This window comes from Podarcis raffonei, chromosome 8, assembly GCF_027172205.1.
Source record: "Podarcis raffonei isolate rPodRaf1 chromosome 8, rPodRaf1.pri, whole genome shotgun sequence".
In the NCBI taxonomy this organism is placed as follows: domain Eukaryota; kingdom Metazoa; phylum Chordata; class Lepidosauria; order Squamata; family Lacertidae; genus Podarcis; species Podarcis raffonei.
The window spans coordinates 7,511,449-7,651,682 of record NC_070609.1 but is presented as its reverse complement, the minus strand read 5'-3'; the positions used below and the strand labels follow the sequence as shown (position 1 = coordinate 7,651,682).

The 140,234-nt window shown below is 50.3% G+C and overlaps 5 protein-coding genes across 12 annotated transcripts in view; 1 reads left to right on the top strand and 4 right to left on the bottom strand.

Moving 5' to 3' along the window:
• Positions 1-3,220, bottom strand: part of LOC128418262 (homeobox protein six1b-like) — an 8,426-nt gene extending 5,206 nt beyond the window's left edge. The window contains exon 1 of the mRNA XM_053397776.1: positions 1,553-3,220. Within this exon, the coding sequence (XP_053253751.1) occupies positions 1,553-1,936 (384 nt within the window). The 5' untranslated portion in view covers positions 1,937-3,220. The remainder of the gene's footprint in view (positions 1-1,552) is intronic.
• Positions 3,221-9,616: 6,396 nt separating this feature from the next.
• On the bottom strand, positions 9,617-21,697 carry SIX5 (SIX homeobox 5). Its single transcript, XM_053397771.1, has 3 exons — positions 20,720-21,697; positions 13,675-14,960; positions 9,617-11,808 (listed from the first exon to the last, which is right to left on the bottom strand). Exons 1-3 carry the CDS (start codon positions 21,604-21,606, stop codon positions 11,195-11,197), a joined length of 2,787 nt encoding a protein of 928 aa, XP_053253746.1. The 5' UTR covers positions 21,607-21,697; the 3' UTR covers positions 9,617-11,194.
• Positions 21,698-33,322: 11,625 nt separating this feature from the next.
• DMPK (DM1 protein kinase) lies at positions 33,323-89,626 on the top strand. Of its 7 annotated transcripts, none has more exons than XM_053401837.1 (15): positions 33,323-33,969; positions 64,235-64,326; positions 66,105-66,188; positions 69,390-69,485; positions 72,303-72,451; positions 75,756-75,849; positions 76,795-76,995; positions 77,113-77,361; positions 80,199-80,287; positions 81,069-81,177; positions 81,293-81,435; positions 82,764-82,861; positions 86,550-86,626; positions 87,207-87,283; positions 88,945-89,626. In XM_053401837.1, the coding sequence occupies exons 1-15, from the start codon at positions 33,810-33,812 to the stop codon at positions 89,363-89,365; spliced, it is 2,139 nt and encodes a 712-aa protein (XP_053257812.1). In that variant the 5' UTR covers positions 33,323-33,809; the 3' UTR covers positions 89,366-89,626. The 7 variants fall into 7 exon arrangements, with proteins under 7 accessions (XP_053257812.1, XP_053257811.1, XP_053257814.1 ...); XM_053401836.1 differs by having other exon boundaries at positions 77,113-77,376; XM_053401839.1 differs by having other exon boundaries at positions 77,113-77,376; positions 87,203-87,283; positions 88,945-89,158.
• A 4,603-nt stretch (positions 89,627-94,229) lies between these two features.
• On the bottom strand, positions 94,230-101,468 carry DMWD (DM1 locus, WD repeat containing). Its single transcript, XM_053401844.1, has 4 exons — positions 101,002-101,468; positions 99,733-99,915; positions 97,830-99,083; positions 94,230-94,498 (listed from the first exon to the last, which is right to left on the bottom strand). The coding sequence occupies exons 1-4, from the start codon at positions 101,458-101,460 to the stop codon at positions 94,451-94,453; spliced, it is 1,944 nt and encodes a 647-aa protein (XP_053257819.1). The 5' UTR covers positions 101,461-101,468; the 3' UTR covers positions 94,230-94,450.
• A 1,248-nt stretch (positions 101,469-102,716) lies between these two features.
• On the bottom strand, positions 102,717-129,618 carry SYMPK (symplekin scaffold protein). Of its 2 annotated transcripts, none has more exons than XM_053401825.1 (27): positions 129,595-129,618; positions 126,024-126,186; positions 125,410-125,475; positions 124,429-124,482; positions 124,140-124,213; positions 123,287-123,413; positions 122,912-123,161; positions 121,461-121,631; positions 119,987-120,226; positions 119,702-119,856; positions 118,965-119,115; positions 117,871-118,081; positions 116,983-117,133; positions 116,665-116,900; positions 115,083-115,164; positions 114,270-114,383; positions 112,651-112,798; positions 111,915-112,075; positions 111,006-111,114; positions 110,717-110,817; positions 109,762-109,852; positions 109,478-109,579; positions 108,326-108,513; positions 105,934-106,110; positions 104,461-104,601; positions 103,423-103,728; positions 102,717-103,112 (listed from the first exon to the last, which is right to left on the bottom strand). In XM_053401825.1, exons 2-27 carry the CDS (start codon positions 126,135-126,137, stop codon positions 102,828-102,830), a joined length of 4,005 nt encoding a protein of 1,334 aa, XP_053257800.1. In that variant the 5' UTR covers positions 126,138-126,186; positions 129,595-129,618; the 3' UTR covers positions 102,717-102,827. The 2 variants fall into 2 exon arrangements, with proteins under 2 accessions (XP_053257800.1, XP_053257799.1); XM_053401824.1 differs by lacking the exon at positions 129,595-129,618 and adding an exon at positions 129,470-129,588.
• Positions 129,619-140,234: the final 10,616 nt, after the last annotated feature.

Below are 140,234 nucleotides of genomic sequence, written 5' to 3'. Positions count from 1 at the left end.
CAAACCTAGACAGCATCTTAAAAAGTAGAGACATCACCTTGCCAACAAAGGCCCATATAGTTGAAGCTATGGTTTTCCCAGTAGTGATGTATGGAAGTGAGAGCTGGACCATAAAGAAGGCTGATCGCCGAAGAATGGATGCTTTTGAATTCTGGTGCTGGAGGAGACTCTTGAGAGTCCCATGGACTGCAAGAAGATCAGACCTCTCCATTCTTAGGGAAATCAGCCCTGAGTGCTCACTGGAAGGACAGATCCTGAAGCTGAGGCTCCAATACTTTGGCCACCTCATGAGAAGAGAAGACTCCCTGGAAAAGACCCTGATGTTGGGAAAGATGGAGGGCACAAGGAGAAGGGGACGAGAGAGGACGAGATGGTGGGACAGTGTTCTCGAAGCTACCAGCATGAGTTTGACCAAACTGAGGGAGGCAGTGGAAGACAGGAGTGCCTGTTGTGCTCTGGTCCAGGGGGTCACGAAGAGTCGGACACGACTAAACGACTAAACAACAACAACAACACAAGAAGGAGGAGGAGGAGGATTTGAGGAGGGATTGGAAAGGGAGGAAGAGGAGAATCATAGAGTTGGAAAGGACCCTGAGGATCATAGAGTTCAACCTCCTGCAATGCAGGAATATGCAGCTGTCCCATATGGGGATTGAACCTTGGTGTTATCAGCATGATGCTCTAACCAACTGAGTAAACCACATACCGTAAGTGGTCTTGAATGGGGTTCCAGGGCAAGGAGGTTGCATCAGAGAGGGGGACAGAGGGAAAGAGGTGAGGGAGCACTTGGGGTCATGCTGAGTAGAGATGCAGGTAGGGGGAAAGAGCATGCGATGTAATGACCTACCCAATGCACAATCCCATCACCAGTGGGGCTGTTCTGAGCTGACTGGAGTGGACAAGTACGATAGTAATGAGAAGAAAGTTGCCATAGACTTAGGCAGTGCTTGTCTTCTAGAAAAAAGGTGCTGGTACTGTTGAGTACCCCCAGAAATTCTTGAGAGTCCCATGGACTGCAAGAAGATCAAACCTCTCCATTCTTAAGGAAATCAGCCCTGAGTGCTCACTGGAAGGACAGATTGTGAAGCTGAGGCTCCAATACTTTGGCCACCTCATGAGAAGAGAAGACTCCCTGATGCTGGGAAAGATGGAGGGCACAAGGAGAAGGGGACGAGATGGTTGGACAGTGTTCTCGAAGCTACCAACATGAGTCTGACCAAACTGCGGGAGGCAGTGGAAGACAGGAGTGCCTGGCATGCTCTGGTCCAGGGGGTCACGAAGAGTCGGACACGACTAAACGACAACAACAACAAAACCCCCAGAAAAAAAGCAGATGGTGCTTGCAATAATCCAAAGCAAGGGGGAGTTCAGCTGAGCTGCTACTTTGCCAAGCCAAGCCCTCAAAGTTTTCAAGGAACAATGTGCAGATTTTGTGCCTGCCGAAAAATGGAGTGTTTGGTGGCAGTTGTTTCTTTGTTTCCTGCATCTCCCTGACTGCCTTTTCAGCGAGATGCCTACCACGGAAAAGGTCTCTTCAAGGAGCCTTCCTTACCTTGAAACAATAACTGGTTTCCTCTCCGTCCCAGATGGTCCGAGGCAGGGGGAATTTGCGCCGCACCCTGTACTTCCCCACGGCTCCCAGCGGCCTCCCGCGCAGCTTCTCTGCCTCGATGTAATGAGCCTTGAGCCACAGTTGCTGCAGCTTGGGGTGGTTGTGCAGAGAGAACTGGTAGCTCTCCAGGATCTTATAGAGCTCCCGGAAGTTTCCCCGATGAAAGGCCACCACTGCTTTGGCCTTCAGGACGCTCTCGTTCTTGTGCAGGTGGTCGCAGGCCGGCAGCGACCAAAGGAAGCGCCCCAGGCGCTCGATGTTTCCCCCTTGCTGCAGGACCTCGCACACGCAGGCCACTTGCTCCTGGGTGAAACCAAAATTCATGGCGGAGAAGGGAGGGCTCCGCGGCTTAGCAGGCTCCACAAACCCAATACACCTCCAACAAGGAGTCCCGCATGTGGTGGACAATGCTGTCCTTTTGCAAAGCTCTGTGTGGCAGGGAACAGGAAGTGATCCTGCCTCTTTCGAAGAGGGAACCAGATATGTCCCATTAAAGCTGGGGAGGGCAAGCCGAGCGGGAGGCAAGTCTGCCGCCCTCAGAGTTTCTCTCTGGGATGGCCATGTCAGCTTTCCCCTCTTGCCTTCTGTGTGCCGTCGGGGCTCCCCTCTCCCTGCCTGCCTTCTGGCTCTAGAGACAGTCGCCCAGGGTAGATGTCTTGGGGGGTATCGGTTACAGGCTCAGCCCACGCAGGCTGCAGCTGTGGCCAGCCATTGGCCAACTCCGCAAGGAGAGCGAGAGAAAGGGAGACTTTACCACCACCGTCACCCTTGGATGGAAAGCCTTTCTGCAGAGGGGTTGGCGGGATCTGGTAATGTGAGATGCCCCCTACAGAGGGGGGCATGAGGGGGCAAGCCAGAGAGGAAAGTCCCTGCTTTCTGCCCCTGTCCGCCTCTCCCTTTGTTTCCCCATGTCTGCTCCGGCCGGCCTGCTTGCCCAAACCCTTTAGGATCGCACCTTGTGCAAGGCTTCCTTGGAATGTGGGCTGTTGCTCCCATCCTGTTAAGCGAGTGAAAGGGACAAAAGAGCTAAGCAGGACCTGAAGTCAACTGCAACTGCTGGTTGGCAGCTTCTGAGACTTCGCTCTAAAATCATCTGCACACTTCCAAGCTTATTTTATTATAAGTGAAAGGCTACTTATCCTCAATGCAGCAGTTTTTGAACTAAGATTAATCCCTCTTATTTCTCCAGATGTTAAGCTAGCTTCTTTTTTTTAATATCCCTGCTTGTGAAACAAATTTGTTTTCAGCTTCTTTCCACGGGTTGCAGTGAGTCTGCAGGAGAAAATTCTTTTGTCTCTCCCTTTGTTCTTGGCTCTGCCAGGTGACAGATCGGCCCCCCAAGCCAGAGCTCCTGCCGTCAGAGTTTCCTTTCCTTGCCCCCTTGCTCTTCCCATGTGGAGATCATGTTTCGCACCAAGCTGGCAGCCCTTTGCAAGACAAATAACCTGTTGCAAGACAAATAACAAGAGGCCTTGTGTCCCTGCTGGGTGAAAGCGTCATCCCATATAGCTAGGGAAGGCTGCAGAGAAAAAGAGAGACGTTCTGCTGCGGGAAGCTTCCTGGAACTAGATGGGCCCTTGGCCTGATCCAGCAGCTCATGCAGTACAAAGTTAAACTATGGAACTCGCTTCCACAAGAAGCAGTGAGGACAGTCAACCTGGATAATATAATATAATAATATAATATAAAAGACAAATGAATGGATGAGAGGACTATCGATGGCTACTGGCTACAGTTGGACGCAGCAATGCTTCTTGTTGCCAGTTCCTGGAAACCATAGAAGGGGAGAGGGCTCTTGTGCTTCAGTCCTGCCTGCGTGCTTTCCCCATCATGGCATCTGGTGAGAGCAGGATGGTTTTTTTATTTTATTTATACAGCCAGCTTTAGATCTACCATCCTCTCTAGAGCCATTTTACCATGGAGGCAGGATCAAGCTCCTTCTGGGGCAGACACCCCCAGTTGGCGAGTGGTCTGCACAGCCCAGGGGGGTCTATGGTACGATTCACATAACAAAAACTACCACAGAGGGATCAAAAATCTTGAAAGGAGGCGTGTCCATGGCTTGGCTTTTGAAAAACGGGGGCTGCAGTACTTGGCTAATTGGGAACCACTACTCTAGGGGTATTGCAAAGGGTTAACCTTGCCTGAGAGCGGGTCTCCTTTTCCCAACCTCCCCTCCCCTTCCCACCTAATTCAGGAGACAAGAAAAGCCCCCTAAATACTCCCACCCCAGACAGTCTTGCTTACACAGCCATCTGAGTAATATTATCCAACCTGGATCACCTTACTACTTCTTCCCAGCAATATGGGGAGGTGGGGGGAAGCTTTGTTTTGGAGCTGAGAAAGCAGCTAGAGCACAAAACCTGCTCTCTGCAGAAAGCTAGTCAGAGAAGCCAGTGGCTCCGTTCCCACAGCCTCTTTATTTTGCCCCCAGAGAGCCCACCAGCCTCTTCTCTCTCACCACTGGAGACCAACTTGGCTGGCTTTGAAAGAGGATTGGGCAAATTCATGGTGGGTACGCAGGTGGCGCTGTGGTGTAAACCACTGAGCCTTGGGCTTGTCGATCGGAAGGTCGGCGGTTCGAATCCGCGTGACGGGGTGAACTCCCATTGTTCAGTCCCTGTTCCTGGCAACCTAGCAGTTTGAAAGCATGTCAAAGTGCAAGTAGATAAATAGGTACCACTCCGGCGGGAAGGTAAACAGTGTTTCCGTGTGCTGCTCTGGTTTTGCCAGAAGCGGCTTTGTCATGCTGGCCACATGACCCGGTAAAACTGTCTGCGGACAAACGCCGGCTCCCTCGGCCTGTAAAGCAAGATGAGCACCGCAACCCCCGAGTCGTTCGCGACTGGGCTTAACTGTCAGGGGTCCTTTACCTTTACCTTTTTAAGGCTACCAGCCATGATGGTTGTGTAATGTTCTGCCTCCACAGTGACATCTGGTTAGCTGCTGACCTGGGTGGGCCATTGGCTTGGTCCAGTATTCTTCTTATGTTCAGGTCCTGCTTGTGGGCATCTGTTTGGCCACTATGAGAACAGGGCGGAGGCAGCCACAGGGCTCCTCTTAGTTATTTCATGCTCTGGAGTCTTTCTGTTGCTCCAGGCGGCCACCTAAACCTTTGTCCCAAATAACCTGTTTCCTCGTGCTCATGTACTGCAAGAAATTACACGTTCATGGAGGCTGACATGTATTAGGCCAGCCTTTGCCCACCTGGTGCTCTCCAGATACTTACCAAGGATAGTTCAGTTGGTTAGAGCATGGTGCTGATAATACCAGGGTTGTAGGTTTGATCCCCTATGGGACAGTTGCATTGCAGGGAGTTGAACTAGATGATCCTCAGGATCTCTTCCAACTCTACAGTTCCATGAAAGGCTGGCTGATTGAGACTGATGTGAGTTCAGGTCCCAAACATCTGTAGAGTACCAGGTTGTCAAATGCTGTGTAAGGGAGTGGAATGGCATTTCCGCATTGCAACCAGGAAAATAGCTTTTGCCACTGATTTGGCCACGATGACAAGAGTGTTTGGATTACTGCGACACACTCTAAGTGGGGCTGCCTTTGAAAAGCGCTTTGAGACTTCAGCTGGCTCAAAGAGCTGTGGCCAGATTGCTGCACAAGGAGCCTTACGACTACTAGAACAGCTTCTCTGGCTGCCAGTCTGTTTCCTGGCGTGATTCAGAATGCTGGTGATGACCTATAAAGCCCAGCACAGCTTAGGTCCAAGCTATCCGAAAGAACATATTCCCTCATATGAACCTGCCTGGGTTCTGAGATCTTCAGGGGATGCCCTTCTCTGGGTCTCGCCACCCTCACAGGAACGTTTGGTGGGGACGTAGAAGATGGCCTCAGTGGCTGCTCCCGTATCTTGGAACTCCCTCCCTAGAGAAGTTAGACTGGCTCCCTCCTCGTTGTCCTTCTGCCAGCAGGTGAAGACTTTCTCATTCCAAAGGAATTTTGGGAACTGACTGCTTTTAAAGAAGGCTGACACCGTGCTGGTTTTATTGTAATTATTGGTATGGTTTTCATATATTAGATAATTTAATTCTATTGATGTTGGATTGTTTTTAAATTATTGTCGTCATCGATGTCCCCCCGAATGCTTTTAGCTGTGCTTATTTTTACCTGCAGGGACGCAGGTGGCGCTGTGGGTTAAACCACTGAGCCTAGGACTTGCCGATCAGAAGGTCGGCGGTTCGAATCCCCACGGGGTGAGCTCCCATTGCTCGGTCCCTGCTCCTGCCAACCTAGCAGTTCGAAAGCATGTCAAAGTGCAAGTAGATAAATAGGTACCGCTCCGGTAGGAAGGTAAACGGTGTTTCCGTGCGCTGGTCTGGTTCTGCAGCAACGGCTTAGTCATGCTGGCCACATGACCCGGAAGCTGTACGCCGGCTGCCTCAGCTGGTAAAGCGAGATGAGCGCCGCAACCCCAGAGTCGTCCGTGACTAGACCTAACGGTCAGGGGTCCCGTTACCTTTATTTTTACCTATAAGCCACCTCAAGTCTCTGTCAGAGCAAGCCAAGCTCTTACGCTCTTGCAAGTGTGGAACTTAAGCTTTGGCGAAGCAGGAGCTGCAATGGACAGATTGTATAATGGATAGCCACCTCTGTATGGAGCATATATAGGGGCTGCTCTGGGTATTAGTCGCAGTGTTGCCTTTAAGCTCAGTTGTTGGTTCTGCCATTCAAAGTCCCATTGCAGGTGATGCAGGGGACTCTTCTTCAGCCAGAGGGCCACATCCATCCCTCTAGGCATAGAATCATAGAATTGTAGAGTTGGAAGGGACCCTGAGGGTCATCTAGTCCACCCCCTGAAATTCAGGAATCTCCACTAAAGCACCCATGACTGATGGCCCTCCAACCTCCACCTGAAAACCTCCAGGGAAGGAGAGTCCACTGCCTCCCGAGGGAGTCGAACTGCTATTACTGTCAGAAAGTTCTTTCTGACGTTTAGTTGGAATCCCCTTTCTTGTAACTTCCAGCCATTGGTTTGGGTCCTACTCTCCATAGCAAGAGAAAACACACTTGCTCCCTCTTCCATGTGAAAGCCCTTGAGATATTTGAAGATGGCTATCACATCTCCTCTCAGTCTCCTCTTTCCCAAGCTAAACATACCAAACTCCCTCAACCATTCCTCATAAGGCCTGGCTTCCAGACCCTTGATCATCTTGGGTCACCCTCCTTTGTACACTGGCCTTTGAGAGCCAGTGTGGTGTAGCGGTTAAGAGTGGTAGTCACCTAATCTGGTGAACTGGGTTCGCTTCCCCGCTCCTCCACATGCAGCTGCTGGGTGACCTTGGGCTAGTCACACTTCTCTGAAGTCTCTCAGCCCCACTCACCTCACAGAGTGTTGTGGGGGAGGAAGGGAAAGGAGAATGTTAGCCGCTTTGAGACTCCCTAGGGTAGTGATAAAGCGGGATATCAAATCCAAACTCCTCTTCTTCTTCTACATGTTCCAGCTTATCAATATCCGTGCCTAGAACCGAACACAGATCAGATGTTGTCTGACCAAGGCAGAATAGAGTGGTCCTATTAACCTCCTGAAAACCACTTATCTGTGGTGGGTGGGGCAAGCAATGGAAGTGACAACAGTGAGAATGTAAATGTTATCTCTGTATAGCTGGCTAGTTGACCCTTCTCTATCCTCCTGGGCAAGCCAAGAGACATTAGGAGTGTTCAAGGACACATTCCAGCTGGGGGAAAAACATTCAAGGAGGATGCAAAGCAGAGCCAGCGAGTGGTGTAGCCGGGAAGAGTTCTGAGGGCCAGATAAGACGCATGGAGAGCCACATATTGCCCCTGAACCTAATGCTCCTCATTGCTACCACCCTATGGTTATAGCTAAGCAGCCTGTTCTTACCTATGGCAGTGTCATGGAATAGGTATTTCTTATCTATGCAGCTTTATGGATCGCTCAGTTGGTGGAGCATGAGACTCTTAATTTCAGGACTGTGGGTTCAAGTCCATGTTGGGCAATAGATTTCTGCACTGCTGGGGGCTGAACTAGATGATCCTCACCGCCAGTGTGGTGTAGTGGTTAGGAGCGGTAGACTCGTAATCGGGGGAACCAGGTTCGTGTCTCTGCTCCTCCACATGCAGCTACTGGGTGACCTTGGGCCAGTCACACTTCTCTGAAGTCTCTCAGCCTCACTCACCTCACAGAGTGTTTGTTGTGGGGGAGGAAGGGAAAGGAGAATGTTAGCCGCTTTGAGACTCCTTCGGGTAGTGATAAAGCAGGATATCAAATCCAAACTCCTCCTCTTCTTCTTAATGGTCCCATCCAACTCTACAATTCTATGGAATAAAAATAGAATCCAGAGCAGGTTGGATTCAGGATCCTTAATTTCCTGTCCCACATCAGTCCCGGCACTCGGGTAGGGAACCTGCGGCTCTCGTTTTGGCTGCACTCCCTTTAGATGCAGCCAGCACAGACAGCTGCCAGGGATGACAGGAGTTGTAGTCCAATAATATATGGACAGCAGCAGTTTCCCCATCCCTCTTATAGAAAACAAGGCACAATCCTGAAAATGCTCCTTAAATACTGGAACAGTCCTTGAAGTGGAAATGTTTTGAGACCCCTGCGGAAAAAAACCCTGCCACCTCTTGCAGGTGGCTTATGATAGGAATTTCCAACAGAGCTCAATGAAGGATGAGTACACGCACAGAGAAAGCTTTAGGATAAAATATATTTATATATATATAAAATATATATAAAAGACACACGTACACGTAAAAAAGGATATAAAAATATCTTGCAGAAATGATTGTTTCTCACAAACTGTGGAAAATAGGTGTGTAGCTGTAGTACCTGTTTGGGAAGTGTTGGGTTAGGAGACATTCAGATGGACAATCGAAACCCTTTGCTCAGATCCCATCGCAGCTGTGGGGGGGGGGACAGCAAGCCCATCCTTTTGCAGTAGGGAGGGGTATGATGCATGAGGTGCACCCCCTCCCCATTTCTTTGCAGCAAAACATGTTGATTGACACAGGCCGGGCAGCCCCAGCAGACAGCTGTTTTCAAATAGTGTACCATCCACACTCAGCAAAAAGCTTTGTGGGTACTGAGTGGTCCTGAAGCTGGATCCAGTTAGCATGGCCCCATTAAAAAAAAAAAGAGAAAGAAAACAAAAGCCAGAAATTTTTGCCCCAGAATTTCTGTCCTGTATAACTTCCTGCACTGTTATCTACAGTCATACCTTGAGTTGAATGCGCTTCGGGTTGAGCACGTTCGAGTTGCGCTCCACGGCAACCCGGAAGTAACGGAGCGTGTTACTTCTGGGTTTCACTGCTCGCGCATGCGCAGACACTCAAAATGACGTCACGCACATGCGCGGAAGCGGCAAAACGTGACCCGCGCACACGCACCGTCGCGTCTTGCGTTCCGTTCAGAATGTGAACGGGGCTCCAGAACGGATCCTATTCGCATCCCGAAGTACCACTGTAATGCTAAACAGCCAGGGAGCTGCCTTACGCCAATTCTGACCAAGAACAGCCTTCCAGGTCTTACTGGACTACAACTGTCCATCATCCCTGACCACAGGCTGTACTGGCAGGGGGTGATGGGAGTTGTAGTCCAAAAGCATTTGTTGGCAAAGGCTGGTCTCCACTGACTGGCTCTCCAGGGCTTCAGACAAGGTTTCCCCAAGCCTTGCCTGGGAACTGGATGTGGGGCTATTAGCAATGCATTCTGCTACAGACCCCACCCTGACATAGAACAAGGTATCTGGAAGGAACACAGTTGTGTCCCGTCCCCCCCACCTTACTCCAAAGCAGCTCTATGGATGGAGGCCTTTTCACTTATGGAAGATTCCTCAATCCCCACACAAGGGTCTTGGATCTCGTACTTTGCTCACGGTCTTAAAGTTCGCCACCAGCAACCTGGGTGCAGTGTGAGAAAAGGTTTTGGGAAACGTCAGCGAAAAGAAAAGAAAAATTCTTCTCCCCTCTAGATGACAAGGAAACTGTTAAATATATAGGAAGGAGAGATGCCACCGGCTTACAGAAAAATAAATTGATTTTTAAATGACTTTTCTTCTAAAAAATACATTATTAAATATATCTATATATAATTTCTTCTCTGTCTAAAAATAAAAAAGGCAGACCACTTGCTGATTTTAGCATTCAGAGGAAACAGCCCCAGGGAAAGTTTGGGAGGAAACTCGAGTTTTCAAAGCAAATGGTATTTTAAGGGGATAATGCTCGGTCTGGCCCGATTGCATGACATTTCTATCTTTCAAGCTGGATTGACCCCCAACCTTGAGCGTCCCAGATTAATGTGTAGCTTCTGCTCCCAACCCCCCAACACAGGGGATCTCAAGGTGCAGCTAAAGCTAATTTTTAGAGTGGCTTAAGAGACTGTATAGCCACACCTGACACCTGCTCCCATGTGCCTTTAATGGCAGGACTAACTGCTGCAGGATCCGATCCCACAATTAACAAATGTGCTTCTTACGCTGTTCCCGCCCAGAGCAGCGGAGATCAGCCCAGGGTTAAAACGCCGGAAAGCTATTCCATAGACAAAAGATGGGTCCAGGGGAGACATTCTAGCCAGGCTTCTCTCTGCCCTGGAGGACTGGAACAATGTCTGCATTGTTTTCTAGCGCCAAAGCGTTTGACTTTGGAACAGGACAGTTCACCTCTCTAGGACAGCACTGCAAGACTAAAAGCCAGCGAGAAGCCAAGCTCGAATGACAATAGCCTCACCACCCCAACCCTACCCTGGGAAAAAGTAGACACCTAACTGGAACAGGAGACAAGCACTGGGACCTTGGGTGTCCTTCCTGCCCCTCCGAAATGGGACTTAGGCTCAGACTAGCAGCTGGACCCGTTCCCTAGCACCATAGATGAGGGGAGAGGAAGGCTCTCCTTGTGGTGTAAGTCAGCTGACCTGTTTTGGACTACAACTCCCATCAGCCCCCTCTCAGGGATGCCAGGTGGACAAAGGGCAGTCTATATCAGGCACCCCCAAACGCGACCCTCCAGCTGTTTTGGGACTACAACTCCCATCATCCCTAGCTAACAGGACCAGCGGTCAGCGATGATGGGGACTGTAGTCCCAAAACAGCTGGAGGGCCAAGTTTGGGGGTGCCTGGTCTATATGATGTGCTCCCTGCCCCAGTATCAACGAAAATCCCTAGCTTTCCAAGCAACTTGGTAGATGTTAGGTAGGTTTCTAAAAAAAGGCAGGAAGGCCATGAAGGTAGAAAGCGCCCTCAACTCTGTGCCTGAGTTTTAGAAGGGCTGGGGAGGGAGGAAAGAAACAAGGTGAATGGGCAACACCTCCAGGGGGAAGATAGTGCTTGCTGTTTGACTGGCAGCCACAAGGTGGCACTGGGGTTGTTGAACAGGCAATTGTACACACCGGATAAAGGGGTCAGCAGTGTCCCAGTGCTGTGTTTTTTCCTTCTGTAGTGTTTCCAAAAAAAAAAAAAGATGTGCAGCAGCAGCACAGACTGCAGGGGCTCACCCAGGTTTCCCTTTTCAAGGCACTTGTAGCATCCTGTCTGGACCAGGTGGGAACCAAGGATAGCAGGTTTAAAATATCGTTCGGCGGGCAGGCAAGGACTCTGCGACACACGTCGCGGGCGCTTACAAGTCCAGAGGCTCCTCCACCGGCACAGACTGCAGCTGGGTTAGCACCTTCTCGTCCGAGTCCAGAGCCTCGGGGCCCATCGGGTCTCCCCCAGAGGCGTCCAGCAAGAGGCCCTCTCCCTCCGGGAGACGCAGAAGGCCGCCCTGCACCTCCATAGAGTTCTTGTCCATCTCAAACAGCCCCTCGGCGCCAGTCCCTTGGAGGTCCATGCCCACCGGGCTGGGCCAAACCACCTGCTGCTGAGACATGGCCAGGCCGTCTGGCTGGGAGAAGTTTGAAAGGTGGCCGGAGTCCGTGCCGAAAGCCAAGTCGGCCGGCCCGGTGCTGTCGGGCGCCAAGAGCGGGGAGACGCCAGGAGGGAGCACGGAAGCACCCCCCGAGAGCAACACGCTGCCGCCTTCACCGCTCCCCAGAGTTGACGGCGCCATCATGGTCGCCACTTCCTGCTTGATGGGCAGGGCCAGAGTTGGGGTGGCCTGGGCTGAGAGGATGGGCGTCATCAGCATGCCAGCCGGGAAGGTGGCCGTCAGGATCAGTTTCCCCTGTTGCAGAGCCATTCCGGTGACGATGGTGCTGCTCCCTGTTGCCGGGTTGGTCAGGAGGATGTTGCCTAAGTTGGAGAGGAAACGGGGAAATCTTAATAATAATAATAATAATTTATTATTTATACCCCGCCCATCTGGCTGAGTTTCCCCAGCCACTCTGGGCGGCTTCCAATCAAGTGTTAAAAACAATACAGCACTAAATATTAAAAACTTCCCTAAACAGGGCTGCCTTCAAATGTCTTTTAAAAAGAAGATAGCTGCTTATTTCCTTCACATCTGAAGGGAGGGCGTTCCACAGGGCGGGTGCCACCACCGATAAGGCCCTCTGTCTGGTTCCCTGTAACCTCACTTCTCGCAATGAGGGAACCGCCAGAAGGCCCTCGGTGCTGGATCTCAGTGTCCGGGCTGAATGATGGGAGTGGAGACGCTCCTTAAGCAAAGGAAGGGACACAGAGCCCCCATTTCCTCTCTCTCTCCCCCCCCCCACCCAAATCAGCAAACATCTCCAAGGCGGTCCCTACTCTCCAAGAGAGCCAATGAGGTGGAGTGGTTGGACTAGGGCCTGACAGAGACCAGGGTTCAAATTCCAACACTGATATGTCCAGAGGAGGGCAACCAAAATGGTCAAAGGCCTGGAAACGATGCCTTATGAGGAACGGCTAAGGGAGCTGGGCATGTTTAGCCTGGAGAAGAGGAGGTTAAGGGGTGATATGATAGCCATGTTCAAATATATAAAAGGATGTCACATAGAGGAGGGAGAAAGGTTGTTTTCTGCTGTTCCAGAGAAGCGGACACGGAGCAATGGATCCAAACTGCAGGAAAGAAGATTCCACCTAAACATTAGGAAGAACTTCCTGACAGTAAGAGCTGTTTGACAGTGGAATTTGCTGCCAAGGAGTGTGGTGGAGTCTCCTTCTTTGGAGGTCTTTAAGCAGAGGCTTGACAACCATATGTCAGGAGTGCTCTGATGGTGTTTCCTGCTTGGCAGGGGGTTGGACTCGATGGCCCTTGTGGTCTCTTCCAACTCTATGATTCTATGAAGCTCATTGGGTGACCCTCGGCCAGTCACTGTCTCTTCGCCTAGCCTACCCCAGAGGCTTGTTGTGAGCATAAAACAAGGAGAGGGAAAACCATGTGCACCACCTTGATCTCCTTGGAGGAAAAGTGGGATAGAAGCAAATACGTAATAATAAACAAACTAGACAAAAATATTTCTCTGCAATGTTGGAGAAATTGTGGGAATGAAGGAACATGTATACACATGTGGTGGAAATGCCCATCGATTAAAAACTTCTGGCTAAAAATATTTCAGGAAATGAAACAAATTTTATCTCAATCGATCAATTTAGATCCCCAAATAGCATTGCTTTCTATATTTGCAGATGAAGCGCAAAATCTTAGACACAAAGACTTAATTGTGCATCTTACAACTGCAGCACATCTTGCTGTTGCTAGACACTGGAGGACATTAAACATAAACCTATATGAAGTTTGGTATGCTTATGTCTGGGAATTAATTTTGATGGAAAAATTAACAGAAAGGGTACATGAAAGAAAACAACGTGAGAAACTACGTAACTTTTACATAACGTAGTCCTCCTTTATTACATATGCATCAAAGAAAGAACATGCATTTAAACCACGTACATGCATTTAAACCACTTTTAAGCCTACGTACTTCTCTTCCTCCCCCATTTTATCACTCACAACAATTCTGCGACATAGGTTAGGCTGAGAGTGAATTATTGGCCCAAGATCACCAAGTTTCTTGGCTGAGTGGGGATTCGAACCCTGGCCTCCCAGGTCCAGCACCGCTCTAAATTTATGGTGCAAATGGCACCCCAGAGTCCTTGATTCAGCCCTGCTGGTTTCCTGAATCCCTTGAATTGTTTTTGAAACCTCCCCGGCCACCCTCTGCCCAAAGCGCATACCTGGTGCGGTGCCCGGGATCTGCAGCGTGGTCATGCCCACGTTGGCGTTGATGAGGTGCACGTTGCTCTGGCCAAGGCTTCCTCCCGCCGACACGGCCACCTGCGGCGCCCCTGCCATGGCCCCCACTTTGATGGGGGCGCCGCTGGTGGTCAGGATTTGGATGGGGCTGCCCATGCCCTGCTGCAAGGTGACCACCTGGGAAGTGGGCACAACTTGGGGCAGGGAGATAATCTGGGAGCCCTGGACCACTTGGGGGAGCGAGACGAGCTGGGGGGCAGAAGCCCCCTGGGGGACGGCGTAGATCTGCGTCGGGGACACGGGCACCATTTGGGACGGGGAGAGCACCTGGGTCCCAGAGACGGGCTGGGAGAGCGGCACCACCTGGGAAGGGGGCGAGACTTGAGTGATGGGGACCAGGGATGGGGCAGGGACATGGAGAACAGCGGCCTGGGGCGGCGAGGGGCCTGGCATGGAAAGCAGCGCCGTGGCTGTGGTAGCCTGGGAAGACTGGGCCACCTGCCCACCGACCGTGGCTGCAGTCACCTGGGGAGCTGGCAGGGCTTGGGCACCGGGTGCCAACTTGGCCAGAGGAACCATCTGAGGACTAGATGTGGCTGATGGCTGAGGCGCTGGGGGCAGCTGCTGCGCAGCCGTGGGGGTCTCGTCATTTGATGGGACCACTTGCGGCATGGCAACAGCCGCCAGCAGTGGCCCCTTATGGTTGGAGAGGAGCGTGGCGGCGTCAGGGACGGGCAACAGGGGTGGGGCGGACCCCTGCCCCTCTTCCAGCTTGACCTCGACACCAAACGCCAGGGCCTCTGCTGCCTCCGTCTTCACTTCCCCCTGAAGCGTGGCAGCCGGGCTGAGAATGACGGTGGCCGGGGCGAGGGGCTCCTGGAGAGCCTTGTTGGCCTCCTGACCGCCAGGTGGGCCTGGGGGCTTGCCACCCAGCAGGGGGCTGGATCCGTTGAGGATGGGCGGGCTGGGCGCTGCCACGGGGCTGAGGGTGATGGTCTGGTTGTCGCCGAGAGCCAAGCCGTTCAGGATGACACCTCCGCCAGGAGTCTGGATGACGGAGCCGCCATTCAGCAGCATGGTCGGGGAGCTAGCGGTGATAAAGTTGCCGTTGAGGAGGATGGAAGAGGCGCTGGAGCAAGCGGCTGGCAGGAACAGGCTGTTGGGGGTGGGCATCCCTTCGGAGGTCGCGGAAATCCCCATGGACGTTTCGGTTTCTTCGGTGCCGTGGCTGGACTCGTCCTCCGTGCTGGGGTTCCCGTCAGACTCGCTGTAAAGGAGAAGAGATTGAGGATGTAATAATAATAAAAAATTTTATTTATACCCCGCCCTACCCAGCCAGAGCCAGGATCAGGGCGGCTAACACCAGTAAAATGACAGTAAAAACATAATAGGGAGGGGGGGAACCAATTTAAAATACAGGTTAAAATGCAATTTAAAATGCAGCCTCATTTTAAAAGTAGCCGATAGATCAAAACCATAAGGGGAGGGAAACATAAGGGTCAGACTGAGTCCAAACCAAAGGCCAGGCCTAACAGCTCCGTCTTGCAGGCCTTGCGGAAAGATGTCAAGCCCCACAGGGCCCTGGTCTCTTGTGACAGAGTGTTCCACCAAGTCGGGGCCAGTACTGAAAAGGCCCTGGCCCTAGTTGAGACCAATCTAACCACCTTGCGACTTAGGACCTCCAAAATGTTGTCATTTGTGGACCTTAAGGTCCTCCGTGGGGCATACCAGGAGAGGCAGTCCCGTAGGTACGTAGGCCCTAGGCCGTGGTTGCCACAGTGAACTGTCTCTGAATAACACTTGTTGGGAATCTCAGGGATGGGGGGAGAAGTGCTCTTGCGCTCAAATTCTGCGCATGGTCACCTGATCAGCCACCGTTAGAACAGGATGTTGGACTAGATAGGCCACTGAGTTTCTCCTCTATGAACTGGTCTAATCCACAACAACAACTGTTTATTACTTATGCCCTGCCCATCTGACCAGGTTGCCCCAGCCACTCTTTTCAAACAGAATATATAAAAAAAACCCCACAACAAAACACCAGACAATAAAAACTTTCTCTTTTACAGGGCTGCCTTCAGATGTCTTCTAAAAGTTGTATAGTTCTTTATCTCCTTGACATCTGATGGGGTGGCGTTCCACAGGGCGGGTGCCACTACCGAGAAGGCCCTCTGCCTGGTTCCCTGTACCCTCACTTCTCGCAGTGAGGGAACCACCAGAAGGCCCTCGGATCTGGACCTCAGGGTCCAGGCTGAACGATGGGGGTGGAGACGCTCCTTCAGGTCAAAGCCGTTTAGGGCTTTAAAGGCCAGCCCCAACACTTTGAATTGTACTCGGAAACCTACCGGGAGCAGCCATTGTTATAGCCTGTGGCAGAGAATCCTGCAAGTTATTTAAGCATTGCATGAAATATTTCCTTGTATCTGCCCTGAATCTCTGAAAACCTCCAGTGGTGCAGATTCCCTGCACAAAAATGCTGGCATTGTCTGGGGGCAGTGTTAGAAATTAGCTGGGTGCATTTTGCACCTGGCAATTAGTTGCTAGTGACCAAGTGAATATACCTGGGCACCAGGATGGTACCTGGCGCCTCCGCCATGTGGAGGTGCATGCCTAAGGATCATTGGATCTGGACTGTTTTTGCACACTAGCAACACATCCTGTAGAATTCTATCAGTTATATTTTTCTCTGCACAATCGGAATGAATTTCAGGAACCAAAATGCGTTCTCCGTGCAGCTTGAGCAGGAGTAGGGAACAACCTTATAGTTACCATATTTTTCGCTCTATAAGACGCACCAGACCAGAAGACGCACCTAGTTTCTGGAGGAGGAAAACAAGAAAAAAAATATTCTGAATTTCAGAAGCCAGAACAGCAAGAGGGATCGCTACGCAGTGAAAGCAGCAATCCCTCTTGCTGTTCTGGCTTCTGGGATAGGTGCGCAGCCTGCATTCGCCCCATAAGACGCACATATATTTCCCCTTACTTTTTAGGAGGGAAAAAGTGAATCTTATAGAGCAAAAAATACGGTAATTGTTGTCACCTGTCTTAACTTACCCCACTCCATGGCCCTGCTCATGGTTGTGCAGAATATTCCTGCGTTATGAATGGTCCGTGTCATCATTAAGAAAAAGAGGTTGGAATAGGCCAATATCTATGTAGACTGATTCTGGATCAAGTGACTTTTCTTGTTTAAGTTCTCCTAGTTCTTAACCTAGCTCAAGGCGGTCATCTGAACTAGCAAAATGCAGTCACATGTTGAACATACAACATAAAAAAACAAGATTACGAGGAATCTCTTGGACTTCCCTCCTCCCCTTTGTGTTAATCATTTCCTCCTACATCTTTTTAGAATAATCCAAATCTTTTCTTTCTCCATTGTATCCAAAATTCCCCATTAAACTACAAGTGATATTCCAAATCCTACTAATGATTTTAACTGTTTACAGTGGTCTTTAAGATCCGTTACAAATATTCCCCATTCCTTATTAAAATTTTGGTCTTCCTGATTTCTGATTCTTCCGGTCATTTTAGCCATTTCGGCATAATCCATCAACTTGACCTTGCCATTCTTCTCTAGCGAAACGTTTTAACTGAGAATCAATCACAGCCAGTCCATCATTTGAAAAAGAAAACTTTGGAGACCCAAAATGGCAGCTAGGCGTTCCGTTTTGAAAACTGGTTTGAAGAGCAATTTGGCACCTGGGTTATATACCTGAGTTTCTAACCCTGGCTAGGGGGGAAGCCTCTTTGAATTATTTTCTTTGAACGGATCGTGGGAGCCCCCACCTGCAGTGTAACAAGCCCCAACCCCTGATTTACTGTGGGTAAGGGTTGTAGCTCAATGCTTAGAGCACCCGCCTTGCAAGCAGAAGGTCGCAGGTTCAAATCCAGTTAAAAAGACTAGGTAGCAGGGAATAGGAAAGTCCCTGGAGAGCCGGTGGTATTCAGTGTACAGTATATGTTTCTGAGGTAGAAAGGACTGAGAAATAGATATTTAGTTGGAAAGTGAAGGCAGGAGTCTGGGCTCCTTGGGCAAAGTAATTTCCACCTTCAGCCCAAGGAAATTCAAAGCCAAGGGATTCACATTTCACAACAAAGGGGATGAGCTTGGCGCCTTCCACGTTGCTGCAAAGTGCAGCTAACTGGAGGCAAAGTTTTTCTCCCAGGAGAGAAGGGGGGGGGAGAGAGGAGAGAGAGCGCCAGCTGCAGGAACATCTGGAGTAGCCAGCTTGGCTGTTCCCCACCCCCTGAACAGTCTGCAATAGAAGAATGAACTAGAACTTTCTCAAACTCAAGTGGTTTCTCCCTTTTGTTTGCAGAGGGGAAGGCAAAGGCAGACTCACAAAAAATCCTCTGTGCCCAGTTACAGCTAGAAGAGAAACGCCCTCTTCACTCTCCAGGGTGCACCCTGCTCTGGAAGCACCCAAAATGTGGGGGTGGGGGGAGGAGAGAGAAACCAGGGAGGGGGAAAGCTCTGTCTGCAGAGTTCAGGTCTCCCACCTCCTCATTCCTTCCTTACAGCCCCATCCAACGCATATTTATTTGAAAGTAAGGCAGTGGTGTTACCCAGGGGATCCCAAAGCGGGGAGGGGGATTACCTAGGGGGCAGAAAAAGCCAGGGGGTGGCAGGGGAACACTGGAGGTGTAAATGGCTATCAGACTTTGATAAGCTGGTATCAGCAACTCTTGTTGAATTAAGTGAACTAAGCAATTTGAACTGGATGTTTAATGACTGTTTGGAATTTTATTGCATTATTATCTTCCCTTTTCTGGGTCATGCGAATCACTATTCTGAATAATGCTTTTTACAGGGAATTATCATCATCATCATCAACATCATCAATTTATTTATACACTGTCCATCTAGCTGGGTTTCTCCTAAAAATACATTAAAACACCAGTAATTAAAAACTTCCCTAGGGCTTGCCGATCAGAAGGTCGGCGGTTTGAATCCCCGTGACGGGGTGAGCTCCCGTTGCTCGGTCCCTGCTCCTGCCAACCTAGCAGTTCGAAAGCACGTCAAAGTGCAAGCAGATAAATAGGTACCACTCCGGCGGGAAGGTAAAACGGCGTTTCCATGCGCTGCTCTGGTTCGCCAGAAGCGGCTTAGTCATGCTGGCCACATGACTCGGAAGCTGTACGCCGGCTCCCTCGGCCAATAAAGCGAGATGAGCGCCGCAACTCCAGAGTCGGCTACGACTGGACCCTAACGGTCAGGGGTCCCTTTAACTTTTAAGCAGGGGTAGGGGGCACCAGGCAGGATTAAGCCTTCCGTAGCCCACTTTGTGGGTTGTGCAAATACAAGGCTGTGCCTGCGTGTCTGAGCGGCCTGTCTCAGCACTCTCACACAAAAGACAAGAGTTGAAATTTAGGGTAGCTTGCGGGTTTTGCAAGGCCTTGGACATACCTTGCTCTTCTTGGTTTGGCTAGAACTGGAGAGGATGTCACTGATGTTACCCCTCTTCCTTAGCACACAGAGTTTAGGAATTCCTTACAATATGCCACAGTACATTTATTTCCCAGCCTCTGTAAAAATGGTTGTTCCTTTTGCTGGAAGTTACTTTTGAAAACTTTTTTTTCCAGGCAGTGGGAAAGGAGTTTGTAATGCGTGCGACGGAAATCAAGTGTCTCCCAATCTGCCAATAGTCAGGCATGATGGGTATTGTAGTCCAGTATCTGGAAGGCCCTATGACAATACCCATCATGCTGCCTGAGACGGATTGAAGCCAGAATCCCAAAACATATGGAAGGCACCACTCTGGCTACCCCTGCCCTGGAAGGACAGGAACTTTGTAAAGGGTCCATTAGAGACCTATAAAACTTAGAGAGGGGTCTCCCAGCAGGCTCATTCTCTCTTCCTGGGAGTGCTTACTATACACTGAGAAGCACATGTAATTCAGGAATTTCTCTCCTCCTCCATCACCCTAGACTTCTTCTGAAACATGGGAGGACCTTGAACTAAGAATAGGTGGCATCAATGTCCCCCACAAGCCCATCCAGAGGAAATAGGTATTCTATGGTGGGTTGGAGTCAAGTGTCTAGAGGATGCTGGGTTTTCCATGAAGACCCCAAAGACCTTCAAGATCTCTTTAAGGAGAGTTGGGGGGGTCTGCCCCCTAATTATCAGCATGTGGTCTTTAAGAATATTAGAAAAGCCCAGCTGGTTGTGACCCACATCCAGGTCCAATCCTAAACCCATTTCTTCAAGACTAAGCTCCACCAACTTCACTTGGGGTCTGCTGAAGTCCTAGTTGGGCTGCATCCTGCTTCCCAACAGACTGCGGAGAGAATAATTGGGTGCACTCTTCCCACCTTGGATCAAATCTACGCTTCCAGGTGTCATAAAAAAGCTGCAGAGATAGTGCAGGATAGTGTCCACCCCGGAAATTATCTCTTTCAGCTTCTGCCTTCTGGAAGAAGGTAAAGGTAAAGGGACCCCTGACCATTAGGTCCAGTCGTGACCGACTCTGGGGTTGCGGCACTTTGATGTGCTTTCGAACTGCTAGGTTGGCAGGAGCAGGGACCGAGCAACGGGAGCTCACCCCGTCGAGGGGATTTGAACCGCCGACCTTATGATTGGCAAGTCCTAGGCTCTGTGGTTTAACCCACAGCGCAGGGTTATAAAGACTAGGACTAGTCGCCTGAGAAACAGTTTTTATCCAAATGTGATTTTGGTTTTAAACGCAGTGTAAGGTAGTCTCTGTGGGAATATATTGTATTTAATTATGGGGTATCTGAGTTTTTAGGGGGTCAACCAGGCTGGGATAGCAGGCTTGTTGGTTTTTGAATGTCTGATGTAGATTTTTTCAATTTCGTTGTTCTGTATGGGACAATGACAATAAAGATTATCTGGCAAGGCTAAGAAGCAGGCCACGGAGGCAGCAGTTACCCCGCTCCGCAACCGGTAGGCTGCTCTTATCCATGCAGGTTCCACTTCGCTCTCTTTCCTGCGCAGCAGTGCGCGCGCGATTGCGCCCCGAGAGTGTGGCGCTGCGCTCTGCCCATGCCCCGGGGCCGCTCGCTCACCTCTTGCTGGGCGTGCCGGCGCCTCCTCCTCCGGCTCCTCCTCCTCCGCTGCGATCGCGCTGCCGTCGGTTCTTGAACCAGTTGCTGACCTGCGTGAGCGACAGGCCGGTGTCCTGGGCCAGGCGCCTCTTCTGCTCGGGGCTCGGGTAGCGGCTGCGCCCGTACGAGTCGCGCAGGGCTGCCCGCGAGCGCCGCTTGAAGCAGTACACCGTCTCCTCGCCGTCCCAGATGGTGCTGGGCAGCGGGAACTTTTTGCGCAGCCGGTACTTGTCGACGGCGCCCAGGGCCCGGCCCCGGGCAGCTTCGGCCTCCCGGTAGCGGGCGCGCAGGTACAGATCCTGCAGGAACGGGTGGTGCGGCGCGCCGAAGGGCCGGCTCTGCACCAGGCGGTACAGCTCGGCGAAGTCGCCGCGCTGGAAGGCCAGCAGCGCGCGCGCCTTGGCCAGGCTCTCGCCCGCCTGCGCCTCCAGGCACGGCGCCTCGGCGTCGGGCGGCAGCGAGCCCAGGAAGCGGCCCAGCCGGCCGGGGTCGCCCGCCTGCAGCAGCGCCTCGCACACGCACGAGACCTGCTCCGCCGAGAAGCGCGGCGAGCGCGGAGGATCGGGCGCGGCGGCGGCCAGCCCCGCGCTTGGAGAGGACGCAGCAGCAGCCGTCTCCAAACCCGATCCTCCTCCTCCTCCTGCTGCTGCTCCTCCGCCGCCGTCCTCTGGCTCTCGGCCGGGAGGAGCCTGCGGCGGCGGGGCGGGCGCCGAAGTTGGCAGAAGTTGGCGCGCCTCCTCGGCTGCGCCCTCGTCCTCCTGCTCCTGCCTCTGCTCTCCTCCGGCGGCGGGGGCGCGCCGCCCTCCCCGGCCGGGGGGCTCGGCGGGGCCCGCGGGGAAGGAGGCCATGTTCGCGGCGCGCGGGATCGCGGCCCCCCTCGCCCGCCTCCGGCCCGCTCCCCTCCCCCTGCGCGCTGCCCTAGCCGTGCGGGTCTCCTCCCCCTGCGCCGCCGTCCCCTTTCCACATCCTAGGAGCCGCGGTCCGCCTCCCGCCCCCGGGCCGCGGCGCGGCTCCCAGCCCGGGCTGGCCTCCGCCTCCTGGGACGCGCGCCCACCCCCCGCGGCCCCCCAAACTTCGGCGCAACTCTCCAGACGCTTCTCCCCCGCCTCGCTCTCCCTCCTTTCCACTTCTCTTCCCCCCCTTCCTTCCTTCCCTCTTTCTTTCTCTTTCTCTCCCACCCGCCTTTCCCTCTATTAACTTTCCTTTCCCCTCCCTTCGTCCTTCCTACTTTTACTCCTGGGCTCCTCCTCTCTTTGCGCAGCCACAAATCAATCTCTCTCTCTCCCCCCCCCTCTTCCTCGCTCAGACGCAAAAAAGCGCCGCTTTTTGGAAATCCGGAGTGCTGTCCCCGCTTAAAGGAAACTTTAAAAAAAGGAGAACCCACTAGCTCTCATTTCTGTTCATAGCAGTAGATCCCGAACTCTTTTTGGCCCACTGCCCGCTTGGTTCAACAAGCACACACCCCAGTGTCCCCTATGCTTACTCTATAGAAAGCATTATAGGGGTTAACACGGGTCGCTAAGAAAGATATTAATAAAATTGTGCAGTTGGGGGGAACCCTAACGGTCATCTAGTCTAACCCCATGGAATGCAGGAATTTCAACTATACAGTGGTACCTCGGGTTAAGATCTTAATTCATTCCGGAGGTTCGTTCTTAATCTGAAACTGTTCTTAACCTGAAGCACCACTTTAGCTAATGGGTCCTCCTGCTGCCGCTGTGCCACCGGTTGAGCGATTTCTGTTCTCATCCTGAAGCAAAGTTCTTAACCTGAGATACTATTTCTGGGTTAGCAGAGTCTGTAACCTGAAGCGTATGTAACCTGGAGCGTTTGTAACCCGAGGTACCAATGTAAAGCATCGGGGACAGTTGCAACACAATAAAATTCAAAACAGTAGTGATTAGTTGCACATTCATTCAAAAGCCATGTAAAACTACTCAGTTTAATTCAGGGGTTGGCAAACTATGGTCCAGGGCCCAGATGCTGCCTCCCAGGCTCGCTGATCCGGCCTGCAGACCCTGCCGCCCACTCGGTCAGTCTCTGCAAGCTGTTGATGCCTCGCCCTGCGGGGACTGACTTCCACGATGATGGCACAGTTTTGGATTGGCTGCAGGAAGTTCCTGCAGCCAATCCGAAGCCTCACTGCCCACGCACTGAGGTAAACCTGGCGTAGCCATGGATGGAGAGGGTGGGTGGTAGGTCTGGGCCATGCCACGGGCATCGTGACGGGTGCATCGCGGGGCTTCAGCCAGAGCTTGGCGGGCCTGCTGGCCCCGCGCCTGGTGCCCGACTAAACGCTGCTACTGGTGGCTCACTTGGTGGCATAGCTATTATTCTGAATAGGATTCCTCGCAGGTATGCGTGGCTGCGCTGCAGCAGCTGGAGGAGCAGCTGCGCACCGCCTGTGCGGTGCTCTGCCTGCGCAGCCTACCTGCCGACCTTGGCACCGGGTGACGGGCCATAGCGAGTGGTGCCCACTGCCTGGAAGCTCTGCGGGGACAGGCCGGTGGAGTGGCTGCTGCCCATCAACAACGCCGGTGAGCAGGCAGCGCCAAGACGTGCTCCTGAACGCGTGCAGAGCGCGTTCCTCCTCCAGGTCCGGAGGCAGCTGTGGGACTGGCTTGCAGGGTACAGTGATACCTCAGGTTACATATGTTTCAGGTTACATACCCTTCAGGTTACAGACTCCGCTAACCCAGAAATAGTACCTCGGGTTAAAAACTTTGCTTCAGGATGAAAGACCTCCTTTGGTTCCCAGTACGTTTCTGAGCACAATTCAAAGTGTTGGCGTTGACCTTTAAAGCCCTAAACGGCCTCAAAGGCCCAGTAGACCTCAAGTAGCATCTCCACCTCCATCGTTCAGACCGGACACTGAGGTCCAGCGCCGAGGGCCTTCTGGCGGTTCCCTCGCTGCAAGAAGCAAAGCTACAGGGAATCAGGCAGAGGGCCTTCTCGGTTGTGGCACCTGCCCTGTGGAACGCCCTCCCACCAGATGTCAAAGAGAACAACAACTACCAGACTTTTAGAAGACATCTGAAGGCTGCCCAGTTTAGGGAAGCTTTTAATGTGTGACATTTTAGTGTATTTTTGGTCTTTGTTGGAAGCTGCCCAGAGTGGCTGGGGAAAGCCGGATGGGCGGAGTACAAATAATAAATTATCATTATTATTATCCACCCTGCCTTTGCCTGACTTCAGGAGTTCCCAAACGCCTCCACACCCAGGAAAATTGCTGGACTGCTTAATGCTCTCCCCCCCATTTTTTTGCCCACTGTAGCAATGGCAATGCTCTTTTCTAATGTTAATATATGTTGAATTTTTATTAACACTGGAAAGAACAAAGATAAGAACACATACAGAAATAAACATCAAATATCTAGCATTTTTAAAACATAAAAATGAAAAGAGAGACAAGGGCCACAGCAATCCACTGAGGCAGGCCTCTAATGAAAGCGCTGCGGTGGTTGGCCATATTATAAAGGTAAAGGTACCCCTGCCCGTACGGGCCAGTCTTGTCCGACTCTAGGGTTGTGCGCTCATCTCATTCTAGAGGCCGGGGGCCAGCGCTGTCCGGAGACACTTCTGGGTCACGTGGCCAGCGTGATGAAGCTGCTCTGGCGAGCCACCACCAGCACAGCACACGGAAACGCCATTTACCTTCCCGCTATAAAGCGGTACCTATTTATCTACTTGCACTTAGGGGTGCTTTCGAACTGCTAGGTGGGCAGGAGCTGGGACCGAAAGACGGGATCTCACCCCGCCGCGGGGATTCGAACCGCTGACCATGCGATTGGCAAGCCCTAGGTGCTGAGATTTTACCCACAGCGCCACCCGCGTCCCTTGGCCATATTATAGAGGACTACAAACTGTGGCCTCCCTGGTTCCTGTCACCCTTCCCTATGTCAGGCATTGCCAACCGTTTTGGGGCCTGCGAGTGCTTTTGCAAAATGGAGAAACTCTTGTGGGCATCACACAAGCCCTGCAGCCAACCACATACCACAACCTAGTGCAGGGGTCAGCAATTTTTTTCAGCAGGGGGCTGGTCCACTGTCCCTCAGACCTTGTGGTGGGACGGACTTTATTTTGGGGGGGGGGGAATGAACAAATTCCTATACCCCAGAGATGCATTTTAAATAAAAGCACACATTCTACTAATGTAAAAACACCATGTTGTTGTTTAGTTGTGTCCGACTCTTCGTGACCCCATGGACCAGAGCATGCCAGGCACTCCTGTTTTCCACTGCTTCCGGCAGTTTGGTCAGACTCATGTTTGTAGCTTCGAGAACAGTGTCCCACCATCTCGTCCTCTGTCGTCCCCTTCTCCTTGTCTTTCCCAACATCAGGGTCTTTTCCAGGGAGTCTTCTCTTCTCATGAGGTGGCCAAAGTATTGGAGCCTCAGCTTCAGGATCTGTCCTTCCAGTGAGCACTCAGGGCTGATTTCCTTCCGAATGGAGAGGTTTGATCTTCTTGCAGACCATGGGACTCTCAAGACTCAGCTCCAGCACTATAATTCAAAAGCATCAATTCTCCAGCAATCAGCCTTCTTTATGGTCCAGCTCTCACTTCCATACACTATGTAGGCCCCACAAATAACCCAGAGATGCATTTTAAATGAACACATTCTACTCATGTAAAAACACGCTGATTCCCGGACCATCTGCAGGTCAGATTTAGAAGGGCCTTAGTTTGCTTACCCATGACCTATGTTAGCTATAATAGAATGCTTTTTTAAAGCCTAATTTCAGTGGGGCAGGGCTGCCGAGAGCAGGTTGGGTCCCAGTGGAAAAAAAACATTTGAGCCCTTCTCCCCAGCAAGGGCAAACCAGCTAAAGATCTTCATATGGGAAATAAAATATGTAAATGCATGTCTCATTTTTATGTTGACGATAAATAGGGGCTTGCTTTGGCAGCACATATACTAAAATTGAAACGATACAGAGAAGATTAACGATAAATAGGGGTAATATTCGAACTAGTTGCGAGTATTAATAAGCACCCACACAATCGTCCCTGAGCGTAGACTGCAAATGTCAAGCTTGCATGTGTAGCACGACACAAATGTGTATCAGACAACGGCGTCAAAGTTTTTAATGTTTGATGTTTTATCGTGTTTTTAATATTCTGTTATGGGACACAGGTGGCGCTGTGGGTTAAACCACAGAGCCTAGGGCTTGCCGATCAGAAGGTCGGCGCTTCGAATCCCCGCAACGGGGTGAGCTCCCGTTGCTCGGTTCCTGCTCCTGCCCACCTAGCAGTTCGAAAGCACCTCAAAGTGCAAGTAGATAAATAGGTACCGCTCCGGTGGGAAGGTAAATAGCGTTTCCGTGCGCTGCTCTGGTTCGCCAGAAGCGGCTTAGTCATGCTGGCCACATGACCCGGAAGCTGTACGCCGGCTCCCTCGGCCAATAAAGCGAGATGAGCGCCGCAACCCCAGAGTCGGCCACGACTGAACCTAATGGTCAGGGGTCCCTTTACCTTTACCTTTAATATTCTGTTGGGAGCTGCCCAGAGTGGCTGGGAAAACCCAGCCAGATGGGCAGGATATTATTTATTTATTTATTTATTTATTTATTTTATTTTATTTTATTTTATTTTATTTTATTTATTTATTTACATTATCATCCACATCGGACATCAACATCATCACAAAAACGGGGAACGGAGACTGCACAGAATACGATGTGCTGCCTTGCCGTCAAAGTACAAGAGCGAATGTTCGAATAGAGTGGCAAAATGCTCGGTTCGCTGCACAAGTCCGCAAGCCGTTTCTTTCAGAATTTTGTGTGCATTGTACACGATACCTTTACGGTTAAGAACGGACCTCCGGAACAAATTAAGCTCGCAACTAGAGGTACCACTGTATATTGTTAAGAATTAAAGCATGTGCAAAATAGTCAGGACCCCTTCTAGACCGCTGGGCGTGGAAATTTGTACTGGCTTCCCTTTCCCCTTGCCATCTGCCTGGAGGGAGGCAGCTGCGAGTGCCAGCCAAGACCTCGGTGCGCATGAGTACACAGGTGCCACGTTGGCGACGGCCTGGCCTATGTCCTCGTGTGCTTTCCGGCTCCTGAATCGCTCTTGCGATGGAGCGCCAGAAAAAACTAACAGGTCCACTCTGGAGAGAAACACTGGGTTTCGCTTCCAGGAAAATTCGCGGCGGGTGAGTAGCTTTAGTGATGCAACTCAGTAATTTTAGACTCTGGGCTTTAATGCTCTCATGGAGGGGAGGCGGCCTCTGCAGTTGTGTGTGTTCACTTACAAAATGTGGGGAACTAGTCCTGCTGTTGTCTTTGTCCATGGAGTTTTCTTGGCAGGGATACTGGAGTGGCTTGCCGGTTCCTCCTCCAGGTCGATCACGTTTGGTCAAAACTTTCCACTATGACCTGTTCATCTTGGGTGCCCTGCTCGGCATAGTTCATAGCTTCTCTGAGTTATTCAAGCCCCTTCGCCACGGCAAGGCAGTGATTGAATTCTGGTGCTGGAGGAGACTCTTGAGAGTCCCATGGACTGCAAGAAGATCAAACCTCTCCATTCTTAGGGAAATCAGCCCTGAGTGCTCACTGGAAGGACAGATCCTGAAGCTGAGGCTCCAATACTTTGGCCACCTCATGAGAAGAGAAGACTCCCTGGAAAAGACCCTGATGTTGGGAAAGATGGAGGGCACAAGGAGAAGGGGACGACAGAGGACGAGATGGTTGGACAGTGTTCTCGAAGCTACCAGCATGAGTCTGACCAAACTGCGGGAGGCAGTGGAGGACAGGAGTGCCTGGCAAGCTCTGGTCCATGGGGTCACGAAGAGTCGGACACGACTAAACGACTAAACAGCAAGTCCTGCTGAGTCTGTGGGGAGGGGAAATTGCTCATCCTGCAGAGTGGGGCTCTGGATGTCTGCCTTAAAGTCCTGGCTAAGCATTGCCGTTGTTAATTACCCAGTTTCTTCCTTGCTACCTGGGCCCACCCTCTACCCCCTTTGCGATCACTCTATGGACTAATTTGCAGGCTAAGCACAAGAGGTCACTGTTGTACATGGAAACTGGACCGGTTAACCAAGGGCTCAAACCTCTCCTGGCTTAGTTACAGAATGAAGTGGGGCTACTCCCCAAGAGTTGTTACCCCAGGGTAACAAACCCCTGTTCACTCAAATAAGAGTGTTTTGGTCACCCCCACCAAGCCACTGCTACTGGGATAATTTGCAGAGCGCTGAGTTTCTTTTGGGAGGGAATGACGATCAGCCCCATATGTACACACACTGGAGGTTGGGAAAACCACAACTTTTCTTACAATGAAACGAAAGTGAAATAGAGGCCTCTGATCTTACCTCGCACATGTCAACTCCATGTGGACCAGTGCTGGATTTATGTATAAGCTAAACAAGCTATAGCTTAGGGCCCCGCTCTGTTGGGGGCCCCAAAAAAAAATTAAAGGGAAAAAAACCCAGGATGTGCATTTCCAAAAACAAATAAAATAGAACTGACATACAGCAACAGTGTTTTTTTGTGTTGCAGAGACATCACCTTGCAAACAAAGGTCTGTATAGTAAAAGCTATGGTTTCCCCAGTAGTGATGTATAGAAGTGAGAGCTGGACCATAAAGAAGGCTGATCGCCGAAGAATTGATGCTTTTGAATTCTGGTGCTGGAGGAGACTCTTGAGAGTCCCATGGACTGCAAGAAGATCAAACCTCTCCATTCTGAAGGAAATCAGCCCTGAGTGCGCACTGGAAGGACAGATCCTGAAGCTGAGACTCCAAGACTTTGGCCACCTCCTGAGAAGAGAAGACTCCCTGGAAAAGACCCTGATGTTGGGAAAGATGGAGGGCACAAGGAGAAGGGGACTACAGAGGACGAGATGGTGGGACAGTGTTCTTGAAGCTACGAACATGAGTTTGACCAAACTGTGGGAGGCAGTGGAAGACAGGAGTGCCTGGCGTGCTCTGGTCCATGGGGTCACGAAGAGTCGGACACAACTGAACAACAAACAACAACAACATATATTCAACACAAAAAAACGGCGACAATTTGTTGTTGACAAAGGACAGCTGGACATATAAAGGGCTCCATTACCTTCAGTAGCTGAGGGCCTCATCATACCTAAATCCGGCCCTGATGTGGACTCTGATGCTCACCTCCCCACCTGACACAAAAGTAAGCCAGCTAGAATAGCTCAGTCGGTAGAGCATGAGACTTAATTCTCGGGGTCGTGGGTTCGAGCCCCACATTGGGAGAAAGGGGGTGCATTGAAGGGGGTTGGGCTAGATGACCCTCGTGGTCCCTTCCAACTCTACAATTCTGTGATTCTAACCCCACTCTTCCTCATCCCTACTGCTGCCCCCAGAAAGCCAGGCCACTGCTGGGAAGGGATTGCTGCCCCTTGTCTTTGCTTCTGACAAGAGCACCTTCCTTTCTTCTAGAACATGGGTAAGCAAACTAAGACCCGGGGGCTGGATCCGGCCCAAACACCTTCTACGGGACCGCCTCTCCTGGGATGTCCCACAGAGGAACTTACGATCTTCAAACAAAAACATCTTGGAGGTCCCGGGCCACAGGGCTTTTTCAGCTGTGGCTCCGATCTGGTGGAACACTCTGCCACAAGAGACTAGGGCCCTGAGGGACTTGACATCTTTCCGCAGGGCCTGCAAGACAGAGCTGTTCCGCCTGGCCTTTGGTCAGGACACAGCCTGACTCCCTCCTTTGGCAATCTTCACAGAACTTTAGCCTAATGGTTGCCATCAATTTGAGTTGAATTAATTTTAATGAAATGATTTTAGAATGTTGTATTATTTTATTGTTGTTAGCCGCCCTGAGCCCGGCTTCGGCTGGGGAGTGCAGGATATAAATAAATTTTTAAAAATTATTATTATTATTAATGTTATTGCCCCCCATGGACCCCGTTGCTAAGCGACTTCTAGAATCTCCTCCTCCTTTCCGCTCCCACTGGTAGATCCGTGTAGCGGCTGCTGCAGAGGGATGCTCAGTGGACAGCCGCCCTGAGCCCGGCTTCGGCTGGGGAGGGCGGGATATAAATAAATACTTATTATTATTATTATTATTATTATTATTATTATTATTAAATCCAGCCCACGGATGGTCCGTGAATCAGCATGTTTTTACATGAGTAGAATGTGTCCTTTTATTTAAAATGCATCTCTGGGTGATTTGTGGGGCCTGCCTGGTGTTTTTACATGAGTAGAATGTGTGCTTTTATTTGTGGGGCACAGGAATTTGTTCATTTCCCCACCCCCAATATAGTCCGGCTCCCCACAGGGTCTGAGGAACAGTGGACCGGCCCCCTGCTGAAAAAGTTTGCTGACAACTGTTCTAGAACTACAAATCCTCTGTAAGATGGCCTTTAGGGGAAGGGCTGCAGAAGGACCCTGGTGTAATCCCCAACATCTCCAGTTAGTCTGCCTCTGGTCCTTTACAGGCTCTCCTCTCCCAACTCCCTCCAAGGCATGCAAAGTTTTTTGGAAAAGGGACTCCTCAGGAGAAGGGGTTCACGAAGGACTGGGTTGGAGAGAGTCTCTCTGGGCCTGGCCCAATATCATCCCGAAAGGGAGGGCGCCAGCTGCCTTCATGCAGCCAAAAGTCCTGCTTGCTCCGTCCCTCGATTTAGGCTCCAGGAATGTCTCTGTTGTTCTAAACTTAGCTCGGTGGAGACTGGCCAGCGGAACGGGAGGGGGGGGAGGGCGCTTTGGGCAGCAGAGCCTGTGGCCCCGATCCCAGCATACCGCTCTTACTTTATATATATATATATATATATTATTAGCTTTTTAACATAATTTTCAACAGTAATTAAACATACTTTTACATCTTATTCAATTTTTTTGACTGTCTGAAAATTTTTCAATCTGATCTCTTGGTATGCATTTCTTATTTTCCCTACTACATTTCAAACTCATAACCAATATCTCTCTCTTTTCCTACTTTGTAACACTTCGTATATTTCTCCTTACAAAACTGGCAGAGGCTGCCAGGCAGATAAGACCATGGTGCCAATGGCAAGTGCTATATGGCTGAGTTTACGGTATGCAGGCTGAGACCCTATTTGCGGGCGAACTATCTTGCCAGAGTGGTACATGCTCTGGTTATCTCCCGCTTGGACTACTGCAATGCGCTCTACGTGGGGCTACCTTTGAAGGTGTCCCGGAAACTACAACTAATCCAGAATGTGGCAGCTAGACTGGTGATGGTGGGCGGCCGCCAAGACCACATAACACCAGTCTTGAAAGACCTACATTGGCTCCCAGTACATTTCCGAGCACAATTCATTCAGGTGCTGACCTTGAAAGCCCTAAATGGCCTCGGCCCAGGATACCTGAAGAAGCGTCTAGAACCCCATTGTTCTACCCGGACACTGAGGTCCAGCGCCAAGGGCCTTCTGGCGGTTCCCTCCTTGCGAGAAGCCAAGTTACAGGGAACCAGGCAGAGGGCCTTCTTGGTGGTGGCACCCGCCCTGTGGAATGCCCTCCCACCAGATGTCAAAGAGAACAACAACTACCAGACTTTTAGAAGACATCTGAAGGTTTAGGGAAGCTTTTAATGTTTGATGCATTACTGTATTTTAATATTTTGTTGAAAGCCGCCCAGAGTGGCTGGGGAAGCCCAGCCAGATGGGTGGGGTATAAATAATAAATTATTATTATTATGAGTTGCACCTCTAAACCCGCTCAGTGGCTCCATGGGTATCTGATGTGGGGTCTTCTGGAGGACTCCAGTTCCCATCATTCCCAGCCAGCATGCTCAGTGGTGAGAGTGCCGGGTACCCCTGCCCTAGATGTTTATTACAATTGTGTTGTCGTCAGAACCTGTGGCATTTGGGAGCTATGGGGGCTTCCAGACTGCCACGGTTTTCAGGTGTGGGCCAACAAAATCAACACCCCACCCACCCAACTGCAACAACAACAAAATAGATTTTTTTGTGATAAGGACAGAGGAATGTCCAGGAAAGTGTCGGATAACACAACATTGTATATATTAGGAAGAACTTCCTGACAGTAAGAGCTGTTTGACAGTGGAATTTGCTGCCAAGGAGTGTGGTGGAGTCTCCTTCTTTGGAGGTCTTTAAGCAGAGGCTTGACAACCATATGTCAGGAGTGCTCTGATGGTGTTTCCTGCTTGGCAGGGGGTTGGACTCGATGGCCCTTGTGGTCTCTTCCAACTCTATGATTCTATGATTCCAACAAATCAGAACTAAATAGATAACGCCATCTAACCTGAGATGAGTAGGTAACAATTTATGTTATGACAATCTGAGGTATTTCTTCTCATAATTGCATTTATAGAACTGCTTTAATTTTTGTATTATATAATAATAAATTTTTATTTATACCCTGCCCTTCCCAGTTCAGAAAATCTGGCTTAGGGCGGCTAACAACAAATTTAAAACACTTAATTGATGCAACAAAAAAAAGCATAAAATACAGTATAAAACGCGAATAACAATAAATTCAGACATTATATTTTGTATCTGACATGTTCGTTACATTTAAATGCTGTAAACTGCCTGTGGTCTTTTGAAGAAGGGCAGTATCTAAATTTAAGAATAATCTCCCCACAAATTTAGGTGAAACAAATCAGAACAAGTGCTCCAGAAGCAGGTCGTCGACGGGGAGACACCCGAATTTCAGCTTTGTTTTTGTTCATTTTATTTCTAATTCGTTCAAGCGGTCTACAAACCGCCAATAAACCAAAATAATCTCTCCAAGCGGTGTATGGAAAAGACCGCACAGGAAAGGTAAAAATCAGTTAAAACTAAAGAACCAGACTTTCTTGCTGGAAGAATAAAGGGGTGGGTGGGAAAATCTTTGCCTGGCACCGGAAGTCGTTTTAACAGGAGTGCCCAGTTCTGAGCCTGCTTGGTTTGGAAGAAAGTTCTGTTCCCAGTTTGTGGGGAGGGGGCTTCATTCGCAGTCAAAAGAAGGGAGGGGGTGCCTGTCACAAAAAGCAGCGCTTTCCTTGCCCTTTCAGGGTCCAGGTTGGGGAACCAGGTGGAGTAGAGAAGTTCTGATCAAGGGCCAAGCTATGTAATTCTGCTTGCCTGACGCTGGCTCCATCTTCCCTGTGCCCCACCATCAGCTGTCAGGTTATAATAGAGCCTGGGTTCTAGGGAGACTGTAGTGGAGCTCTGTGGCTGGGGAAAGGGGGAGAGAGAGAGAGAAAGCAGGAGAGAGAGAGCTGAGAAGGGGTTAAAGAGGAGTCCAGCCTCTTGGCCTCGAACTCCATTCCTGGGGCCTTTAAATGGGCATGGGGTTGTTTGTGCCTGCGGCGGCTGCTGCTGCGAGTCCCTGGCACAGAGGCATCCCAGGCTGGGCTGGGCAGGAAGGGCAGGGTGTGGTCAGGAGACGGGGGGGGAGGGCTTTTTCTGGGGTAAACTGAGCCAGGGAAGTGGGGGGTGAGAAAGGACTTTGCAAGTTGGCTCAGGAGGGGCACTGCCAAAATTTGCGCAAGGTTTCTTTTTGCAGTGCGCAAAAGCGAAGGAAGAGGGGAGACCCGGGTCTTGCACGTTTGTGGGGCCTGGACGCTAGGGGGAAAAGGTTGGGTGTGCTTGTGTGATTCAAGGGGAGAGAGGGAGGGGGTGAGGGGTGTTTGTCCATGTGAGAGAGTGGGGGCAGGGGAGGAGCGTGGGTGTGTTTTCCGACCACAGAAAAGGAGGAAGAGCAGCGCGCAAGGCAGCAGAAAGGACGGGGACAGTGGCGTGCGCCAGGGACGAGAGCGCACAAGTCCGTGTGTGCCCGGCGAGAAAGACTGGCAGTTCGGACAGCTTGAGAGAGGAAAAAGTCTGGGAAAGTTTGTGCGGGGAGAAGGCTGAATGTGAGACAGAGAGAAAGAGTCACGCGCATCTCCAGCAGCCGCCAGAAAGCTGCGCTCTCCATTCTGGACCACCCTGTGGACTTCTAGAAGCCGGGTTGATCGCCCAGGAAGGAGAAGACTGTGCCCCCCGTGGGGCAGGGGGGTGCCAGCCTGGCATAGAGGACCCAAGCCAGGGCGGCTCCTGCCAGCCGTCCCTGGATGTGGCTGGAGGCACGGCAGCCGCTGGGGCGCCCCCTGCCCCCGCCATGGCTGCCGAGGTGCGACTGAAGAAACTGGAGGAGCTGGTCCTGGACCGGAGCGCTGTGGGTCTGGAGACCCTGGTGGACCTTCTGCTCTGTGTGCACCACGAGCTGAGCACGTCGCCCCTGGCCCAGGAGAAATACATCATGGAGTTTTTACAGTGGGGTGAGTCTGCCAGATCCTTGCTGGAACCCTTCCTATCCAGGCTTGCAAATAGCCACTGGCCCGGTAACCAGACAGGGAAGTCTTTTCATAGTAAAAGAAAAAAAGAGGGAGATAGTCTCCTTTTTTCTGTTGTTGTGCCACAACCTCCTTAGAGCAGTAATAATAATAATAATAATAATAATAATAATAATAATAATAATAATTTATTATTTGTACCCCGCCCATCTGGCTGGGTTTCCCCAGCCACTCTGAACGGCTTCCAACAAAGATGAAAGATACACTAAAATGTCACATATTAAAAGCTTCCCTGAACAGGGCTGCCTTCAGATGTCTTCTGAATGTCAGGTAGATGTTTATCGCTTTGACATCTGATGGGAGGGCGTTCCACAGGGCAGGCGCCACTACCGAGAAGGCCCTCTGCCTGGTTCCCTGTAACTTGGCCTCTCGCAGTGAGGGAACCGCCAGAAGGCCCTCAGAGCTGGACCTCAGTGTGGGCTTGTGGCATTTTTTGGGGACATATTAGCTCAGCTTTCTTTACCTGTGCCCAGATCCCACAAGCTACCCTTTAATACTGGAATCTGAGGCCCCTTTCTCTCTCCCAGTGACAATTTTACATCGCGCTTCCCGAATGTTCTCCTAAAGTTGCCTTGTCGGTCTTTAGCAATGGTCTTATAAGGTAGCCTTTTCCCCTGTCGCTTGTCTCCAGCTAGAGTGATAGACTGCCTCTGTTCCTGGATGTTCCACTTAGCTATTATGGTCAATAGCCATCGATAGACCTCCGCTCCTCAATGGGTTTGTTAAACCCCATAAAGTCATTCCATGTTATTGTTCTGGTTTTGCAGAAGGGGGGAAACCAAGGCCCTGGAATCACACGATTTGCAGATTGGGCTGCAAAACCAGTGTCTCCTATATTCTCGGCAGTGACACACCCACCCATGTCCATCTAAACTTGATTTGTTCTCTCGCCGCCCTGCCCGATTTAGAAACCTGGTTAGCTCTTGCACACTCTGCGCTGCTTCCTTTCCCCGCCTCCCCCAAACGGATCTTTCCCCTGTGACTCGGTTTCCCTCTTGTCCCTACAGCTTCCCTCCTCCTTTGTGATGATCTCATCTGTGCTCCGCTGGGTTTGCCAGTGAGTAGAGCCGCAGCTCATACTTTTAAGAACCTCCTGCAAGGAGTGGCCTCTGTATAGAGCTGTTATTGATACTAGTAACCCTTGCCTGGCCCCTCACTTCCCACCCTAGGCTGGTGGTCGTCCTGCCGTCCAGGACCTCGAAACCTTGTGAATCAGGTCCAACAGGATAGCTCAGCTGGTTAGAGCTGATAATGCCAAGGTTGCAGTTTCGATCCCCCTATAGGACAGCTGCAAATTCCTGCATTGCAGGGGGTTGGACTAGATGACCCTCAGTGTCCCTTCCAACTCTGTTATTCTATGAGAACAGGCTAGCCCCTACCCCTGCTAGCGTAAGTTAAAAAGAGTTGGACTAGGATTTGGGAGTCAAGGGTTCACATCTCAGCTTGGCCAGCTTGTTGGGAAATATTGGCTAGTGTCTCTCTCTGGATGGATCTACACACAGGAAAACACCCCTGCTATAAATAAGTCATAAATTAAATTGTTACAACAAAAGAAAAAAAACCCTATGTAAAATCTCATAGAAAAGTTTTGTGCTCTACAGCACCACCTGGTGTTTCATCTTTATAATGCATTTAAAACACTGTTGTTGTAGCTGAGTCCTCTCAGCCTAGCCTACCTCACAGGGTTGTTTTGAGGATAAAATGAGAGCTATGTAAGCCAGTTTAAATTCCTTGGACGAAAGGCAGGATATAAATTTAAGAATACTGCCCCAGGCTCTCTAGGGAGGAATGGCAATTGAATGAGTAATATAAAAGAAATCCAGTAATAAATGAAATAGCATGTTGAAGACCCCAAAAGGAAAGAAATTCTTTTGCAGTTGACAAGCTTTTCCTGGCTGGTTGCTTGCGGTTAATTTCTTCCTCTCATTGGCGGTTCTGGTGGGGTTGAGTGGGGAGCCCCCCCTTTGATAAAAGAGAGATCAACAAATTGCACCCAGAAAGACGCTTGGTTCCATTGCAAGGGGTTGGACTAGATGACCGTTTGGACCCCTTCCAGCTCTACAGATTCTGTGATGGGAATCTCCTTTACACCAAACAGGGCATCTTTCCCCTGGGTGCCATCTGTACAGGGGTCCTTTTTAAAAAATAAATAAAAATAAAAACCATTTAATCTATTGTGTAATGACACTTCTTCTTTGGTGATCCCTCATAGCCAAGTAAGATTGTCTTCCATAAACACGGTTTTAACAATGAGTCCGTAAGTGACTGTGAAGGCCAATTCCGGATCCACACGTCCTTCCACAGTGGGGAGATTGGTTTCCGGGCGGGAGTTGATCATGGTGTGGATTTGCCAAGCTGTTCCTTCCTCTTAGCACGTTTCTCCCTTGCGTCCTGAGTTCGAGTGTCTTCAAAGCCCATTACACCTTTGGTAAAGGCTGTTCTCCAACTGGAGCGCTCGCAGGCCAGTGTTTCCCAGTTGTCATTGTTTATACTACATTTTTTTTAGATTTGCCTTGAGACAGTCTCTAAACCTCTTTTGTTGACCACCAGCATTACCCGAATGAGGTGTGGAAGGCTGGATTTCTGCCTTTGATTTTTGTGGCTTCCCACACTCACGCCCAACGAAGGTTACTTTTTCCCTTGACTGGGAAGGCCAGAGCAGGCTCATTGTGTCCCTTGATTCTCATCAGCCCCACTGTGGCCAAAGATTAGTCCAGGAGGCACAATCTCTCAGAATCACAGATTTGGAGTTGGGAGTTGGAAAAGACCTCTCAGGGTCATCTAGTCCAACCCCCCGCAGTGCAGTTCTTCACTTTGAATTTCCCAGGTTTTTCACGCGGCGGATGCTTGCATTTCATGTTTATTGGCGCTTGGTTGGGTTGCTAGTCGCATTTTAGAGAACGGGCAAATTCCCTGCTTGTTTCCCACCCCACATTTGGTGTTTCACTTAAGGTGCTTTAACCCCATGGCCAACTGCTTAGAGTTGCGTTTCAGCAGGAGCGGCAGAGAAGCTGCCCGCAGAAATAAATAAATATAGAAATGGAAGCATTTGAGAGGACAGGGAATGCGAGGGGCTGAGCTTGCAGTCCAACACACAAAAAGCCCACACCGTATCCTGCCTACAGTTCACCTGCTGGGGAGAAACCAATATACTCCAGCTCCCTTTCTCAGATATGGCTGCAGTTTGAGTGCCGGCCGGCCTTGAACAGCTGTGAATAACGTACAGTAATGGGATTTTCGCCTTTCTTTCCTTTGAAGTGTACAGAAGCTGGGGATAGGATGCTGTCTTCTTCTTCTTCTTTAAATAGAAACAGGTTTTAATACCAGTCTTATTCAGGGTGGCGTGCCTTTTTAGGGTTTAGTTCTGGAAATTGGGTCGGTTCTTGGTGGATATCAGCACCCTGCGACCTGTTGCAGCTGGAAGTTGCAGGGAACGCATTTGTGCGCCAAGAAGAAACCATGAACTGCCCTCACCCCTTCCTGTGGCCACTTCTGCCATGCTTGAATAAATTTGAAAGCGGTTAGTCAGTGCAGTGTAGCATTTTGGGTATCAGACTAGGACCTGGGCCAGTCTTCTCTCAGACCGGCCTACCTCACAAGGTTGGTGGGGATGACTTGAGGAGAGGGAGATTCGTGTACATCACGCTTTGAGCTCCTTGGAGAAAAAAATGTGGGATATAATGGCAAATAATGAATCTTCAGGGCTCAGTCTAAAAGTTATTGCAGTTCAAGCATGCCTGGAATGTAAGTGTTTTGATCCAGGCGCTCTGCTGAACCCAGGCAGGTAGAACTTACATGCAAAGGAGGTTCTAATTACTGAATAGCAAGAGAGGCACTTTGCACATGCTTAGGAGTCATCTTGCTCCTGTTTGCACGATTGCAGAGCTGAGCCCTGGCACTGAACCACATCTGTGTATTTGCGCGTGGAACGGAGCCCTCAAAGTCCTTGCTGGCATTTTACAGACGTATAAAAAGCCCTTTCAATAGCACGTGCCAGTGATCAGGAGTTCCCGGCTACATGTTTGTTTGTGTTTTGTTTTTTTAAAATAAGGGGCTCTAGTCTTTGGAACTGCAAAGGGAACTTCCTGGAAAACGGCGAGCCGCCTTTGCAAAGAGGACTCCGGGCAGCGCGGTGGCCGTATTATTTGTTGTCCCTGTTCAGTTCTCTCGCAAGCTTTGTGTTAGCTTCAGCAGAAAGGGAGAGAGCGGACAAGGGAGGGTTGTGCAGACTGTTCTGGCAGCTTCCTTTTCAACACCGCCGCCACAGCAAAGCACGCACGCCATCCCACCCCCTTGGCCGTGCACAGACTGCCTTTTGTGGACAAGATGGCATAGCCCTACCCCCTTTACCAGGGAGATCCGGCTGTGCGTGTTCCTGCGACGGCCGGGGCTCGTGTGAGATGTTGCTTGGGCCGCGGAGACTTTGCAAAACGCCATAAAAGGCTGCCTGCTATGGACACGCACTCTCCATGTGCCCGTTTGGCTCCCTCGCGTCGTCTTCCTCGCCTCCTCCTCCTTCTCTCCCTGCTCCCCACTCCAACACCATGCTATTTTTTGGGGGGGGCACTCAGTTCCAGGCCTAACACATGTTTGCAATCTCTGCTCATTTCTGTGCCATTAATTTCCTATCGTCGTGAGATTGGCACCAAATGGAGAGGGGTAGCTCATGCTGCAGAAGACAGAATCGGGATTCAAAATGACCTTAACGGATTGGAGAACTGGGCCCACCCAAGCTAATAAAAGGAATTTCGGCTTACTAGCAGTTTATGCGAAAAGGATCTAGGGGTCTTAGTGGACCACAAGCTTAATATGAGTCAACAGCGTGATGCAGCAGCAAAAAAAGCTGATGCTATTCTAGGCTGTGGCATCAACAGAAGTCTAGTGTCGGAAGCAATAAAGGTAAAGGTAAAGGACCCCTGACAGTTAAGTCTAGTTGCGGACGACTCTGGGGTTGTGGCGCTCATCTTGCTTTACTGGCCAAGGGAGCTGACGTTTGTCCGCAGACACTTTTTCCGGTTCATGTGGCCAGCATGACTAAGCTGCTTCTGGCGAAACCAGAGCAGCGCACAGAAACGCCGTTTACCTTCCTGCCGGAGTGGTACCTATTTATCTACTTGCACTTTGATGTGCTTTCGAACTGCTAGGCTGGCAGGAGCAGGGACTGAGCAACGGGAGCTCACCCTATAGCGGGGATTCGAACCGCTGACCTTCCAATCGGCAAGCCCTAGGCTCTGTGGTTTAACCCACAGCGCCACCCGTGTCCCACAAGGGAAGTAATAGTGCCACTCTGTTCTGCCATGGTCAGACCACACCTGGAATACTGTGTCCAATTCTGGGCACCACAGTTTAAGAAGGACACTGACAAACTGGAACGTGTCCAGAGGAGGGCAACCGAGATGATCAGGAGTCTGGAAACCAAGCCTGATGAGGAATGGTTGAGGGAGTTGGGCATGCTTAGCCTGGGAAAGAGGAGACTGAGAGGAGATGTGAGAGCCATCTTCACATACAGTGGTACCTCGGGTTAAGAACTTAATTCGTTCCGGAGGTCCCTTCTTAACCTGAAACTGTTCTTAACCTGAGGTACCACTTTAGCTAATGAGGCCTCCCGCTGCCACCACGCGATTTCTGTTCTCATCCTGAATCAAAGTTCTCAACCCGACGTACTATTTCTGGGTTATCAGAGTCTGTAACCTGAAGCGTCTGTAACCTGAAAAGTCTGTAATCCGAGGTACCACTGTATCTCAAGGACTGTCATATGGGAGAGGGAACAAGTTTGTTTTCTCTGGGTCTGGACGGTAGGACTCGAACAAGAAAGGAGATTCTGGCTAATCTGACAGTATTTTCTGACAGAATTTTCTGACAGTAAGAGCTGTTTGATAGTAGGTCTCTGTTGAGAGGTGTGGACCTTCCTTGGCAGTTTTTAAGCAGAGGTTGGATAGACTAGGCAGGACAGTCTCTTACACAGGGTTAACAGCCCTCTGGAACACAGGGAGCTTCCCTATACAATGGTACCTCGGGTTACAGACGCTTCAGGTTACATACGCTTCAGGTTACAGAGTCCGCTAACCCAGAAATAGTACCTCGGGTTAAGAACTTTGCTTCAGGATGAGAACAGAAATCGTGCTCCGGCGGCACAGCGGCAGCCGGAGGCCCCATTAGCTAAAGTGGTGCTTCAGGTTAAGAACAGTTTCAGGTTAAGAATGGACCTCCGGAATGAATTAAGTACGTAACCAGAGGTACCACTGTAACTGAGTCCTATTTGGGGAATACCGAATAAGCCTTGACCACACTGACCGGTAGCAGCTCTCCAGGAGATGCCATGGGAGGGACTGAACCTGGGATCTGCATGCAAAAGACGATGCTCTAACCACTGAGCTACGGCCCTGCCCCAGCAAATGGCCAACCCTGTAGGATACTGAAGGCCAGCAAGCTGTCTGTTATGTATATGATTATATTTTTGTTGCCTTGGTTTGTGGGGGGGGGGGGAATCTTTCGGATTTTCTGAAGCAGGATTAAAACATGGGTTCGAGGAGGGTGGAAGGGTGCATAGTTTCTAAAAAAAAAGGTTACTGGCATAATCCCAGTGCTTTTTTTCTTTAAAAAATGTTTAGGGGTACTCTCATTTTGACTCAAGGAAAATCACCATTTCATAGTTCGAATCGGGGGAAATAAATGCAGTAAATGGACAAAAGTGCAAAGATTCAAAAAATGTTTAGGGGTGTGTTTACCCCTGCGTCCTCCCAGGAAAAAAGCACTGTGGAATCCTATGTTATGTTTAGTAAGCCCCACAGATTTCAATGCAGGAATCTTTTGCCAAACGTCGGACGCAAAGCCACAACTCTGAGATTAAGAGTCGCAGGCCATCAATCTTTGGTGCCAGGGGATCAGCTGCGGTTGTTGATTGGCAAAAAGCACTCTGCACGTGCTCCGGAGCATCCTCTCTGGCGACGTTTCTGCAAAAACCCCGTGGCTGAGGCCCGGCACGGAAACGGTTTCTGAGTGAGAGCACCACCTTTGGGCTTCGGCAGGCTTGTGTCCTGGAAAAGTTCTCATGCACAGGAATTCCACAAACACACACACATACAAAAACCCTCTGTTCTCCCGTGCTAGTATGCAAGAGAGTCTCCAAGGGCCCTGCTTGGAATCTGAGAATTGCTGCAAGCCCAGATTCCCAACCCATCATCTCCTGCCCGAAATAGGAAGCCCCCGAAAGGGGAGCAAAGCAGCTGGTTTCAGACAGAATCTGACAAATGCCCCAGGGCAGCTTGGAAGGAAACCTCTCTCTCTTTCTCACCCCCCCCCCTAAATGGAGGGTTGGGCTTTGTTTTGGAGGGGGGGTTCTTTTTTTAAGCACCCAAAAATATCAAGCCATCGGATCTGTCGTGTGTGCAGCTTTCCATTGTAGGAGACTGAGCGAGGCCTTTGTAGGTCACAGCTAACAGATTCACAGACACTGCATCCACCCATCCAATACTCTGAGGGCTGCTCAGCTGTTTGCGTGAAACCATTCTTGCAGTTTCCAGTTGGAACTCCCTGCCTCTTGATTTCAGGTCGGCCTCTTTCGCCGTTTTCTTTTTGGGCACCTGGAAAAACCACTTTGCTTTGGACTTCCCAGATGTTTAAAAAGTCGATGTGAGTTTTCATCTGTTTTTGTTGTTGTTTAGTCGTTTAGTTGTGTCCGACTCTTCGTGACCCCATGGACCAGAGCACGCCAGGCACTCCTGTCTTCCACTGCCTCCCGCATGTTCATAGCTTCGAGAACACTGTCCAACCATCTCGTCCTCTGTGGTCCCCTTCTCCTTGTGCCCTCCATCTTTCCCAGCATCAGGGTCTTTTCCAGGGAGTCTTGGAGCCTCAGCTTCAGGATCTGTCCTTCCAGTGAGCACTCAGGGCTGATTTCCTTCAGAATGGAGAGGTTTGATCTTCTTGCAGTCCATGGGACTCTCAAGAGTCTCTTCCAGCACCAGAATTCAAAAGCATCCATTCTTCGGCGATCAGCCTTCTTTATGGTCCAGCTCTCACTTCCATACATCACTACTGGGAAAACCATAGCTTTAACTATACGGACCTTTTGTCTCTGCTTTTTACATCTGTTTTTAGTCCATTGTTATTTTGGCTTTTCGAACATCTCACGCTATTGCTGCTAGTTCTTCCTATTGATAATTTTATCGTTTTTGTAAACCTGCCTTGAGGTTTTTTGCTATTATTTTGGTTTTACAGCCAAGCAGCGTATACATTTTATGGAAGAAAATGCAAATAAACAAGCATTCCAGGCTCAGCACCGTCTGCAAGGAGGGCCTAATATAAGAATCCCTGTCTAGAACCTTGGAGAGCAGCTGCCAGTCAGTGCAGGCAATGCTGAACCAAATGGACCAATGGTCTGATTTCTCCCATTCCCTCCCCTTGAGCCATTGCCAAACTGGTGCCCTCCAGGTTCTCAAAGCTGGCCATGGCTCAGTTCCAGGGTGCGATTCCTGGCATCTATAGCCATAAAGGATCTTGGGTAACAGGCAACAGGAAAGACCTGTACATGGGACTGCGTGGAAAGCTGCTGCTGGTCCGTAATCCTGGGCTAGATGAATAATAGATCCATAGAACTGTAGTGTTGGAAGAGACCACAAGGGTCATTTGGCCAAAGACACAGCAGTGCAGGAATCACAGGTAATTGTTGTTGTTTAGTCGTGTCCGACTCTTCGTGACCCCATGGACCAGAGCACGCCAGGCCCTCCTGTCTTCCACTGCCTCCCACAGTTTGGTCAAACTCATGCTGGTAGCTTCGAGAACACTGGCCAACCATCTCGTCCTCTGTTGTCCCCTTCTCCTTGTGCCCTCCATCTTTCCCAACATCAGGGTCTTTTCCAGGGAGTCTTCTCTTCTCATGAGGTGGCCAAAGTCTTGGAGCCTCAGCTTCAGGATCTGTCCTTCCAGTGAGCACTCAGGGCTGATTTCCTTCACAATGGAGAGGTTTGATCTTCTTGCCGTCCATGGGACTCTCAAGAGTCTCCTCCAGCACCATAATTCAAAAGCATCAATTCTGAGGACTGCAAACTTTCATTGGTTGATCAGTACAATAAAGCTGATTGGCCTTTTAAACTGCCTAGAAACACCTGGTTCTTCGGGTTCAACATCAACAGAAGTATAGTGTCCAGATCAAGGGAAGTAATAGTGCCACTGTATTCTGTCTTGGTCAGACCACACATGGAAGACTGTGTCCAGTTTGGGGCGCCACAATCTAAGAAGGATATTGACAAGCTGAAAGGTGTGCAGAGGAGGGTGACCAAGATGATCAAGGGTCTGGAAACCAAACCTTATGAAAAACAGTTGAGGAACTTGGGTCCTTTTAGCCTGGGAAAAAGGAGACCGGGAGGAAATATGACAGCCGTCTTCAAATATCTTGAGGGCTGTCACATGGGAAATGGAACAAGTTTGCTTGTGTGTGGTGTAGAGCCAGTGTGGTGTAGTGGTTAAGAGCGATGGACTCGTAATCTGGGGAACCGGGTTCACGTCTCCGCTCCTCCACATGCAGCTGCTGGGTGACCTTGGGCCAGTCACACTTCTCTGAAGTCTCTCAGCCCCACTCACCTCACAGAGTGTTTGTTGTGGGGGAGGAAGGGAAAGGAGAATGTTAGCTGCTTTGAGACTCCTTAAAGGGAGTGAAAGGCGGGATATCAAATCCAAACTCCTCCTCTTCTTCTTCTTCTTCTTTCTCCTGCTTGGGAGGGTAGGACTTGAACCAAAGGCTTCAGGCTACAAGAAATGAGATTCTGACTAAACATCAGGCATAACTTTCTGAAAACAAGAGCCGTTCGACAGGGAAACAGACTCCCTTGGGATGTTGTGGACTCCCCTTCCTTGGTGGTTACATATATGTGTGTGTGTGTGTAATTAGTTTTTTAACATACCATTTTCAACAATTAAAATGGGACGCGGGTGGCGCTGTGGGTAAAACCTCAGTGCCTAGGGCTTGTCGATCGCATGGTCGGCGGTTCGAATCCCCGTGATGGGGTGAGCTCCCGTCTTTCGGTCCCAGCTCCTGCTCACCTAGCAGTTCGAAAGCACCCTTAAGTGCAAGTAGATAAATAGGGACCGCTTAATAGCGGGAAGGTAAACGGCGTTCTGTGTGCTGCGCTGGTGCTGGCTCGCCAGAGCAGCTTTGTCACGCTGGCCACATGACCCGGAAGTGTCTCCGGACAGCGCTGGCCCCCGGCCTCTTGAGTGAGATGGGCGCACAACCCTAGAGTCGGACACGACTGGCCCGCAAAGGCAGGGGTACCTTTACCTTTACCTTTCAACAATTATTAAACATACTTTTATATCTTATACAATTTATTTTGACTTCCATCAATCACATTTGAACCACAGTGCCAAGGGCTTGCCGATCAGAAGGTCGGCGGTTCGAATCCCCACGACGGGGTGAGCTCCCGTTGCTCGGTCCCTGCTCCTGCCAACCTAGCAGTTCGAAAGCACGTCAAAGTGCAAGTAGATAAATAGGTACCACTCCGGCAGGAAGGTAAACAGCGTTTCCGTGCGCTGCTCTGGTTTGCCAGAAGCGGCTTAGTCATGCTGGCCACCTGACCCGGAAGCTGTACGCCGGCTCCCACAGCCGGTAAAGTGAGATGAGCGCTGCAACCCTAGAGTTGGTCACGACTGGACCTAGTGGTCAGGGGTCCCTTTACCTTTACCTTTTTACTTTCACTATTACATTTAAATATCATAACTAATATCTCTCTTCTTTCTCTTCTTTGCAATATTTCATATATTTCTCCTCACAAAACTTCTAGCGTAATTTGTTCATTACAGTTGCTCTTCAAGTACAGTGGTACCTCAGGTTACATACGCTTCAGGTTACAGACTCCGCTAACCCAGAAATAGTACCTTGGGTTAAGTACTTTGCTTCAGGATGAGAACAGAAATTGTGCTCCGGCGGCGCGGTGGCAGCGGGAGGCCCCATTAGCTAAAGTGGTGCTTCAGGTTAAGCACAGTTTCAGGTTAAGAATGGACCTCCGGAACGAATTAAGTACTTAACCCAAGGTACCACTGTAATTCGTATATTTCTTCCAATCTCCTGTAAATACCTGGTCCTGCAGGTTTTGAATCCTTCCTGTCATTTTATCCAATTCTGTGTAGTCCATTAATTTTGTCTGCCATTCTTCTTTCGTCGGTATTCCTTGGTGGTTTCTAAGCAGAGGTTGGACGGCCATCTGTCCTGGATACTTTAGCTGAGATTCCTGCATTGCAGGGGGTTGGACTAGATGACCCTCGGGTCCCTTCCATGAATCTATGATTTTTTGAAGTAAATTAATCCTGGGCCATTTGTTCTCAAAGGGGGTTGTCCAACCCACCCCAAACGTCACTGGGCAAGCTTGGCTTGGCAGGAGGAGATGCCAGTTGGCCCCTTGGCCTGGTGCCACGAGGCAGTTGGCCATGCCTGGAATTTGACAGTGCTTCTCCTCACAGAGCATGGAAAGGAAAAAGTGACCGGGGTGGCGGTCGATGACAGGGACGTAAAACATCCTAACAAATTTTAGAAGCCGGCCTGGAGAGGGAAAAGAGATACGGAATGCAACCCATCTGCAAAAGCAGGAGAGATCTGTCGTTTTCAGTACAGTGGTACCTCAGGTTAAGTACTTAATTTGTTCTAGAGGTCCGTACTTAACCTGAAACTGTTCTTAACTTGAAGCACCACTTTAGCTAATGGGGCCTCTTGCTGCTGCTGCGCCGCCGGAGCAGGATTTCTGTTCTCATCCTGAAGCAAAGTTCTTAAGCTGAAGCACTATTTCTGGGTTAGCAGAGTCTGTAACCTGAAGCGTATGTAACCTGAAGCGTATGTAACCTCAGGTACCACTGTACATTGAAACTGAAATACTTTATTGTCACTTGTACAACTTGTATACAGTGAGATTACACGAGCACCCCCCACTCAGCTCTCTTAGTCTTAATTCCCCTCGTTTACTGACGCACACCCACCAAACCCGAAAGTCAGTTGCCCTGTTGTTATCTTTTCATTCAGTGGCCTAACAGCCCACGGATAGAAGCTGTTCTTTACCCTGTTGGTGCGACTAATCAGGCTTCTATATCTTCTGCCCGAGGGCAGGAGATCAAGAAAGTGCTGGCCAGGGTGTGAATCATCCCTGAGAATTTTCCTCACTCTCCTGAGCAACTTTCTTCCACTATTTCACGGGACAGCCCATAATATCTTGTGCTGTATTCACCACCCTCTGTAGGCACTTCATATCAGTTGATGTCAAACCAGTGTACCACACTGTGATGCAGTATGAAACGACAATTTCTATTCTTGACCGGTAGAAGGAGATCATCAAATGTTGATTGACACCGTTCTTTCGCAATACTCTGAGGAGATGGAGTCTCTGTTGGATCATCACCTCGCATGAACCTACCTACTTCCTTCCTTCCTTCCTTCCTTCCTTCCTTCCTTCCTTCCTCAATGTTCTTTATTCTTCATACTCAAATCTCGAGTCTTGAAAAAGAGAAGAAGAGTTTGGATTTGATATCCCCCTTTATCACTACCCGAAGGAGTCTCAAAGCGGCTAACATTCTCCTTTCCCTTCCTGCCCCACAACAAACACTCTGTGAGGTGAGTGGGGCTGAGAGACTTCAGAGAAGCGTGACTGGCCCAAGGTCACCCAGCAGCTGCAGGTGGAGGAGCGGTGAAGCGAACCCGGTTCACCAGATTACGAGACTACAGCTCTTAACCACTACACCACACTGGTTCTCTTGATTTCTGCCATGGATTTATTCAGGCTGGGAACATCTTTTCTCAGGGGAAGGAGAACCGGAGACAAATCCTATTATGATTCTCTGCGGACTGATGAGACGAACACTTGGGTCTTGATGCCTTCATCCCATGTCTCTGGTCTGTCCACCTCCTCATCCCTACTTTGGGACAGCATCACTGTTTATTGCAGGTCCAGGCAGCCTGATTGGCCTTCAGGAGGCAGAGAGGGAGAAATCCACAAACCATGGGGACCCGATTTGTTCCCTTTTCTTCCTTTTACACACATCAGGGATGCCCAGTTTGGAAGAACTGTATTGGATCAAAAGCGTTTGCTGTTTTAATTGCAGGGTGAAATGGAATGGCTGGCGAAGCTGCCATCTTGAGCAATGTTGTCACCAGCTCTCCCGCCAAATGCTTTATTGAGGGGGCACAAGATCTAACCAGCTTTCAGCAACCAAAATGCCAGTTGCTAGTCTCAGGTTGTTGTTTTTTAAGTGAACCTAAGAACATAACATAAAGGGACGCGGGTGGCGCTGTGGGTTAAACCACAGAGCCTGGGGCTTGCCGATCAGAAGGTCGGCGGTTCAAATCCCCGCGACGGGGTGAGCTCCCGTTGCTCGGTCCCTGCCTCCTGCCAACCTAGCAGTTTGAAAGCACCTCAAAGTGCAAGTAGATAAATAGGTACCACTCCGGCGGGAAGGTAAACGGCGTTTCCGTGCGCTGCTCTGGTTTGCCAGAAGCGGCTTAGTCCTGCTGGCCACATGACCCGGAAGCTGTATGCCGGCTCCCTCGGCCAGTAAAGCGAGATGAGTGCCGCAACCCCAGAGTCGGCCACGACTGGACCTAATGGTCAGGGGTCCCTTTACCTTTTAAAAACATAATGTTGCACAACACCCCGATCCCTGAGCAGATTCCAGGGGTTCCAGAAACTTACCCAGGTTTGTGTTTCCTTTGGAAATGATGCACAGAGGAAGCAGCGGTGTCTTTATGATATTTGGTTTCTTTACACATATATACAACCTGGGCTCATGTATGATGGAAGGGTTCATAGCATTAACCCAGAAGGTTATTGTTTCTCCCATGGCCACAGCCTTGGATTCAAACAGGAACCAAACCTCCTTCTCTCTCTCTCTCTCTCTCTCTCTCTCTGCTTTTTCCTTTGGCTCACATCATCGAACCATTTGCCTTTTTTTCTAACTACCAGCCCTTCGCATCTCGCACAGATCCACTTCCTTTGTTCCCTTTAATGGCTCATCGCCCAGGCGATCGCCTCACCAGGAAGCTAGCCTGGCTTCTCTTTTAACACATGCTGGATCCATGGGTTAGAAGGGTCTCAGCATACAGCCCACTTGCCCCTAACTCCTGATAATAAGAAGAGTCCCACTAGATCAGGCCAAGGCCCATCTACTCCAGGATCCTGCCCTTTCCGTGGCCAACCTGATGCCTCTGGGAACTTGATGCAACAGCACTCTCTCCAACAAATATCCTCCACAAATTCATCTACTCCCCTTTGAAGCCATTCAAGCAGGTGGCCATAATTACAACTTGCGGGAGCAAATTCCATCCTTTTATCTACTCTACTGGCATGTGAGGGACGCGGGTGGCGCTATGGGTTAAACCACAGAGCCTAGGACTTGCTGATCAGAAGGTCTGCAATTCGAATCCCCGCGACGGGGTGAGCTTCTGTTGCTCGGTCCCTGCTCCTGCCCACCTAGCAGTTCGAAAGCACACCAGTGCAAGTAGATAAATAGGTACCGCTCCAGCGGGAAGGTAAACGGCGTTTCCATGCACGCTCTGGTTTGCTAGAAGCAGCTTAGTCATGCTGGCCACATGACCTGGAAGCTGAATGCTGGCTCTCTTGGCCAATAAAGCGACATGAGCGCCGCAACCCCAGAGTCGGTCACGACTGGACCTAATGGTCAGGGGTCCCTTTACCTTACTGGCATGTGGCTACTAGTCACCTGGGTTTTTGCATCCCTGAGATGAGAAGATGATTTGTAAGCTAGAACTTCCTTTATTGACTCCCGATTGCCTGCTAGTTTGATTTGCATTAACTAGGTGGTCAAGCTGATTTTAACCCCTAGGCAGTCTGGAGGTGCTTCATACTGTGAGTGGGTCACTGGCAACAGGTTTTTCAAATATATAGTTCCTGAATTCTTTTTCAAGCTGACAGCATCCAAGAGAACCTTACAGTAAAACGAATCAAGCCGTTAATAATAGATTGAAAGTTGATATCGTTCGTTGTAAAGAATGAATGGAAACAGTCGTCTAAAAAGCCCTTTACATTCAGAATGCTATTTTGTTCATTCTGTCTACTTTCTAACGTTATTTCAGGCCTCCCTTCTGTTGGGTCCAGGATTTGTTCTGTTTGCCCCACGTTTGCTAGGCATGGGTCTGAGAGGTTTTTCTTCCATCCTGCCTCTCCCCCCAGGAAAACCTGCTCTTTACTGCTGAATCAGAACAAATGTCAATCCCTGATTGACATGTCTTCCATCATCAGTGGGTTTTCCCATGGAAAGTGGCAGGATGAAAGAAAAAACCTCTACGACCGAGTCCTAGGACAAATGGAAATGTAGATGATCCCTAAGTCAAGTTTTGTTTTGTTTTTTAAGAAGAAGATACTACTAAAAAACGTCAAAACTATTTTGAGATTGCAAGAGGTAGTAGTTCTCTGGACAACACTGTATAGGGACCCTAGCATTCCCAGAAAGTGTTCCTATAATAACTTGGTGCTTTTGCTTTGAAATAAGAGGTTATTTTCAGCATTACAGTGGTGCTTCGCTTTACGAACTTAATCCATTCCGGAAGTCTGTTCTTAAACTGAAACCGTTCTTAAACTGAGGCGCGCTTTCCCTAATGAGGCCTCCCGCCGCCAGTAAAGTTTGCAAACTTCCGGTTTTGCGGAGTTCGTAAACCAAATAGTTCGTAAACAGGGCTGTTCTTAAACCGAGGTACCATTATATAGCAAAAAAAAAAACCCTTTTATTTTTCACTTGTTGGATTTCCCCTTGAAAGGGACAAGCCCAGATGAAATTGAGCTGGGATGTAGAAACCGGCATTTTTACATCAGGTCTGCAAAACAAAACTGTGCTGGGCCCAGGGGTAACCCAAGTAGCGCAGTCCAGGTCCAGTCCTGAATCCAGGGGCGAGGAGTCTGTCTTGGCAGGTCCAAGGCAGGACACGAGGCAGAAAACCAGGCAAGTTCAGGCAGGATCACAGGCAGGTTCTGGCATACAGCAATGTTGCTCCCGCAACCTGGGGCGGGGTCCAACAGCCTTTTTTCTTTGTTGGGGTAATGGCCGGTCCTGATCCCCCGACAACTCACCTCCCTGTTTCACCTGAAGGCGAGCACTCCTCCTGCGAGTACTCAGGTCTCTCCTTCTCTCAGACCTCAGTCTCTGCAGCTCGGGAGATGTCGGTGGGTTACTAGACCCAGAGGCCGCCTCAGCCTCCCCTGACCCAACCGGTAGTGGAGCAGCTGTAAGTGATGGCCCAGCTGGAGGCAACAAGGTCATCCCCGCATCTGGAGCCAGGGCAGGCTCAGGCCCCTGACTCAGCCCAGCTGGTGCTTGTTGCAGGGGAACCTGTGCAGACTGGGACTCTTCAGGATCAGGCCCCTGACTTGGTTCAGATGCCGCCTGAAGCAAAGGATCCGGTGTGGACTGAGACTCCTTTTTTTTTTTTTAAGATATTTATTAAATTTCCAATTTTATACAAACAAAAAGAAAAAAGCAAAAAAATTTAAAAACACATACAGTTCACCATACTTAATTTTCAATGACAAATTTCCCTGACCTCCTCATACCTCCCCTTCTTGTATTCCAATTCAAATTATTTACTCAGCAAATCCTTATCTCAAAACATTGCAGCTGGAAACCCCTTAATTTCAATCCAACATCATTCAACATTCTTTAATTTTACAATATTTCTGTAAATAGTCCTTAAATTTCTTCCAGTCTTCTTCTGCCGACTCTTCTCCCTGGTCACGGATTCTGCCAGTCATTTCTGCCAATCCCATACAGTCGATCATCTTCATCTGCCATTCTTCCAGAGGGGGTAAATCTTGCGTCTTCCAATACTTTGCAATGAGTATTCTTGCTGCTGTTGTAGCATACATAAAAAAAGTTCTATCCTTTTTTAACACCAACTGGCCGACCATGCCCAAGAGAAAGGCCTCTGGTTTCTTCAAGAAGGTATATTTAAATACCTTTTTCAATTCATTATATATCATTTCCCAGAAAGCCTTAATCTTAGGGCACTTCCACCAAAGGTGAAAGAATGTACCTTCAGTTTCCTTACATTTCCAACATTTATTATCGGGCAAATGATAGATTTTTGCAAGCTTGACTGGGGTCATGTACCACCTGTATATTATTTTCATAATATTCTCTCTTAAGGCATTACATGCCGTAAACTTCATACCGGTGGTCCACAACTGTTCCCAGTCAGCAAACATAATATTATGTCCAACATCTTGTGCTCTGGTTCCGAGTCTGAGCCCGAGTCCCAGGCCATCACACAAAACAAAACAAAAAACCTTGCATGCTTGAGAAGTCCCCCTCTTGCAGTAAGCACCTGCCTGGGCGGTGCATCCTAACAGGCTGCCAGGCAGGTAAGACTGGGGTGAAGGGAGAGTTTGCTCCTTTTCTGGGGAACTCTTGAAATATCCTGGTCCAAGAAAGGCCCCTTCCGGCATTTGGGGCATTGGGGGCAGAAGTGAGGGCAGAGTCAGTGACGGAAGCGACGCAGGTGGTTTCACAAAAGGGGGTTTCTTAGCATAGCTGTCAACTTGCAGATTTGAAAATAAGGGACCAGCAGCCTCGAAAATAAGGGATCAGCAGCCAAAATAAGGGATTTTGCTTAGCTTAGACAGAAATCCGGCACTCATGGAGCCATGCTGCTTTGGCTGCGACTGACTGTGTTTTGCAGGGGGTTGGACTAGATGATCCTAAGGGTCCACAACTCCGACCAGAGAAGAGTGGCAGACAAAACTGATGAATGACGTTGAGATGGCAAAGCTTACAGGCAGAATTAGAAACCAGGAAGAGGACCTCTTTCATAAAGAACGGGGAAAGTTTATAATTTAGTTGAAAAGCTATTGTCAAGAGTTACATACATTGGTAGGACTGACAGAAAACTTGTAGTAAAAATTTGAACTATGGATGGACAAATGATTTATAAAAATAGAGTTATGAAAGGGATGCAGAGGGGGAAATCACTACATTAAGATGCTGCACTGGTTGGAGGGGTGCTAAGCAGCACGCTGGGGCTGCCGTCATCATGGTGCAAGGAGTTCCGCCGGCCCTTCCCCACCTGAGAGTGAGAGAAGGGGGGAGAGAGACTCGCGCCCACGCCGCCACCGAGCCCGGCATGAGGCGGTTGCGGCACCACTGAAGCGCCGCCCTTCTGCGTCTCTCCCCATCCCCTTCTCTTCCTCCTCCCTCAGGCCGCCTCCTCAGCCGCCGCTGCCGCCTCCGGCTTCCCCTGGCAGCATGGCGGAAGTCTCGCAAGAGAGGGGCTGCCTGCCCGCCCGCTGCCACCCGTCTCCTCACGACACGCCCCTGAAGGGGAAAAGGGAGAGACGGAGATGCGGCAGCTCGTGCGCACGCTCTTTTGCATGGCGGAGAACCCCGAGCCGCTGCTTCCCTCCCGAGCCGGGTGAGCATGAAATCCAGGAAATTTAAGGGACAGCAGCAGGACACAGCGCTGGGATAAGGGAGTTTCCCACCAAATAAGGGACAGATGACAGCTATGGTTTCTCAGACACCCCAGACTGTAGGGTTTTCACTGCCCAGATGCAGAGGACGCTGAGCGACAGCTGAGAGGGGGCTACTGGCTCTTTCTTGGCAGGCCCCCGAACAGGGCCAGGTGTCCCAGCCATCGCTCTGCGCTGCCAACTTCTGGTGCCAGACACAAAAGTCAAAAACAGGTTGCTGAAAGACAGCCGAAGCGCTTTGGAAGTGGGGTAAGACCGGGACTTTTGTGGTGGCAGTTCCTGGGGTCCGTCTCTCTCTCTCTCTCTCGGCTCCTGAAAGGCAGAGAGGATAAACAGGAGGTGCTTGTTCACCAGCATATAAATCTGCACCCTTTTTTAAAAGCTTGCCCGCAAACTCCTAACAAATGCAGCCAGCCTCGCCATCTTGCTGCTGCAGTTTGCAGGCTTGAAAAGAAGTCAGACTTTTGCAAGAGCTGGCAAACGCGCTGAAGCAACTCAGCTGACAGGTTGTCCTCAGGAGACACGGCTGGCTCTGGTGGATTTTTCCATGAGGCTTTAAGGGGAAAAAATCCCCAAAAAACAACAACATTGTTGCTTTCTTGCATTGGGTACAGGAGGGAAGGGGGGAAATGTACTAATATTAAGCCTTGGCCTCGCTGGCTTGCCTTGTGTGGCGTGTTCTCTTGTAGAAGAAAGCCTCCCTGTTCTCCATCAGCAGTGTCTGAAAGCAGACGGGATTGCGAGGAAGCACAGAAAGATGGAGAAAGATACCCCCCCCACTGCAGGCTCTGATTTTCGTAGCAGAATCATATAATGATAGAGATGGATGGGACCCCCAAGGGCCATCTAGGCTGACCCCCTGAAATCAGAGGCGTAGGAAGGGGGGCGGACCGCCCCGAGTGTCATCACTAAGGGGGTGACATTCAACGCGCCACCTGCCCACAACTCCCAAGCCTACCCTGAGCCGTCAATAGGGGGGGGCAAATAATTTTTCGCACCGGGTACGACGTGACCTGTATAGTTAAAGTCATGGTTTTCCCAGTAGTGATGTATGGAAGTGAGAGCTGGACCATAAAGAAGGCTGATCGCCGAAGAATTGATGCTTTTGAATTATGGTGCTGGAGGAGACTCTTGAGAGTCCCATGGACTGCAAGAAGATCAAACTTCTCCATTCTGAAGGAAATCAGCCCTGAGTGCTCACTGGAAGGACAGATCCTGAAGCTGAGGCTCCAATACTTTAGCCACCTCATGAGAAGAGAAGACTCCCTGGAAAAGACCCTGATGTTGGGAAAGATGGAGGGCACAAGGAGAAGGGGACAACAGAGGGCGAGATGGCTGGACAGTGTTCTTGAAGCTACCAGCATGAGTTTGACCAAACTGTGGGAGGCAGTGGAAGACAGGAGTGCCTGGCGTGCTCTGGTCCAGGGGGTCACGAAGAGTCGGACACGACTAAACGACTAAACAACAACCACGTGACCTTGCTACGCCTCTGCCTGCAATGCAGGAATCTCAGCTGAAGCCTCCCTGACAGATGGCCACCCAACCTCTGCTTAAAAGCCTCCAAGAAAGGAGAGTCCGCAACCTCCAGTGGCGGACTGTTCCACCGTCTAGCGGCTCTTACTGTCTGAAAATTCCACCTGATTTTTATTCGGAATCTCCTTTCTTGAATCTCTTGGTCCGATTCTCCCCTCTGGAGCAGCTTGCTCCACTTCTATGCGGCAGCAATTGGAAGATGGCTCTGAGCCTACTCTTCTCCAGGCTAAACATGCCCAGCTCCTTCAACCGTTCCTCATCAGGCTTTGTTTCCAGACCCTTGATCATCTTGGTTGTTGTCCTCTGCACAGCTTCCAGCTTGTTAATAATAATAATAATAATAATAATAATAATAATAATAATAATAATTTATTATTTGTACCCTGCGCATCTGGCTGGGTTTCCCCAGCCACTCTGGGCTGCTTCCAACAAAAATTAAAAATACATCAAAATGTCACACCTTAAAAACAGGGCTGCTTTCAGATGTTTTCTAAATGTCAGGTAGTTCTTTATCTCTTTGACATCTGGTGGGAGGACGTTCCACAGGGCAGGCACCACCACCGAGAAGGCCCTCTGCCTGGTTCCCTGTAGCCTCACTTCTCGCAATGAGGGAACCGCCAGAAGGCCCTTGGCGCTGGACCTCAGTGTCCGGGTAGAATGATGGGGGTGGAGACTCTCCTTCAGGTATACTGGACTGAGGCCGTTTAAGGCTTTAAAGGTCAGCACCAACACTTTGAATTGTGCTTGGAAACGTACTGGGAGCCAGTGTGGTGTAGTGGTTAAGAGCGGTAGTCACGTAATCTGGGGAACCGGGTTCGCTTCCCCGCTCCTCCACATGCAGCTGCTGGGTGACCTTGGGCCAGTCGCACTTCTTTGAAGTCTCTCAGCCCCACTCACCTCACAGAGTGTTTGTTGTGGGGAGGAAGGGAAAGGAGAATGTTAGCCGCTTTGAGACTCCTTAAAGGGAGTGAAAGGCGGGATATCAAATCCAAACTCTTCTTCTTCTTCTTCTTCTTTCAAGACTGGTGTTATATGGTCTCGGCGGCTGCCCCCAGTCACCAGTCAAGCTGCCGCATTCTGGATTAGTTGTAGTTTCCGGGTTACCTTCAAAGGTAGCCCCACATAGAGCGCATTGCAGTAGTCCAAGCGGGAGATAACCAGAGCATGCACCACTCTGAGGTGCCCAGAACTGGACACCGGACTTCCAACCAGCCCACCCCTCCCGCTTTTTATTTTAACCTTCTCATATCTGACTTGTTTTGTTGTTGTGGAGGTCGGATGATCGGCAGCGGCCAGTTACTTCTTGTAAGCATTTTGCAAGAGAGCCGCTGTTTAAGGTGCCAGTTAAAGCCTCTTCAAATGTCCTTTGTATTGTGCCTTCACAGTTATTTGTACTATCAGGGCAGTCATACTGTGAATCCTCTTTCGATGTCGTGTACACCCTGCAGAAATTTTGGGGTGCCCCCACTACTTCATTTCCAACCAGTGTGTAACTTCCTGCTGAAATACTTCTCATTCCACAAATGTGGTTTTTTTGGGGGGGAGCGGTGTGGGGCCTGACCCACTTTTGTTGGGCTGTTAGTAAGTTGTAGACCTCTTATCCTTTGTGAATTCCCCTGCTCTGTGTTTTTTTTTTTAAGCCTTCTAAGCCATTGCCTATGAATACATCTTGTGGCAGGGAGTTCCAGAAGGTAACTGTGCGTTGTGCAAAGTAGTCCTTTCTTTTTTCTGGCTTGAATCTATTGCCCGCCTAATATGGTGTGAGAGGGAGAAAAACTATGCTCTCTACTTTCTCCTCACCAGATGTCATCTTATAAGCTTCTTCATCTTCTTTTTCTTCTTCTTCTTCTGTTCTTTCTTTTTTCGATATTCTATTTATTTACTTATACTTTTCAAGTTTATACATTTTACTAATTTTATACATTTCACTAATTGGAAATTTGACATTTCCAAACTTGACTTCCACCCCCCTCTTTCTGGGGTTCCTTAAATTTGTTTTTAATATCTTCTGCATATCCCCATTAACTTAATTTGCTCATTTATTTCATTTTCTTTAAGTATATACTCTTCTGAAACTGCAGGTTGTTACAAAAATCCTGCCAATGTTTTTACCTGTTTATAATTTACCTGTAAATATTCAATAAACCATTTCCATTCAATATATATATATATATATATATATATATATATACACACACAGTGGTACCTCGGGTTACATATGCTTCAGGTTACATACGCTTCAGGTTACATACTCTGCTAACCCAGAAATAGTGCTTCAGGTTAAGAACTTTGCTTCAGGATGAGAACAGAAATCGTGCAGCGGCGGTGCAGTGGCAGCAGGAGGCCCCATTAGCTAAAGTGGTGCTTCAGGTTAAGAACAGTTTCAGGTTAAGTACGGACCTCTGGAACGAATTAAGTACTTAACCTGAGGTACCACTGTATATGTATACACACACACAAATTCATCTTATAAGCTTCTACCATGTCCCACCCAACCTTGCACACTGAAACATCGTGGGCACACAAACCTCTTTCCTGCTTCAATATCTTGCAAGTCTAGCAGGTGCCAGAGAGCAAATTAACCTCTCCACCCCACGCCACCTGAAACCTGGCTCCAGTCCTGCTCCTTGAACAGTGCCTCGAAGGCAAATAAATATATTTACCCAAGCAAATAGATTTCACTCCCTCTCGAAAAGGCACTGGAACAGGGCCAGTCTCGGGACGGAGAGGGCCGGGGGGTCAAAAGGCAGCCGCTCTCCCCCAGACGCAACCAAAGTCAAGGCCCCCTGTGCCTTTCGAGAGTTCTTCTCGTGCAATATTTCGGCAGGTCCAGAGGGAAGAGAGCAGGAACAGCTGCGCAGGGTGTGAGCCTGACCTTCTCTGCCTCGGCGGCGCAGGGACTGCGAAATCCCCTCTGTTGCTGAATGGCTAAAGATACACAAATCCCTTTGAGCTGGAAGCAGCCCACCAGGCAGACAGCAGAACAGAGCAACCACCACGAGGCTCAATGCGCCGCTCATGGGCCACCATGCGTGGCTGGGTGCGCCACAACTTCTGCAGGTTCAAGAGACGGTGATGGGTTGGGCTAGCTCCACTGGGCTTTAAAAGCACTCGCTATACAGTGGTACCTTGGCTTACAGGCGCTTCAGGTTACAGACGCTTCAGGTTACAGACTCCGATAACCCAGAAATAGTACCTTGGGTTAAGAACTTTGCTTCAGGATGAGAACAGAAATCGTGCGACGGTGGCAGCAGGAGGCCCCATTAGCTAAAGTGGTATCTCAGGTTAAGAACAGTTTCAGGTTAAGAACGGACCTCCGGAACAAATTAAGTTCTTATCCCGAGGTACCACTGTACATCTTTCCGCAGGGCCTGCAAGACAGAGGTGTTCTGCCTGGCCTCTGGTCCCTCCCCTTATGGTTTTGATCTATGGGCTACTTTTAAAATGAGGCTGCATTTTAAATTGCATCTTAACCTGTATTTTAAATTGTTTTTTTTCTTTTTTTCCTGTATTTACTGTAATTTTACTGGTGTTAGCTGCCCTGAGCCCAGCTCTAGCTGGGGAGGGCGGGGTATAAATAAAATTATTATTATTATTATATCATACCCTCCAATATTTCTCCGATGAAAATAGGGATGTCCCATTCCGTAATTATATTTTTACTGTTTATAACCCACACATCTTACTGGGTTGCACCAGCCACTCTGGGCAGCTTCCGACATATATCAAAACATTAAAAGAAAAAAACCCTTTCCCTATACAGGATTGCCTTCAGACAGCTCGGGAGTCAAATAACTCTATACCCTCCAACGTTTCTCCAGTGAAAATGGGGACGTCCTAAGGAAAATCAGGATCAAATCAGAAACCGGGACAGCTTATCTAAATGAGGGACGTCCTGGAAAATAGGGACACTTGGAGGATCGGCAAAATATTTTGGGAAGTGGATTTTGTGACCTCTGTGCATTTGGACGCCTTGGGGACGCGGGTGGCGCTGTGGGTTAAACCACAGAGCCTACGACTTGCCGATCAGAAGGTCGGCGGTTTGAATCCCGCGACGGGGTGAGCTCCCGTTGCTGGGTCCCTGCTCCTGCCAACCTAGCAGTTCGAAAGCAAGCACACCTGTGCAAGTAGATAAATAGGAACCGCTCCGGCGGGAAGGTAAACGGCGTTTCCGTGCGCTGCTCTGGTTCGCTAGAAGCGGCTCAGTCCTGCTGGCCACATAACCCGGAAGCTGTACGCCGGCTCCCTCGGCCAGTAAAGCGAGATGAGCACCGCAACACCAGAGTCGTCCGCGACTGGACCTAACGGTCAGGGGTCCCTTTACCTTTACCTTTAAAGACGCCGTAACCAAATGATGTGCTTCCTGAGATTAAGGAGCAGGTTTCTGTCAGTTTTTGGGTATTGTGGGACGCAATTTTGAATGGACAGCAGATTGAACCTTCTAAAAATGCACTGAGCAATGCTGGGTACAAGGTTGCTCGTGCGTGTATGAGAGAGAAATGTCTCCATCGATAGCTACGAGTCATGAAAACTCAAAGTGGAACCTTCAGCTTCAGAGACAGTCTAGCTTTGAATCCTGGGTTCTGGGGAGCGAGGAACAGACGCAGGTGGTTCTTGCCTTCCCCAGAAGTATTTTATGGAGATCAGGATCCTAGATTAGATGGGACTCTCTGGTTTGATCCAGTAAGACTCCTTTTGCCCCGATTCCTGCCCTTCTGGCTGCCTTTACAGAGGGGTAGAGTTGCCAGTGTCACACACACACACACACACACACACACACACACACACACACACACACTCCTGTTCTGCCCATCATTTCTCCCAGCTGAAAACAAACAGCCCCAGATTGTCTGCATGTTGGGTCATTGTCAAAGCCGATGGAGCATTAATTCATTTTTTTTTAATGTGGCAAACACAGTGATCAAAGATGCCCTTTGTGCTTGCATGAGAGTGGCGGAAAATCTTCCCTGTGTGACAGAAGGCCTCTCCAAACTGGTGGTTTTTTTAAATTGTGGGTGTAATTCTGAAGTATGTTCTTCATGCAGTTACTGCTGCATTCATGGTAGACATTATGGATTGTTGTTGTTATTATTTACAGTGGTACCTCGGGTTACATGCGCTTCAGGTTACATACACTTCAGGTTACAGACTGTTAACCCAGAAATAGTGCTTCAGGTTAAGCACTTTGCTTCAGGATGAGAACAGAAATCGTGCTCCGGTGGCGCGTCAGCAGCAGGAGGCCCCATTAGCTAAAGTGGTGCTTCAGGTTAAGAACAGTTTCAGGTTAAGTACAGACCTCCAGAACGAATTAAGTACTTAACCTGAGGTACCACTGTATTGCATTTATATGCCGTCCTATAACCCGAGGTCTCAGCATATGTTGTTCTGCCGTGCTACCCCAGTGCTGCCACACATTTAGCAGAAGACCCCTAAGGTAAAGGACCCCTGGACAGTTAAGTCCAGTCAAAGGCGACTATGGGGTTGCGGCGCTCATCTCGCATTCAGGCCGAGGGAGCCGGCGTTTGTCCACAGACAGCTTTCCGGGGCATGTAGTCAACATGACTAAACCGCTTCTGGCCCAATGGGACACAGTCAGGGAAACAAGAGCTCACGGAAACGCCGTTTACCTTCCCGCCAGAGCGGTACCAATTTATCTACTTGCACTGGTGTGCTTTCGAACTGCTAGGTTGCCAGGAGCAGGGACCAAGCAATGGGAGCTCACCCCGTCACGGGGATTTGAACTGCCGACCTTCCGAACAGCAAGCCCAAAAGGCTCGGTGGTTTAGACCACAGCGCCACCGGTGTCTCTGTGGAGGACTGCTATTCCTCTTCCAGAGTAATGATTCCCAAGGCCCCCTGGAAAGAGGGATGGTTTGTTAAACTGCTCTTGGGATAGGGGTGTCTCTCAGCACCCTTAACACACTACAGCTCCCAGTATATTTTGGGGGGGAATCCATCGCTGTTTAAAATGGCATCACAGCACCCTAAGAAGGATGAAAAGGCGCCATTTTGGCTGGATTCTTTACTTTTAGGGACATGGGTGGCGCTGTGGGTTAAACCACTGAGCCTAGGGCTTGCCGATCAGAAGGTCGGCGGTTCGAATCCCCGTGACGGGGTGAGCTCCCGTTGCTTGGTCCCTGCTCCTGCCAGCCTAGCAGTTCGAAAGCACATCAAAGTGCAAGTAGATAAATAGGTAGCACTCCGGCGGGAAGGTAAACGGCGTTTCCGTGCGCTGCTCTGGTTCGCCAGAAGCGGCTTAGTCATGCTGGCTCCCTCGGCCAGTAAAGCGAGATGAGCGCCGCAACCCCAGAGTCGGCCACGACTGGACCTAATGGTCAGGGGTCCCTTTACCTTTACCTTTCCAACTCTCTGCACCCTCCACGAACTACAGCTCCCAGAATTCTTTGTGGGGAAACCACAGGTGGCGCTGTGGGTTAAACCCCAGAGCCTAGGGCTTGCCGATCAGAAGGTCAGAGGTTCGAATCCCCGCGACGGGGTGAGCTCCCGTTGCTCGGTCCCTGCTCCTGCCCACCTAGCAGTTCGAAAGCACGTCAAAGTGCAAGTAGATAAATAGGTACTGCTCTGGCGGGACGGTAAACAACGTTTTCGTGCGCTGCTCTGGTTCGCCAGAAGCGGCTTAGTCCTGCTGGCCACATGACCCGGAAGCTGTACGCCGGCTCCCTCGGCCATTAAAGCGAGACGAGCACCGCAACCCCAGAGTCGGCCATGACTGGACTTAATGGTCAGGGGTCCCTTTACCTTTAGGAAGGCTCTTTTTGGGGCGTGTGACGATCGGGAGAACCACGCATGCCATGCTTTCCCTCCGGCCTCTTCCCCCGAGTCTTTTGCAATCTCCTCCCCAAACAAACCCCATTCCATCCTCCTGGGTCACATCCTTGAGCTATTTATAAGCTGCTTCGCTCTCCCTCCCCGCCTTGAGACTTCCAGCTGTCGCTCTGCCAAGGCGGCGGCGATTGCATCTCTCCCTGAGCATCTCTTTGCTTCATCTTTCCGTCGCCATGTGAGGAAATCGCTTTTGAGATCCTCAGGGGCTATCTGTTTCCCCAAACACCAAATCTCTGAGACGTCGTTGCCGCTGCCGGTTGAGTCACCCGGTTGACGCCAAGTGCTGAGGTCACCTGACCCCCCCTCACCAGGTCACGTGACCTCCCCACCCTACCAGTTGGCCGCACAGTTTATTTTAAGCCATGCGCTCAGGCCTCTGGTGGTGCACAGGGCCTTCTCTGAGAAACCTCTGAGTCATGCTACCCCTGCCCAGAGTTGACGTTGCTGTATAAGGGAAACTCTTGCCCGCTATTAATATGACCAAGGCCAACGCCTTGGCGGTCCAGAGGCCGTAGCAGGTGGGCTCGAAAATGCCACATTATTTCCCCGCTTCTTGCTCATCCGAAGGACCATCTGCCAGAGGGTAGCTAAGGCACGAAAATAAACGTGAGCGCATCCGGCTGCGTTACGTGGGGTTGATGAGCCTCTGCCAACCTGGTGCCCTCCATATTTTATTTTATTTTTGGACGACAATGGCCAGCAGGACCAGACTTTCCTAAAGGAATGGAAGACATTTTCGACATATCTGGAAAGCAGTTGTAATCCATTGACATCGCTTGTAGGGTTAAAATAAGTTTTGGAAAGAGTAATTTATCGATTATTGCGAGGAGAATTAAGAATAGATGTATCGGAAATGTGAGTTTATAGCAGTAACTATGGTAACAAAACGCATAATTAGAAAGGGTTTAGAAAACCGTCAGTCGAGGTTGAAGGCGGTGATAGCCAAAAAATTTGAAATGATGCTGAAAAGGATGTTATGCTGGAAAATATGTGTAAAAACAAATAAAAATTATTTATTAGACAATGCCCATCCGACCTCAGCCAGGGCGCTAGGTTTATTTTATTTTTGTTTATTGTGTTTATATCTCACCTTTTTCTCCAAGGAGCTCAAGGTGGGGGGGGGGAGTGTTTCTCCCCCTCCTCATTTTCTCCCCACAACAACCCTGTGAGGTAGGTTAGGCGAAGAGATGCAAGGTCCAAAATCTCCCCCAGTAAGCTTCATGACCAAGTGTGGGAATTCGAACCCTGGTCTCCCAGGTCGTAGTGTGACGCTCCAACCACTACACCCCATGGGCTCTCTTTTCCCCCAGTTATTTTTTTATTTGCATTTTCAAATAGCCGTTGATCCAAATTCTCTGGGTTTTCAGCAGCTGTGCCACACAGAGCCGGCCCTATCGTTAGGCAAAGTGAGGCAGGGGGAGAGGCAGAAGGAAGGAGAGGGGTGGCAAAGTGCGGATGTGAGCCATTATTATTATTATTATTATTATTATTATTATTATTATTATTTATTAAGTACAAATTAGAAAACATACATATTTACAACAATAGAAAATACAAAAGAAAAAGAAAAGACATATAACCAAGGAAAAAAATTAGAGAATACTTTGTCTCTTTTCCTATTTACAGTTATTTATACCTCTATAAAATGCTATTCGCAATAAAGGAGTGAAATGAAAGGTACGATATCAGAAAAAAGAACAAAGAAAAAATAAAGAAGTAAAAGAAAAAGATCATAGGTGAAAAATTTTTATAAGTAGATAAGTATTCACTATACATAGCCGTTTCCCATCTATATTTATATTCAATTGTATAATTTCATCTTGTCCTTATCTACCTTAAATAAAGTGTTGTTTTTTAAAAAAGACTTCCACCGTTTGCCTCACACGTTTTTAGTAATCCGTTCGTCAGGTCCTCTGTTCTTCATATTTTCCCTTTGGCTTTCCTTAATGTCTCACTTTGTATTTTTTATATTACGCACAAGATTATTCTAAACACAGCCCTTATTATTATTAATTAGATTTATATGCTGCCCTTCATCAAAAGATCTCCGGGTGGTTCACAAGATAAAAACACAAGATAAAAGCACACATAAATAGTTAAAACAGGAACGATGAAACAATAACCTTCTCCCCCCCCCCAAAAAACCCCAGATTTTAAAGGCTGTAGAATATTAATCAGCCAAAGGTCTTGTTGAAGAGGAACGTTTTTGCCTGGTGCCTAAAGAAATGTAATAAAGATTTGAAATTTTGAAATGTAGAATTGAAATGTACAGACTGTTCTATTTTGAAAGAAAACTCTATGAAAATGATGTTACAGATGGTATATTACACCAGTACAGATAGCAAAAATGAATAAAACCGGGTCAAACAAATGTTGGAAATGTAAAGAAAAAGAAGGGACTTTTTATCATATGTGGTGGGAATGCAGAGAAGTTAAAAAAAATTGGGAAATGATATACAATGAATTGAAAAAAAACGTTTAAAATGACATTTGTGAAAAAAGCCAGAAGCAGTTTTGTTAGGGATTGTAGGTCAAGACCTGCCAAGAAAAACAAAGAATCTATTTATGTATGCTACGACAGCGGCAAGAGTCTTGATAGCACAAGGACGGAAGAATGAGGAAATGCCCAACAGCGGCAAGAAAAATTTATGAGCTCTGCAGAGCTGGCTAAGTTGACATACAAACTGTGTGATAAGGACAACTGTGACTTTAAGGAAGAATGGGAACTTTTTCAAATTATCTAAAAAAACCAACAAAATGAACTGGACTCCTTGGCAGGTTTTGAACAAACATCCACAAATTTATTGGTCGATTATATGATAGATAAGGCAAGGATATGTATAATTTTATAACATGCAGAGAATAATATGTGCAGAGAAATCAGAGAGAGGAGCTAAGGGAAGTCCCTTTTTGGCGGGGAAGGGAGGGATGGAAGGGGGGGAAGGGGAAAAAATAATGTATGTGATTATATGGTCTGATAATTTGTTATGTTGAAATTGCTTAATAATTTTTTTTTAAAAAAAGAAATGTAATGAAGGCACCAGGCGAGACTCCCTCGAGAGAGCATTCCACAGACAGGGAGCCACCACAGAAAAGGCCCTGTTCTTGTGTTGCCACCCGCTGGACCTCACACAGAGGAGGCCACACAAAGAAGGGCCTCAGATCATAGAATTGTAGACTTGGCAAGTATCCCAAGGGTCATCTAGTCTAACCCCCTGCAATGCAGGTGTCTTGGCTAAAGCAGGTGGCCACCCAGCCTCTCCTTAAAAACCCTCCTAGCTGCCCTGCTGCTCTTCCGGGCGTCTCTTCTTTCCCCTCCCTGCCCCCCCGACAAATAATTTGCTTTTCTGTCCCACCAGCGGAGCCAGTCACCTCCAGGCTGAAAGCGCTGCGGCTGCAACGGGACGATTTTGAGATCCTCAAAGTGATTGGACGGGGAGCCTTCAGCGAGGTGAGAAGGGCTGGTTTTTTGGGGGGGCTCTCTCTGCTACCAGGGGGGCGCGGGGGGCGCTGTGGGTAAAACCTCAGTGCCTAGGACTTGCTGATCGTAAGATCGGCAGTTCAAATCCCCGCGGCGGGGTGAGCTCCCGTCGTTCGGTCCCTGCTCCTGCCCACCTAGCAGTTCGAAAGCACGTCAAAGCGCAAGTAGATAAATAGGTACCGCTTTATAGCGGGAAGGTAAACGGCGTTCCGTGCGCTGCGCTAGTGCTGGCTCGCCAGAGCAGCTTCATCACGCTGGCCACATGACCCGGAAGTGTCTTTGGACAGCGATGGCTCCCGGCCTCTTAAGCGATGTGAGCACGCAACCCCAGAGTCGGTCACGACTGGCCCGTACGGGCAGGGGTACCTTTACCTTTACCTTTTACTCTCTGCTACCAGATGGCCACCGGGGCGAACTTTTCAATAGTACAGGCGAAAACAACACTGAAATATGACACCCCTCTTGGTGACTGTAGGGCAGCCTCGGCCAACCTGGCGCCCTGCAGATATAATAATAATATAATAATAATAATTTATTATTTATACCCCGCCTATCTGGCTGAGTTTCCACCCACTCTGGGCGGCTCCCAATCAAGTGTTAAAAACAGTACAGCACTAAATATTAAAAACTTCCCTGACCAGTGCTGCCTTCAGATGTCTTTTAAAGATAGGATAGCTGCTTATTTCCTTCGCATCTGAAGGGAGGGTGTTCCACAGGGTGGGTGCCACTACCGAGAAGGCCCTCTGCCTGGTTTCCTGTAACCTCACTTCTCGCAATGAGGGAACTGCCAGAAGGCCTTTGGCACTGGATCTCAGTGTCCGGGTAGAACGATGGGGGTGGAGACGCTCCTTCAGGTATACAGGACTGAGGCCGTTTAGGGCTTTAAAGGTCAGCACCAACACCTTGAATTGTGCTCAGAAACGTACTGGGAGCCAATGCAGATCTCTCAGGACCGGTGGTCTTGGCGGCCGCTCCCAGTCATCAGTCTAGCTGCCGCATTCTGGATTAGTTGTAGTTTCCGGGTCACCTTCAAAGGTAGCCCCACGTAGAGCGCATTGCAGTAGTCCAAGCGGGAGATAACTAGAGCATGCACCACTCTGGTGAGACAGTCCGCAGGCAGGTAGGGTCTTAGCCTGCGTACTATAACTCCCATCAGCCAGCCTGGCTAAGGCTGGCTTGGGGCAAAGTTCTGGCAGAGACGGCTCCTCACGGCGCTACAATTCCTAGAGCAGTTTAACAATCCGTCCCTCTTCATGGGTCACCCTGGGAACTGTAGCTCTGCAAAGGGAATAGCGGCCCCTTGACAGCGCTCTACACCCTCAGCAAACTAAAGCTCCCATGATTCTTTAAGGGAAGCCATGACTGTTTTTGAGTGGCTTCCCCAAATGGACAGCGTATAAATAAAATAATAATACAGTGGTACCTCAGGTTACATACGCTTCAGGTTACAGACTCCGCTAACCCAGAAATAGTGCTTCAGGTTAAGAACTTTGCTTCAGGATAAGAACAGAAATTGTGCTCCAGCGACACGGCGGCAGCAGGAGGCCCCATTAGCTAAAGTGGTGCTTCAGGTTAAGAACAATTTCAGGTTAAGAACGGACCTCCGGAACGAATTAAGTACTTAACCCGAGGTACCACTGTAATAATAATGATGATGATGATGATGTATGGTGCAACTGTGGCCCAGGTATGTCAGTCCAGCCCCTTCTTTAACACACAGACTCCTACCTCCTATTTTACCTGCACAGGTAGCAGTCGTGAAGCTGAAGAGGACATCCCAGGTGTACGCCATGAAGATAATGAATAAATGGGACATGTTGAAGCGGGTCGAGGTGGGTATTGCAAGGTGCACCCTCCAGGACCTGTGGGTGGTTTGGCCTTTATAGGTCAACACCAGCTCTTGGGATGGTACCCAAAAACAGTGGGATTTTCAGATAACTTGTCATGGACTGGTTGGACACAAAGGAATGGTGAGAGGAACCAGTTGGGGAACCCCCAAGGGAAGAAGGCTCAGAGCCAGGAGAGTAGTGGTGGGATGACAATGAGCGGTCGGAAGGAGAAGAGGGAGCAGACTGGGAGGAGAAGGTGTCGGAAGCTGAAGAGAGGACAGGGCTTAGTGAGCAGGGAGAGTCTGGGGCAGAGAGCAGTCCAGAATCAGAGGCAGAGATGAGTCTGGCTGGGGAAGAGTCATGGGTGCCTCCCTCTCCTGCTGCAACCAGCTCCCTCCTCTTTACTCACAGAACCAGAAGAGAGATGAAAAGGGTGGAGGGGAGGTTGACTGCATGCAGACAGAGTCTCTGATTGCTTGGGGAAAACCCTGGAGAGGAGGCGATTTACGCTAGCGGCCAAAATTGTGGAAACCTTTTGGGGAAAGTGTATTTGCGAGGTTTGATGGCTCATAACACCCGATTGGCTCTCTAAACACTCATTCTCATTGGCTACATTCAAATGAAGGAAAGCTACTGTGTATCACCCTAAGCAAGTTGTGCTTCCTTTTTCTGGTTATTTGGCTATGTTGTTGTTTAGGCGTTTAGTCGTGTCCGACTCTTCGTGATCCCCTGGACCAAAGCACGCCAGGCACTCCTGTCTTCCACTGCTTCCCGCAGTTTGGTCAAACTCATGCTGGTAGCTTCGAGAACACTATCCAACCATCTCGTCCTCTGCCGTCCCCTTCTCCTTGTGCCCTCCATCTTTCCCAACATCAGGGTCTTTTCCAGGGAGTCTTCTCTTCTCAAGAGGTGGCCAAAGTATTGGAGCCTCAGCTTCAGGATCTGTCCTTCCAGTGAGCACTCAGGGCTGATTTCCTTCAGAATGGATAGGTTTGATCTTCTTGCAGTCCATGGGACTCTCAAGAGTCTCCTCCAGCACCAGAATTCAAAAGCATCAATTCTTTGGCAATCAGCCTTCTTTATGGTTCAGCTCTCACTTCCATACACCATGTATTTGACTATAACTTTTGATAGAATACAGATAATTGAACAGACTTTGTTGCATTACATTCTTCATTAAATTATCCTTCCATTGATATATAATGTTATGGTATTACTCCAAGAAAAAAATTGTGTTATGAGCCATCAAACTTCAGCAATACACTTTCCCCAAAAGGTTTCCACAATTTCGACCACTGTGGGGAGGCAGGACTTTCAGTCTCGGACACTGATCCATAGGGCAAGACCGACTGTGAATGAGCCGCTATGTTCTTTAGGCCTGACCTTCTGACCGAGTCAGTGCAGATCATGTTCTTGCCAATAAGGAGTTAACTCCGACTTGCACAGTGTGATTTACTGCTGGTTCACTCCTGGCCTGAGCCACAGAAGTGCAGCACTTTCACAGCAGGGATTATTTCAGTTCACATTGGGGTGTCGTTTTATAAACCACAGAGCCTAGGCCTTGCCGATCAGAAGGTCGGCGGTTCGAATCCCCGTGACGGGGTGAGCTCCCGTTGCTCGGTCCCAGCACCTAGCAGTTCGAAAGCACATCAAAGTGCAAGTAGATAAATAGGTACCGCTCTGGGAGGAGAATTGGGGCCTCCTACCAACTCTCAGCACCCTCCACGAACTACAACTCCCATAATTCTTTGGGGGGGAACCTCAGGTGGCGTTGTGGTCTAAACCACTGAGCCCAGGGCTTGCCGATCGGAAGGTTGGCGGTTCAAATCCCCGTGACAGGGTGAGCTCCTGTTGCTTGGTCCCTGCTCCTGCCAACCTAGTAGTTTGAAAGCTCACCAGTGCAAGTAGATAAATAGGTACTGCTCCGGCAGGAAGGTAAACAGCGTTTCTGTGGGCTGCTCTGGTTTGCCAGAAGCAGCTTAGTCATGCTGGCCACATGACCCGGAAGCTGTATGCCGGCTCCCTCGGCCAATAAAGCGAGATGAGCGCCGCAACCCCAGAGTCGGTCACGACTGGACCTAATGGTCAGGGGTCCCTTTACCTTTACCTATGCTTAGCTACCCAAAGAAGAACTGAAATTAGATGGTATAACAAATAATTGTGAACTGAATTGAGAAAATAAATCAATTTTTTGTCAGACCGCTCCCAGAGGGTTCGGTTGGGCCCTTATACCTCTAAAATGCTTAAGACTAACATAGGAACACCACAGGGATGCGTACTCAGTCCCCTCCTTTATATTCTCTACACGTACGATTGTGTCGCTGCTCACCCTAGTAATAGGGTTGTCAAATTTGCAGATGACACAACCGTGATTGGGCTCATCCCTGAAAGGGAGGGTGAAACGGACTATAGAGATGAGGTGGAGCGGCTGACAGAGTGGTGCAGAGCTAACAACTTGCTCATAAATACAAGGAAGACAAAGGAGCTTGTGGTGGACTTCAGGAGACAGAAGAGCAATATCCAGCCACTTTTGATTGATGGGGTCTGTGTGGAGAGGGTAACAACGTTCAGATTTTTGGGCATTGAATTACAAGAGGATCTGTCCTGGAGTGTCAACACAAGGGGGCTTGTGAAGAAGGCGCAGCAGAGACTGTACTTTTTGAGAATTCTAAGGAAAAACCATCTTCCGCAGAAACTGCTGCTTGCCTTCTATCACTGTGCCATTGAGAGCGTGCTCACTTATGGCTTATGTGTGTGGTACGGAAGCTGTACTACCCAGGACAGGATGGGGTTGTGCAGAGTTGTTAAGGCAGCAGAGAGCATTGTTGGCTGCCCACTCTCCACCTTAGAGCAGATTTATGCCACAAGGTGCCATAGGAAGGCACTGGACATAGTAAAAGATCCATCGCATCCTGGTCACTGTCTCTTCGAGCTCCTGCCGTCGGGACGGAGATACAGGACGATGAAGACAAGAACGAGCCGTCTTAAGAACAGCTTCTTCTCCAGAGCGATCTCAGCCCTGAATGGGAAGCCTGGACTTTGAAAGTCATCTAATCTTCCTTGCTGTATTATACTGTATTGTTTTAATTAGTGTTTTTATGGAGCAGTCAAGTAATTTCGTTGTCCCTGAGAGGGGGCAATGACAATAAAGATATTTCTATTTCTATTTCTATTCTATTTCAATTTTGCTGCTGCACCCATCAGGTTTCCTGCTTCCGAGAGGAGCGGGACGTGTTGGTCAACGGAGACAAGCGCTGGATTACACAGCTGCACTTTGCTTTCCAAGACGAGAATTACCTGGTGAGTGATCATCATCGTTTATCTGTAGGCCGCCTTTCCATGGATAAAGCCACACTCAGGGCTGCTTACAACACGAAAAGACTTACAAAAATACATCATAAGCAGTACGCAAAAATGTTTTGAAACATGCATGAACAAAAGTAAGTGCCGTATTTTTCGCTCTATAAGGCGCACCTGACCATAAGACGCACCTAGTTTTAGAGGAGGAGAACAAGAAAAAAAATATTCTCCCCCTCTCTGCTCAGCATCTCTCCAGCAAAGCGGGAGGAGAAACAGAACGGGCTCTGTATCTCCTGCCGCTTCGCTTCATTTTGCCCTCATTTTATGGATCAATGGTCTCGTTAGACAGTAAAATTTGTGTTAAATGGCTGTTTTAGGGGGTGTTTTTCATCGTCTGGAACGGATCAATCCATTTTCCATTACTTTCAATGGGAAAGTCCGCTTCAGGTTAAGAACGGTTCAGGTTAAGAACGGACTTCCGGAACCAATTAAGTATTTAACCTGAGGTACCACTGTTTTGGCGAAACAAATAACTCAAAGCAATACCCCACCCCAATAGCCTCTAGGCATCCTGAGCCCCAAACTGGCAAAAGATTCTTCCATTGCAGGAAGCTGGTCTAGATGATCCCTGTGGTCCCCTCCAAGTCTACGTTTCTGTGACACAACCAAAACAGTCCCTTGTGCAGCCTCAGCTTTTGTAGCTGGAGTCAGTCCGCTGGTCTGTCAGTCAGCCACTGAGGGCTCCGCCCTCCCCAGTCAGGTGGGAAGAGGCTAGCAAATCAGGGAGCAGGTCTTGCACGACTCACAGCCAATATGGGGCTGCTGAGTATGACATAAGAACCGAAGGAGACGCAGTGGAGATCCATTTGGCCCAGTGCTCTGTCTCTGAGAGTGGGCAGCCGGGACTCAGGCGGAAGATCACTGGCAGGACACGGGAGCCCGGGCTCAGCCCCGGAATCCAGTTTCTCAATGAGAAAGTCAGGACAGAAGCAACAGCAGGAAGGGGAGATCTGGACATGGGTGCCTTTCCTTCCTCGCTGGATTATGTCCAGCCCACACAGGTCTGGAATTAAGAGCCTCCACTTCAAAAGGCAAGCCGTCCTCCGGTTTCGAAACAAAGTGCTGACGTTTGCCATCCCTTCTAGTTTGCCAGCTGACCGGCGGTATTCTGCCCCCAAATGACCACCACCGGCAAATTTGTTCTCTCTGGAGTTTAGCCTTTTAGGGTGTTGGTGGGCATGCGAGTTAGCAGGGAGTCTGCGCTTTGTGGTTTGGGGATGTCTGGAGCGAGTCGAGACGTTTTGTTTTTTAATTTGGAGGGGAAAGGGAGGAGTGGTGATAGATGGTCCCTGTGGCGGCTACATCGCTTTCGCCATGAGCTGTGAGGCAAAGAAGATTTTTGCAGACCGAAGGCTCATCAAATGCATCATCTTATCCTCACGATGGCAGACCTGATGCCTCATATAGGAAACCCACAAGGAATAATAATAATAATAATAATAATAATAATAATAATAATAATATATTTATACCCCGCCCATCTGGCTGGGCTTCCCCAGCCACTCTTCCCCAGCTTTCAACAAAATATTAAAATATAGTAATGCATCAAACATTAAAAGCTTCCCTAAACAAGGCTGCCTTCAGATGTCTTCTAAAAGTAAGATCGTTGTTTATTTCCTTGACATCTGGTGGGAGGGCATTCCACAGGGCGGGTGCCACCACCGAGAAGGCCCTCTGCCTGGTTCCCTGTAACTTGGCTTCTCGCAGTGAGGGAACCGCCAAAAGGAAGACCTGAGCACAACAGCCCTCTCCTCGGAAAATTGTATTCAGAGGCATATTTTGCCCCCCTCAGCGGAGGCAGTATATAGTTTCAGTTTAGTAAAACTGTAGCCCTGAGCTTTCAGGACACAAAGGCTAAACAGAGAACGGCGTATTCTACAAGTGAAGAACGGAGCCCTTCAAATTCGCACGCTGGCCTTCACTAAGTTGGTATAGTTAACGTTTACCTCAGCTTCTCCATCTGCAGTATGGGGATAATAATAATAATAATAATAATAATAATAATAATAATAATAATAATAATAATACTATCTTGCCTTGTAGGGTTGTTTAAAGACAGCTGGGGAAAATAGTAGTAAATAAAATAAAAATAATAACTAGGATCGGATAGAACTTCTTTACTGACTCCAGGTGTGGGCAGTTTGACACAGAGTATAAGCAACAGCCCTCTCGCCAGAGTTTTTTCGGGCTTCATAGAATCATAGAGCTGGAAGGGACCTTAAGGTTCATCTAGCCCACCCCCTGCAATGCAGGAATATGCAGCGGCCCCATACGGGGATCGAACCTGCAACCTTGGCGTTATTAGCTCCATGCTCTAACCACCTGAGCTATCCTGAGATTCAAAACCCTGGACTACATTAGTAAAAAATAAAACATTCTAAATGCGTTATAACACCGTGACACCAGATGGTGCTGTAGAGCTAAAATCGGAACTCTATGAAATTTTCCATTGTGGGTTTTAAAACGTGTTTTTCCCCCTCAGAGCATTTTTTTATAACTTTGTAGATGCAGCCCCTGTCTCTGGTTGTGGCAGCCTGTGGGGGGACTATGAATTTTTGGGGCCCCAAACAGCAGTTGGCCCTGCGATAAACGATACCCCAGTCTTCGCCAACCTGGTGCCCTCTAGCTTTTTTGGACTACAATTCCCATCAGCCAGAGCTTGTCAGGTTGGAAAACACTGGTCTATGAGAACACGGTTGCCTAAAAAGGAGGATTTGGTGCTGTTTCTGAACCTTTCTCAACTCCATCCATCTGTAGTATCTGGTGATGGACTACTATGTTGGGGGAGACCTCTTGACGCTGCTGAGCAAATTTGGGGACCGCATCCCGATGGAGATGGCTCGCTTCTACCTAGCCGAGATGGTGATGGCCATAGACTCAATACACCGGATAGGTTATGTACACAGGTAGGTGAAGCAGTCAGGTGGGGGTCTCGTGGGGGGAAGGGCCAAGAAAGAGCACTCTGGGCTAGGCCCGAGGAAACTCCAGCCCAGGGTCTGAAGGTGGCCCTCTAGCCCTCTTTATGTGGCCCTCAGGACTCTCCCTAGGCCTCACCGTAGCCAGCTCAGCTTTGCACCCAGAAAGCTTTTGACTGGCTAGACTGGTGTTTGCCATGGCGATCATTCGTAGCCAATTAAGATTGTCTTCCATAAACACGGTTTTAACAATGAGTCCGTAAGTGACTGTGGAGGCCAGTTCTGGATCCACACGTCCTTCCACAGTGGGGACATAGGTTTCTGAGTGGGAGTTGATCACGGTGTGGATTTGCCAAGCATGCCTTCCTCTTAGCACGTTTCTCCCTTGCGTCCTGAGTTCGAGTGTCTTCAAAGCCCATGACACTTTTGGTAAAGGCTGTTCTCCAGTTGGAGCGCTCGCAGGCCAGTGTTTCCCAGTTATCAGTGTTTATACTACATTTTTTAGCTTTGCCTTTAGTGAGTCTTTAAACCTCTTTTGTTGACCACCAGCATTACGCTTTCCATTTGTAAGTTCGGAATGACACTTACCAGCTGGTGGGGTGCCATTGCAGGATGGCAGCAACACCCCCCCCCCCAGATCTGGCCACTGTATTGGAAGCGAGGGGTTTTTCCTGGGCTTAGTGGAACCCTTTTCGGCTTCGGCCTGGCCTGGGAAATGGATCACAGCTTGCCTGCCTCTGTGGCCAACGGCAGGCGGACTGTGGCGACGACCCAGCCCCTGGGGCAGACCGGACTATGCGTGGGTAGTTCGGGCTGGCTGGGGGTCCGTTTCTCGGCCTCAGTTTCTCCAACCTGTGAAATGGGTGCAAGGAGGAGGCCGGACGGACGGAAGGAAGGAAAGATCAAGCTGCACTTGTTAACTTACTTTTCAAGACGTTGTAGGTAGAAATATAGATATGTAAAAGAAGGCAGATTTGTCACAGCTCAAAGAAGGTAGATTTCCAAGGGGGTTGAGCAATTTTTTGGGGAACCTCTGGGCTAGAATATGCTTTCTGCTCATGCATCTTGCTTGCCTAGATAGAGGATAGAGCAGGGGTCCCCAAACTAAGGCCCACGGGCCGGATAAGGCCCAAGTGACTCGTTTATCCGGCCTGTGATGACCTCCACTGCCCGCTCTTACCAGTGCTGCGCGGCTGCCCACTTCTGGGTCGGAGAAGCACCGGAATAGCTTGTGCGCATGTGCAAGCCTTGTGTGCATGCACAAGTGTTATTTCCAGTGCACATCCGGGTCAGAGGAGGCCCGTGCACATGCGCACAAGCTATTTCCGGTGCTCCTTAGACCCAGAAGTACACTGGAAATAGCGTGTGTGCATGCGTATGGGCACGCGCTCCCCTGCCCTTCAGCACGATGCGCGATCGGCGCTGGAGACACCGGTCCGAGGCGCGGTAAGTTTGCTGACCCCTGGGATAGAGGGTTCGAGGCTGCCTCCTATTGCCCACTCCCTGCACCCATTCACTCACCTGCCCCCCCCCAGCCCAATTAGTCACCCTAAATCCCAGCTCTGTACTCCAGAATGGGCAGAACTCGAACCTGGCACTGGGGCTTTCTCCTTGGAATTCCACACTGATTTGCCCCCAACTCCTCAAACCCCCAAATCCCTTCTCCTTTGCCCATCACTGTGTTCGAAGAAGCAGAATATAGGAGGCAGAATGTGTGGGGTGTGTGTTGGGGGGAGAGATCAACCCCCTCCCACTTTCTTGCTTTTGCCTCTGGAATTTCTGGGCTATAATCCCCTTGCAAAGCAAACTTTCGGTTTGCAGGTCTCCGCCAGGGTCCCCCCCCCTTCCTGACTCCGCAGCCTGCTCCAGAGGGAGCAGAGGAACGTCTATGGGGTCAGGAGGGGTTGTGGGGTGGGGAGGACCAGGCAAGAATTCCAGAGTCTTTGTGACTCGCCCGCCTCCCCGCCCCCAGCTGCTGGGTCCATGAGGCCGGCCGGCGCCCCCCCCCGCACACAGAGCTCCTCCATGAGCCAAAACAGCCATAAATGTTGTCCTAGATTCATAATCGCCTAATTCATCTCAGGCTGTGCAAGACAAGCTGGGCTTCGCTCCAAACCACATGAGCGGCCGAGGCTTGGGAATGCAGAGGGGCCTGCCAGTGGGGTGGGGGCAGAGCGAGGGAGGGGCGCTGGGGGGGTGTTGAAGGCGGAGTGGCTTTCAAAGGAGGAATCCCCCAAGCAACGGAAACCCCGACAGAGGCTTCTAGGGACCCGGTTAAATCTTGGGACCCTAACGGAGAATGCCCCACATTGTAGGCAGGGTCTTTCCAGTGGTGACCCCCGGAACTCCCTCCCCAGGAAGTTCCTGTGCCTCCACTTTGTCTGTTTTGGGGAGAAATCTTGAGATGTTTTTGTTCTTTGGAATCCCAATCTTCTGTGTGTCTTTCCTCTCAACTAAATAGCCCCAAATGCTGCTGATGAAACAAAGCAGTAGGTCTTAATTTGAGCCCCAGCTCTGGACAGAAATGCCTTGTGGAGCATCAGATAGCATTGCCTCTGAGCATGTGCAGAGCGTCCTTCTTTTGCTGTTCAGTAACCATGAGCAGTGCCATATAGTTAAGGCCATAGCTGTCAACTTTTCCCTTTTCTTGCAAGGAATCCTATTCGGAATAAGGGAATTTCCCTTTTAAAAAAGGGAAACGTTGACAGCTATGGTTAAAGCTATGGCTTTCCCAGTAGTGATGTATGGAAGTGAGAGCTGGACCATAAAGAAGGCTGGTCGCCGAAGAATTTATGCTTTTGAATTATGGTGCTGGAGGAGACTCTTGAGAGTCCCATGGACTGCAAGAAGATCAAATGTATCCATTCTGAAGGAAATCAGCCCTGAGTGCTCACTGGAAGGACAGATCCTGAAGCTGAGGCTCCAAGACTTTGGCCACCTCATGAGAAGAGAAGACTCCCTGGAAAAGACCCTGATGCTGGGAAAGATGGAGGGCAGAAGGAGGAGGGGACGACGGAGGACGAGATGGTTGGACAGTGTTCTCGAAGCTACGAACATGAGTTTGACCAAACTGCGAGAGGCAGTGGAAGACAGGGGTGCCTGGCGTGCTCTGGTCCAGGGGGTCACGAAGAGTCGGACACGACTAAACGACTAAACAACAACAACAAACTATGAGCCTTGCCAGAGGGGCCAGCCTTTGAGTAGGGACTGAGCCCCTCTCTACTTCCCCAGGACTGCTTGTTTCAGTTTCCCAGTCTCCAGACTTTCTCACTTATCCCTTTCCACTCCCCAACAGAGACATCAAACCAGACAACATCCTCCTGGACCGATGTGGACATATCCGGCTGGGGGACTTTGGCTCCTGCCTCAAGCTCCGCAAAGACGGGACGGTAAGACTTGAATTGGGGGTAGGGGCGATTAGGGACAGGGAACCAGGCAGAGGGTCTTCTTGGTAGTGGCACCCGCCCTGTGGAACACCCACCCATCAGATGTCAAACAGAAGAATAGCTACACAACTTTTTGAAGATACCTGAAGGCAGCCCTGTATAAGGAAGTTGTTAATGTTTGAGGTGTGTTGTGTTTTTATTATGTTTAAAGCTGCCCAGTGTGGCTGGGGCAACCCGATCTGATGGACAGTGTGGTGTTGTATTATTATTATTATTATTATTATTATTATTATTATTATTATTATTATTATTATTCAGGGTGCCTTTAGAGGCAAACTGACATAATTAATTTGCCCTTTCTGAAACAATATGAAAACTGAAACACGGACACCCTCTGAAATTTGCACTTCTTTGAATTTTTCAGGGCAGTTCTCCAGCTAATAATAATAATAATAATAATAATAATAATAATAATAATAATATTTTAAACCCTGCCCATCTGGCTGGGTTTCCAGAATATTATAAACACGATAAAACATTAAACATCAAAAACTTCCCTAAACAGGACTGCCTTCAGATGTCTTCTAAAAGCCAGGTAGTTGTTTATTTCCTTGACATGATGGGAGGGCGTTCCACAGGGCGGGCGCCACTACCGAGAAGGCCCTCTGCCTGGTTCCCTGTAACCTCACTTATCACAGTGTGGGAACTGCCAGAAGGCCCTTGGCGCTGGACCTCAGTGTCCGGGCAGAACGATGGGGGTGGAGACGCTCCTTCAGGTATACTGGGCCTTTAGGCCATTTAGGGCTTTAAAGGTCAGCACCAACACTTTGAATTGTGCTCAGAAACATGTGCCAAAATGTACATAGCTAGGGCAAAGTGTAGGAAAACCCTGCTCCAGCAAAAAAACACAAAAAACCAGCACACAAATACGTGTTCTGTGTGTGGCAGGTCTGCTCAACGATAGCAGTGGGCACCCCAGATTACCTCTCCCCCGAGATCCTGCAAGCAGTAGAAGACGGTGCTCACTCCTACGGCACAGAGTGCGACTGGTGGTCCCTCGGCGTCTTCGCCTACGAGATGTTCTTCGGCCACACTCCTTTCTTTGCCGACTCCGTGGTGGAGACGTACGGAAAGATAATCCATTTCAAAGTAAGCAAGGGGCGGAGGTCTGCGGGTCTGTGTGGGTTTGCCTCTCCCGACAGAGAATCGGGGTCCAGATCTCTCCCTGTGCGCCCTTTCCGATTGTCAAAACTCTCCCTTCCGAAGGAGCACTTCCGGTTCCCTCCGTCGGTTCCCGACGTCCCTCCCGAAGCTCTGGCCTTGATCGAAGGGCTCATCTGCCCCCGGGAGATGCGACTGGGGCGCAACGGAGTCCGGGACTTCCAGGAGCACCCCTTCTTTGTGGGCTTGGACTGGGACTCGCTGCGGGACTGCGTGCCGTCCTTCGTGCCCGAATTTGCCAACGCCACGGACACCTGCAACTTTGACGTGGTGGATGACTGTCTCACTGACATGGTGAGCGGGGGAGGGGTACGTGACTTTTTATTTGTCCCCCTCTACTCCCAATTCCTCTCCCCCCCCCCAGTGCCAGTTCATCTGAGAAACACCGTTTAGGTAATAATAATAATATTAAATTTTATTTACATCCCACCCTCCCCAGCCGAAGCCGGGCTCAGGGCGGCTCACAACAATAAAATAGTACAACATTCTAAAATCATTTCATTATAAAAATTAATTAAAATCAAATTGATGGCAACCATTGGGCCAAAGTTCTGTGAAGATTGCCAGAGGAGGGAGTCAGGCTGTGCCCTGGCCAAAGGCCTGGTGGAACAGCTCCGTCTTGCAGGCCCTGCGGAAAGATGTCAAGTCCCGCAGGGCCCTAGTCTCTTGTGACAGAGCGTTCCACCAGATCGGGGCCACAGCCGAAAAAGCCCTGGCTCTGGTTGAGGCCAGCCCAACCTCCCTGTGGCCTGGGACCTTCAGGATGTTTTTGTTTGAAGATCGTAAGTTCCTCTGTGGGACATACCAGGAGAGGCGGTCCTGTAGGTACGAGGGTCCTACGGGTAATTGTGGACTCCGGGGTTTGAGATGGTTCTACAGAGGTGTCACCTTCCTCTTTGGACAATAATTTCCATTGCTTTGCTCTATTCAAAATGTGGTGAGCCAGCCCTACTGGATATGGGGCAGTGAGGAGGGGGTTCATGTTTATTCTACTAGGTGGGGCCCCAGGGAACCACCTCAGAGTCCTGCCCTGAACTTGGCAGTTTACGACAGCTAAAACACAATCTTCACACACTTGGCTGAGTGTCAGACCTAATGACTACAGCAGCTCATCCCCAGTAGGTCTTAGAAAAGTTTGGATTTTTTTCTTACCCCTTGAATCAGTTGCCGAAACTAAAATTAGGGTTGCCATATGTCTGGAAAAATCCGTACATAGGGCAACCCATGTTGGCAGTGTCGTTTTTTCCGTCTTTCCTGAAAAATCGCTCAAAAACGTCATTTTTGTGTGTGATTTCCGCCAAAAAAGTTCAACAACTTTGTCCCCCTGCCACAAAGCTTTTGTGTCCAGATATTTTTGAAATATGGCAACCCTACTCAAAGTTCCTATCTCACCACTGCTATCTAAATCACCTCCTCTCCAGGGCTTTCCCCAAGCAATCAGAGACTGTGCCTGCGTGAAGCCAACCTCTCCTCTGCTCTTTTCGTGCCTCTCCTGGTTCTGGGAGACAAGTGGGGAGAGGAGCTTGACACAGGAGGGGAGGGAAACACCTGCGATACTTCGCCAGCCAGTCTCATCTCTGCCTCTTGGCCCCCTTCCTCTCCTGCCTCCGATTCTGGACTGCTCTCTGCCACAGACTCACCCCGCTCACTGAGCCCTGTTCCCTCTTCCACTTTCAACACCTCCTCTTCCCCATCTTCTCCCTCTGACTACTCTTTATTATTATTATTATTATTGGTTTTCACATATTACGTTACAATATAAGATGTACCAAAGCCGTGAACACCATTTCCTCCCCATACATTTACATTTCTATTTCCTCAATCCATCATATTCTTTTCTCCTTTCTCCCACTTCCCTCCGCCCCCACTCGATTTCCTCCGCATTATACCATTTACAATAATCTTTGCATTCCACAATCTTCTCAAATCATCTATATATTCTAAATATCTTTCCTTACTAATTTTTCTTCCATCCAGTACATCATATTAGCACATATATATATCTACGGGGTGAGCATCAAAAGTGCAAGTAGATAAATAGGTACCGCTCCGGCGGGAAGGTAAACGGCGTTTCCGTGCGCTGCTCTGGTTCGCCAGAAGCAGCTTAGTCATGCTGGCCACATGACCCGGAAGCTGTACGCCGGCTCCCTCGGCCAGTAAAGCGAGATGAGCGCCGCAACCCCAGAGTCGGCCACGACTGGATCTAATGGTCAGGGGTGCCTTTACCTTTACCTTTAATAAGTATCTAAAACCATTTGCACATAACAAAATATGTATTTTATCAAAGTAATTGTTGAACTGAAATACAATTTTAGGTAGCAGGCTAGTAGGCGGGGGCCCATGACTTATATCATAGGAGCCTACACAACACAAAACACTATTGCTGTATGTAGGTTTTATTTTATTTGTTTTTTATCTTATATTTTGGAAATATACATCTAGTTTTTTCCCCTTTAAATTTTATGGGGGGCCCCAAGAGAGGGATGAAAATGTCAAATCTTCACGAAGGCCAACTATCCAGACTGGTCCTACATAGGCCAGAAAAAAAGCCAGGGAAGTCTCCAAATAGGAAATCCATCACAGAAGGAGAAAGGAAAAAGGAAGAGGGAGAGGGGATCAAGTTGATTCCAAGCCAAAGGCCAGGCGGAACAACTCTGTCTTACAGGCCCTGCGGAAAGAAATCAGATCCTGCAGGGCCCTGGTCTCATGAGACAGAGCGTTCCACCAGGCCGGGGCCAGTGTTGAAAAGGCCCTGGCTCTGGTTGAAGCTAATCTGACTTCCTTAGGGCCCAGGACCACTAGGGTGTTGCTATTTATGGACCTTAAGGTCCTCCGTGGGGCATACCGGGAGAGGCGGTCCCGTAGGTACAAGGGTCCTAGGCCGTGAAGGGCTTTAAAGGTAAAAACCAGCACCTTAAATCTGACCCTGTACTCCACCGGGAGCCAGTGCAGCTGGAAAAGAACTGGGCGAATATGCCAGGTCGGGGCGGGAAAGGTAACCACTGTATGTAAATCTGGCACTGCCAGTAGGGGGCGCTATGCCCAGCCTGCTGCTGCTGCTGCTCTGGTTAGAACTGACCCCCCCCAAACACCCACCCACCCTCTGTGTGCTTGTGTCTCCCTTTTCCTAGGAAACCTTGTCGGATGTGATGGAGAGCTCTCCGCTCGGGGTGCACCTGCCCTTCGTGGGGTATTCGTACACCTACACGGCGGCAGCAAAGTAAGACGCCTTTGGGGGTGCTGGGGGCGCTTGGGTTGGGAACCCCAAGGCTGGTGTCAGAAGCCAGTTGCAGGCCCTGGAATTGAGGTAGCCAGACTCCAGGAAAGGAGAGGGGTCCTGTTACCTGTGCAGAAGGTAGTAGGTGTACACATAGGCTGAATCTAGACCTATATAGAAAAAAATACTTTAAAAAAACCCCCACCGTTTTAAAATATATATTGAATTTTGCATTAGCTCACCATCGCCATCTGGTGTCATGTTTGTGTAATGCGCTTAAAACACACTTAAGACGTTACATTTGCACCTGCGTAGCTGAGTCCCTGAGGGACACAGGTGGCGCTGTGGGTTAAACCACAGAGCCTAGGACTTGCCGATCAGAAGGTCGGCGGTTCAAATCCCCGCGACGGGGTGAGCTCCCGTTGCTCGGTCCCTGCTCCTGCCAACCTAGCAGTTCGAAAGCACGTCAAAGTGCAAGTAGATAATTAGGTACCACTATGGCGGGAAGGTAAACGGCGTTTCCGTGCGCTGCTCTGGTTCGCGAGAAATAGCTTAGTCATGCTGGCCACATGAACTGGAAGCTGTACGCCGGCTCCCTTGGCCAATAAAGCGAGATGAGCGCCGCAACCCCAGAGTCGGTCACGACTGGACCGAATGGTCAGGGGTCCCTTTACCTTTACCTAGCTGAGTCCCTGGTCCCAAGTTGACCCCTGGGCAAAACGGTCTTGTGGCAACGCAGAGACCCTGCCAGGATCGGGTCCGTGAGGCTCTCCCTTTCTCTCAGACAGAATGAGGCGGAGGAAAGAGGCCGCGGGGACATCAGCATGGAGGTCGACGGCAGCCAGAGGACTTTGCCCCCAGAGCAGACCCCCAAGCAAACCCCGGAGGAGCTGGTAGGTTTGGGGACCAATTGGAGCCAGGATGGGGCGGTGGAGAGCCTGACCTGGTACCCCAGAGGCACCTCAGTGTCTGAGGTTTCACAGACACCTCCATCTTACTCCCTACCAGGCATGCAAACTCCCGGATGGGCAGAAACTTGATGTGGCCACTTTCCTAGAGTTGCAGTCAGCACTCGAAGAGGAGCTGAGAAGCCGGGAGATGCTGTGTCAAGAGCTCAGCATGGTCAAGGTGGCCAACCAGACCTTTGCCAGGTGAGGGTTATGGGTGTTAGGATATTGATGTTCCGTTCCACCTTAAGAGTGGGCATGTGGAGTTGTTGTATGTCACGTCTGTTTACTTCCAGCACAGCCTGCTGGGAACTTCCTGTATAGCTTTTGCTTTTACTTGGACATGAAAGAGAGCAGACATGTTTTCTTTGTCCTGAACTACGCTGAATAAACTGCTTGAAAATATGCTTTAAGGGACGTGGGTGGCGCTGTGGGTTAAATCCCCACGACTGGGTGACCTCCCGCTGCTCGGTCCCTGCTCCTGCCAACCTAGCAGTTCGAAAGCACAAAGTGCAAGTAGATAAGTAGGTACCACTCTGGCGGGAAGGTAAGCTTCCTTGACCTCCATTAATTCTCCTTGAATGACACTCTCTTCCAAATCCCTGTCTCCCCACACTTTCTCCCTCCCTAGATCTGGATTTTCTCATTCCAGAGTTACTCCATGAGAATTATCCCATTCGAGAGAGGGGAAAGGGTGAGAAGGCAGGAATTTGGAGGAGACCCTCCTATGTTTCCACGAAGAATGAATAAAGTCCGAGGAAGCTGGACTTTCCACGTTAGACGGCAGACAGGGTGAATGGGCCCAATCCCCTCAGGCACATGAAGGCTGAAAGATACTGAAATGATTAGTTAAAAGGGCATGAAAAACAAACCTAGTTTAGTTGTTCTTAACCATTTTTCAGTGGGATTTCTTTCTTAATTGTACTGTTTTACTGCTTTGTGTTTGCCGCTCCTGGGCTCTGTCGGCAGGAAGGGCGGCTTGGAGCTTTAATAAAGTTAAATAACACGAGTTGCTTCAGGGTAAGAACAGCAGCTAAACTTAGATCTGAAAACAGTGTGGAGAAGATCAGGTACGGAATAACTAGAATATGCAGCATTCATTGGGAAACTGGGGAAACCATGAGGAGGGGTGATCCCAGAATTACTGGATTATTTGATAGGAATTTCAAACGTGTTGTAAATTCTATGGAAAATATATATACAGTGGTACCTCTGGTTGCGAACGGGATCCGTTCTGGAGGCCCGTTCGCGACATGAAAAGAGCACAACCCACAGCGGCACGTCTGCGCACGCGGGGGTTGCGATTCACTGCTTCTGCGCATGCACATGACGTCATTTTGTGCGTCTGCGCATGCGCGAGCGGCGAAACCCGGAAGTAACCCTTTACCGAACGTAACATGAAGTGGACGTAACATGAGGTATGACTGTATATAAAATAATAATAACATTAAATAACGAGTAGATCAGTCCTTCTCCCAGGCTTCCTACTTTCGTGGCATCAAATACTGATTGTCTCGCCTTTTCCTGCCCAGCCAACTCAAGGAAGCTGAGAGCCGCAATTTGGAACTGGAAGCTCAGATCAAACGCCTGGAGGAGCAGATCGAAGGGATGAGGCCGATGGCCGAGGAAGGCAAGTTTCACCGGAGCCCCTTCCCTCCTCCTGCCTGCAGCCCCTTGCCCAGCTTGTGTTCGTAGCGGACTCCGCCCTGTGCTGCGACCCCTTCAGCTTGCTGACCACTCCCTTGGGTTCCAGCTCTTTCACCCCCTTCCCTTCCACGGTTTGGAAGAAGCACGTGCCTCAATGCCAGCGCTGCGTCCAGAAGCAAGCCAGGGAGCTCGGCCCCAGCCGCACGCACGGACTGAGTGCTTTGGACTACAACTCCCATCATCCGCAGCCAGCATGGCCAACAGTCGGGGATGGTGGGAGTCGCAGTTCAAAACGTCTGGAGGGAACCGGATTGGTAAAGGCTGGCAGTTGAAAGGAAGTGTGTGCGCGAGAATTACTTTTTTCACACCACACGTCCAAAGCACGGTGGTACCACTTTAAACCGTCATGGCTTCCCCCAGAGGATTCTGGGAGCTGTGGCTTGTTCAGGGTGCTGCTAGACCTGTCGTTTTTATTTTGATTACGTATTTTGTGGTTTTTATATTTTTATTTTGTTCTGTGAACTGCCTTGAGACCTTTGGGCTAGAGGGCGGTATATAAATAATAATAATAATAATAATAATAATAATAATAATAATAATAATAATAGACCTACAGTGGATGCTTGGGTTGCGAACATGATCCATGCGGGATGCATGTTTGCAACCCGCAATGTTCGCAACCCACAGTGGCGCGTCTGCGCACACATGGGTTGTGATTCAACGCTTCTGTGCATGCGCAAAGCGCTTCTGCGCATGCACAGCCTCCGAAACCCGGAAGTAACCTGTTCCATTACTTCCGGGATTCGCAGTGTCCGTAACCTGAAAAAACACAACCTGAAGCTTCTGTAACCCAAGGTATGACTGTACTTTCCTCAAGAGCTACGATTTCCAGAGTAGTTTATCCATCTATCCCTCTTCACAGGGAACCCTGAGAACTGTAGTTTGTGGGGGGGGGGTTAGGGAGGTTTCCGAACAACACTCTGCAACCTGAACCATCTACAGGATTCCTTTGGAGGAAGCCGTGACTTTATAAAGTGGTCTCTTGGTTCTTTGGGTGTGTGGTGCGTACTCAGAGCAGACAGACCCCTTGGCCAACTTGAGCCCACTGATTCTGAGGCTATGTGCACATGAGTTGCTTAAAACGCAGTGAGGCCACCCCCCCGCCTCCTGCCTTTCCAGGGAGGAGCCGCATTTCCAGAGAGACGACTGGGCTGTCTTTGCCCAATGTTCATTGCCAGATTCACCAGCAGGCTGAATGCTTGGATCTATAGGCCCAGCTCCTCGCTGACTGGGTTTGGGTTGAGGAGGGAGCCTTCACCTGCCCTCCGGCCCCATCTAGCAGTAGCCTAGAATGGAAGGGCATAACTTGGAAAGCTGTAGGGGAACCATTGCCTTCCCTGCAGGTTCTCTATTGTTGACACACTGAGTCCTGTTCCTTTCGCTTCCCCTTCTGGGTGCTGGGTGGGTGCTCTAACCCTTTAAAATTCTCCTTCACGGACTCCCGCTCCACCCTGCCTCTCGCCCATCAGAGGGGCAGATGCGTGACTGGTCAGTTTGAGCTCTGTCAATGGCTACCAGCATCATCATCATCATCATCATCATCATCATCATCATCATCATTTATTATTTATCCCCTGCCCATCTAGCTGGGTTTCCCCAGCCACTCTGGGCAGCTTCCAACAGAATATTAAAATACAATAACCTATTAAACATTAAAAGCTTCCCTAAACAGGGCTGCCTTCAGATGTCTTCTAAAAGTCTGGTAGTTGTTGTTCTCTTTGACATCTGATGGGAGGGTGTTCCATAGGACGGGTGCCACTACTGAGAAGGCCCTCTGCCTGGTTCCCTGTAACTTGGCTTCTCACAGGGAGGGAACCGCCAGAAGGCCCTCAGTGCTGGATCTCAGTGTCCGGGCAGAACGAAGGGGGTGGAGACGCTCCTTCAGTATCCAGGCATACCCTCCGAGTCTCAAAACCAGGACACACACCTTTCCGTCTGTGTTCCTGCACAAGTGACATGCAAGATCACGGAGCCCCAAATACACTATTTTTCTCGGAGCTGTACTCTCACACAATGGCATGGCACCCAAAAACATGTGTTTGGGGGGGGGCGCACCATGCGAGATTGCGGCCCTGAGAAAAGCACAAGGGCTGGGCGCAAAATCACGTGAGGTCATGACACCAAAAATGGCCACTGTGCTCTTGCTGGGGGTGGAAATGAGATGTTCCATTTTTTCCAGGATACTTGCAGGGTCTTTTCTATGCTCCGCCAACGCTGTTGTGTCTCAAGTGGGGAAGAGTTGTTCATGCACTCAAGTCCTGCTCGGGGCATCTGGTTGGCCATTGTGATAACAGGGAGTTGAACCAAATGGGGACTTTATTGTCCTGGTACATCAGGCCTCTGCCTAGGTTCTTAGGTGTGCTGCAGGTGGTCTGTACTCAGGGCCGTCTTAGGCATATCCAGTGCCATGGTGCAAAGATCCCTCCGGCGCCCCACCCTCCATTTCCCAGGGTTGTTGTCCTTTTCCCAAGCCTCTGCAGGGATCGCTCTCCTCCCGAGGAGGTTTGGGAGTCAAGCTGCATGCCCACCAGCCCTATGGTTGATGGGGCGCAGTTGGTGGGCATTCAGGAGGGAAAGGGGAGGCCGCCGGCAAAGCCGCGCAGCTCCCCCACTCGCTGGGGCGCCCCTGAGAGGTCAGCGCCCTGGCGTGACGCACCACTAAGCCCTATGGAAAAGATGGCTCTGTCTGTACGTGAGTGTGCTGGTCCCGTGGGTTACCTGAGAGGCGAGGTCCAAGTCCAGTCTGTGGTCAAAGGTGCAACATGGAGGCAGTCCGTAGTAGCCGAAGCTGGGTGCAGGGCAGGGAGTTGGGTGAAGTCAGGAACAGGCAAGCAAGCAAGCAGGGAGCCAGGGCAGGTCAGGCAGGTAAGCAGGACAGGGTTCAGACAGGAACTAGCAACCAACAATGTTGCTCCCGCAACTTGGAACTGGGGCTGGCCAGCTTTTAGCTGCCCCAAGGCATAGGGTGGCCCCGATCCTCTGGTGACTCGCCTCTCCTGGCCTGGAGGCGAGCATTCCTCCTGCGGGAACTTAGTTCCCTCCGCCTCTCTGCCCTGAGCCTCTGCAGCTCAGGAGAGGCTGGAGGGTTACCGGACCCAGAGGCAACCTCAGCTTCCTCTGACGGGGCTGAGAGTGGAGCACCTGCAGGCAATGGGTCCTCCATCACCTCTGGAGCCAGAGCAGACTCAGCTGGTGCCTGCACCTGAGGATCCAGTACAGGTGAGGACCCTTCAGGCTCATGCCCCAGCCCCGGCTCAGCTGGTTCTGGAAGCGGGGAATCCTGTGCAGGCTGGGATCCCTCAGGTTCAGCATCCGGGTCCGAATCCCAGGCCATCACAGTGAGCCACAACAGCACATGAGAGTTGTCAGTCGCCGAGGGTCGAGTGAGAAGCCTGCTGGCCTTTGTGCACCAAGGGAAGCATAGCATGCGATGCGCGGCGCATGGCAACGGGCCGCTTCTTTTGCCCAGCACGCCTGCCGGCTTGTTCCCGCATGCCTTGTAGGCTAGTCTCTTTCTCTCTACATTGCCCTCCCCTTCCCCACTCGTTCCCCACCAACACCCCGCCCCCCCACAAAGGAAACTCGCCCCCACGTTTCTCTTTTCCTTCCAGCTGCTCTGGGCTGGAGCCCCCGCTGGCCCCCCAACCACACCCACCCTTTCTTGTGCCGCGTGGAGCGCCTGGCAAATGTAAGCCTGACTCTGCAGGTTGCCGTACCTCATGGAGGAGGTGGGGGAGGGAAAGGGATGTGTGTGTCCCCCCCCTCGCCCCACAAGCTTAGGCTCCCTTCTGGGTGAGGAGGGGAGATGCCGCTTTCTAGTCTGCCCAGTATTGGGGTCCTCTGACTCTGGGGCTCTGTGGGTCCTGCATCAACCTTCCACGCACCCCAAGTTCTGCCTGCAGAATGTATTTTGCGTTTTATTTTTGGAAGGGGGGTGGGTGCAGCTTATTCACATTCTCTTATGCAACTTTGCTTTTGTGTTTCAAATATTAGACTTCCTGGTTTGTTTGTTTTTTTCTTGAAAAGGCGAAAGAAAGGTTTCATTCCAAGAGGACTAGAAACTTGGTTCCATAAAGACAAGGGGCAGTGGCTGTCACAACCCACAGCCCAAATGGCAGCTGGGGGGTGTGGGGGTTTCTGGCTGGGTGTGCACAGAGAAAGCAAGCAGCTGTGCTTTGATCTGGTCTCTCCCCCCAACCCACCCACTCGCCGCCCCCCAATTGCCTGGCATTCTGCCCTGCTGACTTCTGCTTTCTCTTTCCAGCAAGGCGGCACCATGGCATCTCGGCTTTGTGAATACCCGCTTGTGGTACCTCTGTACCGGCACTTGCTGCTCTTTTCTAGGGTACGTCGGCTGCCATCATCGCGCATGTGCGAACACACCGACCTCTCTCTCTCTCCCCCTCTTCTCTGCTTACCTGAAGCCAGTGCTTGCTTGGCCTGAGAGCGGCCTTCCGCTCCCAGCTCTTCTGGTATTGTGTTCTTTTACACACACACCCCGACTGACGGAAAGCCATTGAGGGCAAAAAACAGGCCCTGTGCAGAGACGGGGCAACACAGCCCGATTGGAAGGTGGTTGGGGCAGAGCACTGATTGCAGAAAAGGGATTAAAATACCCAAAAAACTACCTCCTTCCCTACAGGTCCTCTTGGGGGCTGAGATTGGCAGTGGGGGCCCTCTTGGTTGTCCCTATGCCCTCAGAGGCTTGGGGGGTGGGGTGGGCCTTCTCTGTGGTGGCCCCTAAAGTGTGGAACCCCCCCTCCATTATGCAGCTTAGGGCCTGAGGTGTATATTTTTGGGGCCCATTTAATTTTGGGGACTGGAAGTCGTTTTGAACTGTTTTTAAGGCAGTGTTTTAATTGGGTAACCACCACCCCCCCGCCAGGACCTTGGGGTGAAATGATTAAATAAATAAAAGTAACGGGAATAAAAGCTGCCATTTATTTAATAGCCTTTCTTGTGGCACATGGTTTTGGAATAATATGGTGCCAATGGGCCTGTCTGCTTAGGCTGAAGTGTTTCCCTGTTTTCTTACGCCTAAAACTCAGGACGAAGGCCCAGCTTGCCAAGAACCAGGGCACCCCGTCCCGTATCACGCCCCCCCCACAAACCCTCCCTTCCTAGAGTCACACAGCCTTGGCTTCTGGCGGTATCGTGCAAGAGGTCCCAGAAGTCTCCGTAGAATTTCGTGGGGCTCTCGCAAGATCTTGCCAGAACCCAGGAGCCACTGCAACCACTTCGCCAGCGGTAGGAGACGCGCCTGAAGAATGCTCCTTGGATTCTGTCGCCTGAGGCGGCTGCCTCGGCCTGCCTCCTGGACGGGCCAGCCCAGAACTGTCTGCTCCAGTTCTCTCCAGCCATTTTGTCCTCTGGAGCCCATTGTAGGCAACCTCGTGGGAGGCTGGCTGCTCCGTCTCTCCGTGAGTGCCAGTTCTTCACAGTTTGTTCTCCGCCAGCCTCTGCTGAGCACCACCAAGGACCAATCCATTCCCGAAGAAATCTAGTGTGCCAGGGAAAAAGGCACTAGCCTACTTCGACATGCTAGCTTTCCTTGGGCAGGAACCTTTTAATTTTAGGGCAGAATACTCAGTTGTGAGGACACCAGGCCTTGCAGTGGTACACCCAGGCGTGGCTTGACTGTGAGAGTAGCAGGAGTGACTGTGAGAGTAGCAGGAGTGACTGAGCACAGAGAAAGCAGGATTGTGTAATTATTCTTACATACCTGAAAGCAAACCTTCCCAGGGGTTGAGGGCGCCTCCCAAGTTTTATTTCAAACTAGTGTCCTTCGGCTGAGGTTTCTGGGAAGGCAGGGCCTTTTTGGAGTGGCCCCGTCTGCCCAGAAGCTCAGCCTATTATTACTGTTACTTGCATGGGATGGGGCAAGCCAGGGACTCTCCGAACAAGCGGGATGACTTACGGTCCCTTGTGGTTCCAGCAGCAGGGATCCGCTGGGTCTCAAACCCAAGGGCTTTCTTCTGTCTTGACCAGCCTGTTTTCCCTTCACAGGTACATAGGCCCTGCATTGTCAAGGTGGGTTACCTGCTCTTATGCACTGGCAGATTTGCCCTGGACGCCTCTCCTCGGAGCCTGGTGGAGGTGGCATGAAGGCCATCGGCGAGGGGGGAGACCCTTGTGCCCAACAGCTGCTGCTCAGTCCGCTCTGCCCTTGCCAGGCGCCTGGGACAACCTCCTTTATCACTTGCCAGCTGCCCCCAGAAGGGAGATTGGGGCCCAGAGGGCCGAAAGCCCCCTTCGGCTTGTGCCCTGGCAAGGAAGAAGACCCTTGGCGATCCAGATGCTGCCTGAAGCAACGGCCGAGCCCGTGCCACTCCCTGGGGCCTTGCTTCCTTACACTCTGAGCCCTGTCTCTGAACTTGCCTTGCTTTGTGAAGACAGCACTGGTCTCCCCAACTCAGATTACTGGTAGAAGCCTGGGAGGAATTTCCTAAAAGGCCACGAGTGGCCGAAGAGAACCCGGCAGAGACCCCCCCAAGACCTCTCGACCCCCAGCTCCTTCCCACTTTTTATCCTCAGGCTGCTCCGCCTCAAACGCGAGGGGCAAAATTTAGGAGCTGCTGTAGGAGCCAGGAATCCCAGCATCCTCAGTTTAACCCCTTAAATTCCTGTAGGGGAAGGAGCCCAGGAGTCCTGCCCCCCAGCCCTTCTAGTCACCCCCCATCTCTGACTCCCCGGTTCTGACGTGGCTGTTTCCAAGAGGTGAAGGCTGATGGGATTCCTTCGTGGCAAGTGTCTTCCTGGGGATGCAGCTTCCGCTTACCAATTTTGAGCCAACGAGGCGGTGCTCCCCCCTCGGATCACAACTGCCGCCCCAATGACCCATGGCTGCTTTGCACCAGCTCCCACCCACCCCCTTGGGAGTTTGGCGAAAGGGCAGTCGGCGGAGGGGCGGCTGATGGAAGAGGACTGGACTCGGATTCTGGTTTTGCTTGGAGGACGCTCTGCTATCGGCGGAATCCGCGCAAGCAGATGTTGTACGCCGTGCTTCCGAGTCACGCTTCGCACCTGGGATTGGCTGGGCTAAGACTAGGACGGTCTCTGGGTAGTTGCCCCAGAGCCCAGGCGGGACCTTGGAGAAGACTGCAAAGCTAGGCATGTCTCAAGTTCGCTTGATGGGAAGCGCCACCGGCAACAGAAAAATGACTTATACCTGCACTTCTACACTTCTGGCACCTGGTGGCAGCACCAAGCCTTTCTTGCTCCACACTGCCGCACATACACAAGGTTGTTGGTAATTTATTTGGGATTGTGGTGTTTAGCTGTAAATCTTATTTCCCCCTCAAGTAGGTGGCGGACATCTGTTCCCTGCCTCTTCCAAAAGGTGTGCGAGCACTTGTCTCTAACGAAGGCGCACAGGAGAACGTTTAGCTTGAAGTGGGGGGGGGGGGACTGTGCTAGTTTTAAGGTTTTGCACTACGCTCTCCTCTTGGTCCCTGGTCACCTTCCTTTCTCCCCATATTTATTATTCCGTCTCCCCCCTCCCCGTCCCCTCCTTTGTGTAATAATATGGCACACAGGGGCTGGATGCATGAGAACACTGTACGTTTGTGACAATGTGTGTTAAGGTTGTTGCTGCTCCCTCTTCAGAGATGAAATAAAATTGGATTCTTCCGTAGCCTTTTGCTGCACTGCAATGTAGGAATTTTGCAACTAAGGGCCAAGACGAAACAAGGGAGGGGAAGGAACTGGGGCAGGTGGCAAGACACACTCACGGCACCATCACAAGAAACTCCACGCTTTCACACATGACAAGGAAAACGACTGTCTCAGGCACTGATTTTTGCAGAACAGAGCTCTCTCTGTTTCCTTAGAGCACCCACCGTGGTGGGTTTTTTTTACTGGCACCAGAATTTATGTTCCACAAGCTTCCATTCCTCCTCCTCCTCCTCCCTCGTGCCCCCCACCCCACCCCCCAAACCACCAACATTTAGCAGGGGAGGCTGTGGTGTGAAAACTGTCTCTTTAGTATAAATAGGAGTTCACGATTCTATAATTTAAACACTCTTCAGACACAACAGTAACAAACGTTTAGAGAGCAGGTAGTAAAGTGACGAAGGCACAGGGGGGGCGTCATCGTCGCAGCTTCCGGGCGTGTTCTTCTGCGGACTTTGGGGGGGGGGAGTTTGGGGGTCTCGGCTGCCAGACACCAGCTGGCGGGCAAAGGCCGCAGGACCGGGAGGGGAGGGAGGCAGACAAGAGTGCGAGGGCAACATGCATTTGGGAGGCGGGGGTGGGGAGAGCAAAAGTAATACTGTCCGCCAAGGTCTCTGCGAAGGATCCAAGCAGACCGGGGGGGCAAGGCAGAGTCCCTCCTCTGCTCCCCACGTTCCTCTGACCAGGCTGGGATGAAGCGGGTGTGAAGATTGTGTGAAGTGGCTCGGCACCCAGTATGGCTTTTATTCCTGGGGGAGGGGAGCCAGTCCCGTGGTGGTCAGTCCTCTGAGAGAGGGGTTTTTTTCACCCACCCACCCGTCCCAGTTGGTTTCTCTGGCAGCTGGGCCGCGTTTTGCAAAGATGCAGAGCTGACGATGGGTTCACAGTGAGCGTAGCGTGACGTACAAGACGGGTCCCCTTGCCAGGCTGGCGTCCGTCTGCCCGCCTTCGATCCTTTGCCGGGCAGCTGATGGGCGGTCCCCAAGGTGAAGACTCCAGGATGTGTGCAGGTATTACCAACGAGAGCGTGGGTGCCTCTGGGCATGCGCAGGTGGCCACCGTAAAATGACAGCCGGCTCCCCTGGGATCCCAGGGAAGTTCCTAACGCCCTCTTGTGTTAGAAACCAGGCATGGCAGGCAGGCAGCCCTGCCCTTAGAGCAACTCAGCCAAGCCCTGCTCCTGCCCAGGCTTGCAACAAGAGCTGCTTTTGAATCCACTGGGCAGCGCCAGGCCTCAATTCTACTGGTGAGTTTGGAGACTGTTACAGGCACAAATCCTGGCCCCCCATGACCACAATCAACAGGCAAACTGGTAGGACGTGGGATGCTTCTGCAGAAACCAGCATCCTTTATCTTGCTGGAAGCTCAGGTGTGCAGGGCGAGGAGCTGCAAACGGAATACTACTCCCCACAGAGAAAACTGCTCCTAGTGCATGTAGCCCAGGGGTTCCCTCTAAGCCTGTCGGTGCTAAAGCAAAAGCAGTGAGAGGGAGAAGCCCAGGGATCCTCTTGGAAGTTTGCGGGAAGTTTTAAGCCCAGGTTAATGGGGGTTTTTGCCCAGCACCCCCTCCCCAAATTGCACCCTCCCAGGTGCTTTGGGCTACAACTCCCCATGGCTGCGCAGGCTGGCCTTCGTGGGAGTTGCAGTCCCAAACGCCTGGAGGGCACCGGGTTGGCGAAGGCTGCTCTGCCTGTACTCCAGGGTGCAAGATAAACCGCACAAGCGTGGCACTGTGTACATAAATGCAGGTGTGGTAACGAGAGGCTCAAAGCTGCCCCTAATTGTACTTTTAACGTTTATGAAGCAATAAATAAAATAGAACATGCCTGCAGAAAACTGGCTCTCTGTGTGTGTCTCTTAAGACTGCCCTCAATCGCCAAAGGACCAAAGGATGTTAGGAATATTTTAAATGGCCACATCCTGGATGAAACACATGTATCTCTTTGAATCAGTTTTGGAGCAGCTGTTTTCCGCGACAGGAGGGGTTGTAGCTGGCGCTAAGCCCTACTTCAAGTAGACCCACTTAAATTACCCAGCCTAACTTAGGCCCACTAATTCCTGCATAGGGCCTAGCACCAGGTGCAACCCACAATCGTCAAGCAGATCAAAACCTGTCCCGAGCTGATCAAAGCCTGGCCCAGAATAGACACATATTCCTGTAATTTTTTCTGTGGACAGAATACAGATAGGCAGTTGAAACGTCGAGAGATAAGCTCTACTGGGATCCTGGCCATGCCCCAACAAAGACCTACCATGGAATCCCCAAGGCTCTGTTAAGACTCTGCGCAAGGTTATGCACCAGAACGGCTGCCCAACCTGAATTTCTGCCCGTGCTGCAGTTTGCTTGAGCCCTCGACTCTTGTCTCTGGCCAAGCGGCTTGGGGAGAAAAGAAAGCAGACGGTTTTCTCTGCCGCCGGCAGCAGCCGACGACATCACAAGAATTGGCTCCACCTAAAATATTTGCCCTCTCCTCCTAAGCCACATCCACAGTAGGAAAACCGCCGAGCCCAAGCAACCATCTACCGGGACAGGTGAACTTCCAGTTACTGCACGGATAATCCCGCTTCAGTATCCTGTTCTCTTAAACATCTTCCACTAGTGCCCAGGTTTATTCTTTTGAAAACAAGATGGCAGCTGCTCTTCCTGTAAATGCAAGCCTTCAAAGTCGAGGGTTTGAGACTCTGGGCTTCCGAGCGGCTGAAACATCCCATCGATTTCCTTGCACCTGCCTGGGGTTGGCAGCCCGCGCTCAACATTAGGAGGGCTGGCTATTTAAAATGTGCATTGACAGACTGGGCGCACATATGGCGATCAATCTAGGGTGGGCATGGGGAAAGCCATGTGGTACAAACAGGCCCGAGCAGTTGAGGGCAGAGAGCATCTTGCTGCCCAGAGACGAGATCGAATCCAGAGGCAGATCCGTGGAGAAGAGAAAGAGCTGAGAAACCGAGCCGCCTGTCAACTCAGTTCAGAGGAAAAGGTCCGTTTTGCTTCTGAAAGGACCACAGAGAAGGTTGTGAGGATGAGCAGTTGTCTAGGCCCCAAGGCTGGGACACGGGACGTTGGCAAGAGGACCCGGGCAGTATCTCGCTGGATCTCAAACACCTGGCAACGTGTGTCTGTGGACCAGTTGGTTACACTGGGAGGAGGAGAAGGAGGGAGAGTTGGGGAGATAGACCTGCTGTTAAAGACTGAAAAGACCCTGATGGCGGAGGGGAGGGTCGTGGGTCCTGCAAGAAACCGGGACGCGTTGTGCAAAACACACGTAAATTTAAAATGAAGAGATGAAGAGGAGGGGAGGTGTTCTTCCTTCGGGTAGTTCTCCCCCTGTGCAAAAGGGATTCCTTCCGCTTTCTCCGAGGAGCTGGGTTAGGGCGGGTGAAGATCGCAGGCGGGTCCTATCCAGTCCAGAGCAGCAGGGCAGCTGGAAGGCAGTGAGGAATCCCCGCCTGGGAGACGAGGGGCAAGGGGGCAAGGTGGGGTGGAGGCAGCTCAGTTCACCCTTGTGCAAAATCTGCCCCGGCAGCAGCCTGTGCTAAGATCTTAGCTTTAAATATTGTTCATATTAATACTTTTTTTTTCTTTAAATAGCTGAGAAGAAGTGCAAAGGGTCCTGTGCTACATAGGTCTCAATATATTAACTCTGTTAGTCTCTCTCTCTCTCTTTTTCCATACAGTTAAGTGTCACAGGCGAAGGAGGAAGGGGATAACCTGTACATACTCAGAAGCTGCTGGAGAGGCGGAGAGCTTCGCCATCTTGGCCAAGGGGCCTTGGCAGGGCAAAGAGTCACAGACACCTGTGAGGAGGAGGTCAGCCGAAGGAGGGGGGGCGCCGCCCGGTTATACCACCGTGCCGCTGGGAGAGCCGCCGTTCTGGGAGTTCAGGGTCTGAAAAGGAAACGGGGGGGGGGGGAGAGAAGAGTTTTAAGCGCTGAGAAGAAAAATAGCAGGTCAGGAAGGGCTGCTGGGCTCCTTCTCCCTGAGATGCAACTTTTCTAAGTACAGGGCGGTTTGGAACTTTTAGGTATACAGTTGCTTAGTAAAAATAAAAATAAATCTCCAGGCGGTTTATTTAAAATAGCATGGGATTAAAACTAAAGCCATCTAATACATGCCTTCTGAAAGGTAAATAAGGTAAAGATAAAGGGACCCCTGACCATTAGGTCCAGTCATGGCTGACTCTGAGGTTGTGGCGCTCATCTCGCTTTATTGGCCGAGGGAGACGGCGTACAGCTTCCGGGTCATGTGGCCAGCAGGACTAAGCCGCTTCTAGTGAACCAGAGCAGCGCACGGAAACGCCGTTTCCCTTCCCGCTGGAGCGGTACCTATTTATCTACTTGCACTTTGACGTGCTTTCGAACTGTTAGGTTGGCAGGAGCTGGGACAGAGCAACGGGAGCTCACCCAGTCACGGGGATTTGAACCGTCGACCTTCTGATCGACAAGCCCTGGGCTCTGTGGTTTAACCCACAGCGCCACCCGCGTCCCCATACACTTTATATGCTGCTTAGTAAAAAGAAAAATGGTTTATTTAAAATAACATGGGGGGATTAAAAATAAAGCCATCTAATACAGTACATGCCTTCTATATCTATATAAACTAATTATTACAGAAAAAATGAGCGAAGAAAACGAGAAGGTTTAAGAATTGAGTATCAGGGCTCCTGAAAGCTTGGGTAAGAATGCATGTCTTTAAGACAGGGGCCCTCCAAATACTCCCACATGCAGCATGGCCAGGGATCAGGGATGATGGGAGTTGTAGTCCAACAACGTCTGCAGAGCTGCAGGCTCCCCACACCCTGCTTCCAGGGGAGTTTAAATCAGGTTACTGTCCCTGCCTCTTGGGCCACCTGGGGAGGGTGTTTCAAAGGGCCACCACTGACAAGAGTCCGCCTCTGCGTTGCCCCAAGAGCAAGCCAGGTCTCCTCAGAAGCTCTTCAGCTTTGCTGCTGCCTTATGCCCGGGCTGGTCCTTCGCATTCCCAGCTGGAGAAAGCAGGCCTTGAGCTTGGACGTCTGCCTGCCTGCCCGCTCATAATTAAAGTCAGGAGGGAAAGAAGGAGAGGCAGGCAAGCAGGCAGGGATCAGCAGCTGCCCTGAAGGCCCAGCGCTGGGTTTTCTCCAACTAGACTAGAGAAAACAGTACTGGGAAATGGTAGCATCTGTTGTGGGGGGGCGGGGGGGGTGAGGAATTGTGCAGTAGGCCGGAAGCACTGAGAGAATTCTCGCTCGCTTCAGGAAGCTGTTTAATGGCTGGCTGGGATTGGCTCCCCAGTGAAATCAGGGGAGAAGAGACCCTCTCACTTGCCCTCCCGGATCTCGGCCTCTTAACTCCACCCAAAGCTGTTTCACAGCAGTGCCACTCCTCTTTTTGTGTGTTGCAGTGCTTAAAAGAGTGTCTGGCCAGGACCCAAATCCCAACTCAGGCAGGGACTTCACACTGGGCGACCCCGGGGGCCGGCCACTATCTCTTAAGCCCAGCCCACTTCGCAGGGTTGCTGTGAGGACAAAAACGAGGCAGGGTGGGGAAGACAGCCACGTACGCTGCCTTCCGCTCCTTGGAGGAAAAGGTGGAATATAAAAGTAATAGACAAAAAAAGGAGACCACCTCGTCTCTCTCGATGGCGTTCTGAGAGCACGCAATGCAGCTCCCGTCTTGCTTGTTCTCCTGGGCCTCCACTAAGGTGATCTTCCGCATTTATGCCTGGGCTTCAACAAGGAATGAAGCATTCGGCCGGTTTGGTGGATAGATTTTGCTTCATCACTGATGAAGCATTTCACCACTGCAGTGTTTGGGGCCAGGGCTGGGCAGGGCTCCCCCAACCCACTCTCCCTCCTCCTAGCCTGTGGTTTGGCTTAATGGCCTGCGCCATCGGAGGCGCCACACCACGCGAGCAGCAACGCCCTGCTCCCGTTCTGGACTTGCAGCTCTGGGGGGGTAAACCAAGGCGGATTCGCAGGATACCGCCTGGGTTGCTGGACTCAGGGACTTCCTTTGCAACTGAAGTGAAAGGAAGGATGAAGGAACCAAGAGGAAACCGGCACAGGGAAGAACAACACTGGGATGAGGAGTCCTGCGAGCTCGCGAGATCCCTGCTGATCAAGCTAATGGAAGCCAAGCCGACATTCTGCTGGGAACAGTCATTATTCCAGGGTGGTCTAACATGCAGCCGTCCCCTGCAGCCTTCAGGAATCCGAGTAACTGAAGCTCTGGGCTTTGGGAAGGCGGCATGAGGGCTCTGACAGGGTCCTAGAGCCCTCCATCCTGCTTCCCAAAGCCTAGTTCAGCGGTTCTCAACCTGTGGGTCCCCAGATGTTGGACTACAACTCCCATCATCCCTGAGCTCTGGCCTTGCTAGCTAGGGGTGATGGGAGCTGTAGTTCAGCATCATCTGGGGACCCACAGGTTGAGAAAGGCTGGCCTAGATAGTGCTTTTCCAGCTTTGGGAAGGAAGAGGGAGGGCTCTAGGACCCTGCCACAGCCTCGTCCCTCTTTCCCAAAGCCCAGGGCCATGCTTAGCAGGCACTGGGAAGGCGGCAGGAGGGCTGTGGGTCCCGTCTCTCCCCACCCCCAAATTTTGGCCTCTCCTCCGCATGCGACAAAGCAGTGAGCAGCCCACAGGTTCCATGTTGAAGTACTCTTGTGGCCCACTTGGTGTGAAAAGTTGGCCTGCCCTGCTCTAGATCTGTCCCACTCGCTGTTACCTCCTCCTGGTTGGGGACCAGCAGTTCTCCAGGGTCCCAGGCCAGATGCTGCCAGGACTGAACCAACGCTAAATAAGTTGGAATTCTTGTTATTAAATATATCAAGAAAAAAGCACACCAAGAACTCTGGGTCAATATAAATTTCAATAGTGGGAGTGGTCAATCTGACTATGGACTAACATGAACTTATCTCGACTCATAAACTTTTACCTTTAACACTGTAACGGATTATTGTGTTACACATATCCTTATGGGTTTGAGTTTGTAATCCTTGTCAGAATACATACTTTTGAGTGGATTAGAGGGACCACTCCCACTATTGAAATTTATACTGGCCAGAGCTCTTGGTGTGCTTTTTTTATTTGCCAGGACTGAACCAGCCTGCTGGTCGCATGCCCTACCATGAGCCACGCCCCTTTCCCAGGAGTGCTTCCCCCTAGATCAGAAGCGGCCACTTCCTAGGGCAACCCAAGCTTTGAAACCCTCCTGCCGGCATCAAGGGGCTGCCCCACTCACCGCCTTCCCCGGCCTGGCCCACGTGCAGATGAGGCCCTCCTGGCAGGCGGTGATGATGCAGTCCTCCAGGAAGAGCAGCACCGTCAGCCGCTCGTGGGCAATCTTCTTGCAGACGAGGGGCTCCAGGAGGGGCACTTCGTTGATGCGGGGGCACAGCGCCGTGCCCAGGACCTTGGCCGTGTCCAGCTTGCTCCGGGGCACCACGTTGAGCTTGTCGTTGCTCTTGCTGATGTTGCCCAGGCTGTGGTAGCGCTTGTGCTCCTTTTCGGCGTTCTTGTCCTTCCGCTCCTGCAGGGTGAGCGTGGCGAACTTCCCGATGCTGAAGGGCACTGTGCCGTCCGCCACGTGGCTCTTGGCGGCGCTGGTGACGGCTGGGTGTGGCAGGCTGTTGGAGCGGGACAGCGAGCGGGGAAGGGCCCCCCCGCCGGCCTCAGCCGCCAGGTTGCTCCCGCCGCTCCCCGAGGGGGGGATGCCGGCGCTGAAGGTGTTGGTGAGCGTTCGGGCCCGGGAGAGTGGGTGGTGGGGGTACAGGACGTCCTCCGTCAGGTCCCAAAGGCAGAACTGGGTGTCCTGTCCGGCAGACCCAAACCGGTAGGTCACCGTCGGGGTGCTTTTGGTGCTGTGCTTAGAGAGGTGGGACAGCGTGCTGCTGGTCCGCACCCTGCAGAAATTGGCAGAGTCCTGAATGTCCTCATCGCTGCCGCTGAACTCGCCGCTCTCGTCGTCCTCCGTGCTGGTGGTGAAGGGGTCAAAGGCCACCGCGTTGACCCACGACTTGTGGCCATGGCCCCTGGCGATGACCCGGCCCTCGGCGAAGGACCAGACCGTCACCAGGTCATCCTCGCCGCCCGTCACGATGTAGCGGCCGTCGGGGCTCCAGCAGACGCACAGGAGCCCCCCAAAATAGCTCTTCATCATCCCCTGCAGGAGCATGGAATCGAAGTGGAAGACGCGGAGGCAGCCGTCTTGGCTGACGCAGGCCAGGTAGCGGCCGTCGGGCGAGAAGGCAAACTCGTTCAGCGCTCCTTCGCCCACCGCCCACTTCAGCAGCGGGTTGCGGGCGCTCTTGCTCTTGCAGGCGTAGACCGTGAAGCCCTCGCCCTGCTTGAGGAGGGTGTACTGGGGCGAGGCGGAGCCGCAGGGGTGCTCCACGTTGTACAGGTACAGGTGGCCGCTGGCGTGGGAAGCCAGGAAGAGGCTCTCCGTCTCGGGGATCCACTTCACAAAGGTGACCTTTGTCTTGTCAATCAGCCTCTGTCGGGTGGGAGTGGAGGCAAGGAGAAAGGTGAGGTGAGGAGGGCCCATGGAGTTCCACCAGCCATTCAGTGCAGCCCTCCCTGCTTGAACTTGCTGGGAACAGGCCCACAAATGTGCACCACACTCTCACTATAAAGTATTTAACAGGAACGAGTCTCTTAACTGCCCTTACTGATCTCTAGGCAGAGATCATCAGCGCAGGCCAGGGAGAGTCAACGAGAGGTTATGCAGAGCTACCGTTGGAACCCCCAGTGCTGAACAGCACATTCAGAACTAGCCTTGGGCCAAACTCCTGTGCCAACTTTTGGCTTGAAGTACTTCTTCTTCCAAGGCATCGTTTCTGAAGCACAGCTCTATGGCTACGAACTGGCAACATTTCCCAGCTGCCGTTCTGAAAAATCTCTCGGGGCGACTTAAGAATACAATCGACAAGCAGTCACATTAAACCACACTTTGATTGTTTAAGCCAACTGAAACTTGTAGCCCTCCACGTTATAAGCAATTAACAGCAGCAATTAAGGGAAGAGTGGCATTTAAACAGAGGCCCTAACCCAAGCCCATTGACCTGGGAGGAATGAAATAAGAGACTCCAATTGATCTGTATCGACTCTTGAGTCGCTGCTTCTGCAGAACACTTTGGACTCACCTCCTCGTTGAATAGCTTACTAGTGTCCTTCTTGATGAGATCCAAGTACTGCACTTGCCCAGCCGAGAAGCCAACCAGCAGCGATATGCTTTCGGAAGCAGCTGTGAACTGGTTGAAGTCGTGGCAAGTGGGCTGCGTCCCCTTATAGATCCGCTTATCAATGGGCTTCTTCAGGTCGATAGACTGGAAAGCCAACAAGAACAGAACGGGTGGGAAGTTAGACTGCACTGGAACGGAATCTGACATGGAAGGAAGAGACGGCAAAGCCACCTGCCGACACTTCCCTCACTTTGCATAAGAGAAACACAGGGAGTGCCTACAGCTGTGTGCGGAGCACAGCAATGGCCTCGGAGCACACAGAGCCCTCTCTGGAGACGGGCACCAACCCCACATTTCTTGGCCTGCCGTTCTCCACCCGTTTCATATCGGCTACCTGCATCAACTTTGCAAGCAAGGCTATGAAAGTCACTCGCCCCACACCGACCACTTTGTGGTCTAACAGCTGCGGGTGGGAAGGAGCCTTTATCTCCTGCCTGGTTACGCTGAAGCGATTCTCAGTTGCCACAGGAGACCACAGCTCCAAGTTAAGCGACAGCATCCTTTTGTCATTTTGCATTAGCTTTCCTGCTTTCCCCGGCCATCGGGACTGGCAAATACCTCTGCAAGCAACCGATTCTCCCTCTTGCGAAGAATCGAATCCACACTCCTCCGGCTTCTGAGATCAGCCACCAACCAGCCCATTTCCTTACCAACCCCAGGCCATTTCTGAGCCCTGTTCTCCTGCCACAGTAGCCTCCTCTTCCACATCACCCCAATCCCTTCCCACCTGCTTCTGCCCATCTCCCGGCAACCTGGCTGCTCCTTCCCTCCCCGCAGCCTCAGTTGCCCTTTCAGCATCCTCCTCCTTGCACGCCCTTCCTCGGCTTGGCTACAAAACACATGCACAGAACACCCCGATACTGGGACTGCTTTGCCGGTAGAGGCTCTCAATCCCAGGGCTGTGGGTTCGAGTCCCAAAAGATCCCTGCATGGCAAGTGGTTGGCCTAGAAGACCCTCCTGGTTGCTACAACAACTCTCAAACTGTCTCCATCTTTTCTGGTCCTACCCCCCCCCACCAACCACACCCTAAACCTCCCTCTTCTGCATACCTGCGCACCCCCACTTCCTCCCGCTCCTCACCCGGGCCAGCCCCACCCCACCCATCGCCTCGCCCCCTCCCTCTGACCTCCAATCCACCCCACCCCACCCCAAGCTCGGCGGGCGCTCACCCTGCGTCCCCGCCCCGGCGCGCCCCCGGAGCCCGAGTAGAAGTACAGCTCTCGGCCCAGGTTGAAGCAGACGCGGCTGCGCTCGGCGGCCAGGCCCCCCGGGTCCCCCTCCCCGCCCGGGTCGCCGCCGCCGCCTCCCCCTGCGCCCCCCGAGGCCGGGCTGAGGCGCACCAGCGAGAGGCGCACGGGGGGCAGCGAGGGGGCGGGCGGCGCGGGGGCTCCGACGGGGACCCCGGAGGGCGGCGGGGGCGGCTGCGGCGGGGCGGCGTTGGCCGAGGCGGGGGCGGCGGGCGGGGCGGGCCTGGCGCGGGGCTCGGGGGCCCCCAGCAGCCGGTAGGAGCCCTCTCGGGTGCGGAACTGGCTCTTGATCTCGTGCGGCGGCTGCGGCGGGGACGGGCCTCCGTCGGGGACCGGCGCCGCCGCCGCGGCTGGGGCCGGGGGAGCCAGCGCCGCCGCCATCTTCCCGCCGGGCCGCGGCCGCCGCCTCCTCCTCTTGCCTGCCTGCCGGAAGTCGCGACCCGCGGCTCACCTCGCCGCGCCCGGAAGCTGCGCCGCGGCGCCTTGGCAACGCCGGAGGGGGGCGGCCGGAAGGGAGGTTGCTGGGCGACGGGGGAGCCCCGCCTCGCTGGAACGGCGGCGGCCTCGAGCGGGGGCGGGGCTTGGGGAGAGGGCGAGGCCCTTAGCAACCGAGGGAGGATGCGGGCCTTGGCAACGGGGCCTGCGCTTAACAGGCCTGCCTGGGGAGCGGAGAGGATGGAGGGCAGGGGGCCTTCGGAAGTGGGGAACCTCAGGGTGGCAACACAAAGGCCTTCTCTGCAGTGGCTCCCTGTCTGTGCAATGCTCTCCCCAGGGAGGTTCACCTGGCGCCTTCCAATACAGGGGTACCTCAGGTTACATACGCTTCAGGTTACAGATGCTTCATGTTACAGACGCTTCAGGTTACAGACTCCGCTAACCCAGAAATAGTTAAGAACTTTGCTTCAGGATGAGAACAGAAATCATGCTCCGGCGGTGCAGCAGGAGGCCCCATTAGCTAAAGTGGTGCTTCAGGTTAAGAACAGTTTCAGGTTAAGAACAGACCTCCGGAATGAATTAAGTACTTAACCCGAGGTACCACTGTATACACTTTTAGGCACCAGGCAAAAACATTCCTTTTTAACCAGGCGTTTGATCCGATTTACATACAATGCCCTTTAAAAATGTGGGTTTTTAGGGTGGGGTGGGGTTATTGGGATGTTTCTTTTATTTTGATTATATAATTTGTGTTTTGTGAACCTCCCTGAGACCTCCGGGTATAGGGCAGTATATAAATTCAATTTAAAAAAGTCCTTCCAGTAGCACCTTAGAGACCAACTGAGTTTGTTACTGGTATGAGACAAATTCAGTTGGTCTCTAAGGTGCTACTGGAAGGAATTTTTTTATTTTGTTTCGACTACGGCAGACCAACACGGCTACCTACCTGTCAATAAAAAAATGTTTGACAGCACCAGGCTTTTCTAAGCCATCTCCTTCCTCCTCCTCCTCCTCCTCTCAGCCCCACCCAAAAAAACAACCATATTAACTACCTCCAAGGCACATGAAGTTCAAGGCAATTTACATATAGCATCAGCTGTGTTTACCCAACTAACAGATTATCTCTTTTTTATAATTAAGAACTACGCCACCCCACTTTACGCCAGCAGGATAAAAAAAAACCACTCCAGTACAGACAGAAAAGCAGTTGAGACCCAAGATTCTTTATTTAGAAATCTAATCGACTTTATTCTTATTTTCCTGGTTCCTTTCCCAATTAACCCCTTTCCCCCCAATCTTCTTTTCCTGAATCATCAGCTGTCTGCTTTTTCCTCTTGCTCCACAACGGGGTCCGGCAGCTCCTCTGCTGGGCTGGGAGAGTTTGCAGCCAGAGCAGCGGAGGGGGCAGGAGGTGGTGCCCCACCGTCTGCGGCCGGCTCCTCTTCCTCGAGGGAGAGGGTGGCTTGCTTGGCTGTGGGCGGCTTGCTTGAGGATCCCTCATCCGAGCTGCCGCTGCTGCTGCTACTACTACTGCTACTGCTGCTGCTGCTGCTACTACTGCTGCTACTGCTGGCTGCTCCTTCCTTGCTCTGCAGCTCCTGGGGAAGAGACCAAGAAACCACCATCAGTGTGCAGAAGAGCCAAGCGCTGCCTGGCTCCTCTCAGAACTCGAAAGGCAGAGAAGCTCAACATCACTTGTGTCAAAGACTGCTGTCTTCGGAAATTAATCCTGCTTTCAAGTGGATGCCTGCCTGAACCAGATACGGTTTCGGCAGCTTGCGCTGCGTCTATAATCCTCTCGGCAGGGAATGACAGAAATCCAAGACACAGCCGAGGTGCTTTCATAGGTGGAACTACAGGAGGCTTGATGGCCACTTCACTGACAAGCAAAAAAGAAAGTTGCGGTACCTTGGGTGGCCAGGGGCCCTCTAAGCTGGAATCCAGCTGGGAGCTGTCTCCTCCAAAGCTCTCGTCTTCCTCCTGCATGCTGATGAAGATGGTGGGAGTCTCCGCTTCAGGCACCTCCTCCTGCAAGTCCACAGATTCCTCGGAAGGGAGTGGGGTCTGGGGGGCTGCCGGGCGGGGAGGCTGCTGCTGCTGCTTCAGTTTCTGCTCCTCTTCCAGCTGGCGCTTGAGGGCCTTCTCCTGCGCCAAGCGCAGGGCAATCATATCCTGGGACACGCGAGGCAGGAGAGGCTGAGGCTCCATTTCTTCCTAGGATTGGCATTGAGCTGCATTAGGCCCTGCAAAGTGTCCACTCCTTTTTCAACCCCTTTCTAGTTGGGGGGGGGGGAATGAGCGCACCATGCTCCTGGCACTGGGTCCCAATTCCCAACACTGTTCTGTGGTGAATCCCTCCCTCCCCACGCTGGGCCTCCATTTCTAGATCTAATACGGGGAAGCAAGGTAGCCTGGCTTCCCTTCTGTGAAAGTGTTCCAAAACATGCAGAAATAAAAAAACACTATGCAAAACTTGTTTGCATTAAGGTCTCTGAGTTTGGGCTAAGCTGCGCTGTCTCCAAACATTGTGATCCCATATCTGCAGTGCTGCAGGCTTGCAAAAATAAAAAGCATTGCACTTTTGCTCCCATTTGCAAACTCTGGACATCATTGAAGTGGTTCTCTCTACCCTCCAAGGCCCTTTCGAGTCTCTCCACAGTGCTTTGCCCCTCCTACCATCACCCACTCAAGCTGCGCTCCTATATATGCTCACATAGGAGCGTAAGCCCTACTGAACACAGTGGGACCAACTGCCAAGTTTCACTGTGAAGGTCACAGAAACAGAAATCCAAAGACAGATGAATTGTCCTTCACAGTTCCCTTCTCCCCACCCTCCGTTTCTGGCGTTCCCAACACTGAATGCTCGCTATGCATGTAACCTGGCAAAACCCGCATTTGTTCAATGCTATGAACGCTGCCTCCTCCCTGCCCACCGTGTGCTCTGACCTCTTTCTCTCTTCTCAGCTCCTTGGTCCTGGGCGGGGCTGAGCCCCTCGCCTCCTCCAGAGGCTGCAACTCCTTCCCTTCAAGGTCTTGCTTGTTGCTGGCTTCTAGGATGGCCATGGTGGAATTGGGAACATGAGCTTGCTGGTGGAGAAAAAGCAGAGGGGGTGCCTCATCCAGATGTGTGCCAATCATTGCATTTGAAAGTATTCTCTCAAACAGTATTCTCTCTGATACTTTCACACATACCCTGTCTTGGTTAAAATCCTACTGGGTTGGTTGAACAGAAGTTCATTAGTAGGCTTTGCAAGAAAACCTGTTTTAGACTTTGTGGTCTTATTTAAAATTACTGTTCTGGACTGGAGATGTGTGCATGTGAGTATTACTGATGTAGTACTGGGTTTTCTTGTGTCTTCTGACCTATCCCAACCTGTAAGGACTGAGTTTCAAGTAGGACTTCTAGGTCTGCCATGCCCCACTCTTTAGACCAGGGCTGGGGAGCCCCTCCCTTTCTGACACCAGCTCCCTTCATCTCCAGCCAGGGTGCCCAATGGTCTGGGGTGATGGGAGTTGTAGTCCAACAACATCTGGAGGGCCACAGGCTCCCCAGCCCTGATTTAGATAGGAAAGGTCTGCATGTGTGGGATCTTTGTCTTCAGCAGTGCCTGTCCAGGGGAGAGCCTAGCACAGACAAGGAGCAGGAACCAAAAGACCGTAATAAATGTCTCTGTGTATCTTAATATACCATGCCTTTCAGTGGGTTTTTAATCGTGGGCTGCTTTGGGAGCCAATCCTAGCTAAAAGTGGGATATGAATATAATACAGTAAAATGAACCAACAAGTTACCTCTTAGGATTCTTTAAATCAGAGCTTTCCAAACTGTGTGTCGTGACACATTAATGTGTTGGCTGCAGTGTGTCATGCGAACGCTCCCCGTGCTCCTCCTGGGGCTGGAAAGGGGTTAGTTTAACCTCCGATTTGCTACCAGCAGCACCTCAGAGACCAACTACGTTTGTTATTGGTATGAGCTTTCGTGTGCATGCACACTTCTTCAGATATTGTATTCAATATACGTTTGTTATTGGTATGAGCTTTCGTGTGCATGCACACTTCTTCAGATATTGTGTGCATGCACACGAAAGCTCATACCAATAACCAACTTAGTTGGTCTCTAAGGTGCTACTGGAAGGAATTTTTTAAAAAAATTATTTTGTTCCGACTACGGCAGACCAACACGGCTACCTACCTGTAACTGCGATTTGCTAGTAAATCTGAATATGTCACAAAATGAGGCATGTCTAAAAAGTGTGTCAGCAACCTGAAAAGTTTGGAAAGCTCCGCTTTAAACAATGCCCTTCAAACTGCGAACCTTGATTTAAAAAGGCACCCTGAATTTTGTTTTGACTCGAATAACCTCTCCCCCAGCTCGCTGCAGGACCATCTGCTCTGCAACTGCAGCTTTGTTTGGGGCAGTACCTGATGCGGGGTGAAGGAGCGGACATGGGCCAGCAGAGGCTCCCGCAGCTCTGGGCACTTCTCAAAGACGGCGGTGAGCTGCTGAGGAGGCAACTGGAGGATGACTTGGAAGGACTGGGGCTTGGTCCGCTGGCAGCACTTGATGAAGCCCTCCCAGACCTTGGGGTACTTCCACACCTGGGAAGGAAGGGAAAGAGTTAAAATGCGGCACCAGCAGCCAGAGCCTGCTCTGTGCCTCACCCCAGTGGCCTATGGTTCATCAGGCTGAACTGGCCACCAGCCAGATGCCTCTGGACGGGTCACAAGCCAGGCATGAAAGCACTGGACTTCCCCTATAGGCCAACCAGTATGCAGAGGTATAGAAGGCACCTGTACACAGAGGTTGCATTTCTCATCATCGTGGGCACCCACAGGCCTACGCTGCATGAGTCTGTCCAATCTTTTAAAAAAGCCATCTATAGCAGTGTCCTTTGCTACTCAAGTTGTTCTCCCTCTTATAACACTAGAACTCATGGACATGCTATGAAGCTAATCGGTGGAAGATTCAGGACTGACAAAAGAAAGCTCTTAGTTTAGGGAAGTTTTTAATGTTTATTGCTGTATTGTGTGTGTATTGTTTGGTTGGAAACCACCCAGATGGGCGGAGTATAAATAATAAATTACTACTACTACTGCTGCTACTACTACTACTACTACTATTATTCATAAAAAGGTATAGGGACCCCTGACCGTTAGGTCCAGTCGTGGGCGACTCTGGGGTTGCGGCGCTCATCTCGCTTTATTGGCTGAAGGAGCAGGCATACAGCTTCCAGGTCATGTGGCCAGCATGACTAAGCCGCTTCTGGCGAACCAGAGCAGTGCACGGAAACGCCGTTTACCTTCCCGCTGGAGTGGTACCTAGTTATCTACTTGCACTTTGACATGCTTTCGAACTGCTAGGTTGGCAGGAGCAGGGACTGAGCAACGGGAGCTCACCCCGTCGCGGGGATTCGAACCGCCGACCTTCTGATTGGCAAGTCCTAGGCTCTGTGGTTTACCCCACAGCGCCACCCGCGTCCCATTATTATTCATGCACCGCAGTAAATCTATGGAACTCCCTCCCACAGGAGGCAGTGATAGCTACCAACCTGGGTCGCTTTAGAAGAGAACTGGACAATGGCTAACAATGGCTACTAGCCACAAGGCTGAGAGGCAGCAATGCTTCTGAATACCAGCTGCTAGAAGTTGCATTATGAATTATGGTGCTGGAGAAGACTCTTGAGAGTCCCATGGACTGCAAGAAGATAAAACCTCTCCATTCTTAGGGAAATCAGCCTTGAGTGCTCACTGGAAGGACAGATCCTGAAGCTGAGGCTCCAAGACTTTGGCCACCTCATGAGAAGAGAAGACTCCCTGGAAAAGACCCTGATGCTGGGAAAGATGGAGGGCACAAGGAGAAGGGGACGACAGAGGATGAGATGGTTGGACAGTGTTCTCGAAGCTACCAGCATGAGTTTGACCAAACTGCGGGAGGCAGTGGAAGACAGGAGTGCCTGGCGTGCTCTGGTCCAGGGGATCACGAAGAGTCGGACATGACTAAACAACAAAGAAGCCGCAGGAGGGGATCCTGTTCTTGGGTCCTGCTTGTGGGTTTCCAACAGGCATCTAGCTGACCACTGTGAGAACAGGATGCCCGACTTGACAGGCCACTGGCCTCCTTCTTACAATATCTTGTGTGCTGGGCTGTTCCTCCCACCCTCGGAAGATATTCTTGGTTTTGCGGGTTGGCAAAGAGTCAGCCACGCAGGAAGAGACCTCCCTCTGCCCCCAACAGAGTGAATCCACTGAAGCAGTTCCCTTAGAAGGCTGGCCGCGTTGCCCAGAAGTGCTGCCCTCTGCAGCAATGAGTGCAAGGAGCAAAGGACGACGGCAACCTGGCTGCAGAGGACAAAGGCAGGTCTCCCCCACGTCCTTCTTGTTAGAATTCCTGCTCCATGATTGCAGTCATGGGATTGTTGTCTTTCACATGATGGTATATTTTTTGACTCCACAGAGTGGGAAGTGACGGAGACAGGATGTTTGTATTACTGTGACTATTGTCCTTTGTTCTTTTTCTTTTTGCTGTCTGATGCTAGAGAGAGAGGGAGCCATGTTGCAGTGCTCCGTGTGTGGTTTATATGTAAATAGATTAGCCAAAATGCTGAGTTGCTGAGGTCTGTTACGCATGATGTGCAAACTCTGCAGATCCCCAAGTGTGCCGGTGTCGGTTGGCATCGGTCGCTGTGATGTTTGGGCAGAAGAAAGCTTTTGAAGCTCCCGAACTATCGACCAGGAGGGAGGGAACATGCCAGTTGGGCATGTGTCTCTGTCAAGGTCCTACTCGAGTGTAGGCTGAACTCCTGACACTTCTCACCTGCTTCAAGATGAGTCGGGAGAGGATGTTCATGACAAAGCCGCCCAGGCGTGGGTACATCGTCAGTGACTGGATCACGGTCCGCATAAGGAGCATGGGCAGCGGGTTTTGCTCCATGAGCTGCTGCATCACCACGGCCAGCACCTCAGAGGTGTACACGTTGCGCTCAGCAAAGCACATGTTGGTGGCTGCAAGCAGGGAAATGGAGAAGATCAGCTGCTGCAACTGCTGCTGCAGAAAACTCAGAGCAGCTGCCACAAGGTAAAAGGGACAGGGGCAGGGGAGCACCAGAGGTCAGAAGCTGCCCATTCTTTTACGACAGGAGTGGGGAAGCCTTTGGCTCTGCAGGTGTTGCTGAACTACAGTTCCCATGAGCCCCAGCAAGCAAGAAATGGGAATTATAGTTCAGCAACATCTAGAGGACCAAAGGTTCCCCACATCTGCTTAGGGGGAGAAGCAGGGCTCAATACTTCCAAATAGATGTACAGTGGTACCTCTAGATACGCACACGTCTGGTTGCATATCTCTCAGGATGTGAATGCGGCAAACCCGGAAGTATTTTTCCGGGTTTCGCCACATGCGCAGAAGCAGCACCTCCGGTTGTGAATTCCTCGGGATGTGGCCAGACTTCCGGAATGGATCCCATTCGCAACCGGAGGTACCACTGTACAGGATTGGGATACTAAATAAACTCCAGCACTCACAGCCAGTTCAAGTGTATGAATTTCCTCTATAGATGTACAGTCATACTTCATGCTACATTTGCTTCAGGTTGTGCATTTTCAGGTTGCGTCCCACAGCGACCCAGAAGTACCAGAAAGGGTTACTTCTGGGGTATCGTCGCTCGCGCATGCGCAGACGCACAACATGGCATCATGCGCATGCGCAGAAGCAGCAGATCGCAACCCACATGTGCGCAGATGCGGGTTGCGTTCTTTTCAGGTTGCAAACGGGCCTCCGGAACGGATCCCGTTCACAACCAGAGGTACCACTGTAATTTCAAAAATGGAAAAATGTAATGGGGAAATTTAACCTATGTGTCTTGAAAGGGTGGGGTGTTTTTTTGCAGCCATGGCAGCCCAAAATACTGAACACAGAAGAACTGGAGAAATGCTAGGAGGATTCTAAACAAGCAACTGAATTCTCCCTTACCTTTGATGATGGACTTCATGTCACACTTGGTGGAGTCGATGTTGTGGAGGGCAATCAACAACTCCCCAGGATTTAGAGGAGAAACTGCAGAGTTGCCTTCACCTGTCGGAATCAATGCCAATGAAGAGATCAGCCATTGACGGAGCAGACGGTAAAGCCAGCGAGTCCGCTGATCCCTTCCAAACCAAGCAAACCTCTCTCCCCACAGCCTCGGGACACCCTTTTGAGCAGACCCGCCAGAAGCCACGGAAAACTCAAGGTTCCCATGTGGCCAGGATCCCTACCGTGTTGCGTTCCCAACAGGCGGTTGAAAACCTCCTTCACAACAATGGGATTCAGCTTGATGAGCTTCGGCAAGGCCTGGATGACCTCTTTCTGGAAAGGAAATGCAAGAATGCACATCACACTTGACCACACCCCCAGAGGAGAGCCCTGCCCCCCAATCGGGTATGAAGCACCACAAACAGAGAAGGGGCATACTTAGGGATACTTAATGGAAGCAGCGGGAACATGGAATCCTTCCTGCAAATCGCTAGAGAGCACACAGAATCTGTCTCCTCCATTGCTAATCTCCGGGGTCCTCTTCCCTTACTCCCATCCTTGTGCCATCTTCCCCACTGCTCCCCTCATCTCTGTCACTCAAGCAGGGCTCCCTCTCGTCCTTTAAGCCTCTTCTCAATCCCCAGGTCTTCCCCCTGGATTAACTCCTCCACATCGGCACCCAAGGGAGAGGAGACTTAACTGTAAACCTATAAGCTCTCTTATTTGCACAATCCTCGCTTCCCCAACTTCTGTTCCACCAACTTTTAAGTCTGCACTGGATTCACTAAAGTGCACACATTGGTAAGAAGGAAGAGCTGTTTTAAATCCCGACATGTGTTGGCTGTCTCTCCATCTACCGTACTTTTAGGGAAGTTGTTTGTCTGCTATGTGCTTGGACACCTCTTGAGATATCGTGCCCAATTTCCCATGGAGGCTCCCAAAATCAAGAAGCAGATTTTCTTCTGTGTCTGGATACAATGGCACGCCATTTTGAATCCAGATGGCAGGCTAGGCTTTTCGAAACTGCATTTAATTGGGAGGTTTCTTTGAATTCCTGAGCCAAGTTCCAAATAACCTGCCTATTGAAAATGTCAACTAAAAAGGCTTAAGACCAAGATAATATTGGCAGGGAAAGGGGGCAGGGGGGAGGAGTATTGCAGATCATCAGCAAGCCTCCATCTGAGCCTCAGAAAGTACCTTCTCCAAACCATTGAGGACAGGGATAAGGAACCGGACATCCGGGAGCCTCTTGTTGTACAGATCTCGAACTCGCTTCACAAGCTCCGGAGAGGGGGGAACTAAGAGGAGAAAATCACATTAGATTGTGTGACTGAACAGCAGCTCTCAAGCTTGGACTGCTTTGCATAGCCTGTATCCCAGTTCCACAGCATTTATCAGAAGCAACTACTTGTGTGGAGTTGCCATGAGCCACCGCGAGGCCTTTGTATTGGACAGCACCTAAATATAAACGCTGAAGTAACTGTACCTTTGTCCGTTAGGCTGTGCAGGCAGCGGGTCACCAGGGTCTCTGCACCTTTGGGGCAGTTTTTAACCAGCTTGAGCAGCTCCCGGGAATTCATCCCCATCCCACGGATCTGGAAGCGATAGGAAAAGATAAACGACAGGATGGTTTTTGGGGAGGGGTGAGGGATGAGAATGTGAGGAAAGGAGAGCCATCTACTGTATTGGCCCGAATATAAGCCACACTTTCTTTTTTCCAAATTCTGATCGTGAAAAGTTAAAGTGCGGTTTATATTCGCGACCTTATGCCGCTGGCAAAGCGGTGCGGCTCTCCTCTCCCAGGAAGCAGCCCAGGAGCGTGGGGAGGGAAGGAGCGCGGGGCCACGGCACCCAGCCTGCCTGCCGCTCCCAAGCCTCCCCTGAGCTGTCAGAATGAAGGGGGGAAGGCCGCCGGCAAAGTGGCGCGGCTCCCCCTCCCCCGAGAGCAGCCCGGAGTGTGGGACAATGGCACCCGTCCTGTGCGCAGTTCCCAAGCTGCCAAATTTTAAAGGTGCAGCATATTTGTGGGCGTGGCTCATATTCAGGCCAATACAGTATAAAGAATGATGGTGGACCAGTGGCGTCGCAACGGGGGGGGGGGAGGTGCCATGTCTGGGGGGCGACAAGAAAGCACCCTGTGGCGGCTCGCAGTGGCGTGAGCAGCCATTGTGCAGTTGCACGTGGAGCATCCGCTGTTCGTGGCTGAAGTCGCGAGCAGAGGATCCCGGCGCCGGTGGCAAACCGCTATGTACAGCGCATGTGTGGCATCACATTCATGCGCTGTACATAACGACGACACACGTGTGCCGTACATAGCGGTTTGCCACCCCAGGTGTCACGAGGCCTTCGTTCGCCCCTGTGGTGGAGCACCCAGTACCCCCTCTAGCCGACTCACAGGCTGCTCAATAACCCTGAGGACAGTCCGCTTGATGTCGGCAATGGCCTCCGTATAAACAGACGCCAGTTCATGGATCAGTTTGTGGTTCTGGGGAAGGAGAGCCAAGTAGAGATAGAGGCATTGCTTGATGGTCTCTTCTGTCCAGGGAGCAGCCACCTCTGCAAGGCAAAAAGAGGGTTGGGAAGAAAGAGACCAGGCGCCAAGGATTATGCAGTGTCAGATGCCACAGGGACAGGCTCCTTGCCATTCACCACAACTAGGGAAATGGAGCTGTGAAACGGGAAAGATCTCCTTTTGGAGTTCCTGTTGTATAAGTTTAACTTAAAAGGGGGAAAGCCATAAACCTAGAAAAGCTTATTTTACATGGGACGCCATTTGAGCACGGGGGAAAGCGAACGCCATCACCCGTCACATATATAACCAGAGAACTGTAGAGTTGGAAGGAAACACCAGGGTCATCTAGTCCAACCACCTACAACCAGGAATCTTTGCCCAACGCGGGACTCGAACCCACAACCCTGAGATCAAGGGTCTCGTGCTCTACAGACTGAACTATCCCAGAGGTTCACAACACATGCACTGTTTTGCCTCACAGTGAAGGCTCCATACAGGAAGCAGTTTCACATGAGTGAGCAGTTTCTAAGTGGCGATGGGGATTTTTCCACCTCTACCATTATTTTTTGGCCAAGCCACCTGCTCACGGACACAACTGGATCTGGTGCAGCCCAGTTACCTGTGTCTTTGTCTGCGCCAAAGAGAACAGAGGGAGGATTGGGGTGGACCAGGAGCTGCAAGTAATTCAGTGCAAACTTCTCCACATATTCCCGCAGCTGGTCCTTCTCGTACATCCGCTTGATGAATAGCAGCGCTTGCTGGCGAACCTGAGATGGGTGGCAAAAGATGGGTCGTTTGACAGTGCATTAGCAAGCTTCAGGAATCCCAAGGATTTTTAAAAAACCAACTTCAAATTTGCGATTATTTTTAAGGGCTCTTCCACACTTACTTTCTGCCCCGCCCCCGGGGACTTTCGCTGCAAAAAGCTACTCTTTCGTGCTGAACAGGAACAAAGAGCAACTCGGGTTTTCTGCAGATTGCCTTTTGCTCTGATTCAATGGTAAAGAGCAGGTTTTTGCAGAGAAAGGGTGCGGCAGAGAGCACTCTGACATGATGCTTTAAAGTATGGACTGGTGCCTAGAAATGCAGCACAAAAGGAAGCCTGGATGAGCCCTAGTGTTCTTTGGTTCTTGTTCCCACTGTGAGCAAGTTCCAGAGCAGACATTCCCCAAAAGGAGAGCAAAAGCAAAAGAATTTTAAGAGGGTTGGAGACAGAAAATGTACAGGCATCACCAAGGCTCTCAGTCTCCTTGATCAGCTAGGAATGTAGCCTTTTTCTAAGGGCACAATGCCCCCAAAGAGGTTTAAAGTACCACCAAGTCCACTCTCTGTTGCCCAGCACTGGTCCACTCCCAGATGACCATAACACCATTGTAAAATCCATTCAACAAATCACAGCAAGCAGTTACATATTCCAGCGTGCAACAAAATTTAAAAGGCCTGTTGCACTGGTGTCCTGCTTGCGTGTTTCCCAGGTGCATCTCATTGGTCACTGTGAGGACTGTCGACATGCAGAGGGCCGGGAGGCCAGCTGGCTAGCCCTGGCTGGGTCGTCTCCTTCCAGCCGCCCCACTGTGAAGACCCATCGGCCTCTGCTCTGATGTAAATCAGCGATCCGGGCTTGAGAGCCAGGGCACACTATCAGCAGATCGAACTGCGCACACAGAATAGGTGTGAGGCTTGTGGAAGCATACTACAACTACAGATTTATTAATCATAAATCAGGACAAAGAAACATGTCGTCTATCTCTCATGTTGTCTCAGAGACAGCAGCTAAAAGCAAAAGCTATACACAATGGAAGTTCCCAGCATACTGTACTGGAATGTAAACAGACATGTGACATGTAACAATCCCATGTTTGTTCCTTAAGGTGGAATGGAAATGTCAACAAATACGTGATGCTGGGCTAGATTAACCTCTTACCCCACCCCACCCCAGTCTCTTCTTTCGGCAGGAACCAAAGTGATAATAAAGGTGGCGCCAGGCCATCTCTTCAAGAGGTTCCAAAGTCAAGGTGCCACAGCTGAAAAGGCCCTCCAGTCACCACCCAGCTTACTTCGTATAAGCAGGAGGACACAGAGCCATGCCTTTGAGGGTGATCTTAGTAGCTAGGCAGGTTCATGTAAGAGCAGGCAGTCCTGCAGGCACCCTGGTCAGTTAGGAGCGACTTGCAAGCTTATTTCAGCTGCATTGCTCGGACCACACCACAGCACCAGAGAGACAGGCTCAAGGCTCACCTTGTCCTTCTCGTGGGAGCTGAGATCCAAGAGAACATGCAGATACTGGAACTGCCTCGACGGGCGCTTGAAGATCAGGTCCCGAAGCGTTGACATGCCCAGGTATGTCCGGCTCTGTAGGAGAGTTGCAAAAGAAGCTCAGAGCATGTGCAGTTAATGTTTTAGGCAGTGTGTGTGTTTGTGTGTGTGTGTACAGTGGTACCTTGGTTGTCGAATGGCTTGGCTCCCAAACAAATCGGCTCCCGGACACCGCAAACCCGGAAGTGTTCTGGTTTGCGAATGTTTTTTGGAAGTCTAACATACAACACAGCTTACGCAGCTTCTGATTGAGTGCAGGAAGCTCCTGCCGCCAATAGGAAGCCGCACCTTGGTTTTCAAACAGTTCCGGGAGTCAAACGGACTCCCGGAACAGATTCCCAGGGAGGCTGTCAGTTTGGGGGAAAGAGTAACAGTGTAAAATGTTTAAACTTTTAAATTGTGGCCGGGGGGTGGGGTGGGGGACAACCCGCACGCTGTTTCCAACAAGCCATAACTATGTGCCAACCTTTGGACAACTTTGCAGGGATGCTTTTGTGAAACAGGAGCGAGTTAGAAGGAGGACAGCCATTCCAGCAGCCTATTTTTTGTAGGTCACAGAAGTTTCACTGCATTTCTTCGAGTTTGGGGTAGGATTACTGGTAGGAATGCCTTTTTTAATTGCCCTAAAATGTGTCAAGCATATTATGCTGGCCAGAGTTTCCTTCCCTGCAACCTTGTAAGGCTATGGAGGGAGCTCTAAGATGAACCCCAGCTGGTATCTGATTAGGGACGCACCTCATCTTCGCAGTACTTCCGAATCACTTCCAGGGCACTCTCGGTGATCAGTGGGGCCTCAAGTACCACCTTGGTAAAGATCCTGTGTGAGGCAAAACAGCAACAGAAAAAGCCTTGGTCACAGCCAGGAGCTTAGAAAAAAATAATCAGAAATAACTTTATTCTTTTATAATTAGGGATGCAACATTTTAAGTTGGTGACCTTTACAGTCCTGTGGTCCCCTCGGGAAAGCTTTCCAAGGGCCAGAACCAGAAAAGGATGGAGGACAGCAAGAACCTCCAGTTCTTCCCACTTTTCAGGTTTTATGATAGCATCCTTATTTGAGTAAAAGTCCCCTCTAACAGATACTCCTAAACAATATCAGGCAGCAGGATTTGGTTTTGGTTTTTTTAATGGAAGCCCTAAAATAACCATTTTCAAAAAGGAAGAACATAAAACATATGTTTCCCCCTGCTCAGTCCAGGCCTCTTCTAAAAAGCTGCCATGCCAACGGGCTCCATCTCAGAACAAAGCATGCATGCTTTCCCCCCTTCTCTAGCCTAATTTTATTCCTCTGCATATTAGAAATTGATTAAAACTTGTACGAGAGAATTGGTTCTTTGAACAAGCCCTGATTTAAAAGAGCAGATTTTGATGTTTCAAGTTCTTCTGTGTTTCACTGGCTCCACCAGAATATTCCGCAACCGTAAGGAATTTCTGGCCACAGGCCTGTCTTGTAGGAGCTGTGGGGCAAGGACTGAGCCAAAAGGCTCCGCTTCCCTCTCCAGTCCCCAGCACGGAGACGGTGCTAATTTAACTGTTAAGATGTCAAGGAGACAAGCGGCTACATAACATTAAGAAGAAACCTGCAGGCAGGGAAGTTTTTAATGCTGGGTGTTTTATTGTGTTTTCATATTGTGTTGGAAGCAGCTCAGAGTGCCTGGGGTAACCCAGTCAGATGGGTGGGGTACAAATAATAAAATTTGTTATTATTATTCAGAAGTGGCACCACTGAGTTTTACCTTGGGTGAACTTTGTATGCACAGAAGTGGAAACAGAAAGGACTACCAACTAAGGAGGGATGGCTTATGAAACTGATGGAATATGCTGAAATGGTAACATTAACTGCCAAAACTAAGAGGACATAATGACGAAGTGTCTAAGGAGGAAAAGAGAGCCCTGATGGATTACCTATCAAAATATCACCAACCTAGGAAGCCAAGGGCAGGATTTGAAATATAAGCAGTAGATTAACGAAAGTTTTAATGGTAGCAGGGTTTAGATAATAAAAATATATGCGTTAGAAAACACCTAATAAAAAGGAGTAAAAAAAAAATTAGGAAAGGAGGGGTGGGAAGTCAAGAAGAAAATTTTTATATTAAAGTAATGTTTATGGTGATAAATGCTTTGAAATATTCTTTTGGGGGGGACTTTACTTGGGTCACCATAGCTTATATTGGGGTGCGTTTAGTAGCTTACCCATCTTGCTCTCAAAATGCCTGTCAGCCATGGGGCTAAAGGGGGGATCAAATAATCAAAGGGGAGGTTTTGTGTCCCTGAACCTCACCCCGCCACACACCTCTACAAGGCCCCAAGTACCCACCCATCTTTTTGGTCCGGCTTCTCCTGCAGACCGGAGAGCAAGCCGATGAGACACTCGTCGTAGTTGTCGAGCGAGCCAGAGGGGTATTGGCTCAGGTAGGCATTGTATTCCTGGTACAACCAGGCGAAGGCGAGGTCCAGGCGGTTGCGGATGTCGTCCAGGATGAAGGTCAGGACTTCGCTCTTGAGAGGGAGCTCGAACTGGGTCACCAGAGAAGAGAGGATCTTCACCCGGGCCTGCGAAAGAAGGAAGATGGCGAAGGTGAGGTGGAGATGCCGGACCCAACCAGGATCCCACCGCGACAAGGGAGACACTTACGTGGGCAGCCCCGCTGCAGGCCACGGCCTTCTCGGAGCGCAGGATCCGCTTCACGGCCGCCAGCTTCAGCTTGTCCATCTGCACGTCCGTGAGAGGCTTGATCACGTCGCTCAGGCGGAAAATCTTCTTACGGCCGGTGGCACCGGCCAACCTGGGAAGAAGAAGGGGGGAGAAAGGAAAACACATCAGCCTCTGAAGGGCAGGCAGAGAAGAAGCTGAAGCGAAGAGGGTGCTTTATCCAACCAGTGCCCCATGTCTTCTTTGCAAGGATTTGGGGAAAACCTTTGCAATTATGCAGGGGAATTGGAAATAGGGTAAGGACACAAGTTCATGAAAGCGGGGGATCTTCCAGCAGCTGGAAACAGAAGCTGAGCGGCCATTCGGGAAGGGATTTGCAAAAAAGGAGACTGTTCCTGCAAGAGCTGGTTGCTCCAAGCACATGCCTTCTTGCATACAACCAGCCCAGGAGAGCAGCAGGGAGACCACAGTGGCCACCAGTCAGAGAGGTTACATTAGTTTTCTATGTAGCTCCATCCACATACAGGGTGCTTTTAAATAGAGTCAAAGCGAGAGGCCAGTTCCTGGTCCCCACAGGGCTTACAATCTAGATAGACGAGGAAGGATATGACAGCCGAGGTGAATGGGAAGAAATCATCCCAACCTTTTCTGACAGGTCTCCCGTTTTCGTAGACTTATCTATAACTAGATAGTCTCATAACTTTAGGACCATGCTGCAACCTTGATAAACCCATATACATTCATTTTATGTTCTGTGTTTGGCCCTTTTCCAAATGGTGTTTATCATTTGTCTCACGAGCTGCCTGTTAATTGTTGTTTAACTGAACACCCCCCCCCCAACCACAAAGGACAAAGAGGTGTTGCTCTCACCTGGGCTGAGTGGAAGGGATGATTGGTTCTGGGCGCCGCTTGGTCTGCGGCACCCCAGACTCAGTGGAGGGGACAGAGCCCTGGGCTCCCAACACAGAAATGGCCTGGCCTGTATTAAGAGCAGAGAAGCGCCGCTTGATCAGCACGCTTTCCGGTTTGAGCAATTTCTCTTCTTTCAGCGACTCCTTGACCTGCTTGGTTTGCTCCACACCTGCAGGAGAAAGGGAGAGGGAATTAATCATCTGGCAAAACCCACTTCATCCTCTGCCCCTAACTTGTGACTTTTTAAACTTCTGTCTTATAGGTAGAGAGAGACCGCTCCCAGACCCCTTAAACAAATAAATAGCAAAAACTGAAATACAGTGCTGCAAATGTGTAATAATAGTAATAAATAAATAAATAAATAAATAAATAAATAAATAAATAATTATACCCCGCCCATCCGGCTGGCTTTCCCCAGCCACTCTGGGCAGCTTCCAACACAATATTAAAATAAAGTAATGCAGCAAACATTATAAGCTTCCCTAAACATATACCTGAAACCTCAGTACGTGGCTCAGTTTTATTGTTTGGGCTTGGTAACCATGTATGACAGCCTCAATAACAAGCATTCTGAGGAACTTCAGTCCCAGAGTCAAAAGCAGCCCTCTTCGTCTAGCTCACAAGACTCTTCTGAAGCCACACCTTCTCCCCAGGCCCCAAGCCGTCCCAGAGTGCTTTTGCCTGGCTGGAATGTGTCCTTGCACTGTGACAATTGTCTCTTGTTTGCAGGATGTCTGAAAACTCTGGCGTTTGTGTGGATGGAGTGAAGCCTGCTATAGAAGGCTTTATTCTGCCTGCTTTGGGTGCCCATGAGGGAAAGGAAGACTCCCCCACCCCTAATTTAAATCCATTCAGCTGCGTCTATGAAACAGTTGGCAAAATCACACCCACAAAACATGCATCCAGTTACTTTTTCTTTATGGGCCCATGCAAAAACAAAGCAAAACCTTTGCAAATACAAAGACCACTGTATTGCTCAAACACCCAGAGATTGGGACCATCCGTGCTAGAAGTTCTTAGCAACTCCCCCAGAGTCCCTCTTAGGGGCTTACCTGGCCCTAGCCCAGCTGCCGTCATCTGGGTGGCCATGAGGCGGGCAAGGTGCTTGATCTGGACCTCAGTGCCAGCAGATTCCACTGGGGTATAGGTGGCTTGGAAGGAAGCAGGCATGTTTTCAGGCAGGTACACCATGCTGATGAGCACCTGGGGGGCAGAAAGCTGGTGAGAGGGCCTGGCGTGCCACAGACAAGCAGGAAAACACTTCTGTTCCTAAGAAAAAGCCAATCTTGCCCTACAAGATTTTAGGGCAGAGAGCCAGTGTGGTGTAGTGGTTAAGAGCGGTAGTCTCGTAATCTGGGGAACCGGGTTCACGTCTCCGCTCCTCCACATGCAGCTGCTGGGTGACCTTGGGCCAGTCACACTTCTCTGAAGTCTCTCAGCCCCACTCACCTCACAGAGTGTTTGTTGTGGGGCAGGAAGAGAAAGGAGAATGTTAGCTGCTTTGAGACTCCTTAAAGGGAGTGAAAGGCGGGATATCAAGTCCAAACTCTTCTTCTTCTTCTTCTACACCTCCACTCATCCAGCTTTCACAATGATGGGGCGCACCAGGCTAACTTTATGCAAAGGGACATGTGCCTCTCCGGCTTTTCCAGAATGATCACCCTTCGGTCAAGCTGAGGTTGTGTCTCCTGCCATCCTGTCTGCTTTCTAGACCCCTTGGCAAAAGGTTCTCCCTTCCCGGCACTCAAGCGAGGAGCAGCCAAGGGCCACTTTCGCCAGCTAAACCTACCAGGTTGGCCACGTTATCTGGAGTCAGAAGGGGCTGTAGAAACTCAGCGGTGATGTCCGTGTCCGACTGTGTGCTGACTTGGATGGAGGGCTTGGGGACTGGGGCTGCCACCTGCTCCAGGTCTTTATCCTCATCATCCTCCCCAAGATTTGGCTCTGCAGCAGAGAAAGAGAAGTGTGTTTTATGTGGTGGGCAGGTGCTGCACGGTTGGTGGATCATCACAGCGTTTGGAGAAGAGCCTGTCCCTCCCCACGGACCACTCCTGCCCCTCCTTTGCCCGCTCACCCATCTTCATCTTCTTCATGGCAGGGTCGCTATCATCCCGCGGGCGCTTGCGGAGCTCCTTCAGGTTAGGCATGTTGCGGGTGATCTCGGCCTGCTGCGTGCCCAGGTCCATCAGCAGGGTGGTGATCTGGGCCTGGAACTCCACGGAGGCCGGGTGCTTGAGGACGCTCAACAGGTGCAGCTTGAGGTTCTTCCGCACGCTGCTCACCTGGGACTTGGCCAGCGTCGGGGGGAGGTTGGCTGTCGGCAGGAGGGCAGAGGAAACGAGTCAAGCAAGCGACAACATTAGAGAGGAACCCAGATCCCGGGCCCAAAGAGGAACATCCTATGAGATAGAGTGGAAATATGAAATATGCAGCCTCCTTCTGTTCCCACTTCTACAGCATCTCACCACTGGGCCCGCTTAATTTAGCTGATTAAGCCTATACAGTGGTACCTCGGGTTAAGAACTTAATTAGTTCTGGAGGTCTGTTCTTAACCTGAAACTGTTCTTAACCTGAAGCACCACTTTAGCTAACGGGGCCTCCTGCTGCCGCTGCACCGCTGGAGCACGATTTCTGTTCTCATCCTGAAGCAAAGTTCTTAACCCGAGGTAATATTTCTGGGTTAGCGGAGTCTGTAACCTGAAGCGTCTGTAACCTGAGGTTCCACTGTATGTCCAAACAGCTGAGGACCTCAATGCCTTAAGGATCACCTGTTGTGGTTCTGGACAGCCAAGAGTTAACACTCCAGGAAGCTTTCTGATGCACTGGGTGCATTGCCCACATGACCCGGGCATTTTCCTTTGATCAGCTCTGTGGGGGCTGAGCTCTCTCTGGAGAGCAGTCTGTCTGAGAATGTGAGCAAGGTAGTTTCGTTTTTGTTAGAGACAGAAAGCTGCAAGCATGCAGCTAGATTCTGTAGGTTTTTCTTTTCTGTTGTGAATGCTTCTAAATAAAGAGGGTTAGAATAGAAGCACTGGTGTCGAGCTGAGTTATTGAAGACACCACGTTGACACAGACAAGCCATTTTACGCTGCGTGTGAACTCTGCTATTATCCGGCAACTGAGAAGCGTGGCAGTGCGTGAGTGGAAGCGTGTGGGCACCACTGGAGTTTGTCGGAGTGGCAATAAATCAAATTTATTGCAGGGCTGTTGCAGCAGACTCACGTGGGTCAAAGGATCTACGACCCACAAACTTATAACATCACCTCTCCCCCGTATGAACTCACCCAGTCCCAGCGCTTGTCGCCTGAGGCCCTGCACCCCAGAGAGGTTCAGAGGGTTGCAACGAGAGGTGGCTCCCTGTTTGTGGAATGTTCTCCCCAGAGAGGCACACCTGGCGCCATCACTACACGTCTTTAGGGAACACCTCAAGGTGACTGGAAGATTTCTGATTTTTTTAAAAGACTAGGGCAGCCCCAATAATGAAGACCAGATCGATCTTAATAGGTATACATACGGTGTCCCAGATACTGTGAGCTTGGCAGGCTTACCGTGCAGTGTCTCATAGGCCTGGATCACCTCTGACATGAACATGGGCCGCTGGCGGGCGATGGAGGCCAAGGAGCCCAGCGCGGCGGTCAGGTTGATGCTGGAGATGGCTGGGTGGACCATGAACTTCAACAGCTGGTCCAGCGCTGTCTTCCCTTCTTCCCACAGAACGTCTGAGAGGGAGAGGCAAAAAGCAGCTGTGAGGAAAGGCTGGTAGCGATCTCAATGCATTCTGCAGCTGCCGCCACCTTTGCAAGCACCTTGCCATGTTGCACCTGCAGCAGATGACCCAGGCGAGACAGGAGGGGGCTCGGAGCAGACATTTGTGATCAAAGGGTTGGAGCAGGCAATGTTTGGTCCCTTCCCAGGATGACCAAGACACCTGATACCCCTTCCTGGGCTCTGCACTTATCCATCCTTATTGTTAGTCCAAACCAGGACTGTTTTCCCAGGAGCCCTGCCGCCTCCCTTGGCTTCACCGGCTTACTGTAAATATATATATATTTTTAATTAAAGATTTTCTTGACTTACAAAAGTGTGTGCAATGTCTCTTTCTCATATTATTCCCCCCCCCCCCATGTAACATTTTTACAAATCAGTTTCATTTGTTGAGACATTAGGAAGAAAAGGGGGAAAGAGGGGGAGGGGGGAGATGGGTGGGGTCGGGTGGCAATGTTTCTATTATACTTAACATACATGGGGTTTTTTTGTCAGCATCACTTGTGCAGGTTCTCTGCTATTCACTTGTGTTCCTTTGGTGGTGAGAGAGGCTGGGGTTGGCCTAGGGTGTGGCTGTTCATTTGTGGTGGTCTATGTTTTCATGTTTTAAAAAGTAGAGACATCACCTTGCCAACAAAGGTCCGTATAGTAAAAGCTATGGTTTTCCCAGCAGTGATGTATGGAAGTGAGAGCTGAGGCTGATCGCCGAAGAATTGATGCTTTTGAATTCTGGTGCTGGAGGATACTCTTGAGAGTCCCATGGACTGCAAGAAGATCAAACCTCTCCATTCTGAAAGAAATCAGCCCTGAGTGCTCACTGGAAGGACAGATCCTGAAGCTGAGGCTCCAATGCTTTGGCCACCTCATGAGAAGAGAAGACTCCCTGGAAAAGACCCTGATGTTGGGAAAGATGGAGGGCACAAGGAGAAGGGGACGACAGAGGACGAGATGGTGGGACAGTGTTCTCAAAGCTACCAGCATGAGTTTGACCAAACTGCGGGAGGCAGTGGAAGACAGGAGTGCCTGGCGTGCTCTGGTCCAAGGGGTCACGAAGAGTCGGACACGACTAAATGACTAAACAACAACAACAACAACAAAATGTTTCCATGTGCGAGTGGGGTGGGTGAATGTTTTGGATCAGGTTAGCCATACTGATTCGTATGCTGTTGGTGGATTTTTGTCGTTGTCTTGTTGGGCTGTGTGTGTGATAAAGGGGAGCCATACACCCGCTTACTGTATTTGATGTAGGGGTGGTCCTCAGGGACCCGGTCGAGGCTGATGTCGTTCTCGTGGCGCTTGGGCACCTCCGACTCCGGCATCCGGGGAGAGAGGGTGATGATCAGCGCCTCCACGAACTTGATGGCGTGGGTGCGTATGCCGTCGTTGTCCGAGTCCAGCAGCTGGATGATTTCACTGGCCATGGCGGACACCATCTCCCAGCAGGCCTCCTGCATGTCGTTGATCACTCTGGATTTCACCATCCACTGTTGGCAGGGAGCATTATTAGCAGCCTCAGGTTTGAGAGAGAGACAGGCAGAAAACAAGAGGCAGGGACCAGGCAGGCAAAGGGGGCAGCTGCCCCCATTCCCACCCCAGGGGAGCAGCTCACCTGCAGCGCCACCTTATACAACTGAGTCATGGCGAGGATGGCTTTCTTCACCACATTGACGTTCTCATCCCTCAACAGCATGTTGAGGTTGGCAATAAGCTTGAGCAGCAGCTCGGTGTCCCGTTTGCTGGAGGCGAGAGGCAGCAGTTTGGGAGAAAAAGGAAGCAATGAAAGAAATGGGACCACGCAGGGGTCTATTAGTCAGCCGTGGTACAAACCCTCTCATTCTAGATATATATGCTGCCCATCTGACTGGGTTGCCCCAGCCATTCTGGGCAGCTCACAACAAAAAATAGGAAAAGCACAATACAACATCACTGTGGCGTTTGCCCTCCTAGCTGTGTGACATCATACTGGGTTCATAAGGAAAGGGTTAACTAATTGTAAAATGACTAACCAATGGAAACCCAAGGGGCAGAGTTAACTGTGTATAAGGTTTAAGCACAGAGGATTTTTTTAGAGGAGTTAGAGGAGTTGAGAAGACCGTCTGAAGTTAGAAGGTATAGGCCAGTAAAGAAACTAAAGTTAAGATACTGACAGGAATATTATCTGAGAAACCATAAACTTGTTAATGTTTGTAAAATAAACTTGTTTTCTTTTTTGGTTCACTTTTAACAACTGTCTGGACTCGGTGTTTTACCAGAGAGTAACTGGTTGGTGACAGCGGGGAAGCGAGCACAGTGGTGGCACAGGGATCAATAGACCATTAAATGTCCGGGGACCCTGTGTGATCGCCACAATCACACACTAAAAACTTCCCTGGGATGGGCAATATACACACATACCCCAAAGACCCGCAGAAACAGCTAAGGGGATGCCGATTGCTAGGATGGCATAACAACATCTGACTTACCAGGCTTCCTCTATGAACCCGATGACAAACTTCCGAACCTCAACAGATTTGTCTGCCTGGAAAGCAATGATCTCCTGCAGTGCAAGGATAAGGAAAAGGTCAGAGGCGACCACCTGTCTCTCAGGCCTGCCAACAACAGGCCGAAAAGCCCCGCCCGCTTTTGAGCTGGGCCAAGCCAGAACAGAACACACATGGAACAGAACCAAGCAAGATCAGCAGTGGCTGTTCCAAGTCCATGGACAGCAGAGGTGGTGGAGGGAAGGCTGTTTCTAGCACAAGCAATACTCACATCTAGGAAATTATCCAACAGTGTGGGATCTTTGTTTATAATCAATTCCTGGACCTGGGAAACAAAACAAATAGGTAATATAGCCAAGTAGAGAAGGTAAACCAGGAGAAAGCTTATGGTGTATCATCAGGCGATCAGATGACTCCCTACTTGCCAGTCACTAAATCAGGTATTGGCAAACCCCACCCTCCAGATGTTTTGAGACTACAATTCCCATCATCCCTGACCACTGGTCCTGTTAGCTAGGGATGATGGGAGTTGTAGCCCCAAAACATCTGGAGGGCAGAGTTTGCCTACGCCTGCACTAAATCTTACCAGCCAGACCCACACAACTCCTCTTCCCAACAGTCATCTTGGAAGAGAGGTGGGGAATTTTACAGATAGAGCCCCTAACTAGGCAGAGGCAGATTAACTCATCAGATCCTGAATTCAGAAACACTTCCCTCCCACTCCCAGCACAAACCATGTTCCAAAGTGTTCAGTATGCAACTGCACATAAAACACATATACTTGAGGATAACATCTGTTTAAGGCCACCTTGCACACAACATCGTCATTTTTACAAGATGGCGAGTTTAATGGAAAGTAACGTCGGTTGTGGGGCTCCTGATCTTAAGAGGTTTCAAGGGAGGAGGAGCTGACTCACTTGGCTACAACTGTAGAAGGACATGAGCGGATCACACAGAAATTTATTTCTTTCGTCCCACCTAACTCCACCCCCAGCCCCCACTAGACAGGATATGGACTATTTTCTGAGAATCATTACTGCCAGTCATTCGCAGACCAAGGTTAGGTCATGCAGGTCCTGGAACTGGGAAGTATATTTCAATACTCTTTCTAGTTTGTTAGCCTCACGTGAACCTACAGGTCTTAAGACAGCCCAGGTACACGTGGCCCTGTGGAAACAAGACCGTTTAACCACAAAGCGTTCCCGGTTTACACCTAAGATCTTATCAATGCAAAGGCAGCGATGCCACTCACCTGTTTGAGGATTGTGATTTTGGAATCGTTGCTGATTAAGGCAGCTTGATTTAGCAAATCCACCACCTGTTTTTTGAAAAGGAAGGGAAAGAAAGCTTTTCAGAAAATGTTCTTGGAAACTGCTTATCATAACCTATCCACATTTACCGTATTTTTCGCTCTATAGGATGCACGTTTTCCCCTCCAAAAATGAAGGGGAAATGTTGGTGCGTCCTATGGAGCGAATGCAGGCTCCTTGGCTTCAGCGAAAGCAATGCGAAGCCTCCAAAGTGCAGAGGGAGCGCTCCCTCCACGCTCCGGAGGCTAGGAGTTGCTTTCGCTGAAGCCTGGAGAGCAAGAGGGGTCGGTGCACACCCCGCTGCCCTGCGGAAGCTTGAAAGGCTGTCCCCGAAGCCAGAACAGTGAGACGGAGCGCTGCGCAGCGTCTCGCTGTTCTAGCTTGGGGATGCCGGGGCTTTATGGGCAAACCCCAGGCTTCCCCCTTCAGCCCCGACACTGATTTGATTCAGAATATTTTTTACTTGTTTTCCTCCTCTAAAAACTAGGTGCGTCCTTTGCTCGGGTGCGTCCTATAGAGCGAAAAATATGGTAGACCCAGATCCTGGGAATCTTACCCTCTCCGAGGTAGTCATGGTGTCTATGCCAGACGTCTCCTCCCCGGCAAAGAACTGGGAGGCGATGCTCATGCGGGACAGGCCAGAGTCGCCCATGTTGCTTACGCCAGCCATGGCTGCCCACGCTGTTCAGTGGGCAAAATCCAGCCAGTCAGGGTGAGGTCTAGAAAGGAAGCATGCAGGGAGACATTAGGAACCTCAGGATGGAAAGCAAAATGTGGTCCTCTCTAGCCGGCCCTCAAGATTCTCCAGAGGCTGTTCGTTCTATTCATTTTTGATAATCTATCTGGAGCCAAATACCATCTGTGGCGGATCTTCATGTAGTTCATGTAGAACAAACAGTAACAAATGTTGGAGATGCAATAGGATGAAGGGTACCCTATACCCTTTTGGGGATATGATTCATGAAGAGATTAAAAAATTGATAAAGGTTTCACACAGCAAAAGGGCAGATGCATACTTATTAGGAATCTTGAGTAAAGATATCCCTAAAGACAAAATCAGTATATTTTTATACGCAACAACAGCAGCGAGAATATTGATAGACAGCCATTGGACAGGAAATAACATTCTAACAAAAAGAGACTATGTGAATACCTAAAGGTAAAGGTACCCCTGCCCGTACGGGCCAGTCTTGCCAGACTCTAGGGTTGTGCGCCCATCTCACTCAAGAGGCCAAGGGCCAGCGCTGTCTGCAGACACTTCCGGGTCACGTGGTCAGCGTGACAAAGCTACTCTTGCAAGCCAGAGCCGCACACGGAAACGCCGTTTACCTTCCCGCTAGTAAGCGGTCCCTATTTATCTATCTACTTGTACCCGGGGGTGCTTTCAAACTGCTAGGTTGGCAGGCGCTGGGACCGAGCAACGGGAGCTCACCTTGTCATGGGGATTCGAACCGCCGACCATGCGATCGGCAAGTCCTAGGCGCTGAGGTTTAACCCACAGCGCCACCCGCGTTAGCTAAATTGACGGACTTAATAAGTTAGCTAAATTGACGGACTTAATAAGTTAATAAGTTAGCTAAATTGACGGACTTAATAAGGCAAAAACCCAAAACTATGGTACAGAAACAGTGGGATTGTTTAGATGAATATTTACATAAACAGGGTTCAAATATGAAAATTTGGTTGTGACGAATATAAAGAATACAAAGATTTAATCGATTAGGAAAGAACTTAAGGGAAGGAAGTGAAGAACAGAGATAAAGGCGAACTAGATAACAAAAGACATGTGGTGAAGGCGGTGGAAGTCTTTTAAAATATTTTAACTAAGATTTTTATTTCGTAATGTGTGTAAGTATAAATTTGGTATTATGGTTTATGGAAAGTATCTTTTTTTGTCTTTTCTTTTTTCTTTATCCTTTTCTATTGTCCTCGTTTGGGAAATATGTAAATAAGCGTGTTTATATGGACATGTTTGAAATTTGTTTTGATATCCTTGTATTATTCAATAAAATTTAATTTAAAAAAAATTCTCCAGAGGCCATTCCGTCTCCCCAGCCCTGCTTTGCATCCTCAAGTGTTTTTTGCCCGGCTGGAATGTGTCATTGAACAAGGCTTCCTGTTTTCCTACTGTACAAAGGTACACCAAGAAAAAATTTCCCTCCTATTTTTGTCCAGTTTCTGAAAATACTTACCGCAAACCATCTCTATACACCCCCAAAGACCTTGAATCTAATGAACCCAAAGACCATCTTGGATCTGTGTGCGAGAGGCTTTACTCAATATACTGGACCCAGAAACTCCAGCGGGTGCAGAATGCTGCAGCGAGACTCCTTACGGGGCCTTCGCTGCGAGATCACATTCATCCGGTGCTATATCAACTGCACTGGCTCCCGGTGGAGTACAGGATCAGGTTTAAGGTGCTGGTTTTAACCTTTAAAGCCCTATACGGCCTAGGACCCTCGTACCTACGGGACCGCCTCTCCTGGTATGCCCCACAGAGAAACTTACGGTCTTCAAATAAAAACATCTTGAAGGTCCCAGGCCACAGAGAAGTTAGGCTGGCCTCAACTAGAGCCAGGGCTTTTTCGGCTGTGGCTCCGACCTGGTGGAACACTCTGTCACAAGAGACTAGGGCCCTGCGGGACTTGACATCTTTCCGCAGGGCCTGCAAGACAGAGCTGTTCCGCCAGGCCTTTGGCCAGGGCACAGCCTGACTCCCTCCTTTGACAATCTTCGCAGAGCTCTGGCCCAATGGTGGCCAGTGGCTTGAATTTAATTAATTTTATAATGAATGATTTTAGAGTGTTGTTTGTGTTGTACTTTTGTATTGTTTTATTGTTGTTAGCCGCCCTGAGCCCGGCTTCGGCTGGGGAGGGCGGGATATAAATAAAATTTATTATTATTATTATTATTATTATTATTATTATTATTATTAAATGGCAATGGAGTCTCCCCACTACCGGTTACCAGTGTTGCTTTCAACATGTAGTTTTTACACAGGAGGCTAAGCTCCCAGCCAGGAAATCCGTGGAACAGATTACTTTGGCTGGGGAAAGCAAGGGTCATCCAGTCGGGCCCCACTCTTTGAAAACAGGGCTAAATGGACCATTGGCTTGAACCAGCCAGAGGGCTCTCTTGCCAGGTCCGCCTTGCCGTTCTGCCCCCACATCAGCAGTTCCACCCTTGCCATAGCAGAAAGCGGTGGGCTCTCTCCTTTGTTGGGGTTATTTTACACAAGAGGTTGAGTGGCCACCCTTCCTGCAGTGCTATAATTATTATAATTATTATTTTATTTGCACCGCACTCCTCTGACTGGGTCGCCCCAGTCACTCTGGGTGGCTTCCAGCGTACAGTGGTACCTCGGGTTAAGTACTTAATTCGTTCCGGAGGTCCGCTCTTAACCTGAAACGGTTCTTAACCTGAAGCACCACTTTAGCTAATGGGGCCCCCCCGCTGCCGCCGCGCCGCCAGAGCACGATTTCTGTTCTCATCCTGAAGCAAAGTTCTTAACCTGAAGCACAATTTCTGGGTTAGCGGAGTCTGTAACCTGAAGCGTACGTATCCCGAGGTACCACTGTATATAAAAACATACTGCCGCAGGGGGTTGGGCTAGATGACCCCTGGGGGTCCCTCCCAACCCCATCAGCTCCCCCAGCTCCGCCCCAACCCGGGCGCTTCCACGGCGGCCAGGCTTCAACCCGCCCGCCCCCAGCTGCACAATTCACTTGGGCGACCTGAGCAGGGGGAGTAGCCAGCCACCCCCCCTCTCAGCCCGGCCTACCTCGCAGGGCTGCTGCGAGGATAAAACGGGGAGGGGGGGAAACTGCGCCTTCTGGAAGTCCACGGAGAAAACGGTGGCGCATAAAATATAACTAAATTAATAAAAACTACTAAATCCCCATCTTTGCGCGCGGGGGGGGGGGCTTCCGTACTCCAACGGCCCTTTCCGTTGTCATGACAACGCCTAGGCCCCAAAGCCTGCCTCTCCGTTTCAAACCGTACCGGCCTCCGAGCCGCACCGAGCGAAGGGAAGCAGGCGGCTTTCTTTTTCTTTTTTTAGCCGGCCCTCTTCAAAGCCTCCATGTTCGCGGAACCAAATTTCTCTCGAGAGATAAATATGTATTAAATTATTAACTAGTGCGCTTGCGCGTGGAGCAAAGCCTCTTGGGTAGCGTAGTCTGCTTCCTTCAAAAAGGCGCTCTCTGCTCGGCGCCACCCCGCCCCTTTTAATAGGAGGACGCGGACCGTGCTGCATTCTGGGTACGTGGATGCCGGGGGAGGGCACATCCCGCTTTCAACCTATCAAAGAAGAGGGGCTGCTTGCAGGGGTTTATGGGTAATGTAGTTTTCTCTCGCTCAAAGTGAGGGTGTTTTCTTGTTAGTCACTGCGGAATTGTGAGACTCTAGAGGTCCGCCAGGAATTCTGGGAAATAGAGTCCAATAGGCCCCTCCCATCCAATGGGGGGGGTTCCTAAAATGTGGGTGGGGTCACCCGCATTTGTTCAATCCACACTTGATAATTAGGATTAGAATTGAATATACTGCGTCTTACATTCTGAAAAGACCTGCCTGTCTGCTCCATATTCATAGGTGTAGAAGAGGCCTCACAGCCACATGGCATTTTGCTTCCTTCGAAACAGGCTTCGTCTTTTTGTAATCAGTCCTTTTTTATTTAAAGTGTCTTAACCTTCTCAATAGTTGACCATTGTGAGAACAGGATGCTGTTGGGCCACTGTCTAAACCAAGCAGCCCGGCTCCTCCATGTCCTTATGATATTACGGACAAAAAAAAAATGGAATTTACACTTACGTTTAAGGTCCGTATAGTTAAAGCTATGGTCTCCCCATTAGTGATGCATGAAAGTGAGAGCTGGACCATAAAGAAGGCTGATCGTCGAAGAATTTATGCTTTTGAATTATGGTGTTGGAGGAGACTCTTGAGAGTCCCATGGACTGCAAGATGATCAAACCTCTCCATTCTGAAGGAAATCAGCCCTGAGTGCTCACTGGAAGAACAGATCCTGAAGCTGAGGCTCCAATACTTTGGCCACCTCATGAGAAGAGAAGACTCCCTGGAAAAGATGGAAGGCACAAGGAGAAGGGGACGACAGAGGACAAGATGGTTGGACAGTGTTCTCGAAGCTACCAGCATGAGTTTGACCAAACTGCGGGAGGCAGTGGAAGACAGGAGGGCCTGGCGTGCTCTGGTCCATGGGGTCACGAAGAATCGGACATGACTAAACAACAACAACATATGAGGAAGGAAAAGGGATGTGGGTGGCGCTGTGGTCTAAACCACAGAGCCCAGGACTTGCCGATCAGAAGGTCGGCGGTTCGAATCCCCGTGACGGGGTGAGCTCCCATTGCTCAGTCCCTGCTCCTGCCAACCTAGCAGTTCAAAAGCACATCAAATTGCAAGTAGAAAAATAGGTACCGCTCTGGCGGGAAGGTAAACGGCGTTTCTGTGCGCTGCTCTGGTTTTGCCAGAAGCGGCTTAGTCATGCTGGCCACATGACCCAGAAAAACTGTCTGCGGTGTCATAAGAGAATCAGGGTCAGAGAGGGGAATAAAGGAAAAATGATCCTAATGATATCATCCTACCCAAAAGTCCCACAACAATAATAAACTGTGCCTTAAAGAACGCATTGTTGGGAATATGCCATCTTACTGTGTCTTTTCACGTATCATTGAATGTAATATAATGTGTGCCTTTTAATGCATCATCTTAACGTAACGTGCCTGTTGCCATTCCTGTGTACCTCTTTCTCCATGAAGCTATCCTTTTAAAATGTATTCGTGGATGTATCTTTAATGAAATGCCGTACTATGCTGTACTTTTCTGAATGTATCCAAAATGTAGTTTTAAAGAATGTAACAATCTAAATATTTCAAAATGTATATACTTGACTCAATATTGTATCCAAAAGGCTGCCAAAACTCAATCCACCACACTGCCTCCTACTGGGTCTGCAAACCATACCATGAATAAACACAGATATGAGCTCAAAATAAAGCAGTCTTATTTTCCAAAAAGTATGCAAACATCAGGCTATCACACCTGAATTGATAGCAATGCAGAATAGGATTTCACATTAACATTTAAGTCATTTCCTGAACATCTTCTCAAACATCCAGCCTCACATCTGCATGCTGATTATCAGCAGTTGCGGAGGTTTTCCTGTAGATAAAGGAAAAGCCATTTTAAGCAGATCCAAAAATTAAATAACACGAAGATCGACACATATCACCTGAGCCCTTCAGCAAATTGACACCTCCAGAAAGTCTTTCAACATCCTGCTCACCTTATGTTAATCCACTCTTCACACCCCTCATATCGCTTCCCCCACCTCCTGCTATTGATCTGAATGAAAATCAAAAGGTATAAGAATCAAGGCAGTCCTTTTGTTCGGGGTCTCTGACTCCGTGTTATTGCGTGAGCGGGGACCCTGTTGCAACAGTTTTTTTGTGTGTTTTTTTCTGTTCTTTCAATAAAGATCAGGCTTTGCTTTTTCCAAATCCTGGTGTGGTCTCTGTCTTTTCCCGACCGGTACAGAGCCTTCATTTGCGCTCCTTCCAAGGTCCTGGTCCTCCTTCTGAGGCAGGGGCCCCTTGGGGAGGCAATTAAATATTTATTTCAGCGGACAAACGTCAGCTCCCTTGGCCAATAAAGTGAGATGAGCACCGCAACCCCAGAGTCATCTACGACTGGACTTAACTGTCAGGGGTCCTTTACCTTTATATGAGGAGGGAGGGACCTTTGGCACTTCAACAGCTGTTGGGGTACAAGCCCTGCCAGCCTTGTCTGTCTCGAGGGAGAATGGAGTGCGCCTGGGGTGGGGGGTGAAGTCAAACTGCAAGCCTGGAGGTTCCGGGCTGCCCAGACGACAAAAACAAAACAAAACAACCCTCTTGGCCTCGCTGGTCCAAAGGAAAGCAGAGCAATGCGTTTGGCACCAGCTTGGCTGCAGGAGTTGCCGGAAGGAGGCGTACAAGGTGCCACCCAACCATCTTAGGGACTCTGGATTTGTGTAGGGTCTCCCAAAGATATCTTACAAGGAGGTTTTGCTCCTCTTAGAGGGGCTCCCTTCTCAGCAAATCTTTAAAAATGTAATATAAACACCGACAACTGAGAAACACTGGCCTGCGAGTGCTCCAGTTGGAGAACCTTTACCAAAGGTGTCATGGGCTTTGAAGACGCTAGAACTCAGGATGAAAGGGAGAAACGTGCTAAGAGGAAGGCACGCTTGGCAAACCCTCACCGTGATCAACTCCCAACCGGAAACCAATGTCCCCACTGTGGAAGGACGTGTGGATCCGGAATTGGCCTCCACAGTCATGGACTCACTGTTAAGGCTGTGTTCATGAAAGACAATCTTACTTGGCTACAAGTGATCGCCAATGAAGACTCCTCAGCCTTCTCTCTCCCCCCCCCCATATATCTCACAATGAGGTTTAGCTTCTTCTAGAGCAGGGGTCAGCAAACTTTTTCAGCAGGGGGGCCAGTCCACTGTCCCTCAGACCTTGTGGGGGGCCGGACTATATTTTTTTTGGGGGGGGATGAACGAATTCCTATGCCCCACAAATACCCCAGAGATGCATCTTAAATAAAAGCACACATTCTACTCATGTCAAAACACACTGATTCCCAGACCATCCGCGGACCAGATTGAGAAGGCGATTGGGCCGGATCTGACCCCTGGGCCTTAGTTTGCCTACCCATGTCCAGAGGGTCTCGCTTCCCAGATGGATGAGTCCCATCTGCCCCTCACTTCAACAGCACGTGCAGAAGCTGCCTTCTTGATCGCTGGACCCCCTCTCGATCTCGACTCTTTGCAACGTGGCTCTCCCTCTAAAACGTAGTATGGAAATGCACATGCTGTTTTTCAGTCTGCGGTTTTTACTGTTTTGCATAAATTAATCTTCTGTTAGTCACACAGTGTGAGGTGAGGTCAGAGCTACGAAGGATATGAAACCCATCATTTTAAAAACTGTAAATCTCATTCAACTTTCTTTCTTTATGCCTTCTCGGACTTGGTTGGCCGGCTTCCAATAATATCTGCAACTACAAGGCCTAGAAACATCCTCTGTGTTTTTTTAAGTGAAAGCTAAGATACTCAGGGAAGCTGGATTATGTCGCCAATGTTGCGTTCTGCAGTTTACCCCCCCATTATTCCACGATGTGATGAGTTCAGACCGAGAGAGGAAAAACTTGCAGAAGAAAGGGGATTTTCTTCAGAAAATAAAATGTCTTCCACGTGGTCGAATTGGGGGTTAATCCAATCACTTCAATTCTAGTCTGCCTTCTTCCGCTGCTTCTTATTCTCAAATTTCTGAAATTTCCATTTTGTTGTGTGCCAGCGTTCAGCTGGGATTTCTGCCCATTTGCCCAGTCAGTCAGATGGACTTCTAACACAGATGTTTACCTGGTTTTAGCTGGTTTCCCGGGAGCTTAATTGTGTAACCAGGGTGCAACTAAGATTGGGTTACCCGCCGCTCCTTAACTAGGGATTAGGAGGAGGGGAGGTAATTAGTTAATTGTGCTCTTTTCCTGGTTTCCTTTTGTGTTCCTTCTGGATCCTTAATCCTAGAACCGGAGGCTGGATCAGGCTTTCTCCTGACAATGCCTTGGGAACCAGGGAACCGGCGGAGGTAACGGGAGCCTCTTTGGAAATATGATTCGGGGTGACAAGGACACTATGGGGAAGGGAGGAGGGAAGCACCGAAGAGAGGGGAAGAGATATGGGGTCAAAGAAGAACAGCCATAACCCCATGGGCTCTTACAAAGGCGGCATTTTTTCATCTCCGCCAAGCTAAGCAGTTGGCTCCTTACCCCGCTCGCCCTGACCTAGCCACTGTGATCCACACAACGGTCACCTCCAGACTGGATTATTGTAACTCGCTCTACGTGGGGCTGCCCTTGAGACTGACCCAGAAACTCCAGCGGGTGCAGAATGCCACGGCGAGACTCCTTACGGGGTCCTTGCCACGGGATCACATTCACCCGCTGCTATACCAGCTGCACTGGCTCCCAGTGGAGTACAAAATCAGGTTTAAGGTGCTGGTTTTAACCTTTAAAGCCCTATACGGCCTAGGACCCTCGTACCTACGGGACTGCCTCTCCTGGTAAGTCCCACGGAAGACCTTACGGTCTTCAAACAAAAACATCTTGGAGGTCCTGGGCCACAGGGAGGTTAGGCTGGCTTCAACCAGAGCCAGGGCTTTTTCGGCTGTGGCCCCGATCTGGTGGAACGCTCTGTCACAAGAGACTAGGGCCCTGCAGGACTTGACATCTTTCCGCACGGCCTGCAAGACTGAGCTGTTCCACCAGGCCTTTGGCCAAGGCACAGTCTGACCCCCCTCCTTCGGTAATCCTCATAGCACCCTAGCCCAATGGTTGCCATTAATTTGATTTTGAATTGATTTTAGAATGAATTGATTTTAGAATGTATTTCAATTCATTGATGGTGATTTTATGTAAACAGTGTTATTTTTACTGTTGTTAGCCGCTCTGAGCCTGGCTTCGGCTGGGGTGGACAGGATATAAATAAATTATTATTATTATTATTATTGTTGTTGTTGTTGTTGTTGTTGTTGTTGTTGTTGTTGTTGTTGTTACCTGCTTCTGTTTGGTAAGGAAACATCCGTAAAATAAACCAGGTGGAAACGGGGTGCTCTTTGCAACTTATGCAAGTGGCTTGAGTAGGGCTGTAGCTGGGTGGTAGAGCAGCTGTTTTGTCCCGGGTTCAATCCCCGGTGTCCCCTGGTAGGACTCGGAGAGAGCTCTGTCAGAAACCCTGAATAGCTGCGGCCAATCAGTGTAGACAGTACTGGACTAGATGGACCAATAGGTCTGACTTAGGAGAAGGCCTGTTTCTGTGCGCATAGGAGAGTGTGTGCCCACATGGAGATTCCTTGGCGTGGTTGCTCTCTGGTGGTGCCACTGCACACAAGCGGATCTTGCTTCTGTTACGACATCCAGACCATAGTTGTCAACCGTCCCTTATTTGGCGGGACAGTCCCTTATCCCAGCGCCGTGTCCTGCTGCTGTCACTTTTTGATGATGTCCCTTAAATTTCCCGGGTTTCAAAGGAAGCAGCTCCTCTCCCTCCCTCCCTGCCGGCCAGGGAGGAGGGAGGCTCCAAGTGTGTTGCTTGGCTGCGTTGCTCACCCAATAAGGAGTCTAAGAACGACTGGTGGGTGGAGCTTGCATGCCTTGTGCCGATCAAATCAGCCGCCTTGCCTGGGGACTCGCCTTTGCTCAGCGCTTCCCAGCGGAGAGGTGACGGTGGTTTTCCTTGCTGCATCCCCTTTGCCGGGTTGCTGCGCTGTGGGAACCACCACGTGAGGCTTCGTTTGGCTGCTGGTTGACTAAAATCCCTTATTTTGGCTGCTGATCCCTTATTTTCGAGGCTGCTGGTCCCTTATTTTCAAATGTGTAAGTTGACAGCTATGATCCAGACTGGGGCTGGAATCGTAACCCTACTCACCTGGAAGGAAGCCCCTCTGAACTCGATAGGACTTGCTCATAAGTGAGTGGAATGGGCCATGTTCACACCATGCATTTAAAGCGCTTTGCCCCAAAGAATTCTGGGAGCTCTGGTTTCCGAAGGGTGCTGAGAGTTGTTGGGAGACACCCCCCCTCGTTCCCCTCCCAGAGCTACAATCCCCCCAATTCCCCGTGAAGAGGGCTTGATTGTTAAACCACTCTGCGAATTGTAGCTCTGGGAGGAGAATTGGGGCCTCCTACCAACTCTCAGCAGGACACGGGTGGTGCTGTGGGTTAAACCACAGAGCCTAGGGCTTGCTGTTCAGAAGGTCGGTGGTTCGAATCCCCGCGATGGGGTGAGCTCCTGTTGCTCGGTCCCTGCTCCTGCCAACCCAGCAATTCAAAAGCACACCAGTGCAAGTAGATAAATAGGTACTGTTGTAAATAAAAATATGCCCTTTTCCCTTATGGGGTATCCAAGAGCCCATATAGAGTCCTTACATAGGTTCCCTATTGGTAGGAGAAAATAACAGAGGCCAACCAGAGAATATTGAGAAGCAAAGCAGCTAGTAAACCTGATCTTTATTTATCTGTTGCAACAGGGTGCTCCCCTCACTCGCAGGAAAAGAGGAGGACCCACAAAAATGCTGTGCAAGGGCTTATAAAGACTTTTGAAATTCCCATCCTCTAGATCAAGACCACCCCCAGAAACATTATGCATTCATCACAGAAGGGGTGTAACCTAAGACCACCCCCCAGATAAGGCGGTCTAAAACAGAACATTTGCATGTTGTTTTCTCCTGTCACACGTTATCTCCTGTCTGGCAAGTTACTTGATTGGATTGCCTGGGGAGCCTGGCCATTCTTTTGTAGTGGTAAAATACTTATTTCCTGGGCCAGGTCACAGGCTCACACTTTATCCATATCTTAAATGTGTCCTTAAGACAGGATTTGTGAGGAAAGAGACAATGGGGAGACTTTTCCAGTTTGACCTTGCAGAGAAAACATTTGCTCAGTTTAGGAATCAAAATGGTTTCAGGTTGGTCTTCCTGTGCTGACCTATGTATGTGCAGTTATGAACATTACCATACATCTAAGACCATGAAACTCCTATCACAGTACCGCTCCGGCGGGAAGGTAAACGGCGTTTCCGTGCGCTGCTCTGGTTCGCCAGAAGCGGCTTTGTCATGCTGGCCATATGACCCGGAAGCTGTACGCCGGCTCACTCGGCCAATAAAGCGAGATGAGCGCCGCAACCCCAGTCGGCCACGACTGGACCTAATGGTCAGGGGTCCCTTTACCTTTACCTTACCAACTCTCAGCACCCTCCATGAACTACAGCTCCCAGAATTCTTTGCGGCGAAACCACAGGTGGCGCTGTGGGTTAAACCCCAGAGCCTAGGACTTGCCGATCGGAAGGTCGGTGGTTCGAATCCCCGCGACGGGGTGAGCTCCCGTTGCTTGGTCCCAGCTCCTGCCAACCTAGCAGTTCGAAAGCACGTCAAAGTGCAAGTAGATAAATAGGTACCACTCCGGCGGAAAGGTAAACGGCGTTTCCGTGCGCTGCTCTGGTTCGCCAGAAGTGGCTTAGTCATGCTGGCCACATGACCCGGAAGCTGTACACCGGCTCCCTCAGCCAGTAAAGCGAGATGAGCGCCGCAACCCCCGAGTTGTTCACGACTGGACTTAAGTGTCAGGGGTCCCGTTACCTTTTTTTACCAACTCTCAGCACCCTCCACGAACTACAGCTCCCAGAATTCTTTGCGGCGAAACCAGAGATGGCGCTGTGGGTTAAACCCCAGAGCCTAGGTCAGCGGTTCAAATTCCTTCGACGGGGTGAGGTCCCATTGCTCGGTCCCTGCTCCTGCCCACCTAGCAGATCGAAAGCACATCAACATGCAAGTAGATAAATAGGCACTGCTCCGGTGGGAAGCTAAACAGCATTTCTGTGCACTGCACTGGTTTCGCCAGAAGCGGCTTAGTCATTCTGGCCACATGACCCAGAAAACTGTCTGCAAACGTTGGCTCCCTCAGCCAGTAAAGCAAGATGAGCGCTGTTGTGTATTGAGTCAAAGGATTTTATATCTGTATTATTATTGTCTGTATGTGCATTAGGGTAAAGTAACTGCCTTTTGGTTCCAGAGGGTACAGCTACTATTGGTTCATTTAAGCTGCTGTATTTGGATCCTCTGTCTTATTGGTTTCCTCCAAAAGGCAGGACTGTGATTGCCTGATATTGTTCCCTCCAAAATGTATCCCTTCTAGCTAGTTCCCTGTCCCTATAAATGTAGCTCTCCCCTCCTCAGTTCTCAGTCTTGTTTGCTTTAATAAAGAAGTGTTACTACAGAACTGTCTCCAGCATATTATGTCAAGAGAGCTGAAATCACAAACCCCACGTCACAACAAGCGCCACAACCCCCGAGTCATTTGCGACTGGACTTAACTGTCAGGGGTCCTTTACCTTTTCCCCCCAACTCTCAGCAGCCTCCACAAACTACAGCTCCCAGAATTCTTTGGGGGAAAGCCGTGACAGTTTGACGTCCGATGAGCAGAGCTTGGGTGGCCATCTGTCACGGATGCTTTAGCTGAGATTCCAGCATTGATTGATTGATTGATTGATTGATTGATTCCATTAGCTGAGATTCTTGCATTGCAGTGGGTTGGACTAGATGACCCTCGGGTCCCTTTCCAATTCTAAGATTCTGTGATTCATAATGCTTTAAGTGTAAGCGTGGTCATGGTTAGGGTTACTCTGTAAGCTATTACAGCACACTCCACATTGGAAACCTTCAGCTGGCCCAGAGAGGGCTGCTGTGCTGGGGTCAGGTGAGGACAGGTGACCCCACCTAGGCCCGAAGTCACCCCCCCTCAGTAATCACCCCAGGCCTCAAAACTGTCCAAAATTCCTTTTGTCTTCTAAAAATCCAAGACAGCTTTTCTCTGCTCTTCTCTGCTTTTCTCACAGGATGCTGTGCTAGGCAAAATGTTACTTCAAAAAGCTAATGAATAGACTCTGTCAGAGCAGGCCTGGCAACTGAATCTTATCTCATTCGGTTGCAACATCTTGGACATGCTGAACCACCAGGGCTCCTCGACCTCTTGGCTCTCACCCCGCTTTCCTGGGAAGGGCACCAAGAGTCCAAAAGAGTCGCAAGACAGGGGAGCTTTCTGTACATGCTCAGGAAACACAACATGGGGCAGGACTCCTGAGGGAGGAGAAAGGGGAGGGAACTAGAAGGGGAATATATACTCTGTGCACATGACTGTGAACCTGTGCATGTTTTTGTGACCTATCACACTTGCTCCTTCTACCAGTTCACGGATGGTAGAAATAAAGCTTTTTCTCCGAAACTATTCCTTTTTCCCTTTCCCGGGCGCAATATTTTTCCCACCCGAGGGCAAAGCCTCATAAGGCTACATTCGAAACTCCCGCATTGTTGCTCTGGTTGCCAATTCATTATTGGACCCAGTTCAAAATATTGTCCCCTGATGGAAAGATCACGAGGCTCCAAAAACAACAGACTGGCAAATCTAATTACAGGAGATTGGCAAATCTAATTACAGGAGATGGCTCAATTGACTAGCAAACTCGGAGGAAACTCAAAGCAAAAATTTGCGGAAAAATGGGATGGTTATAGAAGATATGTTCAAAAATACAATAATAGTTTTGACTCCGTGCTAGCATTCGAATGATAAAGCGAGTAAAAGGAGGTGGATAACAATTAAGGATTGATTATGTTTTCAGGATGTATTGGAAAATTTATATAGAAAGGTTTGTTGTTTTGTGTACATTCGATTGTAAGATAAAAACATATGCAAAGGGACTTGACAGGAAGTCAAAATTGAAGAAAATATTTTGTAAGGTAAAAGGAGGGAAAATATTTACTTTCATTATTATCATTTTTGTGTGTGTGTGTGTCTGTACATATGTGTGTTTTTGTATGGAATGTTTGGGAGGAAATAAACGGTAAATAACAAATAACAAACCAAATATTGACGTATGTAATTTTTATTTCTCAATTATATTTAGTGGTAGTATTCTTGTAATGTTCTTTGTAACATAAAATAATTCAATAAAAATTATTTAAAAAACAAAATATTGTCCCCTGTATATATTGGGTGCCAGTTTTATCCAAAGGATTCGCAGTCTCCATTACACCTCTCCTGAAGGCCTTGTCTCAGTGCTTTTAAAACTCCATTGAGGCATCACTGAGCGATCCATGTCAGGGCCAGCTTCATATTCCTCGTTGCAGGGGGTTGGACAAGATGATGCCTTCTGTGA

Excerpts from the sequence above, each read along its gene's own strand:
- DMPK (XM_053401836.1), top strand. The coding sequence starts at position 33,810 with ATGGCTGCCGAGGTGCGACTGAAGAAACTGGAGGAGCTGGTCCTGGAC. Across the intron at positions 76,996-77,112 it reads GAAAGATAATCCATTTCAAA|GAGCACTTCCGGTTCCCTCC; the intron begins GTAAGCAAGGGG and ends TCCCTTCCGAAG. Across the intron at positions 81,178-81,292 it reads AGCAAACCCCGGAGGAGCTG|GCATGCAAACTCCCGGATGG; the intron begins GTAGGTTTGGGG and ends ACTCCCTACCAG.
- SYMPK (XM_053401825.1), bottom strand. The coding sequence starts at position 126,137 with ATGGCTGGCGTAAGCAACATGGGCGACTCTGGCCTGTCCCGCATGAGC. Across the intron at positions 111,115-111,914 it reads TCAGGGTTATTGAGCAGCCT|ATCCGTGGGATGGGGATGAA; the intron begins GTGAGTCGGCTA and ends TATCGCTTCCAG. Across the intron at positions 104,602-105,933 it reads GCTCCTTCACCCCGCATCAG|CAAGCTCATGTTCCCAATTC; the intron begins GTACTGCCCCAA and ends TTTCTCCACCAG.
- DMWD (XM_053401844.1), bottom strand. The coding sequence starts at position 101,460 with ATGGCGGCGGCGCTGGCTCCCCCGGCCCCAGCCGCGGCGGCGGCGCCG. Across the intron at positions 99,916-101,001 it reads CGCCGGGGCGGGGACGCAGG|TCTATCGACCTGAAGAAGCC; the intron begins GTGAGCGCCCGC and ends TTGGCTTTCCAG. Across the intron at positions 94,499-97,829 it reads GGGCCAGGCCGGGGAAGGCG|ACCCTGAACTCCCAGAACGG; the intron begins GTGAGTGGGGCA and ends TTTCCTTTTCAG.
- SIX5 (XM_053397771.1), bottom strand. The coding sequence starts at position 21,606 with ATGGCCTCCTTCCCCGCGGGCCCCGCCGAGCCCCCCGGCCGGGGAGGG. Across the intron at positions 14,961-20,719 it reads GCCGGCACGCCCAGCAAGAG|CGAGTCTGACGGGAACCCCA; the intron begins GTGAGCGAGCGG and ends TCTCCTTTACAG. Across the intron at positions 11,809-13,674 it reads GATCCCGGGCACCGCACCAG|GCAACATCCTCCTGACCAAC; the intron begins GTATGCGCTTTG and ends TCTCCAACTTAG.